A 112,692-nucleotide genomic window follows, 5' to 3' on the forward strand; every position below is an offset into this window, starting at 1 on the left:
CGGGATCTGTGATTAGCTTACAGCCAAAATATTCGGCTACGTCCGCTAATGTTCTTCCCTTGATATCTTGTTTCCGGTATCCCCAACTCGTGTCCATGGCGTTGAAATCTCCCACGATAATGAGTGCATTTTCTTTGGCCAGCTTGTGCGCTCCGTGGAAGAGTTCGAAGAATTTGGCTTTTCTTTGTCTTGGCGGGCTGTACACGTTTAGTACGAATGTGCTCATTCCCTTTCGCTTTTTCGGAATGATTTCGACAAGCGCGTGCTCGATGTCCGTGTCGGCAGTGGTATCGTGCCTGATTGCGGTGATGGCTTTGATGACTAGAACGGCTGCTTTACCTCCGTTTTGGCTCTCGTAAACATCGTACCCCTGTAAAGAGGGCCTGGTTCCGGTCTCTTGGAGCGCAATCACATCGGGGGGTGTAAGCTGTGTGTTTATGTATTGTTTTAGTAGGGCCTATTTTTTGCGGTAGCCTCTGCAGTTCCATTGCCAAATTTCTAAGTTTTCTTGGTCTTGCTGACGCGTCTTGATCATGTTTACGTGTTCGTGCTGTTGCCTTGTTCGACAGCGAACGCCGTTAACGCTGGACGGTTGTACGCTCTTTCCCTAATGTTTTCGTTATGTCTTTGTTTTCGAAAAGCACTTTTGATTTCTGAGATCTGCCCCTGAAATTGTGCTTGCGTCTGTTGCATTTGAGATTGGATTTGCCGCATCATATCCTGCATCATCTGCTGCATCATCTGTTGCATTCGTGTTTCAAGTTCTCCATTGTTGGATGCTTGTGGCTGTTTTGGAAAGGCTCTAGTGATTTCAAGCTCCCGCTGTTGTGCCTTTAGTGTTTTTGTTAGTTCCTCGACCTTGCGTTCGAGCTCATTTTGTTTGAGTCGAGCGAGTTCAAGCTCGCGTCTGAGTGCATCACTGCTCGCGTCTTTAGCTTCTTTGACAGGAATATTTTTGTTGTTTGTATTGTTTGTGTTACTATTTTCTACCGAGTGCGGATCAATTGTAGATGCCCAGCTTACCTTGCTGCCGCCTTTCTGGGAAAGCTTCGTTTTCTGCTTTTCTTGTTTGTTCCCCTCCTGTGAACCGGCCGGCGACAGAGGTGGGAAAGAATTGGACCTTGATCGGCTCCTCGAGGTCTCTCCTTCTGAGCTGAACCATCGCTTGCGTGGTCGCCCGCGTTGGCTACTGCGCCCTCTTTCCCCGCTGGGCTTTGGTCTTGCTTTTTTCAGTCTCTCGGGGCACTCTTTGGATCCGGTGCGATGTGCCTCACCGCATATTAGGCACTTGAGCTCGCACACATGGTCTTTCGTCGGATTTTTATCTCCGCACAGTCCGCACACAATAATGTCCGGTGTGGGGCACACGTCGGAGCGGTGTCCTTGCTGGAAACAGACGTAGCACACTTGCCTCGTGGGGCGGTACTGGTAGCACGGTAGTTCACCTCCGTAGTATATTACGAATTTCGGCAAGATCGGGCCGTCGAACGTGATCGCGGCGGTCTTGGATTTTCCAAGCATCCTTGCCTGGAGAATGGTTACTCCTTGAGTTCTGACTCGTAGGTGTGCTTTCAGCTCTTCGGGAGACGTACCTGGGTCAACACCGTGAATTACGCCGCGAAAGACGTCCTCCGGAGCTGCCACGTAAGCGTTGACCTCGTACGACTTTCCGGCGAATTTAAAGCGGGTAATGCGCCGCACCAGGTGAGCCGTTTCTTCATGTGGGGTGCTAACGATAATGATATTTGATCCTGTGCGAAGCCTTACAAGTATGTCCTCGTCCTTGCATTGTTGGCCGCACGCCATGATAACGGCGCGCGCTACTTGGTGTGTGGTGAGTGATTTCACCATGAGTCCTTTCTTGGGTCGAAAAATTATTTTGATGTCATTTTTGGGGAGTGGCGGCAGTCTTCGCCTAGGCCTCCTCTGCTCCACCTCTCCGGTCTTGTTGCAGCCGGTCGCATTACCCAGGGATTTTCGATCATGAGGTTGGGCGTCCGGGCCGGTTCCCGTGCCTTTCCGTTGTCCTTGTCTCTGAAGTTTTTTTTTCTGGCGCTTGGATTGAACACGCTCCCAACTGGCATCGTTGTTGTACCCGACGCGCTCCGATGAGGAATCTGACGGCATTCCGTCTTCGCTTCCTGACTCGGCGTCTCCAAAGTCGTCTTCATCCATCCCTTGGAATTCGTCAAGGAGGGCATTTGGTGGTTGTGGCGACGCACTTGGGGCTTGGCTTGGCCCTGCCATATGGTCTCTCTTTGAAGAAGCGTCGGTGCTAGGCGCCGCCGTCGTCAATAAGCCTAGCGTCCCATGCTCTCCCGATGTCGTGCTGGGCGTCCCGTCAGGGTTAGCGAGCTGGCGCCCGCTTTGGAACTTTCAAGTCCGGTAAAGATCCGAAAAAATGGTCCTACCGCTTGAAATATGGCATCCAGGGGATCCAGCACTTGATGTCTTCCAGTTCCGAATGAAATCCGGTGGCGAAAAAGCGTTGGTCCGGTGAAATCGGTCAAAATTTGCGGAGCCGAAGTGACGCGTGTCCGCTGCTTCAACCGCCATGAAGGAACCTCCTATGTCAGGAAGAAAAACACCAACTAGTGAATAAAGGCTTCTTCTCACGTTATGGGCTTCAACTTAAGCCATCGGCATTACCGTTGAGATCACCCTTTTCACTAAAGCGTCGGCTGTCCGTTTCACGAAACAACCGTACCTTCCTGTTTCTGTGCAAAGAAACGCATGTGCATGAGTCGCTCACCTTTCTAAACAACCTATCTCTCTCCTTACGCTGGGCGCACCAGTCACGCGATTTCTCGGCACGGGCGCATTTGTGCCTTTGGGATAGTCGCTTTCTTTTTCGCGATAGCTTCCACTTGCTCCATTCTTTCTCGCGCCTACTTTTCCGCCTTTTTCTACGGCAGCAAGGGAACACAGGCTTTCTGCTTTCTTTTCGCAATCGTATGAGTTTGCTCTCCTTACGATGGCAGCATTCTTTCTCGTGCCTGCCCTTCCGCGTTTTTCGTCGGCAGCACTGGAATACTAGCCTTCTGCTTTCTTTCTGGGCCATCTCTGACAAGCTAGCGGTCAACATTCTAGCCGTAACCGGAGCTAGTAGGGCACCGGTGTCGTCAAAGTGGTCAAAGTGCGGCGCCGCGTCTGCATCGCGGCCAACAGCGCGTCAGTCCCACTTCTAGGCATTTGCTCTGGCGGCTCGCCACTCAGTGTGTCGCCTCGCTCAGAGCTAACCGGCGCACGGTCGAGCTCCTTAGACAGCTGGGGCGCTTCGGATTGTGTGAGGGCCACGTGTGCCACGTCCGCGTTCGCACTGCGGTTGCTTTCGCGAATACAACCTAGCCTGGTATCGGGGCTCGAACGATGCTGACTCTGCTCTGGTCGCTCGCTGTCGCCTTCGCAAGTCTCGCTCTCTACAGCGTCCGCGCACTCCTCGTCGGTCTGCCCTTGCTGATCACAACTCGCGGGCTGCGCATTTTCTCTGATTGGCAATTCGCTTTTCTGCGTGCCCTGCTCTACGGCACAGCTGATTTCGGAAACTGAAAGTTTCTCCACTACTAGCTCATTTCCATCTCCGTCGCGCTCTACACAAGCTTCTGCTTTCGACTCGAGAGACGGTTCAGTTACTACCAGTACCCCACACTCATTTGATGGAACTGTATCCCCTACAGCTACTTGGGTCGGCATGCAGTTCACCTCGCTTAACGGCGTCACTTCGGATTTCTCGCCGATTAAGCCTGTGCTAACAGTCTCAGCTAGTGGCTCGACCAAGTTAATACAATACTCCTCTGTTCGAGGCTCGGTCGGCTCGCTACTGTGGTCACGTTGCTCGGCCGCTTCCCCAAGCTGTAGTTTACTCTCTGGTACTTTTGACTTTTCAGGCTCACTTGTGTCTACGGCGTACGTGGTATTAATCTCCGCGTGCTGTGCCTTCGACCCTTTCCTATTGCTTGACAACGTCATCTTCAGAACTACCGCCTTTGCAGCGATCTCCCGAGCTCTAGATCTGGTTAAGGCTAGTACGCTACCCTCTCCAAACACAAGCCCATTTTCGCGCAAGAGGTGATCGGACTTGTTTGAAAATAGGTACGGGCACTGAGGAGGAAGCACAGATGACACCGCCGCTTCTGTCTCAAGTGCCCCGAAAGGTCCCTCAGTAAGCACTTTGCCTATTGGCAAACGCACGCTGCGAGCTTCCACGGCCTGTTTGATCCACGCGCACTCACCCGTGAACATCTCTGGTTCTACGTAAGAGGGGTGAACCATATCCATGGTAGCCGAAAAATCGCGAAGTACTCGACACTGTTTCCCGTCCACGAAGAGGTCTCGAGTGTACGGTTCGAGAAGCTTCATGTTCTCGTCACTTCGGTATAATGACAAAAACACGATCTTTGGTTTTGTCTCTGGACACTGTGCCGAAAAATGACCAGGTTTCTGGCACGTATAACAGACGCGCGATTTCCTTGCCTCGAAGCTCTTTTTCCGCTCGGCTTCGGTTACCACCGTCGCTTTACCGTCGGCCGGACTGCTTTCACTCGCATCCGCACCACGTTTATTCTCTCTGGCTCTAAAGGGCTTGAACTTCGGCCTCTCAAGCTTAGAGCCGAATTCCCCCTGTTGACCGTCCTTAGATCCACGAGCCCGACGCTTCAGCTAGCTCGGCGGCTCTATCCACCGTAATAACATCTGGCCTGTCCATGACCCAATACCGCACGTTCTCGGGTAACCGACTGTAAAACTGTTCCAGCCCGAAACACTGCAGAACCTTATCGTGGTTGCCATACGCTTTTTCTTCTTTGAGCCACTCATACATGTTTGACATAAGCTTGTAGGCAAACTCTATATACGACTCACTTTTGCTTTTCTCATACTCTCGAAAATTCCGACGGGATGCTTCTGCTGACAGCCTGTACTTTTTTAGCAGACTCGATTTCACTTTTTCGTAATCTTCTGCTTCCTCTTTTGTCAAGCGAGCGATTACGTCTGCCGCCTCACCGGGTAACAAAGTGAGCAGGCGCTGTGGCCACGTTTCCCGAGAAAACCCTTGCTTCTCGCACGTTCGCTCGAAGTTAACCAGGAACAAACTAATGTCCTCTCCAAGCTTAAATGGCCGCATTAGGTCACTCATTTTGAACGATTCCCGTTCTCCTGCACCGTGAGCCCGACTTGCACTACCAGCGCGTCCCGCGTCTACCTCGATACGTTTCATTTCCCTAGCGAGTTGACGGTCTCGCTCCTCTTTCTCTTGCCTTTCCTTACGGTCACGCTCCCCTTTTCTAGCCTTTCCTTGCGTTCACGTTCACGCTCACGTTCCTCTTTCTTTAGCCTTTCCTTGCGTTCACGTTCAGGCTCACGTTCCTCTTTCTCTAGCCTTTCCTTACGTTCTTCAATGATCCCAAGGCATTCCGAAAGTTCGTCATCTTCAGCTTCCAACGCAAGAATAGCCTTTAACACTTCTGGTTTTCTGAGTTTGTCTGACAAATCCAAACCCAACTCCTCCGCAAGCTCCAGCAATTTCGGTTTGCGCAACGACTTCAAATCCAAACCCATGGATGTTCCGAGTGCTGCCTTCTCTACTGCTCACAATTGCCTTGCTGCAAATAACCCAGCAGCCACGACAACACAATTACCAGCTCTGTTCTCTACTTAACAAAAGCCTGGCAAAACTCAGGAGAAGAAAGTCCTGCACTCACCAAACCTCGCCGCTAAGAATCCAACGCAGTCGTTCCGCTGCAGGCAACCAGTAATCACACAGGGCTAGTTGCACTGCTCCCGCCTTTCCGCTGAGCTGCTTGTTGCACGGGTCACGCCTCGAACATCTCCGCTCTTCCCACCAGATGTTGCACCTCGGTCAGGCCTGTCTCGTTTCACCGACCACAGTCACTGCTTGGTCGTCCTCGTCCCTCCGTTTTTCACCAGTTGTTGGACGACGGTATCGCCTGGCTCGTCCCTCCGACCACGGTTACGGCTTGGTCGTCCCGCCGCTGCCTACCAGTTGTTGGGTTCTGAGTCGCGTGCGCCTGGGTAGCGTGCCACTGCCACCAGTTATTACGTTCGTGGCTCGCGTGCTCAGCCCACCGCTGCGCCAGTTGTTACATGCGGCGCGCGGCCCCTCGGTAGCGTTGGCCTGGCGGCTCCGTGAACGGCGGACGGCATCAACGGTGCCAGCAAAGACGAGGCGTTTTCTAACGAAACAACCTTTACTAAAACATCGTGAAGAAACGGGCAGAGAAGCTGACCCGGAGAGAATACAGACACGTTCACACAGCTGGTGTCTAGCGTCGTCTCCACGGCGCGTCAAAGTAGTCTCTCTCTCAGCGGAGTCGGCCGCTGCTTTTTATAGGTTTTCCAGTTCACAGGGAAAAGGAAAACCCTCACAGGAAATGGAGAGCCCGACATGCCTGGGCACGAAGGGATGACTCAATAGCAGGTGGTCCGACCGCATCTCCTCCACCTCCTGCAGACGGGCGAGGGCGGCGCACTCTCCCCCGAGCTCCAGGCTCGGCCAGCGTTTGCACACACACGCACGCACACACATTTGGCGCGTGGCAAGATCACGTCGAGATTTGCCCGCGGGAGGAAACGTTGCGCGGCCGCTGAACGGCGCCGAAATGGCCGATCCGCCGCGGTTCTGCCTGTTGCTATGCGGTGGCCGCGTCAGCTGTCCCACTTGTCAGTGGAGAAACGTAACAGAAGGTACTCGAAAATTATTACTAGCCGCTTATTGGTATCACTCAACAGGAAAGTGTATAACAGTTGCATTCTACTGGCACTGACCAATGGGGCTAAAACATGAAGTTGAGGACAACGCAGAGGGCCATGGAACGAAAAGTGGTAGGTGTAAAAATGGAGGTGTGACATTAAAAAAATAGGAAGCGTACAGAATAGGTCAGAGAAATAACTCAAGTTACTAATATTCTAGTCGAAATTAAGAAGAAGAAATGTGTGTGTGCGGGACATGTAGTTCAAAGAGAGGATAACCGATGGTCTCTAGGAGTAACCAAGTGGACTCCAAGGAAAGGTGTGCGTAGCAGGGAGTGGCAGAAAATTAGGTGGGTGCATGAGATTAAGAAGTTCATAGGGGTCAAGTGAATGCAGCTAGCACAGGGCAGGGTTAATTGGAAGGAAATGGGAGATGCCTTCGCCCTGCGGTGGGTATAGTCCGGCTGATGATGATGATGAAGTAAAACTTTCAAGCTCCAAATAAGAAGTAAAAAAAAATTACCCACGATTACTTTACTTGCTAATGCGAAATTTGAGTGCAGCTCATCCGCTGTTTCACCATTTTGATAGATTTCGGCAAAGATTTTGAGCAAGACACGTATGTACAATTGCAGACGTTTTTTAATTTTTCACAGGTATTCCTTCAAGAAACACTCCACTAGCAGTGTTTGGCTATCATGAAAGAAGCTTTCTGGTCGGAGAAATGAAGAGGACGATTATCGGGAGGTTGCGGAACGCAGCGCGCGGGCCCATAGGAACATGCACAAGAATGCCGAATTGGGCGAGTTGGTGCATTCGCATTTTAGGAAACGTAGCGCAAAAAGACAAGGACAAAAAAGAAGGTTACACGCGCGAGCGCTTACTCACAACTGATTTTTTATTAGAAAAGCTAACAGAATATATACTTATATTATGTTATATATACACTACACATATATACAATAACTTAACAATATATACATTAACTTAACAAAAGTAGAGATTACATACCTTGAATCAGTGGTCAAGTAGTTTTTTCACATGTTTTTGTGTATCTTTGCAGACTTGCCTTCTTTCTGCATTTTGTGAATTTTTGTCAATTCACCTCCTTTATTTCATGTATTTGATAATTTTTTGTACCCTATATATTCTGTTAGTTTTTCTAATAAAAAATCAGTTGTGAGTAAGCGCTCGTGTGTGTATCCTTCTTTTTTGTCCTTGTCTTCTTTGCGCTACGTTTCCTAAAATGCCATAGGAACATTGCGCGACAAACAGCAGCGACTGACTGATGCCGTTGACGCCGCTAGCGAGTGAGAACGGAATGCACGCACCATGATCCGCTGATAGCGAGCCGGCGTTTCGGCAACCGTAGAGCACCCTCACCGCCACACAGTTAGGGGGGGGGGGGGGAGGCCCCCCTCTTTCTCTTTCTGCATTGCAGCGACGGTGTTCGAATCTACATTAAAGATTCGAACCCGACCTCGGCGGCTGCGTTTCGATGGAGGCGAAACGAAGAGGCGTCCGTGTGCGGTGCGCATGTGGTCGAAATTACTCCGAAGCCCTCCACTACGGCTCCTCTTTATCTCCTTTCACTTTCACTCCCACCTTCCTCCCTTCCCTTACGGCGTGGTTGCGGTGTCCACAGAAAACAAGTGAGACAGTTACCGTGCCTTTCCCTTCCTATAAATAAATCAGTTTTTTTTTTAAATCTAAATTAAAGATCACCAAGTGGTCGAAATTAGTCCGTAGGCCTCCACTACGGTTCCTCTTTCTCTCTCTCCACTTTCACTCCCACCTTCCTTTCTTCCCTTACGGCGCGGTTGAGGTGTCCACATAAAAATAAGTGAGACAGTTCCGCGCCTTTCCCTTCCTCTAAATCAATCAATCAATCTACGCAGTCACGTTACAGTGCTCATATTCTAGAGCACTATAGTCACGTTGTCTTGACTCGCTAGCGGCGGCAGCGGCATCAGTCAGTCGCTGCTAGCGCTGCCTTCGGCGACCCCCCCCCCCCCCTTCCTTCTTTTCTCATGTTTTCCGGTTGCTGCGCGCGCTCCAGCCCCCACCGTTCGCCGCTGAGTATACCCCCCCCCCCTCTTCCTGCGGGGCTCCGGTTGCCCAAGCGTCGGCTCGAACTGGGGGATAAACGGGGGCGGGGCTGGTTACGGGGCCGACGCTGCGACGCCAACGCGAAACCCAGAAACGGGTGCCAAAGAGCTGCGCTCTAAAATGTAGTAATGTTTTTCAGCACTGTCATTAAGGAATAAAATACATCCTTGACATTAGCTGTCTAAACATGGGTCTGTCGGAATGAATACCAGAACCTGAAAGATTTTAAAAACTCCTATCTGATCCCCTGCACGCCCGCCTATCGCCTAGCGGCAGCTCTTTCTTCGTCACACCAAGCGATAACATCCTCATCGCTGCTCGCTCGGTTCTTGCATCTGCCCAGTTTCTTCATGCTCACTTAACGTTATAGAATACACCTTTTTCTTTTGCAGCAGTATGCTGCACAGATTGTGTCTCTGAAGATGCTAGCGAGTTCATAGACCGTTTCGAGCTGCTTCTGCGTCGTCGACCCGCGAAAGTTCTAGCTTCGCCGGACTAACACGGCGAGGATCGGCGCATCGGCATCGTCCCCACTGCGAGCTCTCACCTGCGTCTTTGTGCGCGCTCGCCGTGACTCAATGACGAAAATACTGCGCGCCATAGATCTGTGCGACAAGGTGCTGCATGAACTGTGTGTAAAGCAACGCTTTGACAATCGCACATAGTCTGCGAAGCATACAAATGTTGACAGCTGCTATTTCGACGGGCTGACATGGCGAGGGATGACGCGTAAGCTTCCTTGGTGCCGATGGCCTCTCGTTTGCTTGCTGATAACGTTCAGCGGCCGAGATGCGGCAGATCAGATTATCACTGTCGTGGGCAGCCATAGTGAGCATTTTCATTGCCTTTCCAAGCCACTGACGCAGCTGCAGGCTGCGATCTTCGCAACGGAATTGAGGATGCCGAGATGAAATAGTTAGGCCGTCGACGCGCATGGGCCAAATTATCCAGCGGCCACTAAAGTAAGTAGCTGGGAAATTTATTATTTGCAAATGAGGAAGGAAATGGCAACCCAGCTGTGACGCGTTGCTTTATGTCCGGCTGTAAGTATCAAGGTCTCAACAGACCATAATTTCTCATTGTTATTTACGTCCTACTTATACTGAAACGCTGCTAAGCCAAATATTACTATGATCGCTCTTTCGGATCCCTCATCTGTATCCTCTGGAAATAAAGTTTCTCTACCGCTATCACTGCCGTCTACAACGCATGAAAACCTTAATAAAACCTTCAGTGAAAAACATTCACACTGCTTATTCTGTCAGTATAGGAACCAGTCAAAGGTAGTGCGAAAGTACTAGTGCTTCAGTAAGAACTTTTTGTTTTTCTTTATACTTCATAAGGTAAATGTTCTCGAGTGATGCTAGTTTCCATTCACCATATTGCATCAGTGGCTGTGAAAGAGCCATGTGTCTGCAGCTTCTTCTGTCCTGAAAACCACGTTCAGCCGCTCTGAGCCGAGTAGAAATCGATATGTGTTAGTAGCTTAAGTATTAATGCCAGCGCTGTCTAATTCCTCGTCATAAAACAATAACAGGTTATTCATCAACAACAGCAGTTACACATTAAAATGTATTGTCCATTGTTTATGTGCCCTTGACTAAACTGATTTTGAAGCTCCTAATACAATGCAATCTTCAATGTCTGAAACTACTTGGGTGCCTTTTTTTTTTAATTTTTCTTTCACAAAGAACGTCCTTGGAAGTCGTATCATGCAACCAGCGATGACAAGACATGATTGAATTCGACAAGCAGTGACTCTCGAGGTGTGCTCCGTGCTTGAAATAATACAACTCTGTTTTCTCGACTGATGTGTTTTGTAGCAATAAAAATATTAATTGAAATCAGTATTGGTAATTACACTGATGCAGTCTTTTTGGAGCTCAAAGCTCTAAATTTAGGTTTGTGTGAAAGTACTGCATTTAAAAAAGAAATGAACTATACTTTTTTGGCGTACCGAATGCCATATTACAGGGGCAAAAATTGTTCGTAAAACTGAGGGGAGGAGGCTAAAACTCATCAGAGCAGTATTGAATAGTGCTGTTATGATAACTCCTCAATGACCTGAAGTTTACCCCAAACGAAGCCCCTGTCCTGACAAGCAAAATATACACTCGTTTGAACACTTTAAATACCTCTATATGAGAGAGTAAAGCAGGTACTCCTTTTCTAAAGAAGAAATAACTACCTGTTCGAAAGGCTATAGGCCGCGGGCGATGTACACCTTTTTGTATGGTTTTAAGTCTACATTGCAGAGTTCGTGAGTCCACCTGCCTCTTTGCTGGAGCCAGGTGGGCCAAGTCTAATAATCAAATCGTCTTCCATTTTCAGCGTACTTCAAGAGGGCGAATTGTTAGCTGTGTGCTTGAATCCATAGTGCACGGATGGTAGTTAGTAAACACAACGACATGCAGTGCAGAGCGAGAGAGCTTTGGAAATAAAGCAAGGTGACAGGTTGCAACGATACCTGCGATTCAGTGTGCGGGTGCCAATCAGCTGCCAGATCTACTAGTTTGGTAACCTCAGTTTTTCTTAAAGTTTTCTTGCACTGGATGGGCGTCAAGATCGGCATAACGCACCTTCATGCTTCTTCTCCATACAATATGTGGGCCCAACGACATTACAAGGTCATTTGAATACCGTCCTTGTTTTCAATTCCGAGATACTTGATGTCATGAGGGTAAAGGGAAAATATATTCAAGAGTCGTTTTTGCGCATTGAAACTTAAAAATCAACAAATTTTAATCACTTTACGTCAGTTAAGTATGGCAGTAAGTTCTTGTATAAATATTATATACTTAAAGCGAAATAAAGAAAAGCAGCGTTAATGTATTCGAGGAAGCGCGTAGACATCGTTGCTTTTCTTTATTTCGCTTCAAGTATATAATATTTACACAAGGACTCCTTACCTCCACTTGCGGAAGCACGAGGAGGATACCCTCGAGGTGATCCTCCGAAAAATCATGAAACGTGCCCTCGACCTCCCAATCTCCAACTCTAACAGTCGGCGCATGGCCCTAGGGGTGGTGAACACGTTCAGGGAGCTTCGGGAAGCACATTTGATGAACCAATATACCTGCCTCACACATACAGTGTCGGGTCGCCGCCTTCTTGCCGGCTAAACATTCAACATAAACAGTTCACAGAGGAGAGGCTCCGCATCCCAGAACTCTGGAGACGCGCCCTCAGAGTGCGACCTCTCCCTGCCAACATTTCACGAGAAGACCATAATGGGCGCCGCCTGGCGCGGGCGGAAGGCTTGGCCCGCCATTATGGCAACAAATCAGGTGTGTTCTACGTGGATGCTTCGGACCCTCATCCGGGGGGCTGGTATACGGCCGCAGTCGTTCACAACGGGAACACAGTCGATGACCTTACATTCAAGGCCAAATCTATAACACACGCTGAAGAGGTAGCCATTGCACTCGCCGCCTCAGACCACACTTCTAAATATATTGTTACTGAGCGGTATTCGCCGGCCGTGCTGACGAAAAAGAAGTGAGACAGACTCCCAGAAGAAGACGCAGACAAGTGCTGTGCTGTGCGAGTGCTGTGCTTTGATCATCCTCAGTGGTGTGGACAACTGCCGTATTGTGAATATATTCCGTAAGATCTCTTGGTGGAGGTGCATCACCAATGCACGAGGGGCTTGTCGGAACGTCGCTCAAGGGGGGACCACCCCATTAGCCTATAATATCAAAATTGCAGTCGGGACACGGACCCAGCTTGCCGGTATCTCGCCTGGGCTCCTAGCCACCAGGGTCTTGCAGGGACCGAGGCAGCTGACGCAGCCGCCCGCGCGCTTTCTCTCCGGGCAGTCTTCTCGGGACTCGAATCAGCAGAGAATATCGATTCCAATCTGGCCTACACATTCAAAGACATTGTAATATTTTATCAAAACTCGCATCGCAAATACCCTAACCCCTGCTAAGGTTAGCAAAAGCGAACGAGAGGCTGCTCCTGTGCCTCTTCACTAACACGATGCTGCGCCCGGCAGTACCTAAACATTTTGACTCCCAATTCACTGGCCAGAGCCAGTACTGTGGAGAGGTGGCTGGCACCTACCACATGGTATGGGCCTGCCTACAAAACCCATCCCTTCCCCCATCCCTAACCCTTCCCGGGAGGACTGGGAGGCGACACTGCTCGGCTGCTGCGACCTACAGACCCAAAGGGCCTTAACGCGGCGTGCGCGGGCGGAGGCAAGCGCCAATGGGGTCCCTACTAGGGTCTCCACCAAGTATAGTAAGGCCGAGGCCCTTAAGTCTCGCGTCAAACTTCCAACTATACAATAAACGTTTTCACCACCACCTACGCGCATCCCTAAAAGCCTCCCACCAGAACAAGAACCTCGGTTCGAATGGGCTAGGCTCCGCCGTCGTCTTTTTTCGTTTGCTATTGCTATGATAGCCTTTCAAGGTCACTTCAGCTTCAGTTCTCTTATCTTATTTGGGTTTGACAGCTTTGGTCTTCAAATAGTGACTAAATTAAATGCTTCGATAGCAGCACAATCTCCACAGTATTTATGGACAACTTTTTCTGAAGTGAAGGCAAGAAGTGAAACTTTTCAAACTGAAGTTATTTATTCATCTCTTCAGGAGAATGGGAAAAATTACTGCACTAATAGTTAATAGTAGCACTCTCTCCTTTCTCACCTAGGGCACTTCGCATTTTCAGGTTGTTCATTACTGGCCAAGACAACCTGCAGAAAACTATCCTATCAAAGACAGTGCTGGTCAAACCGTTATGATCATATGCTCGGTGAGAAGAAACCGAGAGACTGGAAGAAACTACATCATATACAGAAGAAAATAGCTGAAAATTATCTATTTGTTGTCCATCGTTATGTTCCTTTACGTCATCCTTTAGTCGGGCAGTTTTCGAGTGCTTTATTGAAATAGTCTAATTTGCTGAAAGAGATTTCGATTAATTACTGAAATGTAGGCTGAACTAATGTGTATAGTCACTCTTAGAGGAGGGCAATGCAAATATATAATCTAATTTACCACCTCCTCCAAAGTATTGGCATCGAGGGCATGTACTAGCTACGTAAAGGAAACAATTAAGGAGTTCAGCCTAGCCCCTGAATGACAACATTCCGCGGCGCGTTTCAAAGTCATTGTTGGGAGGGGGTAAATGTTTGGAATGGCGTTGGTAGGCACTATGCTATGCATTAGGAGCGCAATCTGGAGTTCCAGATAGCCCTTGCAAAGCCGTGTCTGTCACGATAAGCATTATCAGCGTTATGACGGCCATTACGAGATTACGGCTCCTCTGTTTAGCGTGGTATCTATCTTTGCTGTTACCATAAACAAGCCCAGCCAACAGCTGGGCACATGCTTCTAGCTCTTGCACCGTTGTTGCCAAGTTTCTCTGTAGTCGTGACAGGCTCAAACTGCCAACTGCGGACAGCTGACTAAGGAGCGCCGCGCATGAAGGTACGTCCCGTAGAAAAATCACGAATCTGTACGCAGTTTTGTTTCCGGAAATGAGCCCTGTGTGGCGTAAAGTTTGAAACTAATTTATTATGTTACCTGGGGTCTTATTCTAGAAAATTTGCAATTTTGTTCAAATTGTCGCGTACGTGTGACGTGTACGGTATGGCGGCTCCCGGCTACGTAAGCACAGACTCTGGTTGCGCATTTTGAAGACAAAAATAAACAAAAGTGATAAAGGAAAAAGCGCTGCCGTCTGCTACTATATATTGGCGCCAAGTATGGCAAACGACAATGCTCGAACCGAGCCGCTGCGGTGGATTCCGCAAAGAGGACGCATCGAGTTGCATTGAGGACGAGTGAAATAGCTGACGGTCACACTCAGTTGTAGCTTAAATAAAATATCAGAATAATATAGCTGTTATTTAATGCATATTCCATGGTGTGAAAGGGTGGGCGCGAGAATGAATCGTATGCGCACGGCTCGCCTCGGTTGTGGACAGAGAGATTATGTCGAGAAGAGGCGACCTGACTGCCTTCGACGAGCCCAACCAAGGCATATAGTTTTTAATTTATTTTCAATGTTGCTTACTTAACAATTGAAGCGGCTCTAGGCTGTGGCTTGCTCTCTTTGCAATGTTTGAAAGAAGGAGTGGCATAGCAGGGTATTCTCTTACGACCTCTGGTCCGCATTCTAGACCGGTAGCTCTACTCAAGGCGAAATACGAGTAGCGGCGGAATCCGTTCGCTTGACCTTCAGTTCAGCCTTGAGTCAAAGTAAAATCTTCAAGACGAGCCATAACAAAACAAGTGTTATATCCCTCCGCACTGATCATTACTACTATGACCTGTAATTATTAACAATTTATTAGTTGGTTGTGTCAAAATGGAAGCGGACCACTTACGTTACACTTTAAAGGTATGACGCAATAGCGCGGACAACCTCGAGATTTAAAGCCCGGCTTTGACAATGCGTACCAATGTGTCCGCATAGCCTGGCCACAGCGTGCCTGAATCTTATTCAGAGCACTATACGGTTCATTCTTATTCCGCCTTCCCACCTGAAACGAGTAAGAAATCGTCAGCGAATCGTTGCCCGGCCATGCAAGGTGCCAGCGAGGACCTGCCGACGCCATGCTCACGATTTTTATCTCACAAGGCTGAATCACGATTTTTTTAAAACGGGGTATTCAACGCAATCACGTTAAAACTTAACGCTAGAACATTGTCATGTATTGTCGGACAGAATAAATATAACGAAAATAGTGGTGCCGGCCTAATTTAATGTAAGTCTTATTATTTACAGTTCTTTAATTAATTGTGTACGGAAATTGGCATCTGCGCCGAAGCTGGCATAAAACCATATATAGGCAAAGTTGGACAGCTTATGGAGTGTATAAATGCACTGAATTGGTTTGGATTATAGGTTTCAACGTCCAAAAGCGACTCTGTAGTGGACGCTGTAGTGGAGGGCTCCAGAAATTTCGACCACCCGGGGTTCTTTACCGTGCACTGACATCGGACAGCACACAGGCGCCTAGCTTTTCGCCCCCATCGAAAGTGGCCGCCGCGACCGAGATTCGATCCCGCATCCTTGGGCACAGAGGTCGAGCGCCCAAACCACTGCACTATCGCGGCAGGTAATGGCGATGAATTGAATACCGTTATGGTTATGAAAATTTGAACTTCACTCTACCACATCGTCATATATATTGTACACAACTGCACTGATCTAATTACAGATACTAATTCTTTATTGTCATAAATTTGATGTGAAAAATGTGAACGTGAATAATGTAAACCTTCTTGGTTGAATGTGAAAGCAACTTGATAATTATTTACTACAGACGAGACGTTACGGCAATCGTATGCACCCACGAAATGGCAAGGATAAAAATGAACTGCATTTAACCTGTCACGTGCGAAACTACTTCAGGCTTTCTGAAAAGAAGGACATAATTTCATCAATATAAATTCCAAATAGCTAATTGGTATTTTACAGAATATTTTCAATGCAAGAGGAAAAAATAAAAATATTTTTTTAATCGCTAATCGCTCCATGATTTCCACTGCTACAAAATAAATTAGCCACTTCTGTGCGCATTCCCAGACCCTCTTAGAGCGGTGTTTCTCAAATGGGGGTCCGCGGATCTCAGGGGATCTGCGAAATGATTTTTGTGGTCCTCGAAACCCGGCACACAGGAGGAAAAGAAAGGTCCGAAAGGTCCGGCGTTCTCCTTTGGCTGGCTACACAAAACTTTTCAGGCTTAAAAGCCAGCAGGTTCAGAGCCGTCTTTAGACTCTGAAATCGAAAGACACGCCAGAGGGGCTAGGAAACGGAGAGGGCGCACAAGAGAGAACATTTAAGGTGTTTGTTGACTCTGGCGTTGGTGAAATCCTATGTCTGGCTGCACTACTGAACAGACCAAAATTCAAAGCGTATCGGGTGTACGATCAGCGATATTACCTGGAGCTGGGAGTGCACATGCATACCGCCGCCGGCACGTCGCCTCCACCCCAAATTCTCTCTAGGTTGTGGCGCTGGCTTATCAAGTGTGCGTTTTTTAGAGGATCAATCCCTGTTCCGCAGCCTGCTCTTGGAACTGCGTCAGCAGTCCTCCCCAACTCGTTAGAACCTATTCTACTACACTCTGAAAGAATGCCCCCATCATTTCCTTTGGTCCACCAGTGTACCTGACACATCCATGGATGAGAAGCCCCGCCGCGGCGCTGCAGTCACTAAAAATGCCCGATGGGTTCGATCCCGACCTCCGGCCGCTGCGTTTCGATTATGGCGAAACTAAGAGGCGTCCGTGTACTGTGCGATCTCATTGCACGTTAAATATCCCCAGGTGGTCGAAATTGCTCTGAAGACCTCCAGTCGGCTCCTCTTTCTCATTTTGCGGTTTCGCTCCGGACTTCCTCTTTTTCCTTAAGGCGTCTGGATATATACTAACAGACAAAAACAGCACTACTAAATTTCGCACGTGGGCGAGTTCATGTTTCTGCTTTTTACATACTGACCTCGCCCACTGCCAACCTGCCCCGCCACGTGGAGCTTATCTGCGCACTCGGGGAACTCTGGCAATGAGGCCGCCAACAGCTTAGCTCGAGGTCTAATACGCCGGGCACAGGCGGTCCCCACGTCAGAGTTCTCCCGGGAGCGCATGCACACGTTTAAAGAGATGACTCAGGCCTGCCGGGTCGAGAAACAGATGTCCCCCACCTCACTCCTCCCTCAGCAATCACCACCAAACACTATGGTGCCGCCTCCAGACGCGAACCCTCCCATCCCCTTACATTAGGTCCCGTTACCACCCCACTCTCACCGACCCCTCCTGCACCCTTTGCAACCACCCCACTGCCAACCTCGCCCACATTCTATTCCAATGCCCGGCGGATCCTCCCCCGCGGGGTCTGGAGCACTTCACCTCCTGGGAGGAATGGGAGACCCTGCTACGCTCTGAGGACCCGGTCCGGCAAAAGACCGCCACAGACCGAGCTGCCGACGTCATGAACCGTAGGAACATGAACGTCTGAGTGTAGTGGGGCCGTGCGGGGGCCCAGGGGCCTGAGCGCCCCAAGCTCCTCTGTTAAAATAAATGTTTTTACTACTACTACTACTACTACTACTACTACTGATTAATTGATTTATAGGAAGGGAAATGCGCGGTAACTGTCTCACTTGTTTTTGTGGACACTTCAACCACGCCGTAAGGGAAGGGAGGAAGGCGGGAGTGAAAGTGGAAAGAGAGAACGAGGAGCCGTAGTGGAGGGCTACGGAGTAATTTCGACCACCTGGGGATCTTTAACGTGCGCTGACATCGCACAGCCCATGGACGCCTCTTCGTTTCGCCTCCATCGAAACGCAGCCGCCGAGGTCGGGTTCGAACCCGGGCACTCCAGCACAGTAGTCGGGCGTCTTACCACTGCACCACCCTGGCGGGGCTCTTTCCTTAAGGCGCGATCAGGTGTCTGCAGAAAAAAAACGTGAGAGCACTGCAGAATTTTCATTGCAGAAATGCGGAAGCCCGAGCATTGCTGCTGCGCGCAGTACATCGCGCACGGTCGAGATTTTCACTACGGCACCCCGTTTTCTTTTAGAGCGCAGCTCGTTGGCGCCCATTCCTGGGTTTCGCGGCGTCGCCGTTGCCCCTTGTAATCACACCGTGCTCGTAACCAGCTCCACGTTCACTCCCCCTTTTCTTTCTTCCCTTACGACGCGATTCAGGTGTCCACAGAAACAAGGGTGACAGATACTGAGCCTTTCTATTCCTGTTAATCAATTATAAAGGAAGGAAGGATGGAAAAAAACTTTATTTAGCCCTATATTATTTTGACGGTTTTTGGGACGTCTTCAGAGATGTCTGCTTGTTGCATCCACAAGTCGTCTCCGTTGACTTCGTCCACTTTACACAATGGTCAGTTGCCCTCAGTCCAGAGCTCCGCCGGCTACTGCCGCCCATTGAGCTCGCTGTACCAGACCTTGCTGGTCTTATGGCACGCTTCAGAGCTCAAGTGGTACACATTGCAAAGATAATTCATGAATAATGCGAGCGCCCACACCGAACATGGTAACATGTGCAATAACTGAGAATGCGCACACTCGCAGAGAAAATCATAATATTTTGAAGGAGTTTGCATATATACAGCTAGTTTGATAGTCCGGATCTCTAGCCGATCGTCCCTTGGCTTTTGATGAAGGCCTGGTCCGGATCTAATCCGCCCTCATTTTCCTTTGAAACATTCTGATAGAAATTCGATGAAATGCTTGCTAACTTTAACTACAACGTTTTCAAGTCAGTTCAAGACATCTCCGAAGGTTCTTTCTTCTCGTCTGCAGCTTGTAGCATTAGTCTCTTCGCCACGCAACGTTCCTATGTGCCCTCGCGCTGCCTTCCGCAAACTCCTGTTTGTTATTCAATGACGTCAGGGAGAACTTTTAAAACAACAACCACATGACTTTTAATAGTCCAAACTACACTCACTATGACACTGGTCGGAGAGCGTCTCAATGAACAACCGCACTGCTCCGGAAAAGCTGAGTGTCTATCTTCCACTTGAAGGGAGCGCTCCTGCCGTGCGCCACTCACCGACCGCACAAAACAACACACGCGCACACAGCCGTACCCCGCGGGGAAGAATGGGCGATACCAGTGCGTATACGTCCATTCCCCGGTCAATGGGATGGCCCAGATGTCGGTCGTGCCGTGAAGACTGCAGTAGCGGAGGCGGCATACAGAATAAGCAACACCTCCCGATAACTTAATTGCTCTCTTCATTTCTCTATAGTGAACTAGAATTCTCGTACACCAAAACTTCCTTCATGACATTCGAGAACTGTTAGCGGAGTGTTTCTTTAAGGAATATGAGTGAAAAATAAAATAGTTGTCTATAATTGTACATACATGTCTTGCTCGAAATCTTTTCCTCAATCTATCGAAAAAGGTGAAACAGCTGATGAGCTCAGCTCAAATTTCGCATTAGGAATTAACGTAATCATCGGCAAGTTTTTTCCGCTTTCTCTCCCATTTTTTTTCATTCTCTTACGGCGCGGTTCAGGAGTCCACAAAATGACAGATACTGCGCCTTTCCTTTCCTGACAGCTAATTATAAAGAAAGATCCCCTTCCGGCAGGCGTGTCGTAACATCTGCTGGACGTCGCCATTAGTCGTATGGCAAATGTTGACGTGTGTTTGATTTTACTTCTACACGTTTGGCTCTAATCAATCAACATAATTTTGGTCTATATCATCTTTTATTAATCTCAACCATTCGTTGGATCCTAAAACTTGTGAGAACGACCCAACGGCTGCGAATATGTTTTGCAAAAACGACTTTGCCGACACAGCCTAGAAAGGCCTTCGACTGAAAAACAAGAGGAACGCTGCTGAATCTAGTGTGGAGCGAAAACTATCTGTAGGCGACCGAACGGTGCATCGAATACAACCAGCGTTCAGCTGAACGCATCAAAGTTATCAGCGTTCTATGCAGAACGTACTTTCATGGCCTGCCCATGCGATGCGGGTAGACGCTTTCCCTGTTGATTCGGCCAGCACTCCGGGGCGGCGCGCGCGTGTGCAGTGCAGAAATTACGCCGTCGATGGCATCTGCTGGGATGCAGCTACTCTCCTCCTTCTCCTCCTCTCTGTGGTGAGCACCACATACCTGACGAGTCACTGGGCGGCCCACGTGACACAACTACCGCGAGCGCGTGTTTGGAGCAAAGGTCGGCGCTGTAGGAGGAGGAGGAGGAGGAAAAACTTTATTTGCAGAAGAATTCGAGGCACGCAGGCCTCCTGGGTCTCCGCACGACCCCACTCACGATCTAAACGTTCATATTATGTTTATCCATGACGTATGCGGCCCGGCTGACGACGATCTTCTGCCTGGCCGGGTCCGCTGATCGCAGTGAGGTCTCCCAGTCCTCCCAGGTTCGGAGAGGCACCGGCCCGGCGGGGGGAGGAGACGCCGGGCAGGATAAAAGAATGTGGGTAAGAGTGGCCTTGGGGTGGGAGCACAAAGTGCATAGGGGGGATACCGGCTGAAATTTCGAAAGTAGAGCTGGTGTCGGTAGAGTTCGTGTCTGTAGACGACGCCAGATTGACTGTTCTCTGATAGTGAGGGATGGGTGGGGTGACGGATAGATGAGGCGCTCAGCGCGGGAGTTTGCGGTGAACTCAGCAAACGAGTGCATACGATCCTTCGAGAAATCCCCCATGAGGTCCGCCTGTGCCCGGTTTCTAGACCCTCGGGCTAAGGAGTCGGCAGCCTCGTTGCCGGGATTTCCCGAGTGCGCAGGCACCCAGATGAGCTCAATCCGTCGGGGGAGGTGGGAGGTGGGCATGTGCAGCAAGCGGTGCGCCGGAGGATGAACCCGGCCCCTGGCATAATTTAGAATGGCAGTTTTTGAATCACTGAGTATGTAACTGGCATCGGTGTATGCCAGAGCAATAGCTATAGCGGTCTCCTCGGCTTCTTCAGGGGTCGTGCCTGAAGGAAGCTCAATAGTTAAGGGGGAAATGTGGGGGTTGTGGACAACTGCAGTGGCTCCGCTCTCATCGCAGGCGGCATCTACCCAAACGGCATCGGGCTCATTCCCGTACCATTTGTGGAGCGCTGCCGCGCGCGCCTTCCTGCGACCTTGGTCATAGTGGGGGTGCATGTTCCGCGGTAATGGTTTGACATAGATTGAAGTGTAAATTTGGCTAGGGAGTGTTAATAGGGATGAATTGTTTGCAGGAATAGTGATGCCTAGCTTAGTGAGTATATGTCGCCCGGTAGTTGTAGCAGCTAATCTGAGGTATTGTGCTTGTAAATGGGCCTCTCGAAGTTCATGTATGGTATTATGGACTCCAAGTTCGAGTAGTCTCTCGTTACTAGTGCTTTTCGGTAATTTAAGTGCTGCCTTTGTTGCTTGCCGAATTAATGAGTCTATTTGGTGGACCTCACTGCATGATAGTTTGAGGTATGGTGTAGCATAAAGAATTCTGCTGAGGGTATAGGCGTGCACTACTCGAAGTGTGTCCGCCTCTCGAAGCCCATGTGCGCGTCCTGTCACCCTTTTTATGATTTGTGTGGTGTTTGCAACGGCCTTTTTGAGCCGCTTAATTGTGTCGATGTTCTTTCCATCCTGTTGCAGGTATAGTCCCAGAATGCGGATGGTATGAACCTGTGGTACTTGTCTTCCCTGAATTCGAATTTCTATGGGACTTTGGTAGGTCCGTCCTTTAGGGGGTATGATTAGTAATTCTGATTTTTCTGGGGAGCACTCTAATCCGATTGTTGCGGTAAGCTTGACTATCGTGTCTGCTGCTGTTTGTAGCGTGTCTTCGATTTCACCGTCTGATCCGTGTGTTGTCCAGAGTGTGATGTCATCGGCGTATATGGTGTGACCGAGGTGAGGGATTTTCTTTAGTTCTGCGGTTAAGGGGATAAGGGTAATGTTGAACAGAAACGGGGAAAGAACGGAGCCTTGCGGCGTCCCCACGTTGGCAAGCGTGTACGGTGAGGTGTGGAGATTGTCGATGTGAAGTGTGGCTGTCCTGTGCTGAAGGAAGGCTCTTATGTAGTTGTAAACCCTAGGACCAGTTTGAATGTTCGTGAGTGCCTGTAGGATTGCTGTGTGTTGTACATTATCAAACGCTTTTTTGAGATCTATTGCTAGTATCGCTGTAGGGTAGGTGACTGCGAAGCACACAGCTATGGCGGCGGCGCACCTCCTGTTAGAGGTCATTTACAATCCTGATTTCCCATCCAGCTCTGTATGCAGCTTCGCTTCAAAAGTGGGACGGATATGGCACATGCCCCGCTGCGCTGTCACAGTAGTTGAGATGCTGGAATACTTAATCGAAGTATTCGTGTTCGAACCGGACCTCCGGCAGCTATGCTTTGATGGACATGAAACAAAGATGTGTCCCTGTGCTGTACGATGCCAGCGAAATGGTCATCCAGGTGGCCAAAATTACTCACCCGCCCCCTACAACGGTGCCTCTTTATCTTTTCCTGGTTTCACTCCTGCTTTCCTTCCTTCCCTTACGACGTTGTTCAGGTGTCCACGGAGAAAGTGGGACAGGTACGGAGCCTGCCTTATAAACCATTCGTTAGACGTCATTTGAAAGCGCTAAGCTGAAGGCCAAATCAGGCTTGAAATGACCTTTGGTAGTCTCGTTTTGGTTTGGCAGAGCGAAGTATTGCTTTCTCGCTGGAACGGTTCCCTAACCGAGAAGCATTGTAAGATACGAATGGCCGTACTCTTTTGGGACAATGCTAATACCTGAGATCGGCTATCGATCCTCGGTTAGGGTAGTTTTGAAACTTCATTGCATTTGCAATGTGCTCTGAGCTCTGGAGGCTTACTATTTGATAAAAGGGTCTTCCTTTTTCTCACTAAAGATATTAATTTGAGACGGTGATTCGATGCAACGTCTTCAGAACACAGGTAAATGCTCTCTGTAAGAGAAAACAGAACCGAAGAGAATATTCTTTATTGCATATTCTTGTGCCGTAGGAATACGTTGCCTACGATTTATTTTATTTGTACCAGGTGGTTTGCAGCGAAAAGCTTCACTAGGCTAGTCAACACAAGGGTGAGTGTGGCATCGTCGTTAGAAAAGGTCACAGCTGCGCATGCGCGAAACTGCGTGACGTCAGAAGAGAGGCGCACGTGGCCGAGCTGCCGCTGCCGCGTGATTCCGTTCTCTCAACGGTAGGGTCCTCTGAGCAGCGTCACCTGGCGACAGATAGTGGAAATATTCTAAAAATGAATATAAAAGCACATTTAAAGCCTCCCGTACTCGTTGCCTCAGTGGCGCAATGGATTAACGTTACTTACTTGAGCGCTTGGCGAATCCTGTGTTCGAATCCTGTGTTTGTAAATTTTTTCGAAATTTGTTTTTTAAATTGCAACATTAAAATAAGCTACTAATATCTTTCCGGAGGGTGTTCCCCTTTAGGTTGCATCATGTGATGTTTTTAATTCTTAATACCCACAAAACCTGCTGTGAACACAGCCGCAAGACAACAGAATGACAACGCTTACACTATTTAATAATTTTCAACGTAATCATTTCCTGCCTTTAGTGAGTGTATGTTACCTTTAGGTTGCGTTCAGACACATCTCTCGCCGTAACAATCGCCGTTTAACCCGCTCAGAGGCAACCAGTGACGAGAAAGAAGTTGCGGGACCCTACCGTTGAGAAGACGGAATTACGCGCCGCTGCCTCTGCCGCAGCTTTGCGAGAACCGCGTGACATCAGATGAGAGGCGCATGCTGGCTCTGCCGGTTGACCTTTAGCTGCTGCTGTTGTGGCTGTAGGAAGAGAGAAAAAAATTGCACGGGCCTGCTAATGGCTCTGTAGCTGAGCAACCTTCGCTGTCTCGTGCGGAGAGAAGAGAAAAGAGACAAGAAAGAAAAACGAAGAGGGAGAGAAAGACGGGCGCTGTAACTAAAGTCCCTTGATAATTTGAAAGTAGCGACACTCTCCTCCGCGCCGCGCTTTCCTCCTCGATTCTCCTCGCGCGGCGGCTGCGAGCGCTGCGCACGACACGCTTTTTCTCCTTGACCCTCGCCGGCCGGCCGCAGCAGTGAGTGTAGCGCGAGCTTTTGGGCCAGGTCTGCGCTCCAGGAGTGCACAAATTTTTTGAAAAATTGCGAGAAAAGCATTGAGAATGCCGAAAGTAAAGTTCATGAATTGATTGGTTTCTTTTTTAGAATTGTTTGAATGGGGAATACTGATAAACAAAGCTTTCAGGCGAGTTCTGTGCTACAGACACTTTTTAAGTCACATGATAAGGTTTTACTTTGCGCACCTAATCTAGTACTGCCTCTGACTTTGTGTTTTTTTTTTCAGAGCGTGAAATCTGTCACCGCGGTAAAACTTCGGAAAACGATCCAGGCTGGTGCTTTGAACTTCTAGATCAGAGAAGGTCAAAGCAGGACTTCGCTACTGTCAAGATATCTCTCTAAGCATAGTATATGTCACGTGATCGACCATGAGATTGGATTATTCGTTAATTGTACATGTATTTCGATCAATTACTGGGCAAAATTAATTGATATTTAGTAAATTGCAATTAAAATCTAAATTTTAGCTGCAACATCGAACCGTATACCGTTGGAAAGCTTAGGCCAAGTGTAATGACACTGTGCTAGTTAGCGATCCGAGATAATCTGCGTTAATTAGATAATTTTGTATAAAACTAAATTTTGAGCTGTTCCTTGCCTCGAAGCAGCAAGGAACAGGTTTGCCACGGCAGTCTTGATATGATGCTGATGGAGGAATTAAATAATTTTATGAGTACGCGGCCACTCACTGACTTCGCGTGTGGTTAAAAGACAGCAGGGTACACTGGGAGAAGTGGTGGGCCCTATTGCCGACACACTGAAGTTCTGGGGCAAGCATGTTGTGGCCTCATGCGCTACGTAAAAGAGCTTGAATTCATTGAACGCAACAATCAAATAAAAAAATTACAGGGTGCACATAGGTCTTCAACGTGCGGACATGAGAAAGCATATAACTGCCAATTCATTAACTATCGCTATCCTATCTATCACTATATCTAATAATGCCAGAGACCTATGGTAACTGTCACTATCCGCAACGAACACTATCACCTTACTATCCGGGTCTATTACTATCATTTACTATTATTATCCGTAACAGTCACCATCCTTTCCTATCACTATTCATAACCATCACTATTTAATCTGATGCCGTCCCATGACCCATTGATTTACTTCAATTTTCATTGACTTACGTTGTCAGCCATATCTCTATTATCTCATAATATCTGACGAGACAACTATACATTGACTTTTATTCTTATACTTTCTTGTTTTCTCATAAATGGAGGTGGGAAAAGAGCAAGCCACAGAAATAACTGACTACTATCAGCGCGAGGTTCATGCCTCTGTCGAGGAGGCTTCCTTTACTAGGACAGGTCGGTGAGAGAAAATTGATGGAACTGCGTTTGGCCTGTTTTTTTTTTCGAGTTCGTGTAATATTGGCAGCTCAAACTGGCCTTCAGTGAAATGTAGCTAGAACATAGAGTGATGAGTTAATCACTCAGGCTAGGTGAAAAAAAAAATCTTCTTGCATACAATTGAAATGAGTAATATTCTACAGTGCTAAGAATTGTTGCTCGCAAAAGTTTCCCCTATTTTTGCATCATAACTATAATCATTATTGATTGTTTAAATTTCGTAAATACAGAAAATTGATGCAATGATTCCGGCTGATTTGACGTCGATGGGAAAACTTTTCTCGCAATAAATGAATACGCGGAATCGCGGTTTTAGAGCTCCAGCTTTCAAAGTGAAGGTAACCTGCCAACGCCTAGTAGTCATAGTCAAAGCGAAGCCTCCTGCGCATTGGCCGTATCCCTGATAAAACGAACGCATACTTTTTAACCCACGCGTGAGTCGAAGCATGGCAAGACACATTCAAGAATTGAAAAAAAAAAAAATGCCGTACGACCTAACTAGTGCAGATTACCCGCAATACCTCGGGTTTACTTGCCAAAGATTTTTTCAGGGCCAGCATTCATTGCTCCCGAGTAACCGACGCACACTACAAGTACAAACTGGAAAGGCTAGCTCCTCTACAAGCCCGAATTTTGATTTTTAGTGAAGGAGGCCAGGGATCCTAGCATAGTCGCGACAAATGCAATCGAGAGACTGTAATTTTCCAGTTATCTCTGACAGCAAAAAGCAGATTATAGCGCCCTATTTCTGACAAGTCGAAGCGTGTTAAATGATGGAGCCTTGGAGCCTCGCAAAATATTCAGCATGCTGCAGTGGACAACCTTATTTTTATACAGTGAACATGTTGCCGCCGCAAAAATATTGAGGAGCAAGCAGGAATAAAAAACGCAGCGTCAGGTGACGCGTTATTACGGGGTGTGAGAAAGGCACCCGACGTCGCAAACAACTCTGTTCTTTCTAGGAATAAACGTCTTTCGATTAATCTTGTGAATCCATTGACTCGTGCGCAAGCTGTCACGCTTGCCTTGAGATATCATGAATACCGCATAACCATCTTCAGGCCGCTTGCTGCAGTTGTACGCGCAACAGCACGGCACAGAGCTTGCACGCTGCAATGAAAGCACAGCGCGCAATATTCGCTCGCCGAGACTAGGAGAAAAATGGCGCGAAGGAAAAAGAAAACACAAGGAAAACGCCGGACGCGCGCCGGTTTCCAAGGGCAATGGCAGGGAGACCAATCGTCGCTCAGGAAATCGGGCGGAGAGCCGGCCTTCAGCGAAGGGGCGCGCAAGGGGCGAGGAGGAGGCGAGAAGGTAGCGCGGCGGCGGCAAAGTTCAATCGTTGGCGTAACTTTCAAAGTATCAAGGGGTTTTAGCTGTAACAACAGCCGTCGTCCACCACCACCGTTAGTATTGTAAGGGGCCGCCCCCCTTACAATACTAGGTGGAGTTCCTCATTCCGGGGCCCCATTTGTCTGGGCCGCCACACGAGCTCGCAGGACCAGGCAGCCATTAGATCCAGGCAGCCGAGCAGGGCCGCCTCCCAGTTCTTCCTGGTAGGGGAAGGGTTTATTGGTAAAAGAGAAGGATTTAGCTGGCATGCCCAGACCACGTGAAATGTGTCAGGCACCTCTCCACAGAAAGGGCAGGGGCCAGAAAAGGAAAGGTCGAAATGGAGTACTGCCGAGCACAGTAGAGTATTAGTAAAAAGTCTAAGAAGTATTATTTCGCCCACTTTCCCTAGCCCCTTGAGAGGAGCCGGGTACTGACGGTGCGAGTCCCGGTAAAAGGCAGTGATTTCTTGAAAATTTAAGAGAGGATAAGCGTCCTGGTCCAGATGGGTAGGGTCTATGCCGGGGGCACGGTTAGTAAGTGCGCGGGCGGCCGAGTTGGCAGCCTCATTTCCCTGGTAGGCCCTGGAGGCCTGGAGTCCAAATGAGAAATCGGGTCTGGGGATCCTGATCCCGAGCTGCTCTCCGAAGTATTTTTTGTGCTATAGGCGTTATCCAGCCCAGCTCATAATTCCTACAGGCCCCTCGCGAATCGGATCGGATGAATTTAGATTGAGGGTCGGAGGCAGCCAAGGCGATTGCTACCTCCCCCGCGTGGGTTGCGCTATGAGCCTCAAAAGTGAGGCCATCTGTCTTTCCTCTGAACGACTGCATCCGTGTACAAACATTCACATAGAAAACATGTTTAGAGCCATAATGGTGGTGCAGGGCATTTTCCCGCGCCTGAGATGCCGTCCATCGTGGTCTTCTCAGTCCATTTTGGTAGGAAGAGGTCGAACACAAAGGGCACCTCTCCATAGCTCTGGCACTCGTACCCTTTCCTCAATGTGATAGTTGCGTTGCATATATAGTCGATCCAAAAAGCGACGACCGTACACAGTCTGGACAAGACGCGTGTACTGATTAGTGAGGTTCGCCTCGCGTAGCTCCCGATAGGTGTTCACCACCCCCAATGCAAGGAGCCTCCCATTGGAGGTAGCGATCGAGAGGTCGAGCGTCCTCTTGATCATCTTGCGGAGAGTGACCTCCAGGATGTCTTCATCATGCTTGCGCAAGTGCAGGTATGGAGTTGAATAAAGAATTCGACTTGTCACAAAAGCATGGGCGAGTCGAATCGTATCCCTGCTTCTGAGGCCCCCGCGCATGTTGGAGACGCAGCGGACCATGCGGCCCACTTGGTCGTCAACCTTGCGAAGCTTGGCTAGTGTTGTGTCAGCGGGACGATTTCTGTGAATAAAGAGTCTGAGGACTCTAATCTCTGTGGCTTCGCGTATAGGTCCACTAGCCAGAGAAAGAGAAGTACTGGTGTCTTGCATCTCGGCAAAGGGCGTAGATGCACGAATTCTGATTTTTGATGAGAACACTAGAGACCACAGTACATAGCATAGCGATCCACTATGCCCGCCGCTGTTTGCAGGCAGTCCTGCAGTTGACCGATGTTGCCCTCTGTAGCCCAAATGGTGATGTTGTAGGTATACAGCGCAAGATGTATACTTTGAACCTCACCTAGTTGGGCAGGGAGATGAAGCATTGCCAAACTAAAGAGTAGTGGGGACAGCACTGCGCCTTGTGGCGTGCCCCGCGTACCCATAGTATAAGAACCGTGCTACTTGTCCTGAATGCGGTTAAAGGCTTCACGGTCCGTTAAGAACTGTTTTACGTCATTAAACGTGTTGTGTCCGCATTGTGTCTCACAGAGGTGAGTGAGGATGACACTGTGTTTCACGTTGTCGAAAACACCCTTCAAATCCAAGGCGAGAACCACCTTGTCATTGTGAGGGGGCTCGGCAGGCGTGAGTACCTCGTGGCTGAGTTGAAGCAGAATGTCCTGTGCTGACTTCTAAAGTCGGAATCCAAATCATGTCTGCGAAAGTATTGCGGGCCTCCAGATATTCAGAGAGGCGATCTCGAACCATGGCCTCTATGAGCTTGGCTGCGCAAGACGTTAGAGAGATAGGTGGGAGGTGATCGGGATTGATCGGCTTACCCGGCTTAGGAATGAAGGTGAGAGGCGTTGTTTTTCATTCTAGGGGGAGGGGTGTGTCTTCTTTCCAGATTGCGTTAATATATTGTATCAGGGGCTCATACGCCGGAACAGAAAGGTTGGCCAAAAGTTTGACCGTAACCTTGTTCCTGCCGGGAGTGGTACCCCGTTTCATTTTAGCAAGAGCTGCCAGCAGATCATGGAGCTGGAACAGAAGATCCATATCCGGATTATCTCTGCCTGCATATAGATATTCCTGTCCACGGGTGTCTTGGACTTGACGCAGATACTGATCCCGTAGACTCTGTGCAAGTTGTTCCGTATTGCCCTTGAAATTATGAATTGCTCGTTGCAGATGTTTCTGTGTTTCGGTGAGGGTCTGAGTGGCGTGATTTCGTTCTCTAAACGGTATGGATGGATGGATGGATGGAATATAGGAGCGACCCCTTTGAAACGGGGTGGTAGCAGTAGCTATCATGCTCATTTTTCTCCATATATCTTAATTATTGATTTAGAATGGTTAACTAAACCATCATTCTATTTATTAAATTTTGCTCCTACATATTACTAACATTATGTCACTTCTCTGCTTTTAAACCACCAATCTTCCAGCCGTTTTTTTCTTGTTTCCACCGCCGGTTTATTCACCCGGCCACTGTTATCTCTAAACCCCAGAGCTTCAGGAACAGTGATTGCGCCTGCATCAACTTCCGGATGGATACCATTGCATTCGAGTATAATATGGTCAATTCTTTCACTGGAGTTTCCACATACAGCACATGCGTCATCTCCATTGTTAAACTTCTTTTTGTAGCTGCGTGTTCTAAGGCACCCTGATCTAGCTTCAAAAAGTAGGGCACTGCCTCTTGAGTTATCAAAGAAATCTTCCTTCCTGATCTGCACTTTCCACTTTCGGTATAATTCCACACTCTGTTTTTTTTTTTTTTTCATCGAATTTATCCAATTTTTACCTTCTGTGTTTTTCACCTGTTGCTTAATGCTCTTTATTTCTCCGTGTTTCTGACTAGCATACTTACTAGTTAGTTTCCTAGTTCTTTTCCTCCATTGTGAGTCAACGCTTTTTAGTTACAGGTATTTAAATGCCTTAGCTGCCCATCTGTTACTGTCCAATTTCTTCAGGCGTTCCTCATATAATATTTTACTCTGAGCTTCCCGTACTTCGAAAGATGCCCAGCCCATATCTCCCTGTACCGCCTCATTTGTAGTTTTGCCGTGGGCACCTAGTGCTAATCGTCCAACGGATCTCTGATTTGTTTCTAATGTCGACTGTACCTCTGATTTTAGGCACAAAACCGCAATTCCGAAAGTAAGTCCGGGCACCATAATTCCTTTCCAAATACCCCTCAACACCTCATACCTATTGTATCCCCACAATGACTTATGCTTCATTATCCCGGCATTCCTTCGCCCTTCGGCCTTAAGTGATTGCTCATGCTTTCCAATGTATGCCAATCCTTCGTTTACCCATACCCCCAAGTATTTATATTCTGCTACTCTAGGTATTTCAAGGCCTTGAATTTTAAGACCCTGATCAGTTGAGCCGTTGAAAATCATCAGACCCGACTTAACTGCGCTGAAATTGAAGCCTAGAGCATCCCCTTCGTCTCCGCAATACTTAACTAGAGTTTGCAATTCTTCCAGACTCTCAGCTAGCAGCACAATATCGTCTGCATACATCAAACCGGGGAGGCGCTGCTCTACCGCCTTTCCACCTAATCTGTATGACAGGTTAAAACCTAGGTTACTGTCTTGTATCCTCCGTTCCAGGTTTATCATATAAAGCATGAACAGCACCGGTGATAGAGGACAGCCTTGTCTTAATCCTTTGCATACTTTGACATCCTCCGTACTTCTTATCCCTTCCCACGTAATTTCTACTTTGTTATCCCGATATTTCCTGTAGGAACTCTATTATCTCATAACCGATACCTTCTTCTTTTAATATGTTCCACAGGAGTTCCCTGCTTACGTTGCCCAGGAAGGCCAAATACAAAGGTCTATTTTCCACTCTAGATATTTCGATGCATTGGGTAAGCACGAACAGGCAATCATCTAAGCGCCTACCATTTCTAAAGCCGTTCTGAAGTTCTCCGAGTATCTTGTTACTTTCAACCCATGCTTGCACCTTTAATTTCACCGCCTGCATGGCTAACCTGTACATTACAGATGTTATGGTAATCGGCCTGTAGGATTTTATGTGCATCCTTCTCCTTTCCCTTTATAAATCAAATTCATTTTACTCTGCCGCCAGCTGTCCGGAATTTGATTATTCGCTATGACTGTTTCCAAAGCATTTAACAACGTTTCCTTACTTTTTGGACCGAGTTCATTAATCAGCTTGATCGGAATTCCATCTATTCCTGTAGATGTGTTTTTAGGAATATTTTTTTCTGCCTTTTTCCAGTTTAGATTGGTCAGTTCTAAGGTGCTTCGTATTCTGCTACCTTGCGTTGCTTCCTGATTTGCGGGGATTACCCTATCGTCGTTCTTAAATGACTCGGCTATAACTGATGTAATGTAGTTCACTGCGTTGTCTCCCTTTAAACAATTTCCCTCGTTATCTTGAATCCAATCTTGCTTTCTTTGATTCTTCTTCCCTAGCCAGCTTATATGGATCCAGAATTTTCTTGCTCCGCCTCTAGAGGCATCGTGTATATCAGCCATCCAGCGATCGGTGGACTGTCTTATTTTACTTTGGACGAGGGCCTGCACTTGAAGTTTCTTTTGTCGATATGATTCCCATTTTTGGTCGATTTCCTCCTGAGAAGCCTGTGCTTTCTTTGCCACTCGGTGTTCCCTTGAAGCAGCCCGTCGTTGTTCAGTAGCTTCCCTGATTTCCTTAATCCACCAGCTCCATGGCTTCCTCTTTCCATTCCAGCGGTTTGCTACTTTAACCTCCTGAATTTTACTCCTTATGAGTAGTTCTACCTGTTCAAAATCCCAGTCTTCCATGGGGCTTTTCTCTATTGCTTCCTCTATGTCTGCAGCTATCTGCGCTATTTGATCGTCGTTTAATTTTGCGTTTACGTTTTGTCTAAGTTCCATTTCTCTTTTCATCAAGGGCCCCATCTGCAGACTAATACGTTTATGATCACTTCCCAGACTACACTCCCCTTCTTCGTCTATTTCCATTTTTGTGACCGTGCTATAAATTTCCTGCGACATTAGACAATCGTCAATGGTCGTCTGCCTGTTGCGGAATTCCCGCGTGATTTGGCCTTCAAATTTTGTTTCTGTATTTACTATAACTAGATCGTGTCGCTCGCAGAAATCTAGCATTAGTTTCCCGTTACAATCCGTGTATCCATCCAGATCGTCGATGTGGCCGTTCATGTCCCCCAGCAGAATAATATTGGCCCCGTTTCCAAACTGGCTTATATCGTCACTGAGACATTCAACAAGATCCCTGTTTTCTTGCCTGCATTGATGTCCTGTTCCTAAATAAACTACCCCTAGCCATGTCCTTATGCCGGCAATTGTTCCTGAAACCCAGATATGTTCTTTACAAGATGATTTAATTCTTTGCCAATTTGTTCCCTGGTGTATCAACATACCTATCCCTCCACCCTTTCTTTCCGTTCTCGTTCTGTTGCACCCTTCCCAGACGTAGCCTTCTATAAACGGCGGATCTTCTAGATTCCTGAGATGAGTCTCGCAAAGAGCGTACACACCTATTTTGTCATCCTTCAACTGCTGTTCTATCTCTAGCCATTTCGCTCTTTTTCTACCTCCTTGCATGTTTATGTAGCTGGTCCTAGTGTTAAATTTCTTTTTTGTACTTTTCTTTCTCGACCTACTCTTTGCCATTTTTGGGGGCTCAGCCTCCATTATTACACTTTCCTTCGCTTCACTTCTAACTACCTCTGTGCACGGAGTCCTCGCGGACCTCCTAAAAAAGCTACAGCCCTGCCTGCCAAGCGCCAGCCGATCTCTGCTCCAACCCTTCTGTTAAAATGAATGCCATCTCGCTGAAAAGCCCTACCAAAACCTGCTTTATGTACCTCCCTGTTTACCTCAACCACTTCGAAACACTTCTCCAGGCTTAACTTTCTTATGTCCTGATTAACTGTCACCACGTCCTTTTCCATCTTTCCGTTCAATCCTAGCGCCTCTGGTACTGTGCATACAACTATCTGCGTCTGCTGTGCTATCTCCCTGATCTCGTCAACTCCCTTAGCTAAACTTTCCACCACTCCTGCAGCGTCACCATTTAGGACATCGTTTAGACCCGCGGCTACTATTACCATACTGCGCTCTGCGGAATCCTTCAACAGCCCATTTTTACTCTCTTTTAGTACAGCCCTCATTGTTCTCCCTGAGAAGGCTCCAACCAACACTCTCTTATCACCCCTTACACGTTCCAAGATATCTCGCTTGCACCTGTTCATGTTAGAATCTCCGGCGATAAGCACCTGGGCCTTCTCTCTCCCTCTCCCAACTGTTGGCTCCTGCTTTCGGTTATCTGTGTCCTTATCTCTGGGATTTTCATTCTTCCTTACCTCTTCCTTTTTTTCCGGCGTCTTAGCTGCTTCTTAATAACTCTGACGGTTCGGATCCGCCTGACATACTTTGCTTATGCCTTCCATGCCAGTGCTGGCCCCAGCCACATGGCCCGCATTGGAATGTTCGTCCTTGTTGGTTCCAAGGACAAAGTCGGCCCTTTCTTTTCAATCTGAGTAAGCTGTCCAAGCAGTTTCTGATTTTCCGTCCTTAACAAACGTACTTCCTTTTCTAAATCCTCCACACCAGACACTAAACTGCCCCTTTCTTGATCAAATCTATCTAGACGTACATTCAGTACGCAACATCGACACAAAAAGTCGCTGCCTTCCGCTTCACCTGCAGAATCAAAACGCGTTTCTTTGAGATTAACCTGCACCTCACACTGAGTACACTTTACCTTCTTTTGATTGCACATCTTAAGCGCTCATCGACTGAGCTATAACTGTTACGAATTCTTAGAATATACAAATTGCCAAAAGAAGACACAAGAAACGACTAGCAAACACGCGTTAAAAACCAAATCTGCGAATGCCAATAGCCTAGAAAGAAAAATATTTATCTAAACAAGATAGCTAAACAATGAACGCCAAGAAAACCTAGCTGCCGGCACGAAAAACCAGGCCGCTAGGACCAAGAGCTAAAATATATTCTTTAGGCTGCACCTAACCTAACTAGCTGAAAAAGAAATAAAGTTAATAAAAGAAAGAACTCATCTACTTGACGCTTCGGAAGCTCCCGCTGTCGCCAGTCCGTCCGTTTCCGGTAGCCACGTGCAATAGGAGGAGCGATAGAACACGCGTCCTCACTAGACGGCTGTCAACTGTAGGGTCCTCTGAGCAGCGTCACCTGGCGACAGATAGCGGAAATACTGTAAAAATGAATAAGAGCGCATTTAAAGTCTGCTGCATTCGATGCCTCAGTGGCGCAATGGATTAATATTACTTACCTGAGCACTTAGCGAATGAAATATATGTTCGAAACCTGTGTTTGTAACTTTTTTCTGAATTTTTTTTAATTGCAACATTAAAATGTGCTACCAATATCTTTCCTGAAGAGTGTTCCCCTTTAGGTCGCATTATGTCATGATTTTAATTCTTAATAGCCACAAAACCAGCCGTGAACACAGCCACCAAACAACAGCATGACAAAGCTAACACTATTTAACTATTTTCAAACTAATCATTTCCTGCCTTTAGTGAGTGTATGTTACCTTTAGGTTGGGTTCCGATACACATCTCGGTAAATATCGCCGTTTAACTCGCTGAGAGGCAACTAGTGGCGAGAAAGAAGTTGCGGGACCCTACGTTGAGGAGACGGAATTACGCGTCTGAGTGGGATCTATGAGGCTACTGAATAGCCTCCAAGTATTGCGACTAGACATTTGTCTAGCAGCACAGTTACAGCGATCCACCCAGTTAGGGCCAATGAGCTGGGCAGCATATTCAGCCGCCTTTTGGGTGAGATCGCGAGTCCTCCAGCGGAGTTTCTTGTTATGTTTCTGACGGTGCCATCTCTTAGTGAGGCTGCGCCTCGCTTCCCAAAGATGGAGATGGTTGTCTACACCCGTTACCTTATCTGTGAGGTGTATTTGCTTCTCGTGTTTGTGTAGTGTTTGGATGCGGCTCCGGGCCCAGGCAGAATAGTCGTCTTCGGGCATACTAGAGGCTGTCGGGGATTTACGGAAAGCCATGTTGGATGGACGGGATCAGTATGAAGAATAATTCCCAGCGTGGAGATTAGTTCCGAAAGCTTTCTGCCACGCGTCTCTTCCTTGCGATAACCCTATAACCGACTGGGGGCGTTGAAATACCTCACAATCAGAAAGGGATCGCGACTTGCTACCTTTAGCGCCTTGGTAAAGATGTCCGAGAACGTAATGTTCTTAAGTTTAGGGGGGCAGTACATATTGAAGATGTGTACGGGTAAATACGTACAACGCATGGGGAGGACTGTCACCATCACATACGAGTAAGATAGATTAAGTTCGAGATCGACCTCCTGTGCGGTAAAGCCTTTGTGGACAAGAAGTCAGGTGGACGGATCCCGTTGAAAAGTGTTGTAGCCCGACATCTTCGCCGCTGCCCCAGCTTCTTAGAGTGCAACTACTTCTGATGGGTGCTTAAAAGCCTCGAGATAATCTTAAGATAGCTCTCCTTATACGGTTTTTAAAACCGCGGCAGGTCCATTGGATGAGGGAAAAAGCCTGATGTTTTGGAGGCTGCAGGATGGCTTAGTTCCCACCCTCGTATTGAATTTGGAGTTGAGCTGGGCTAGACAGCGGAGCTACGTCTCCCAGCCCCTGAGCAGCTGGGAGGGGCTCCGCAGAATCTTCGGCGATTTCATCCAGGTCAATTTTGCACATAACATTTGACGAACGCTTAACTTCCTTCGGTGACTTAACGGCGGTCGAGGCGCGAACCATTCTCTTTTAACCATGTTTATTGTTACTGGTGACCGCAATGGCCACCTTCTCAGTGATGTCTTCCAGTACCTTACTGAAGTTAGAAAGCTGGCCTACCAACTCAGCTAGAGTGTTGTCTACAGCTGTTATGCGGCTATCCATTGCCTTTTCCTGAGGGCCCTGGCACATAGGCTCGGGTTCCGCAGGACGCACCACTGGGTCCGCCGGCGATGACGGCGGGGAAAGTGGGGCTGCGTTGGCAGAGCGCAAAATTTTGTGTTCTGCAGCTAACTGAGCTACCTGCGCACGAAGTGCTGCCATTTCGCGGCGCATCTCTACGATTTTGGGGGACAGAGAGGAAGGGGCGCGAGAGGCGAAGAGGAGGCGACCCCAGCCCAGCTGCCTATCTTCTTCGATGACTTCTTGGAAGCTGCGGACGTTGATGACCCACTACCTCCGAGCTCCGGAAAGTCCTCAGCCTGGATAACCGGATCGCCCTGGTCTTGTAAAATATTCTTCTATGACGTCCTCGATGACGGCTTCTTGGAACATGGAGGTAGCTTCTGATTGGCCGGCGCGCTTTCAGCCTTGCCGCCGGTACCATCTCTAGACACCTTGCCTTGCGACTGGAGATAACGTGTTGCTGGGGGTCCTTTGGGGCTTCGGGCTTGTTGAAACCTTCGAAATTTTTCTTTGCAGGCTTGCGAGCTCGTGAGATGGGATTCCCCGCAGACCATGCAGGCCGGCTTGCACTAGTGGGGCGCCACGCCATTGGCAACCGTCCCAACGTTTGACCGCAATGGCTGCAGCGTACTTGTACCGGGCGAGGGCAGATGGCTACCCGGTGTCCGATGGTTCCACACCGGTAACAAGCAGGGATTGTGCGCTTGTACTCCCGCACTGGCGTGACCGTTGTGTAGTAGAGTAGAAAGCGTGGCACCTTCCGGCCCACGAAGGTGACCAGCGCAACAGACGAGTTTCCGAGCTTGCGGACGAAAGTGATTTATTTCTCTGTCGCGCCAGATGAGTTTGTTGCGAAGAGTAGCCGAGGTCTCCCGCTCGTGGATGGTGATGACACCCTGACACACCTCCCCGTTGCCTTTTGCGTGGCCAGCGAGAGGACGTGGGCGCTTACTTGAGTTCAGGATGAAATCTCGGGCCAGCTTGTTGGCCATGGCGATGTCTTGGGGAGCGCAGAGAAAAATGTTCTGGTAGCAGAGGGGTCAGATGGTGAGGACCTTGACTGCATCGGCGCCAACATAGGGGGTAAGGGCCAGCCAAGCTTGAAAGCGTTACGGAGGTCAATGGTGGCCCGTGGCTTTACTACCACAATGATGTCTTCTCGAGGCGAGGCAGCTTGCTTGAACGCCACGATGGCTTCTGGGCCAGCGGAGCCCGTGCGCTGACATCGGAAGCAGGGGAATTTAGAGACGCCGCGTCTGTGCCGGTGGCGGCGGCAGCTGTGTTCGTGCGTTGGCCACGTTTGCGCAGTGCGACCAACGTGAAAAGGCTCTCGTCAGTGATAGCGTCCGACGATTCCGCAGCGTCTTGAGCAGCAACAGGGGAGGTTTCAGTCCACGACAAGGTAGACGGATAGTAGCCCTGATGAACGTCTTCCGACATGTTGGTCGGAGGCCGCAGGGAGTCCCCGTCCAGGGCGATGTTGGCGCTAGCTCTGGTAAGGTGTAGCGGAGCTCCCACCAGGCAGAATCAGAAATCGGGCGTAAAATGCACAAAAAGGTCCCACCTGTGTCAACGTGGTATGTTCGTGGTCCCGGAAGCTTCAGGAAAATGATGCCTGCGTCCCAAAAGCATCCTCTGGTTCGAAGGCAGCATAAGCCGGCGGACGGAGGAGGCAGCCGTGGGAGTGCGAGCTGGGCCAGACGATTTTCGGAAAAATGCCAGCCCCGCTTGGGTCGGCGGATCGCAGTTCACAGGGAGAGACACCGGAGCCAACGGTGTTGGTGGTACAAACTTTATTCAGTGAAGGCCAAAAAAATAAAATACAATTATGTTGCCGCCGTTCCGTGGGTGGCCTTCTGGCTGCTGGTCGTGGCCTACAGGTCACGCCTGGCGGCGACTTCCGCTGCCCATGTCGTAAGCGGCTGTTGAATATGCGGCTCCGAGCTGGCCAAAGCAGCCTCCCACAGCTGCGGGTTGTTTATTTGCCAGGAGACGGGGGGATAGTGCGCCGAACAAGAGTAAAGAATGTGAACATAGTCTGCTCGGAGAGAGCTGCAAAGCGTGCATTTGGGCGAGAAGGCACCGGAGTGAATAAGGGCAAGGCGTGCAGGGAAGAGGAAAGTGCCGGCCTGTAAAGGGCGCCACGTATTCTGTTCGATTTTAGATAGGGACTTGTGAGGGTGAGGGAGGGATAATCGGGAGTTGCGGTTGTGGAGGGTGATGTCATGGAAGGTGAGGAGGGAGTCACGCGTGTCCATCTCGGGGTGGAGGGGGCCAGTTCGGTCGGTCATCTAGCGAGCGATACAATTTGCCGCCTAATTTTCAGGGTGCCCCGCGTGAGCCGTAACCCAAACGAGTTGGATAGATCGGGAAGGGGGGGAGGAGGGCTTAAGCATATTGAGCGCAGATGAAGAGATTCTACCCTTTGCAAAGTTGCGGACTGCGGTCTTAGAGTCACTAAATATGCAAAGGGCTAGTGTGCTGGCAATGGCGAGGGCGATGGCTGCTTTCTCTGCGGCAGTGGTCCCAAAGCTCACAATTCCATAACCGTAACGCAGTGGAACTGTAGAGGCTTTAAGGCTCGGCAGAAACGCGCGAACCTGCGTCTCTTCCTCGAAACATTCGAGGCTTTTCCCGCCGTGGTCGCCCTCCAAGAGCCAGGAGCGGCAGCCAAGTTGACTAATTACGCGACGTTCCATCATGACCCTTTGTCGTGTCTCCTCGTGAAATCATACACAGCCACCGAAATTGACACCCTCGATCTCAACACACCCTATTCATACATGATGGTGAGGATCCTCCCTCTTAGGCGATCGGATCCTGCCCTGCACCTGCTTAACGTATACTGCTCCCGAAAATGAAGCGAGTGATCTTCGCGGGCCTCTTTAGCCGTGCGTTTAAAGAGGCGGGTCGTGATCCCCTGCTGATTGTGAGTGACTTCAACGCCCCTAGCCAGCTATGGGGCTATCGTAAGGAGGAAGTGCGTGGACGCATGCTGGCAGAACTGGCGTCCACATTGGGCCTCACCCTCCACACCGACCCAGCATTTCCCACCCGCGCAAGCAACTCGGTGACCCGAGACACATGCCCGGACCTCACCTTCACTCGCAACATAAGACACGCAGACTAGATCAACACCGAGGAGACCCTCGGTAGCGACCACTGTATCCTCAACACAAGAGTCTACACACGCCCCCTGAAGCGCCCCACAACGAAAGCCCGCATTCCCGATTGGACTACCTTTCGCCAAAATTTCCCAACAGAAACTAACACGAAGATCAGAGAGCAGGGCTACACGACCTGGTCCCAGTCAGTCATGGCGCACCTTCACTCCCATGAGAAACACACAGAGGTAGTTAAGGACGTGGGAAACCACCTCCTGCATCTCTGGGAAGCACGCCGTGGCCACACGCGCCGCTGGAAGCGTCAGAAACACAACAAGAAGCTGAAAGCTCGCACTGCGGATCTTACCACGCAGGCAGCAGAGTACGCGGCCCAACTCGCTGACTCTAACTGGGTGGACCGTTGCAACACGGCGGCAAGGCAAATGTCGCGCCGCAACACGTGGTGGCTCTTCCGAGCCCTAATCAATCCAACACAGACACGCACGGAAAAGCAAAAACACCTACACAAAGCCAAGCACTCATTTCAAGGAAACACAATGCAGCTGGCAGTGGCGCTACGCGATCGCTACCTGTGCACAATTCAGGACCCCCGCGGATCGGCCTATTCCTATGCAAGCAGGGAAAACTCGCAGTTCGATAACCCATTCCGGCTCCACGATCTGTGGGCCAGTCTGGCCAAAATGAAGAAGGGCACTGCGCCAGGCAGGGACAAGGTCACCGTCAAACTTCTGGCGAACCTCCCTGACACGGCGCACCAGTGCCTTCTTGACTATATCAATGCAATCTGGACAGGGGAAACCCCCCTTCCCATTTGAATGGAAGACGGCTCTCGTCACCTTTATTCCCAAAGCTGGGAAACCAGTCGACACGAACAACCTCCGACCCATCTCTCTCACCTCGTGTGTGGGCAAATTGATGGAGACGATGGTGCGGGATCGGCTGTCTGAGTACCTTGAACAACACAACACTTTCGCGGACACCATGTTCGGATTTCGCCCACACAGATCCACACAGGATGTCCTGCTCCAATTCGACCGCGAAATACTGAACCCCATCACATGCACAAGAAACGTCAAAATCGTCCTCGCCCTGGATCTCAAAGGGGAATTCGACAATGTAACACACGATGTCATACTCACGCACTTGAGTCAAACGCACTGTGGCACGAACACTTTCAACTAAATCAAACAATTTCTCTGTCTTATATCCGAATACAGGATCAAGAACACGGACCTTTTTTGCTCGGCAAGAGGGGCACTCCGCAAGGCGCAGTGCTTTCCTCTCTGCTATTCAACGTTGCAATGATGCGCTTACCTGCTCTGTTGGGTGCGGTCGAAGGCGTGCAGCACGCGCTGTACGCCGACGACATCACCCTCTGGGCCACGCAAGGGCGTCTGGGGGACATGGAGACGAGCCTGCAAACAGCTGCTAGCATAGTGGACCGCCATGCCCCGCGGCTGTGGTCTCCAATGCTCACCGCAGAAATCTGAATTCGTGCAACTGCGCCCCTCGCGCTGCCCCAACATGGCAAACAGGTGCGCAGCTGGGCGGGGATCGCCTCCTCTTCTCCCCAGCCCCCCTCTTCCCCACTCACCGTCTCCGCTTTCGATGCGGAATACAAAAAACAGATTGACGTGCTCCGGGCACAGAATGAAATTTTACTGAACAAAATTCAAAATTTAGAATCAAAATTGGCGTCCGCCGCTCCGAGCTCGCAGAACTCGGACGCGATGGAGAGCGATGCGGAGCTATCTCCAGCCCTCGTGACAGCGATCTCCGCGATGGAGGAGCGCTTATCCTCAAAAATGCAATCTATGAGCGAGGCCGCTATGGACCAGATCTTCACCGAGGTCAAAACAGCCATACCCGCGGTAGTCTCAAAACACATCTCGGACAACCCCCGCCTCCTCCATCGGTCGGGGCCCATTAGGGACGTATCCCGTCCTGCAAAATTCAACCGTCGGATCATTGATTCGGACAATGAGGACAGCTGCCCCGCTCCTGCCGTAACCCCCTTGCTGCCGCAGGCAGCTGGCTCTGGGGCAGCCACTCCCTCCTCCTCCCCTCCAAAAATGTTCAATCATGGCGACACACCTTAGTCAAAGGCGCTCTTCTACCTCCAATTCGGCCATCTCAACATTAATACCACAATGGAACTGTAGAGGCCTTAAGGACCGCACTAAGCGGGCCAATTTCCGCCTCTACCTTGAAACATTCGAGTCTGTACCAGCCGTGGTTGCCCTCCAGGAGCCAGGCCTGGGCGCCACACTTTCAAATTACACGACGTTCCAACAGGATCCCGCGTCTTGTCTTCTCGTACACAAAGCATGCACAGCCAACTTAGTGGATCTCGATCTCCAACTAGATTATTCCTATGTAATGGTGACAATCCTACCACTCCGCCGCAGGGACCCGCCATTGCATGTACTCAACGTGTACTGCAGTCCCAAACTCAAGCGAGTGACATTCGCGGACCTCTTCAGCCGCGCGCTAAGAGTAGCGGGTAGCGATCCCCTCCTGATCATGGGCGACTTTAACGCTCCCAGTCAGCTGTGGGGGTATCGCAGGGAGGAGTCGCGCGGATGTAAGTTGGCGGAACTTGCGTCCACGTTGGGCCTCACCCTCCACACTGACCCGGTCTGCCCAACACAGTTAGGAAACTCCGTGACACGGGATACGTGTCCGGACTTAACCTTCACTCGCAACATAAGACACGCAGACTGGCTCAACACCGAGGAAACCCTCGGTAGTGACCACTGCATCCTTAACATTACAATACACACACGCCCGCTCAAACGTCCCACAACACAAGCCCGTATCCCAGATTGGACGAAATTCAGGCAAAATTTTGACTCACTTGATAACACACCCATTTCCGAGCAGGGCTACTCAGCATGGTCCCAACAGCTGCTGACACACCTTCGCTCGCATGAAACACATATCCAGCTCTCAGAGGCGGTTACGGACGTGGATAACCACCTCCTACACCTCTGGGAAGCCCGTCGCAGCCTCGTCCGCCGTTGGCGACGCCAGAAACACAACAGAAAGCTTAAAGCTCGAATTGCCGAGCTCACCCAGAAAGCGGCTGAGTACGCGGCCCATCTCGCCGACTCCAACTGGGTGGATAGATGCAACACGGCCGCGCGACAAATGTCTAGCCGCAACACATGGAGCCTCTTTCGAGCCCTCATCGACCCAACCCAAACACGAACCGAAACACAGAAACATTTGCAGAGAGCCATGCATGCTTTCTCTGGCAACACTACTCAACTGGCACAGAAACTCCGGGACCAGTATCTGTGTACAGCCCAAGACCCCCGTGGATCATCATACTCTTATGCAGGCAGAGAGAACACAGAGCTGGATCAACTTTTCCAACTCCATGATCTGCGGGCGGCTCTTGCCAAAATGAAACGGGGCACTGCCCCGGGAAGGGATAAGGTCACCGTCAAACTTTTGACGAACCTGCCCGACTCGGCATACCAGTCCCTCCTTGTCTACATCAATGCGATTTGGCGCGGGGACACCCCCCTGCCAAGCTACCGGAAAACGGCTCTGGTAACCTTTATTCCTAAATCAGGGAAACCAATTGACACAGATAACCTCCGTCCCATCTCTCTCACCTCCTGTGTGGGCAAACTAATGGAGACGATGGTGCGGGACCGGCTATCTGAATATCTTGAACAAAAACATGTATTCGCAGGCACCATGTTCGGATTCCGCCCACACAGATCCGCTCAAGATGTCCTCCTGCAACTCAATCGGGAAGTCCTTGAACCACTCGAATGCCCCCATAATGACCGGGTAGTACTCGCCTTAGATCTCAAAGGGGCATTTGATAATGTAACACACGAGATTATACTCACCCACCTAAGCCAGACCGACTGTGGTCTCAACACATTCCAATACATCAATCAATTTCTCAGGGATCGTCAGTCCTACATTCGCATCCATGATAATGAGCATGGTCCTTACCTACTCGGCACGCGGGGAACCCCCCAAGGCGCAGTACTTTCCCCGCTGCTCTTCAATTTGGCTATGATGCACCTGCCTGCCCAGCTCGATGGTGTCACTGGTGTGCAGCACGCCCTGTATGCCGATGACATCACCCTGTGGGCCACGCATGGCAGTATCGGGGACGTTGAAACCAGCCTGCAAACAGCGGCGACGATAGTAGACCACTACGCCCGCCGCTGTGGTCTTCAGTGTTCCCCACAAAAATCAGAATTTGTGCACCTCCGCCCCTCGCGAAAGTGCACAACTCAAACCACTCTTTCTTTAGACAGTGGTCCCATACACGAAGCTGACGAGATACGGGTACTCGGACTCTACATACACAAACACAGACGGTCAGACACTACATTGGCCAAACTCCGTAAGGTGGGGGACCAGGTGGGCCGCATGGTCCGCCGGGTTTCAAACAAACGCGGGGGGTTGCGAAGTAAGGATGCCTTGCGGCTGGGCAAACGCCTTCGTGACCAGTCGGATTCTATATTCGACACCTTATCTTCACCTACGGAAACAAGAGGAGGATGCCCTTGAGGTTATCCTTCGCAAAATTGTCAAGCGTGCCCTGGACCTCCCCATCACTACTTCAAACAGCCGTCTTATGGCCCTTGGGGTGGTGAATACTTTCCGGGAGCTACGGGAGGCGCACCTTACAAATCAGTACACGCGTTTGTCGCAAACAGAGTCGGGTAGCCGCCTTCTTGCTCGACTCCATATCCAACACACCACACTCATGGAAGACAGGTTTCGCATCCCAGAATTGTGGAGACGCGCCCTCCGCGGGCGACCTCTGCCAGCGAATATGTCACACGAAGATCATAATGGTCGGCGCTTGGCACGAGCGGAAGCCCTAGCCCTACATTATGGCAACAAAACAGGTGTATACTACGTGGACGCCTCCGGCCCTCACCACGGGGGATGGTACACGGCCGCTGTAGTTCACAACAGCAAAACGGTTAACGGTCTCACCTTTAGAGCCCAAAGTACAACACATGCAGAAGAGGTGGCGATTGCTCTCGCGGCCTCTCATTCCGACTCAAAATACATAATTACCGACTCGCGAGGAGCCTGTCGGAACGTCAGACAAGGCTGGACTCCCTTACTAGCCTATAAAATTTACTTAAATTGCATACGGGATACGGACCCCGCACACCGCTACCTTATATGGGCCCCTGCTCATCAGGGTTTGGCAGGAAACGAGGTAGCAGACGCAGCCGCCCGCGCGCTCTCTCACCGGGCTGTTTTCTCATCCCTACCCGATCAGGAACCCGATTTTAATCCGGCCTACACCTTCAAAGATATCACGACGTACTATCAAAATTGCCATCGCCTTTATCCCAGCCCATGTAAAGGTATCAAAAAAGCGGATGAGCGGCTCCTTGTCCGCCTTTTCACCAATACATTGCTGTGCCCGGCAGCCCTAAAACATTTTGACCCCTCCTTTAGTGGCAGCTGCACACACTGTGGAGCGGTGTCTTCTGACATCTATCACATGGTATGGGCCTGCCCCTCTAACCCGGCTATTCCCCCCATCCCCAACCCAACCCGGGAGAACTGGGAGGCGGTCCTGCTCGGCTGCCGCGACTTACAGGCCCAACAAGCCTTAGTCGGACGCGCCCGAGCGGCGGCAACCGCCACTGGGGTCCCCAACTAGGGACCTCCACCTAGTGATTGTAAGGATCGGTCCCTTATGGGCCGATCCAAACATACCTCCTGGCCCTTGTGTAAATAAATGTTCTTACCACCACCACCACCCCTCGCGCTCATGCTCGACTCAAATCAATCTCACCTTGCAGAGCGGTCCTATTCAAGAATCTAAAGAAATAGTTCTTGGGCTCTTTATACACAACCAGAGACGATGCGACACAATACTCGCCAAGCTCCGGCAGGTGGCGGACCAGGTGGGCCGCATGGTCCGCCGGGTTTCCAACAAGCGCGGTGGGTTACGATGCAAAGACGCCTTGCGGCTGGCGAACACATTCGTGATCAGTCGAATCTTGTATTCGACTCCCTACCTCCACCTGCGAAAACAGGAGGAGGATACTCTCGAAGTTATTCTCCGTAAAATCATGAAACGAGCACTGGACATCCTGATCTCCACCTCTACCAGCCGTCTCATGGCGCTGGGTGTGGTGAATACTTTCAAGGAGCTTCGGGAGGCCCACCTCACCAAGCAGTACACGCGTCTAACAGAGACAGAGTCGGGTCGCCGTCTTCTTGCCCTACTTCACATCCAACACACCCAACTCACAGAGGAGAGATGTCGCATTCCCGAAAAATGAAGACGTGCCCTCCATGTGCAGCCTCTCCCCGCCAACATGTCCAAAGAGGACCATAATGGTCGGCGCCTGGCGCGGGCGGAAGCCTTGGACCGCCATTATGGAAGCAAACCAGGAGTTTTCTATGGGGACGTCTCCGGCCCAAACCCTAGGGGTTGGTACACAGCCGCGGTCATCCACAAGGGCAAAACAGTAGATGGCCTTACGTTCAAGGCCCAGTCACCAACACACGCCGACGAGGTTGCCATCGCCCTCGCAGCCTCTGACTCCTCCTCCAAATACATCATAACCGACTCGCGAGGGGCTTGTCGGAACGTCCAGCAAGGGTGGACTGCTCCCCTAGCTTATCGCATATACCAAAATTGCCGTCGAGATTCGGATCCCGCGTACCGATCTCTCGTTTGGGCTCCAGGTCACCAAGGTCTCCAAGGGAATGAGGCAGCCGACGCCGCCGCCCGTGCGCTTTTTCTCCGGGCATTTCCCACGGGACCCGACGCGGACCAGGATTTTGATTTCAGCCCAGTTTACAAATTTAAAGAAATATGCGAATATTACAGATCTACGCACCAAACTCTTCCCACCCCGTGCAAAGGGCTGGGGAAGGCTAACGAGCGTGTGCGCCTGCGCCTGCTCACCAATACAATGTTGTGCCCGGCTATTCTAAAACATTTTGATCCGCAATTCGACGGGCTGTGCTCGCACTGTGGGGAGGTGTCTGACACCTACCACTGGGTGTGGGCCTGCCAGAAAAACCCATCTTTGCCCCCTATCCCCAACCCCACCCGAGAGAACTGGGAGGCGACCCTGTCCGGCTGCTGCACCCTAGAGGCCCAAAAGGTCTTAACGCAGCGCGCCCGGGCTGCGGCAAACGCCAATGGAGTGCCTGTCTAGGCATCCCACCTAGTTTGTATACCTATATGTATTATACTAAATTTTTTCCCCACCACCGGCAGTGGAAGTGAGAGCATGATAGTGGCGACGGAGAGGGGGGTTCGTGTATTAGAAACAGTGGCCAGGGCATAGGCGGGATGCGAGAGGTAGGGTGCCGCAACAACATACACGGCGTCAGACCGTGTACCGTACTTGCACCAGAGGCTGAAGGCGCGGGCAGATAGGCGAGCGGCATGATGCTCAGGGTGCATATTCTTGGGAAGGGGCTTGACAGTGAGCATGGAGAAGAGGGAGCTGGGCAAGGGATAGGTGACACAGACAGGGTAGACAGGGGTCAAGCCAAGGCAAGTAAGAAGGGCCCTGCCAGGGGTGGTGCGAGATAAACGATAGAGTTGTGCCACGCGATGAGCCTCCACAAGTTCTGAAAGAGTTTTGTGGACGACCATCACCAGTAGACGAGAAGTGGGGGGTGGAAGTGGGAAGCCTGAGAGCCGACTTAGAGGTTTGGCGGATGAGACAGTTGACCTTGTCTTCCTCGGCACGAGACAGAAAGAGGAAGCACGTCTGCTCTCGGTGCGCGCTCGAGGTGAACCCCCTGAAGCGGTGGCGGGTGCAATGACGGCCTACAACAGATAACCATTAGTCACAGGCTAGCCCCCGCCGCAAGCGGCGTTGACCTACCTGTCCCAGCCCTATCAGGGCAAGATGCTGCCACGTGCGGCTGCAGATACGCGGCTGTGGTCGGAGCGGTCGGTATATATGTAGGCGCTCTCTAAGGGGAATGCAGGCGGTCATGAAAGAAGACTAATTTCAAGTGGTGGCGTAGAAATTGGCCGAGAAGGAGCGGAGAAATGTCAGACGTAGGGCTCAACAAGCTGCTGAAACGCCGGAAGAGCAGGAGGCTCACCTTTTAACACGGCGACAAAGAGACGCTGAGCGTCATTTGAGTGTGGCGAGCACAACTAACGAAGATTCCGACCGCAGAAAAGAACAATATAAAGAGGCATCGAGACAAACGAGCTGTGGAGACCCCTAAGCAAAGACAGGAGCGCCTGGCGAAAAGACGACGGCAAGAGGCTCAAAGGCGGCTTTCAACCACCATCAGTTTTAACAGCGAGCAGAGTGAAAGTGACGAGGCCATCGACGACGAACTGAAAGTCGCCAGTGTAGAGACTATACATTGAAAGTGTGTGAAAGCGCTGGTGCCACAAAAATGTTTAAGACTGAGTTTGAGGACAATTCGTTCGGCCAGATATGCGATGTCTGCGAAAGGCTGTGGCATCTACGAGATTTAAGACCTGTAACTAATGCCATGCGCGTAACATGGCATCGCCGAAGCTTTTCGCTTCTGATATTCGGGCTTAACCGAGCTAAGCCCTGGCCAATGTTTAGTTAACACTTTCAGAAATTCAAGAAAATTGTAAGTTAAAAAAAGTGCAAGAATGAATTTTTATTCTTGGCGGACACGATATGCTGTAATAGCCTTCTAATTACCGAAATAATATAATAAAACACACCAATTATTGTTTCGATATCACAGTTTGGTGGTATTCCAAAGAGGGAGTTCGGAGCCATGAACAATGAGGTCTCATACCAATTTTTGAAAGGAAGAAATAATTTTCAAAAGCTCTGAAACGCGAGGCTATCCACCGATTTCTTCCATACCAAACGTCAACTGAGACTACTGTTCCCAAGGATGCAAGATCGAATCCCGGTCTCAGTGGCCGCTTTTTGATGGGGGCGAATAGCTAGGCGCCCGTTTACTATGTGATGTCAGTGCACGTTAAAGAGCCCCTGGTGGTCGAAATTTTCGGTGGCAGATGGCTGTCCCGACGCGCGTCTTTCTCTCCCTCTTCTTTTTTTTTCTTGTCTATTTTCTCTTCTGTCAGGTCGAGGCAGCGGAGGTGGCTCAGCTGCAGAGCCAGTAGCAGGCCTATGCATTTTCTTTTCCTTCTTCCCACAGTCGCTGCAACAACAATAAACAATGCTCATTTGTAACTGCAACGGGTTTGCGCCACGCCTGTAAACAGATTTATTCATTTACTTTATTTATTTATATGAAAATACTGCAAGTTATTACTTGCCTCAAGCAGGAGTAAATTCACATTGTTAAATAATGAAAAGAAAAAAATTATATGGCATTCGCAAGATTCTTTGCCCTCACAGCTTGATGCAACAAAACGGCAGTCATTGACAAAAGCGTGGTTGTTATTTTTAGTGACACAACAAAGTAAAATGCATGACACGCCATAATAGCGCAGTAAGTTTGAATTTGGTACTGCCGAGATTGCACACTTAACATCGCATCTTGTGCCCTCAGTTTCGGTTTTACGCTGAAAGCGCTTTGTACTTCTTCCGGCCGTAGGACTTTAAAAATTGTGGTTTCATCTGTTTCAAAAACTATTAAGTCATCGTCTTGCTGTTGACTTTGAGATTCTTATTGTTACTTGCCGCACAAGCTGCGATGATTAAAAAGTTGATCCCGACCGCCTGCGGCTGCGTTTGTAATGAAGCGAAACGAAGTGGCGTCCATATGCTGTGCGATGTCAGTGTTGTTGTGGCTGTAAAGAAGGAAAAGGAAATGCACGGGCTGGCTACTGACTCTGTAGCTGAGCCACCTCCGCTGTCTCGTGCAGACAGAAGAGAAAATAAAGAAGAAAGAAAAAAAGAAAGAAAGACGCGCGCCGCAACAACAGCCGTCGTCCACCCCCGAAGCGGGGGCGGGTGCAATGACGGCCTACAACATATAAAAATTCGGTGGAAGGCTAGCCCCCGCCGCAAGCGGCGGTGACCTACCTGTCCCAGCCCCATCAGGGAAGATGTTGTTGTTGAGGCTGTAGGAAGAAGGAAAAGAAAATGCACGGGCCTGCTACTGGCTCTGTAGCTGAGCCACCTCCGCTGCCTCGTGCAGACAGAAGAGATTGATTGATTTATAGGAAGGGAAAGGCGTGGTAACTGTCTCACTTGTTTTCTTTGGACACCTCAACCACGCCGTAAGGGAAGGGAGGAAGGTGGGAGTGAAGGTGGAAGGAGAGAAAGAGGAGCCGTACTGAAGGGCTACGGAGTAATTTCGACCACCTGGGGATCTTTAACGTGCGCTGACATCTCACAGCACATGACGCCTCTTCGTTTCGCCTCCATCGAAACGCAGCCGCCGAGGTCGGGTTTGAACCCGTGTACTCCGGCACAGTAGTCGGGCGTCTTACCACTGCACCACCCCGGCGGGGCGCAGGACAGAAGAGAAAATAGAAAAGAAAAGGAAGAGGGAGAGAAAGGCGCGCGAAGCAACAACAGCCGTCGTCCACCACGGAAGCCGTGGCGGGTGCAATGATGGCCTACAACAGATAAAAATTCGGTGGCAGGCAAGCCCCCGCCGCAAGCGGCGGTGACCTACCTGCCCCAGTCCCATCAGGGGAGTCCCTTACAGGGAAGACGCTAAGGATCCCCAGGTGGTCTAAATTACTCCGTAGCCCTCCACTACGGCTCCTATTTCTCTCTTTCCACTTTAACTCTCACCTTACTCCATTCCCTTACGGCATGGCCAGGTCCCCGCCGGGGTGGTGCAGTGGATTATTATATTATGGTCAGGTGTCCACATAACAAGTGTGACAGATACTGCGCCTTTATTTTCATGCGAACTATTATTATTAACAATTGGTTCACAGGAAGGGAAAGGCACAGTATCTGTCACACTCGTTGCTGTGGCACCTCAACCGCGCCGTAAGGGAAGGGAGGAAGGTGCGACTAAAAGTGGATAGATTTAAAGAGGAGTCATAGTGGAGGGCTACGGAGTAACTTTGACCACCTGGGAGTCCTTAACGGTGAAGGGTGGCAGTTTCTGGTCCTACGGGGCTGCAGGACGGTAGGTCGGCGCCGCTTGCGGCGGGGGCTGGCCGGCCGCCGAATATGTATTTGGCGTAATTGCGCACGCCACCGCTTAAGTGGTGGACGACGGCTGTTGCGGCACCCGTCGTTCTCTCCCTCTTCTTTTTCTTTCCTTCTCTACTTTCTCGTTTCTGTCCGCACAAGGGAGCGGAGGTGGCTCAGCTACAGAGCCAGTAGTAGGCCCGTGCGCACCCGTGCGTTTTCTTTTCCTTCTCCCACAGCCACAACAACTGACAATCTCACGGCACACGGACGCCTCTTCGTTTCGCCTCCATTATTATTGTAATATTATTGGTTTCAATTACTGACTTGCATATTGAGAGAGCTCTGGAGCAAATTGTTCCGAGGCTGTCTTGCTATTTCGCGTGCAGCTTGTTTCACCAAACATTTACATCTTGTTGGATTTCAAGTATAATTTTTAGGAAGTTTTTAGATTTTTCGCTGAAACATCCAGATATTCATAGCTTTTTCAGAAAATAACTGCTGATTTCATCCTATCGTCACCGATAAATGGGAAAGCAATTACACGTGTCTTCACAATAATGAAAGCACCTTGGTTTTTTCTCAAAGTTGGAAGAAAAAATGTACGGCTCTCTCTTCCGGTTATTCACGATTAAGTCCGTGACTGCACTGCTGTCGTTCGCCTGCCCTAGGCAATAGCCTGAGTCCCATCGTCTATTCGCTGCAGGACGTGAATGCTGCTCACTTGATCGAGATGAAGGCCCGCATCGAAGACAGTGTCGTCTACTCACCCTACCCAAGCATGGACATCCCTGTATGCTCTTTCTATGCCCTCGCCAGAGAGAAGCTTCTCACAGACCCGGACAAGATAGGCATGGTTAGTCCTTTATGTATTTAATGTCAACTATCTTCCTGGTGTTGGCAAAACTACACCAATTGAGTAAATAGCACAGAATTTTTCTTTTCTTGTGAATATATTTGAAGGTTTGTGCAGAAACAGACTCCAAAGCTTATAAACGAGACAGTATAGTAAATGCAAATTAATGAGTTGTATAATATGGTTAGAAAAATGTGCGTTACAAAGTTGCCGCGGGACGATTGAAGGATAGCTTTTGTTGGGAGATATATTTTCATGTATTTTAAGCTTGCATATCACCAATGTTTGCTCGAATATGTGTACGTATTTCAAACTTTGTCCAGGCTAAAAGAGGCGGCTCGAGCGCTTTTTTTCCATGGTCAAGGAGGTAGGTATTATCTGCTGCCTATGAACGCACATTGGAATGAGGGGGTGGGGGGGAGAGGGGCACCGCCAACTCCCATGGGGTGCATACTGTCGTTTTCACTAAAATCTTCAAATAGGCCCATTGTCTCATTTCCATTACTCCTTAGCTTCTACATAGCGACATGACGTGCGCTTGCTCGAATATTTTTTAGTTTTTCTTATTTTATATAAATAAGGAACTTAAATGAAATGATTACCAGAACATCAGTGATAAAAAGGGAACTTTCATGCATTGCAGTGCAATAACAAACTTACTAGGTTATCTGTTGTATTGATACGAAAAAATTGCGAAACTTCGCAATTCGCGTATATAACAATGACGATTGTATACATATATGGCTTTAGATAACCTTAGCTTGCAATATTATTTCCGGTGTTTCTTGTTTTTTCTTTCTTTCTCTTACTTTTTAGCTTCCCTAATCTGTTATAGCTAGTCTGTTTTATCCCCGAATACATTTATTACCAACCGCGTTTCAACTGGCGTTGTTATAACAAAATAGCTTAACAATTATGGTTTACGCATTTACCCTTTGTCATTAACCCCCCACTCTTTTATTACTTTCTCCGACAACCTTCGGAATCGGCTCGAACATGCGTATATGCAAAACGGCCCCGTAATCCCGCCTGTCCATGTCGCTGCTAATGTTGGGGCGACAGTGACGCCGTGTCTTGCTGTATGCCGAATTTACACTCGGCGAAACCGTAACACTAGACTGACTGCACTACTGCGCGTCCGTCCTCCTGCCTGCCCTTGGGGTTACCCAGGAGTTCGACAGGGATGCCCCCTATCACCTGCTCTCTATGTGCTTGCAATCGAACCTCTCCTCCAAAGACTAGCAAAAGACTCCCAGATAGGCAGGTTCCCGTTACCGCCAGGCTCTCGGCCTGTCCCCATGTTTGCCTATGCAGACGACCTGACTATCGTCGTTCCGAACCAGGCATCTGTGTGCTACGTCCTGAGCGTCATAGAAGGGTACTGCAGGGCTAGTGGGGCTAGGCTGAATAAATCCAAGAGTGCCACCCTGTATATCAGGCAAGCACCGTCCAGTCCAAACCCCTCTCATGGCCTTCCTGTGAGGGATGAAGTTCGTATATTAGGATTCCACTTCCGTTCCGACGGGTTATCAGAGACCAACTGGCCTCTTGCTAAAGCGAAGCTTGAGAAGAGAGTTAGAGAATATGGGACGTTGGCGTGCCCTCTCACGGCGCGGGCTACTGTCGTTCGGTCAATTCTGTTCTCGTTCCTGACGTATGTTGCCTGCATAACACCTCTGCCGGCACGTACCAAGCTGCAGCTTGAGAGAATCCTCTTCCGTTTCCTGTGGAACGGAATGATAGATCAAATCGGGAGGCCTGTGGTGAAACAGCCTCGGGACAAGGGAGGCATTGGCCTCCCCGACCTGGGCATAGTAACCGCAGCGCTACACGTCAGATGGACCCAGACAGCCCTGAATTCAGACATGTCCCTGACTTGAAGCTTGTCCTCGTTCTTCCTAGGCACCCGCCTTCGTCCTTTTTTCGCAAAGCACGTTTTCCCACTGTGTTCCCCGTTCCGGCTCTCCTTCGCCCTTTTATGCACAAGCAGCTAACTGCTTGGAGCGACTCAGAGGCCTCCAGGCCGACATAGATATTCTGGCAGTACCCTTAAAGGATCTAGCCAATCTTTTGACGCCGAAGCTCCCTCCTAGGTATATTCAAACAGATCTGTCCAATATGCGCCCAAGCTGGAATCTGATACTGGCAAATTTTTTGGATGCAAGCAGAGCAACGTTCATGTATCGCTTTGCACGCGGACGGCTCCCCATCCGCAGCAAGGCGTTCACACGAGCGAGCTTGCATCCAGTTTGCCCGTTCTGTGGTGGTCGTGAAGACATTGTGCATATTTTTACACAATGTCTTCTCCCAGCAGCCCTCCTTCGACGAGTGGCTACCTTGTTTAGCGTTCCAGGAGTGCCGTATCAAACTGTCAGGTACCTCAACCCGTTATCCAGGCATGCTGTGAAACAGTTTGTGCTCTTGCTCGGTGAGTGCATGTACCAAGTCTGGTCTGCCAGGTGCGCCGCTGCGTTTGAGCGCAGTGTTCCAGGCCTTCATGAGGTGCTCGCACGAGTCCGCAGGGAGGTCTGGTTTCACCTAAGCCGTGAGCAGCGTCACCTCAGCGAGCAAGAGTTCATAGACACGTGGAGCAGGCCACCGATTATTTGCGAGGTTTCTGGGCGTACCATAACCGTGTTAATATGAAGCACTTTAAGATAACAGTTGTCCTTCAGGACATCCGAGGTCCAAAGAAGGTCCGGTCTCCCTGTGTTCGGCCTGCTGTCACAGCGGGGACCTTAAACACAGTTGGCATAGTGTTCGGTGACTGCTGTGCGCGTGTCACCACACGACTGCCCCCTTGCCAGGGTACGGCCGTCATCCCAAATCAAAATCTTCCTCCCCCCGGACATCCGGGAGGAGGGGGAGGTACCGGTGATGATGTATGATTGATGACGGGCAGATAGGTTATGTGAAACCTTGAGGTGCAGCGCCTTCTGGAGTCAAACCTCCTCCCATCTGACAACGGTACCTACCGATGGGCTATAAATTCTCTCTTCATATGCATGTAACTGCGTGCCCTTATTTGAAGCATAAACGTTGCCGGCATAAGAGAGCGCCAGCTTAAAGCGAAACTAGATAACGTTTTCGGTGATCACATAGTGGCAGTGATATCTGAATATGAGTCTAGTCATGAGGTATGTCGTACTGGCCCCGCCAGGTAGCATCCTCCAGATTTGCTATTTACCTGCCACTCATGTCGGTGCCCGACATACTACCTCGCATGGACTAATTCTGTAAATATTGCGGTTGTTACTTCACCTGTGCTTCGTTTTGCACTGAGTGTGCTAGTCATCGCTTTTGCTCATGGGGACAACAAAGTGGTTGCGGAGAAACATGCTTACGATGGCGCCTTCAAACGCGCAGCGGACATTTGCCGGAGCGTTTTACTTCCAAAAGTTGTATTTTTAACGAATACTCGCATATAAGGAATGGGCGTGGCTTTGTCATAAGTATATTGATAATCGATATCGCACTCAGTCAAGACACAACTAAGAACCGCGAGCACAAAACTCGGTTAAGAACGAAGAGGATGAGCGCTCAAACCGGCCCAGAAATCGCAAAACGCGCGCTTGACTGCTGTGAGATGACCGAAAAGCATTTTACAGTTCCCAGTACTCTGCATAAGCTGTCGAAAGGGCATGGTGGTCCTAAGAAAGCACCAAAAAGGGTAGCATTATAACCGCTGTGCAGATCGCCTACCGATGGGCTATAAATTCTCTCTTCATACGCATGTAACTGCGTGCCCTTATTTGAAGCGTAAACGTTGCCGGCATAAGAGAGCGCCAGCTTAAATCGAAACTAGATAACGTTTTTGGTGATCAAATTGTGGCAGTGATATCTGAATATGAGTGTAGTCATGAGGTATGTCGTACTGGCCCCGCCAGTTACATGGTGTGCGTCGCCTGCCCAACCAGGGTTCCCAACTTCTGCGAAGTCGCCTGTCCGGCCAGTTTTAATCTCCTGCGAAGCGGAGGCAGTGTACATTAAATAGACAGTGCACCTAGTTGTTTACGCAAATACGTTGCACTAGCCTCACTGCAGCGCCCTAACGACACGGTTGAAAACCGCATGCGTGGAGGCAGCACTTGCTGTTAACGCTCACTTTCTAACATTAAATATCACATCCCTTGAGCACGTCGTTGATAGAAAATATTTTGGTGGTTGTTAGATGACCGGTGTAAAACATAAAGCTCTCCATGAGCAAGATACCTCTTAAATAAATAAATGACTCTTTTCTCTGCCCATGCATAAATGTCGTGAATCGAACAACGCCCACAACGAACGCCACTTCAATGAAATGTTTCAATTCTCTGTTCGGGGGTGCCGGTGTTTGTAATCTGCCATCTCTTGCTTGCCAGAACCATTCTCATTATTTGTCGACGAAGCAGGAGCTGATAAATCAGTCTGGGTGCAGTGACAAACGACGCTTCAGATGGTACATGACAGCATTGGCGCCTGTTCGCCCAAATATGAGCCCACCAGAGGCTGCAGCTGGTCGATACGGGGAACTACTAATGGCAACGCACGTTTTGCTCGTCAGTAAAATAAGTCTTCTATAGTTTCTTGCTCACAACCAGCTTTCTTTAGATCCCTCTCTTCATGATTATACCTTTTCTGCCCAAATTACAGCTGTCACAAATTTTTTTGTTGTTGTTGTTGCGGAAGCAACACTAGGCTAGTCGGTGAGCCATTTCGCAGAGCCCCCGATGAACCAAGCTGCGCATGCGCGAGGAGCGAGAGATGTCATTTGGAGCAGAGCTGGAGAGTCGCATCGGAGCCGCCGCCGGCTCCTCCGCTGCGCGGGTGACTCAGAGGTGGCGCCACCGCTGCGCCAGCTGCGCATGCGCCAGGAGGGAGTGACGTCACGCGATGCACAGCTGGCGCGCCGGGGCTACCACCGACTCCTGTGCGGCGCGTGACTCAGAGGTGTCGCCACAACAGCGTTCGCTCCGCCACGCATGCGCAGTGACGTCAATACTCTTCTGATACGCTGGAACCACTGCGCATGCGCGGGGTGTATAAATGTGGCATCTCGCAGTTAGTCATGGAGAAGTGAACCACTGAAGGACTCTGGTTGAGTCGAGCAGAGGCTGATCGCCTTTGGAAAGCAAATCTTCGTTATTCTCGGTTCCGCAATTCTACTCGGAATGATCAATGGTAAAATCACAAGTAATTTTTTTTTGTCAGACCGGAAGTAGGAAGTTTTCATGTTAGCAGGCATTTTAGAGATGCATCTGATGTCGTCTTGCGATGGTATGGAATATGCTCATTGCTTTATCGTTCGAAAGCAACGCCGATACGAACAACTCAGTATTTAACAGCGCCAAATAATTTCTAGCAGTTAATGTTGTTTTGGCGTCCAGGATTCGCACAATATACGGGCGTCTTTAAAAGCGACATGTTTCCACTTGCAGTTGGATGAAATAACCAGCCTCACTCGTGCGGAGGTGCTCTCGCACATGCAGAGGTACGCCATTGGACTACGGCAACATGGCGTTAATGCGGGTGATCGGGTCTGCGTGCACCTCAACAACAGCGTGGAAAATGTCATCGCCATGTACGGCTGTGTTCTTGCTGGAGCGACAATCGTCTTGGCGAAGACATCGCTCACCGAAGGTGGGACCAAGATGGAAACCCGAAGCCTATTTCTATGGTCCATTATGCAAAACATATTCATTGAACACATGAAGCAAAACGGACGACACGGCTGTAGACGGAACAGGAACTTTACCGCCTGCATCTGTGTCGTTCGTGTCAATATTTGTGCCATATTTTCAAAACGTTGTTACCAACTGGCCTAAGCTAAACATAGGTTTCAAAATATAGACAAAGCAAGCAGGTCAGCTCTTTATTTAAATTCATCACATATGAGTAATCCGTTCTTGACAGAAAAGACTAGCACGCGCGCGAGGAAGAAAAAGAAAAGATATCAGTGTTAAGGCAATGTAACTTAACCTAAAACAATACATATTATGCGACTAAAATGAGGTGAGTTCCCGTGTGCAGGACTAGACTAGAAAGAGCGGCGTAGCAACAATGTCATGTTAAAATCGCAGAGTAAGTATAGAAGTGCAGGTGATCACGCACAAGTATGTAACTAAATGAATTTCACCCGATTTTCTCGTCAATTACCTTTTGGGCTCTTCCTGCCCTGCTTCCCTCAACGTTTCTTCACTATGGCCCATGAACCATAACTGTTCAGTCCATAGAGATGGGCTTAGCTACGCATGATGTTAGCTCTTGAAGTATGTGTGGATTCCGTTTCTGCTAGTTTTCTGTGGACTATAGGCCGGGCGCCGGCAGCTTCGATACCGCGCTGTCCATTGTCGGACTGCTTTGAAGTGTCCCTGTATAAAAACAGAGAGGCAGGGCAGCGCATGTGTGGCCAATGATTTAGCGCTATTTCTCAGTGACAAAAATAATTATATAACTTTATATATGCGCTGATTCTAGGTGAAAACTCTGTTCCAGAGAACATACCTCATCTAATTTATCACTTCATCCATTGCCATGAAGTGCACTTCAGGAGGCTTAGAGTCAATAAATAATTTACTTTAGCAATTACTGCATTTCAGTTGCGGTCTCTGGTATCATATGACCCCCATGCTTTGATAGTTCGCTGGAACCAATGTTGTTACTTTTGTTATCATTGCGACGTTTCCGCAAAGTTCTAAAATTAACGCGATAACATTAAAGGGCCTCTTCTCCAGAAAATTCGGTGTCGACTTTGTGAGCAAAATCTCTGTCAAAGCCCTGCCAGGTAATAGGTAGTGGCTAGTTTCGCACAAATACTAGTTCTTACACTAGTTTCGCGCACGTAAAAAAGTGTACTTATAATGTCTGGGACCGGCTTCAAGGTAAGCGCTTCATTATCATTAAAATCAACGGCAGTTTCATTCTTCAGATTTTTATATATTTTTTACTTCCGTTTCGCTGATCGGAGCCATAAATATAGATTTCGGAATGTTAAGTGTTGTCATTAGCAACACGTTGTTCAACGCGTGATAGGGGTGTGCCAGCGGTCTTTGTATATTTAAAAGGCCTCAAAAACATCGTCCAAGATTTTCTGAACAATCGATAGTTTCCAAATAAGCTCGCTTTTCCATTTCTTTTTATTTAAACAATGTGCTCAATTTCGCAAGTCGAAATTCAAGAAAAGTAGGAGGAGGAGGCTTAAGTTTCGCCTTCGGAGTTGAAAGCATAATAACCATCTTTAGCGCTGCCAGTTCGTTCTGCGAGTGTGCATTGTTTTCGTTTAAATAATTTATTTCATTAACATTAATATTGCTGCAAGATCAATAGAGATCCCGAACACATAGTAGTAACTCACACGGACCACAACGCGTTTTTTTAGGTGTCCTTCTAATGCACTTTGTGCGAAGCAACATTCGTGGCCCTTACGCGGCGTTTCCTGTCATACAGACGACCTGGTTTCAACCCTTAATAACAACACATTTACTTTATATGAACACACATTTTCTGAAGTAACCACCGCAGAGGAATCTTGCCAATTTCTGTTTCACACGGACAGTCCTTCATTTAGCTACCTGCACTTAGATGTAAAGCGTTTGAAATTCCTGCGCTAAATCATGTGGTTGTCACGTTGTGACCCTGTCGAATATTCAGGATTTTTAATGAGAAAACATTACTTCGCTATGTTCACAGATTTCTGTCCGCAAACCGTGTCAGCAGGCCGCGTCCGCAGACCGCGTCAGCAAAATCGTGTCCGCCGCAGTCGTGAGCAATTGAGAAGTGGTAGAGGTTAATGAGTGGTGTCAATTGATAGAGGGCAGCGTAATGTTTTTTCCATAAAAACTATTTGGCCATTAGGTTAATTAGGTAATTAATTTGAGGTAAAACACGCAAAATCGTGTCGGGCAGAAGTAGTGAGTAATTTAGAAGTGGTAGAGGTTAATGAGTGGTGTCATACGATAGAGGGTGACGTAATGTTGTGTCCGAAAAAAATGTTTAGAACAATAATTATTTAGGTAATTAATTAGATTCAAGACTATAAAGTAAAGGCGAAAATGGTCTTATTAGCCAATGGCTTGGCGCCACCTTTGAATGTATCAAATACTAAAATGTTTAATTAAATCAGCCAATCCTTGACGTCACGGAGTCTGAAATGGAGCCAGAAAAGGCACACGAAGGGATTGGCGCGCAATTTGAAGGTACCAAAGACTTAAGTAGGTACCTAAGGCAGTCATTTAGGGTGACGTCAAGGATTTGACGTCCCACAGCCGGAAGTTATAGGGCCGAAAAAGGGCATTAGAAGGGATTGGTGTGCAATTTGAAAGTACCAAAGGCTAAAATAGGTAAACAAGAAGGGAATAAAGCAACCAGAATTAACCAAAAGCAGCATCAGTGCTTTCGCATTACCCCAATGCAGATTCTGCAGTGCTCTAACTTTTCCCCGCGGCTACATGTACGACGGCGGCGCTTTTTCGGAGGAACGAGCTTTATATGCTGTCGCGTAAACTCACCATATGCTTCACCTTGTCTAGGCCGAATACTAAACTATGAAATCTTATTTATTTAATTATTTTTTGCAAGCGCTTTTGGAAATTACAGAAATGGGAGGGGGGGGGGGGGAGAAGCACAATATTAACAATGCTACGTGCTTTCAGAAAAAAAAAAAAAAAACAATACAGGAAGTATAATACAGCATAATTTCATACAAGCAAACACAAGTGCACGTATTAGAGCTGTGCGGCAAACATTTCATTAGATTTTAATGAAACAACTTCTTGGGTCGGCTTATTCCGTTCATGTATTGTTTAAAAAAAAAACGACAGTTTAGAAAGTATGTCCTGCATTTTATGTCTTTTACTTTGTAAGTGTGGTCCCTTCTTGCAGATATATAATCTTGCGGCAATAAATACCGGTAACTGCCATTACCTAGAATGAAGTATGTTATGGAAGAATTTCAGCCTAAGCATGTTGTCTATTGTTCTGTAGTGAAACCCATCCTATAGCGTTTTTCTACGCATCTGACACACTGAAGTGCCGGCTGTAACTATTTAACACAAAACAGACAGATAGGTTTTGGACCTTATTTAATTTTTCAATATTATTTTTAGATTTAGGGCCCCATACTGTACACGTGTACTCTAGTATAGGCATTACGTTAGTTGTATACAACACTTCTTTAGTTTTTAAAGGAAAACGCCGGGCATACCGGCCTAGGAAACCTTAAACATGAACTACTTTCGTAGTGATATAGAAAATGTGCCTATGCCAATGCAGTACATTACTTAAATAAACACGAAGACATTTGTAGTCAGGGACAGAGAACGAATGTACTGAATGAATACTATGAACAAAACTACTAGGTGACCTTTTTTAGTAAAACATATATTACACTTTTCCGGATATTAATCGTCATGCCTCACTTATTACACCAATCAGCGATTTTGTCAGGATCCCACTGTAGAGCGTCATGGTCAGCACGATTAGTAATAGTTCGGTATCCAACACAATCATCAGCGAACAGCCTCAATGTAGACGACATACCAGTGAAAATGTCATTTATAAAAATGGCAAGAAAAATAGGTCCTAAAACTGACCCTTGCTGGACACCTGAGATGACAGCAACTTCTTCCGAGAATTCACCACTAATCACCACCCTTTCTTTTCTTGAATGAAGGTGCGCTTTGATCCATGCTATCACTTTACTGTTAATGGCATACAATGACATCCATTAATGGCATCCATTTCATTTAAAAACTGTCATAACATATTGGGGCATTTATGTACGCGTGAGTCGAAATAGCTAAAGAATACCTATTTTGCTTCTTTCACCGCAGTTTTCATTTCTGTTGTCAACTACTGAACCTTATCATTATGCATCTGAGATAAATTCTTTTTGAAAATTCCAAAAACTTTTTTTGTTGTTGGCTACAACAAGCACCTTTCTGTTGAGCCAGGGCTTACATCTGCTGTCCCCTGGTGTTAGCGTCCAGGACGGAGCGTATTGATCACGCAGTTAACTCGTTGTATTAATGAATAGGTTCCATAAATCATTTATATTTAGTAACTCCCTCTATTCTATAAATATTTTATGTTTAGTGACTCCGATAGCGTTTCAAATACGCGATAGTAATTATCTAGTACAAGTTAGATTTGTGCTGTACGAGTCTTCTTATAGTTATAAATACACCTGGTACCGGTATGCAAGACTTTCGCATATTTCAGTTTCTTGTCAAATAGAACAGCATCGTGGCCGCTGATTCCGGTGATAACAAGTGCAGGCTTTGCTGCCTTTGGAATGTTTGTCAGGAGTAGATATGATACACTGGTACCACGGGTTGACTAAAAAGCTACTTCGGATAATCGCGAACGACCTATATATGCTTAGTATGTCCTGCCTTGACGCAGAATTTTTCTTGGGTGTAGAATATATTGGTGACCAAGCAAAACCCGGCAGGTTAGAACCTCCACCAATTACTCTGCCCTAACGCTTTCTAACGCTTCCGACAGATAAGATAAAACTTCAAACGTGCTTCCTGGTGTTCTATAAAAGGAACACGCAGAGAGGGACTTTCCATCACTAAGCATTATTTGAGGCCATACAGTCTCACATGTTCCAACATTGATATCCGATACAAGGGAAGTTAGTGACTGACTAAAATAAAAAACGCCATCACCATGACCGTCACGATATTTACCGTAAAAGGGGGTTTTCCGGAAACACCTCACTATCCCTGATTTCGCTATAAAACCATGATTCCATTCCAAGAACTACGGAAGGCTTACTCATATCAATTAGGTTGCGAAATTCATCTCCCTTGTTAATTACGCTTCTGCAGTAAACTACAAGTAAAGAGAAAGATACCTGAGAAGTCTTGTTTTTTGCCAGTGATACCAAACAACGTCATCAATCTCATAAATCTTGTGCTTGATTTTATTTAGTAACTATATATCCTATTTGAGAGATAGAAGAATTGTCATCCTCCTGACGGTACAGTTTAGCGTAGTCCTATAGTGCGTTCCTCTTTTTATCGACATTTTCAGATAAGTCTTCCAAAATCGCGATAACTAGCCTTGAGTCTTCGTTTTTTTTTTTTTTTGCCTTAGTGAGAACTGCATGTTTACCCTGAAATATATGACATTTTGCTATAATTGGGGGGGGGGGGGGGGGGGGTTGTAGGAACGACATTTTCTTCATGTAAACCTCCCAATTATGTGAGTCTCTCAATTTCTACCTGATCGATTTTCAGAGTAATACTGCAAAGGTGTCGAACAAATGTTTGATTTTACGTACGCTTCATGCTCATCTTTATCGTCAAACACAGAGGAAAAGCAAACTGCATCTCCGAGACTGATTTTCTAGATCATCAACCTATTTTACTAGAGCCTCAATGTTTTTGCTCTGTGAAATAACATTCTGCATTTCATCCAACTTAGCCATCTTGATTTCCAAGGGTGTCAAGCTATCCGAAATGATATCCATTGCTTTTTGTTTTCAGCATGGTATTATTCATTTCCGGTAGTTATATTTTAATCTCGTTTTGACCATCCAGAAGTTGTTGCATCATGTCACCAACAGAGCTGTGATTTGCTTCAATAGCAGCACATGTCAGCAAACAATACTGTCACTAACCTGCGCGAAGAACAGTAGTTGCGTGAACCCGACCTTCATTGTAGAGACGGGTCCACGCCCCAAGGACGCAATGAAGTGGTGTGGATCATGTAGGCTCTAGATATGTAGGCTGTAGTCCCATGATAAGTGAACTGGCACTCGACAACCACCAAAATTATCTGCGAGGCACACTTAATCAGCGAAAAGTCCATTGTGATCGCCGACACTGAGCAGATGAAAGAATAACCATTCAGAGTTGATACAGATGAAAGGGATGTGCGCCACTGAGACAGGACGACCATATGGCATAGTAGTCAAGTAAATATATACTCACCTCTGTTCTAGCAGAAAAAGCAGCACTCTTCATTGCACTTATAGTTTAGCCTCGTTATGTTCTATTGGGCACAAAGCGTGTGTTGTAGGATGGAGGTTTATTAAAGGTACTGGGACGCTATCTATAAGCACGCCAGGAACACTTCACGTACGAGCAGATCTAGAGCACACACCGATAGCGATGTCGTTGTTGTTGTTGTTGTTATCTAATTTGATGGCACATACCCACACAAGGGGATTGACCAAGAATTCTGGTGCAGAGATATTAGATTTTGAGATGTATAACTACATCGCAAAAATAAACAGAAATAAATGCCAGGGAATAGAGAAGGAAATGTAAATATGAAAAACCAAAATAAAAGAGTAAATTCTAACGCACGCAGTAGGAGAATACTAAGATTTATATGTACAGATTAAAAATTCCAAGCATATTAGCAAGGTAGACGTTTTGTTTCTATTAAGAAGTTTTGAATGGCGTTAAAAACAGGCCTGTGGCTCTACCCAAGCATGGTGGCACCGAACGATAATAAAGTTTGGCTGCTCAAATTACGACCCAGCTGTTGTAACGGCTTCTTTAAATACCGTTTTTTCATCATGGTAGAACGGCGGCAAAATATCAATAAATGATTTATTGTTTCCGGTTCCCCGCAGAATGCGCAGACAGGAGAAAGCGCCAAACCAGACCTGTGCATATAGAAATTTAGGGGCGGAATACGACGGCGTAGCCTGGTTAGAGAGACCTCAGTCTGCCTTGATTGACATGCTTTCCTATTCCAAGAATACTTGAGATGCAGGAAGTCTTCCGATGATAAAACAGATCCAGACTGCGCGCTTAATAAGGCACGCCTCCGAAATCGTGCTGCTGTTATGTACGCTGTTGCCGGGAGGATGGGCAACACAGGGCCATTCAAAGATTCTTTAGCTAAGCTATCAGCAATCTCATGTGCTGTCACATTACTGTGGCCTGGTACCCACACTATATCATCGTCATCATCAGCAGCAGCAGCAGCAGCAGCAGCAGCGGCAGCGGCGGCAGCGGCGGCAGCAGCGGCAGCGGCAGCGGCGGCGGCAGCGGCGGCGGCGGCGGCAGCGGCAGCGGCGGCGGCGGCGGCGGCGGCGGCGGCGGCGGCAGCGGCGGCAGCGGCAGCGGCAGCGGCGGCGGCGGCGGCGGCGGCGGCGGCGGCGGCGGCGGCGGCGGCGGCGGCGGCGGCGGCAGCGGCAGCGGCAGCGGCAGCAGCAGCAGCAGCAGCAGCAGCAGCAGCAGCAGCAGCAGCAGCAGCAGCAGCAGCAGCAGCAGCCTGATTATACCCACTGCAGGGCGAAGGCCTCTCCCATATTTCTCCACTTAACCCAGTTCTGTGCAAGCTGCATCCACTTGACCCCTGCGAACTTCTTAATCTCATCCGCCCACCTAACTTCCTGCCGCCCCCTGATACGCTTTCCTTCCCTTGGAATCCAGTTTGTCGCCCTCAGCGACCATCGGCTATACTCTCTTCGCACTACATGTCCTGCCCATGTCCATTTCTTCTTCTTAATTTCTACTAGAATGTCGGTAACTTGAGTTACTTCTCTGACCCACTCTGCACGCTTTCTATCTCTTAATGTTACCCCTACCATATTTCGTTCCATAGCCCTCTGGGTTGTCCTCAACTTAAGTAGAATTCTCTTGGTTAGCCTCGACGTTTCAGCCCCATAGGTGAGTACAGGAAAGATGCACACTATATGTATGAGGCTAAAATGTGAGGGGAGCAAGGAAAGAAAGGTGTTTAAAATTGGTGAATTCATATTCGAAGAAAGCGACAAGTACCAGGAATAAAAGTCTGTAATTACAGCCACTGTTGAGTATGGTGGGTCTAGTTTGCGCAGAGCAAGCACCACCGCCAGCAACTCCGCATGGAAAATTGGAGTAAAATCCGGAAGACGGACTGAAAAAGCCTAGTCTACAAGCGGACAGTACATTCCAACGCCGGCTTCTTCATTAAATTGAGAAGCATCAGTTCCTATCATTATGCTAACGGGAAGACTTTGCAAATGATCTTCTAATAATCCATTTAAAATGTGAGGTTAGTGCTAAGTGTTTTGCATTATTTGGGAAAATGTCATCGTAGAAAATTTGAACCGACTGCACTTACTTTTGTTGGAAGGATGTTAGAAAGGACTACGTGCAAAGGTTGTAACAGATTTTGCACTCCGGAGTATGAAACCGAGGCCATCCGACTCCAAAAAAGGAGTCTGGCTCGCAACAAAAAGTTGATATGGAGCGGTGGAATTGTGATTCATATATTTTCAGATACGTCTGGACAGTCAAGAATTGTAATCTAGCTAACAACGGTGGTATTCGGGCTTCAAGGTACAACACATTGTTAGCCACAAATTTGGGGAGCCCAAGGCATAATCTAAGCGCTTCCCGCTCTAAAAGAACAAGCGGACGAATTTTGTAAGCAGGTGAACCAGAAAATAACACAGATCCAAATTCTATAATTGGGCGGACGTACATAACATAAATCATTAAAAGTGCGTCTCGCTGCATCCCAGACCTTGGATTGCTTAACCTGCGCAACATACCCACAGCACGAGCCCCCTTCGCTGCAACATGTTCAATGTGATCCCTCCATGCCAGATGGTCATCGTAAATCACCCCTAGATATTTGAAATACTTGAGGAATAATTTCCTGCTTAAATGTTAGAGAAAGATTTACCGGATCCTGAATTTGGAAAACAAGGAAAGCGCACTTTTTAACGTTTAATGTAACTCTTAAGTCACATAACCAATTTTGAAGGGAGCTTAGGTACGATTGCAGGCGCCTGTTGAGGGATTGAATGTCAGGTGCAGCCGTAAAGAATGCGATGTCATTCGCATAGACATACGCGCGAACATATTGATGAGTGGGAATTGAACTCATTAAAATGTTAAAGAGCACGGCCGAGAGAACTGCCCCTTGAGGGACACCTGTGGTTTGTTGATATCTGCCAGAATGCACTCCCTTCAATGAACACTAAAATTGTCTGTTTTGTAGGAATGTAGATATCCACTCAATTAAATATTGTGGAAAACATAGATTTTCTAATCTGTGCCATAAAATTCGGGGCTCTACATTATCATAAGCCTTCTCTATATCGAGAGTTACCAATGCAGCATGCATTTTTTTTTTTTGCGCCGCATATTTTGCGCGAAATCCACTTTGACAGGGACTAAGAATATGTTTTTGTTCCACAAACTCGGTAACGCGTTAGAGTACGACCCTTTCAATTATTTTACCAAGTTTGATGTTGAAGATATTAGTCTGATATTGTCCAAAGTATAGCCACCACCATTATGTTCCAGTAAAGGAATCATTTTGGCTAGTGTCCAGCCACCAGGTATCCAAGAATGAATAATTGAGCAATTTACCAACTCTTACAAGGAATTTGTTGACACCTCAAAGAGGATCTTTAAAATTTTTGACGTTACTCCATCAGGGCCAGGCGCAGCAGCTGGCAATGTCATTCCAATTGAAGCTGAGAAAATGTAATTTAAGGGACATCCTTAACCGTATCTACTGGGCCTACAAACATGGGGGATTTGGGAAGTGTTGACAAAAAACGCTTTTCTTAACCTTTAGCATTGTTTGCTACTGTTTTGTGAGCTTCTCTAGGAGTCGAAACACATGAGGGTAAATTTTCTGAGAAGGGATCTTTTTCCGTGATTTTAAAAACCTGGAAGGTAATTGAAATACTCAGTATCAAAATTATCTTTCGCTTGTGTGACTGTGCGTTTAAATGTAGTTGCAAAAAATTTATAATCGTGCCAATTTTTGGGGCAATGGTTGTGAAGGAGCCTCTTCTATGCAGCCTTCCTTCTTCTATAATCACGCGAAAAATCTGCATTCCACCATTTTGTTGATATATTGCCTTTTGAGGCACGCACTAAGAATTCACACATTTTACGACAAGATTCAATAGCCTGGCATAATGTTTGCGATTTTAACTCTTCCGTAGCCTCAACCACTGACTCAAGAGATGAAATCAAAAATGAGTGAAACTGGTTATAATTAGCGTATGATCTCAACTGAGATGTCGGCGGAGTTATGCGGCAGTTTACCTCAAAAACAATAGGTATATGGTCGCTAGAGGTGCCACCATCAACTGCCGACCAATTGAGTATAGGAACACTAGTGCTGGAAAAAGGTAAATCTATCACAGGTTCACTGTGCGCACGTACAAAAGTAGGTAAGCCAGAATTCATCCAATTAAAGTTATTAAGACCACTGGCGACAGAGAACGGAAGCTTCTTCTTCATCTTCGAATGTACATCTTCCTCTTTACATTGTTTTTGCTTGGTTTCGGTAACGAAAATGCGGTTGCTGACCTACTTTCCGACTCAGCCAACTGGTAAGATTACATAAGGTTACAGACATGCCGCATGCTAATTCTCACGTACCTTTAGGCATATGATGCGAAGGCCTTCGATTATTTTTTAGAACTATAGTTATTGTTCTGCACACACTCCTCACGTAAGCTATTTTTGACAATGGTACCTTGCGCTGCAATAGTAAGGGCACATCACTTGCTAAAGCTCCTACAGTTCTGGATTATTGCAATACTGGTCATGTTCGAATCGACGTTCACAGCTGAGACAGAAACAAAGATTGGAGTGTTTGCATTCCACATACTGCTCTTTCATGCAAGTGGTTTTTTAAGGAAATGCTCTTTCAGGAAGTGTCTTTAAGAGCCGGCGTGCTGGCATTGAAGGATAACGCAGATCATACGGTCAGCACTGCCCTATATGGGCTTCTATTCGTGGGGATAGGCGTTATTTAACATTTAAGCATGGCGCCTGGGTGATACTACTACGTGTGCTGGTATAATTTGGCTCGCGGCGTTTATATGCTTTCACATTCTCATGTGCAGGTGAGCTCCGCTATATAGCACAGGACAGCGACAGCATGCATGTCCTAACCGATGAACAGTACACGGAGAAAGTCAAAAACTCTGTTGCAAATCTCCCAGTAAAGGTGAGTAGATGCCAACGTTCCCGTGTGTTTGACGTGAAAGAGCGAATCACCATCCACTTGACACCTTTTGGGGGGCTATGCTTGCATCCTGATAATATGCTGAACACGCCAGAAGCAGTATTCTTTTTAGTAAAGAACTGAGCAATGTAGAAACAAAAACAACCTCCACAGCGTGAGTAGCTGTGACAGGTGTCTCTATCAAGATTGTGGAGATATATCTGGTCGAGAGCTCAAACTGTGGAGCATAGGCTTGACACCGACGACTGGCAGAACCATTAGTTTGCCGTAAACTGATGTTCAGTTAGATATTTTGTGGATAAAATCTCGGAGGCAATTTATCCCTGCAAGGCAGTGGTCATCTGGGGTGCTGGGGTGATATATTGACGTCCATTCACAGCTTTTACTGCGAAAGCCGCTTTCAGACTCAGACCAGGGAGGGGCCATCTGTCTTCGCAAGGACGTATCAATAAACTTGCGGTGTCCGCTGCATGCTGGTGCCACGTAATTTTCTTTGCCACACTTGGAATGGTGACAACTTAACAAGTTTTTGGAGGTTTCACCTTTTGACCGAATGGGTTGTCGTTCTTCTCAACATCATCAGCCTGACTATACCCACTGAAAGGCGGGGGCCCCTCCCATTTTCCTCCAATTAACCATTTACTCTGCTAGCTGCATTCGCTTGACCCCTGTGAACTTCTTAATATCATGCCCCCAACTTGCTGCCGCCCTCTGCTACGCTTTTCTTCCCTTGGAATCCAGTTGGTTACTCTTAGAGACCAACGGTTATCCTCTCCTCGAACTGCATATCCTGCCCATGCCCATTTCTCCTCCTTAATTTTGAGTAGATTATCTCTAACTTGAGTTATTTCTCTGACCCACTATGCACGCTTCCTCTCTCTTAATGTTACCCCTGCCATTTCTCGTTCCATAGCCCTCTAGGTTGTCCTCAACTTAAGTAGAACTCCCGTGGTTAGCCTCCTTGTTTCAGCCCCGTAGGTGAGTACCGGTGGGATGCAACTGCTATACACTTTCCTCTTGAACGATACCGGTAAGCTGCTAGTCATAATGTATGAATACCTTCCAAATGCGCCCCATCCCAATATTATTTCCTAGTTATTTTCCTTTCGTAATCCGGATTTGCCATTACTACCTGTTCTTAGTACATATTCGCCTGCCACTTCCAGCACTTCGCTACCTATTTTAAGCTGAAGTTCCTTTCCCAGGCTGTTAAACATTAACTTAGCTTTCTGCACAATAATCTTCAGGCCTACTTTTCTGCTTTTCATGTCTAGATCAGTTGCAATTGGCGCCTTGAGTTACTTAACAAGGCAATATCATCATCGAATCGCAGATTGCTGAGATATTTTCCATCTGCCCTCGTGCTTAACTGCTCTGATTGAATACTCCCAATACGCAAACGGTAGATGGCACCATGGATATCGTGTCTCCGTGCCTAACACCTTTCTTTAAATTTGTCACTTTCTTTATGTATAACTATGGTTACTGTTCAGCCACTATAAATACCTTGCAGTACTTTCACATATGACTCATCTACACATTGATCTCGCAATAACGGGGAAAGGGATGTACCTATAGTGTGACTATGGCATAGTACGACACAATTTGGGTCCTTTTCTTAGCGTCCTACGTAAGTTGCGTTTGTCGAGTTTTAGCACAACTGTTGGCAGCCTAGCCGGTGTTGTCCAGCCATGCTATTGAGTGACCGTTCTTCACTCTGAGCCATTTAGAAGCGGCGATGTTTATTCTCTTTCTGACCCAGGGCCTCTTCTGCATGGCGCACAGCACTGGCTTCATCTCCGCCGCGATGTTCTTGGCGCTCGACGAAAAGCAGTTTGAAGAGATCCCAGTCGCTGATCCCCGGAACGCCGTACTCGCTGTATGCTACACGTCGGGAAGCACGGGCATGCCGAAGGGGGCTATCGTCACGCACTACAACTATGTCGCCAGCTTCCACACAACAAGGTGGGATACGCAGGCAGAGCGCGTATAGGCTTGTGAGTTGAAAAAAGCAGGGAGAACAGAACGGTATCTCACTGTGGCAAAAGAGGCATGATTAGCATCTGATCGCAGTCGGTATACGTTTTGAGGTAGTTTGAGTGCTAGTATTGCAATGAATTGTGTGGAACATGACTCAAGCTTTAAGCCTCGCTACAGAGAACCTACAATCAGAGGACATTATGTTACTGCTAATAAATGGCCAGCCATTTTTTTTTGTTCAAATATGGAGTTCTAGAAATATTTCTTGTTCCCGAGCAAAATATTCCCAGTGGGAGCGAGTTGCTTTTAGTAGGTAATGCATATCGAATGGAAAGCCCTTTCCAGAGATAGGTCGTTATTATTGGAGGGATGTTTGTTTTAAAGTTAGTTCTTAGCGTTTTTGAGAAGAATCTTGAATATTATAGCCAACAATAAATATTAATTGAAGGAGCAGCTTGAAACGTGAGATAATAAAATAATAAGTTTTGTGCCAAAATATTATGAGCAGGATTAAGCTTATCCAAAGGGCAGAGCAATAGCGTCTTCAAACGTGCTTTTCATTCGGTGATCTTTTTTTTATTGCGATACTGGCGCAGAGTGTGGCAAAGTGCTAAACGTCTATAGTTTGTTTGCTTTTTTATGAAACGAACGTGCAGTACCTGTCGCATTTCTTGTTTGACACCTACAGTTTCACTGATTTGTGTACAATCGGCGGTAGACATCGGCATTTCGAATCCCTGTAGCGAATTAGCCGATAGCTTGACTGAAAATGGATGCTAAATAGGAACCAAAATGGCGTGACACTATCCTGAACACTGCAGGAATAACAATTGCGTCCCATTTTTGATAGAAAATTATGTGAATTTCGAGATCTTTTTTTACAATTCGGAGTTACGATGATAGCGAAGCTTTGTCGACAGAAATAACCGTACGTGATATAGGGTAAGAACATTGCTTACCGATAAAAGGGAAAAACGCAAAAGGCCAGTAGCAGTAAGAAAACACTAGACCATCAACTTGTTCCAGTAGAAATTGCTGGTTCCGCAAAGTAGTGGTCATTGGTCACACCTTGAAAAAGAGCGAACACGGCGAATTTCCCAGGTCGATGATCAGTAGAATGATGGCTTGAAATGGGAACAAGAATGGGGTAGTAAACAAACTGGCTGTGGTTTAGTTTGGTTAACCCTGTTGATAGCGAAAGCTTCACTGCTTTGGCTAGGCCCAATGCCGAGCTCTGGTTTCGTGATCGTTGTCTTCACATTGGCGTGTGTAGCACTTTTGGCCGCAATCATGCATTTCGTTGGTGGCGGTCCGACGCATATTCTCTCGGTCTTTCTCTCTCACTCTCTTCGTGAATTTGAAACATAAAGGATAGGATGGCGAGGTGAAAGCCTCTCCGCGATGATGTCCCTGTCGCTGTTTATGTACTGAACATTTGAATTAAAGATTATGCATTCGTTACGAATCCCTGAGTTTATTCAAGTACATCATCTTCACCCCGCTGCCGCCGAGCCATAGCACATGCATCCGCAGTCATGCGTGGCAGCAGCGGCCGCCCATCTCTCCACCGCCATCGGGTCCTTGCGCCGGTGGCCCCTCGTCTCCGGTCCTGCCGCGCTCTTGCGGAAAGGGGAGTGCCGGCTAGCCACCCTGGCGTAGCCGCGGGCCAAGCCTCCTAAGTAGGGCTCAACTCTAGTCCAATGCAGCCTTCCACAGTGCTACCGCGCTAGCCTCGCAGCCGGGCACAACTCTACTCCGGCAACAGCATCGATGTCTCCTTTTAGGGCTCCGAGATTCTCTGTTGTGGTTTTACCTCGTGCTTATCTCAAGGTGAAACCCACACGGTCGCCGACGGCTGCCCCAGGTCGCTCCTCTGACATAAACGCAAAAAAGCCGTGTACTGTGAGGTCGCAAGATTATTTACCATGATCTAGCGTGTACCCTCATCACCACGACAACCGCGGAATATTCCTCACGCATGATTTACTGCTGTTACTGAATTGCTCACCATTGCCAAGTTGGCTTGGAGATTTGAAATGTACAAGAATATTTTGCTTTGAAATGATTTGCAAACATTCTTTTCTCCAGCTCGCTTTTTTTCTCCGTATGCCCTTTGGCGAAATAAAATGCGCTGATTGATCAGCAACATTAAAGCTAATCTCACTGGGAGATATAGATGTCTTAGTCCAAACCAGCCTGGTACTCTGCCAGCTGTGTCCACCTAAAACTCATAAACTTCCTGGCTGTGCCTGCTATACCTGCCTCTGATAGCTAAAAATATCCAGAATTATTTTCAGCATGGATTTCGCCGCGGCTACGGCGCCATCACGCAATTCATTTAATTCACTCAAGAGTAACCGTTTAACACAGCTCATTACTCCCAGCTCTTGCAAAAACTCAACTTCGTGCAAACAAATACGACAGCCGTCAACTGCATTGCCAGTTTCCTTTCCGGACGCAGTATGTGTGCTTCAACTCGGCCACTTCCTCTACAGTAGATGTGTCGTCTGGCCGGTACCTACTAAAATTCGCCTAAATGTGAAAACTTCGTGCTGTACGTACCATACCCCCAACACTATTTATAATCACCACCGTTTACGTGATTCTCCTGCATTAGCGTTTTTCAGTGGTTTGACAAATGGGAGAGGAAAATAAGCTTCAATGAAAGGCTTTGCATGTCTTTTACCAAATTATCCTCACTTTCCCGCTATACGTATTCGTTCAATAACCCGTTCCTAAATAAATAACCGAATAAAAACATGTCTATCGCTTCCTTTGACTTCCTACTCGTCTTGATCAAAGCATATCAGTCTAGCATGCATAAAAGCTTCAGAGACTTTAGTATCTTTGACGCACATTACGGTCAGCGCCACGTCATACAAAGCCTTCAGCTTGCAAAGAGCGACTCCGATCACTTATAAAATACGTCGGATTTTTTTTGAGCCCACAGCATAATTGTAGTTCGATGAAATGGAACGTGTCCAGAAGAAGGCAATTCGTTTTTCCCTCTGTCTCTGAGATACTTTTCTTCTCGTCTAATCTCAAAGCAGTTTTCTCTAAACCCAATTTTAAACGCCCGTATACCCAGTGCATCAGGAATATTGCATGCTCATTAACTAACCGTCTCTCTTGTCAATGAACACTCATGTAAATAAATGTTTATGCACCATTAGAAACTAGGCATCATCAAAATTTAAATGTTTCTGCACTTTAACCGCGCACTGACACGTACAAATACGGCTTCTTCTTACGTATCATCGAGAGCTGTAATGTACGAAGAAATTTGTTAACTATTTTAGTAATTTTGTCTGCCATTGAGTTCCCCCGAGGCCTAAATCTGTTCATTTTATATTGTATCTTTTCTGTAATCATATGTATGCATGCATACGTGAATATATTGTTAATTGGAGACCTAAAATATTGAAATGAATTACGAGAAAAACCACAACTGTCACAGTAGCGAGCTGCACCACCAAACAGTTCCACTGTTCCTCTGCCTTTTAAATTCCGCGAGACAAGGGCGGAAAACCCTTCATCTTCTCGTAAAATGATCCCCCGGCGGTGTGAGCACCGTCCAGGCGTTAAACTGGCGAGACGCCATAAGGTCGTATGGCTTAAGGCAGGAAACATAAAGTGTCTGTAGGAAGCGGACACAAGCGGACACGTTCATACGTCACATCGGTGACTTGGCGCAGCACATGACAAAGGCCACTGTAGGAGGACAAAAGATTTTCCGAGAGGCCAGCACTGCGTGCAGAGGATCTGTAGAACCAGGGATCCAGGCTCATAATATAGATGGGGATGGTGCCTATCGTTGGCCTAATCTCGTCCGCAACTGATGGTGCCTATCGTTGGCCTAATCTCGTCCGCAACTATATATATATATATATATATATATATATATATATATATATATATATATATATATATATATGTTGCTACGTGTGTTGGTGACAATATATATATATATATATATATATATATATATATATATATATATATATATATATATATATATATATATATATATATATATATATATATATATTGTCACGGTGTGACGTCTCTGATCAGAAGTCACCGCGGGACACAGGAGTAACAGAAGTCACAGTGCGGCAGGAAACTAGCAGGCCCGCTTCGACAGAAGAACTTCAGTTTCTTCGCCTCGAGGAGACGAACATCGGTTTCTTCGCCTCGAGGAGGCACACGCTCGCGATCAGCACAGAGGGAAAATAAAGAATGCAGCGTGTCATTGCCCCCCGGGTACAAGAAGCATCGTCCCGATGCTGGGAGTGTGGGTAGAGATAAAGAAAAAACCATTGCACGAAGGGCAGTTGCTCACGCACAGAAAGAGTCAACACTATCGGTCGTAATACGGTTTCAGGCGGACCACGTGGACCACGTCCGGGAGCGTGGAGCGTCGGGACTTTTTAAATCCATCAGGAACAACCTCATAGTTTAGGTCCCCAACTTGGTTTACCACTTTGTACGGGCCAAAGTAACGACACAGCAGTTTCTCGCTGAGGCCTCGTCGACGTACAGGAAACCAAACCCAGACGCGGTCTCCAGCTGTGTACCGGGCGTCACGGTGTCGGAGGTTGTATCGCTGGGCATCGCGGCGTTGCTGATTCTGAATTCGCAGCCTGGCCAGCTGACGGGCTTCTTCGGCGAGGTGCAGAAAGGTGTGAACATCTGGTTGTTGGTTGCCATCGTCTAGATGTGGTAACATGGCATCAAGCATTGTGGTCACTTCGCGGCCATGGACCAGACGGAAAGGTGTCATGTTCGTTGTTTCCTGGACCGCTGTATTGTATGCAAAGGTAACAAACGGGAGCACTTCATCCCACGTTTTGTGCTCTACGTCGACGTACATTGAGAGCATGTCAGCGAGTGTTTTGTTCAAGCGTTCGGTCAAGCCGTTCGTTTGAGGATGGTAAGGTGTTGCTTTCCTGTGTTCAGTATGACTTTGAATTAAAATCTGCTGCAGCAATTCGGCTGTAAATGCGGCTCCTCTGTCAGTAATCAAAATCTCCGGTGCGCCATGGCGCAGGACAACGCAATTGATGAAAAACTTTGCAACCTCTAAGGCAGTACCGTTGGGTAGAGCGGAGGTTTCCGCGTATCGTGTAAGGTAATCCGTGGCAATAATGACCCACCGGTTACCGGAGTGTGCAAGGGGAAATGGTCCCAGCATGTCCATGCCAATCTGCTGGAAAGGCCTCGACGGTGGGTCTATTGGCTTCAAGAGTCCGGTGGGCTTAGTCGGCGGCACCTTACGACGCTGACAGTTGCGACACGTTTTCACATAGTGTGAAACGTCTGAGTTAAGTCGAGGCCAGTAGTACTTTTCCTTGAGCCTTGCAAGCGTGCGCGTGACTCCCAAATGTCCAGAGGTTGGTTCATCGTGGCAAGCTTGTAAGATTTCATCACGTAGACATATAGGTACAACAATCAGGTACGGCGTTTGGCTGGCGGAAAAGTTTTTCTTCATGAGGACACCATTGCGCACACATAACGATGACAGAGCACGCTTGAAAGCTCTCGGAGCGGTTGTACATGCACCGTTTAGATAGTCCATGATGTGACGAAGTTCGAGATCTGCAGATTGTCTTTCAGCGAGGCACTCTGTGCTGATGGCATTTAGCAGTATGGCCTCATCAGGAATTTCATCTGCGGGGGGATCTACAGGGGCCCGTGAGAGGCAGTCTGGGTCCGAATGCTGACGGCCAGATTTGTATGTGACAGTTATGTCGAATTCCTGTAATCGTAGACTCCATCTTACAAGACGGGTTGAAGGGTCCTTTAGGGTTGCAAGCCAGCATAGGGCATGGTGGTCAGTTACTAACTTGAATGGTTTCCCGTAAAGGTATGGCCGGAACTTCGACGTCGCCCACACAATGGCTAGACATTCTTTCTCTGTTGCGGAATAGTTCGCTTCTGCTTTAGATAGACAGCGACTGGCGTAAGCGATTACACGTTCTTGGCCGCCCTGGATTTGAACTAGAACGGCGCCCAGGCCTATGTTGCTTGCATCGGTATGAAGCTCCGTGTCGGCGTTTTCGTCGAAGTGAGCCAATATGGGAGGTGTTTGTAGGCGGCGTTGAAGCTCTTTGAATGCTTGTTCCTGTGGTGCGTTCCAAGTGAAAGGCGTGTCTGTCTTTGTCAGACGTGTTAGGGGCTCGGCGAGTCGAGCGAAATCTTTGACGTAGCGCCGGTAGTAGGCACATAAGCCAAGAAATCGTCGAACAGCTTTCTGGTCTTTGGGCGGAGGGAAGTTGGCAATAGCTGTCGTTTTCTCTGGATCCGGCAGGACACCAGCGTGGCTTACGACGTGCCCCAAGAACTTGAGCTCCGTATAAGCAAAATGACATTTCTCGTTCTTTAACGTAAGGCCAGAGGATGTTATGGCTTGCAATACAGTTTCAAGTCGCCGAAGGTGCTCCTCGAACGTTGGAGCGAAGACCACAACGTCGTCAAGGTAAACGAGACATGTCTGCCACTTGAGATCTGCAAGTACGGTGTCCATAAGCCGTTGGAAAGTAGCCGGAGCAGAACAGAGACCAAAGGGCATAGCCTTGAACTCGTAGAGCCCATCCGGAGTAATAAACGCCGTTTTCTCGCGATCCCTCTCATCTACCTCTAGTTGCCAGTATCCGGATTTCAAGTCCATTGAAGAGAAATGTTTCGCAGAGCAGAGACGATCCAAAGCATCGTCGATACGTGGCAGGGGATAGACGTCTTTCTTTGTAACTTTGTTTAGCCGGCGGTAATCCACACAAAACCTCAGCGTACCATCCTTTTTCTTCACGAGAACGACAGGTGCAGCCCATGGACTCCGCGAGAGCTGGATGACATCGTCGCGAAGCATCTCTTTCACTTGGCGGGTGATAGCGGCGCGTTCAGTCGGAGACACTCGGTAAGGTGACTGTCTGAGAGGTGGCACGGTATCATCCGTAATAATGCGATGCTTGGCGAGATCGGTTCTGCCAACACGTGAAGAGTTGGAGAAGGTCGCCCGATAGCGCTGGAGGAGCTGGTTCACTTGGCGATGCTGCAGTTGAGAAAGTGCAGGAATAATGTCGAAGTGTAAATCGGTGGTAGGCCTCTCCATTTCGGTAAATGACAGCGTCGCAAGTCCAGAGGCTTTTCGAACATGCGTGATACCGCAAATATGGGCCAATACAGTCCCAGTGCTTAAATGCTGGTGCTCACCGCCAAAATTTGTGAGTAGGACGTCTGCTTTGCCGTCTTCGAGGCGAACGACTCCTCTGGCTACAGCAAGACTGCGTTCGAAAAGTAAGATCTGTTTACTCTCCACGACACCTTCAAAGTTTCGCAGTGTATTCGCAGCCACAGACGTCATCACGCTGGAACGGGGCGGAATAGTGACGTGATCATCAAGGATGTGCAGTGCTGTCGGTCGCTCTGAAGCACTGTGTATTGCGTTCTCAGTCGATAAGGTCACTGACTTAGTCTGCAGGTCGATAACGGCTCCATTCTCTGCTAAGAAACCCATGCCAAGGATGACGTCGCGGGAACACTGGACAAGCACGACGAAGGTTGCTAAGTACGTTTCTTCTTGCACAGTTACCCTAGAAGTGCAGGTACCGGTCGGCGTTATCAAGTGGCCTCCGGCGGTACGAATTTGTGGGCCTGTCCAGGGCGTAGTCACCTTTTTCAGAGTGGCGGCGAAAGGTTCACTCATCACAGAATAATCGGCGCCGGTATCCACAAGCGCTGTCACGTCGGTTCCGTCCACTCAAATGTTCAGGTCGGCGGTTACGGCTGTGGTGTTACCGGAACGTCGCGGGGTCCGGTCACGGCTGCGGTGTGGTACTAGCTGATTTTGTGCCGTCGGAGAACTGGAGCGCCGAGGCAGCGGATCATTGTGGGGCGCGTCGTGTCGTCGTGAAACGGAGTGGCCATCCGGTTGCAGCGGTGGAGGAGCTTGAGAATTTCGTCGATGAGCAACCTTCCCTCCAAAGGTTGCCGCGTCTAGTTTTCCCGATGGGGGCTAGGGGAGCGGACCCGCGTCAGGCCGGCATTACCACGTGTCTGCGAGGAGTATTGGCCCGGTGAAGGCGACCGCGAGTAGTCATAGGGCGTTCCGGATGATTCAGCCAGGTACGCGTCAATGGCAGGGGGTCGTTCACCACGCTGCGGCTTTCGCGCGTCGGCGCTAAATCCCGGCAGACCCATTCGTCGGTAATAGCAATCGCGGAACAGGTGACCAGCTTCGCCACAGTGGAAGCACAGCGGGCGATTATCGCGAGTGCGCCAGACGTCGCTTTTGCGTGGACGCACCTGAGAAATTCGAGCGGGAGGTGCTTGACGAGTGTATGCAGGGGCTGGTTGGTGCTGACTTGGAGGTGGATGCTGACTGGGAGGTGGACAGGCACGACGAGTGACTGCGGCGTAGGTCATGGCCTGCTGTGGTGGCATTGTCGGGAGTGGCTCGGGTGGGTTGAGTGCCTGGTTGACCTCTTCCCGAACCATCTGAGAAAGGCTGGATACTTGAGGGGGTGCTGCCGTCGAAACTAGTTTTTGCAGCTCCTCGCGTACGATGGCCCGTATGGTCTCACGGAGCACGTCAGTGCTACCAGTGTCCGCGATGGCGGCAGCAATAGGGATGGACGGCCGCTCGTAGTGCTTAGATCGCATCTCTAGAGCCCTCTCAATGGTAGTGGCCTCGGATACAAATTCCCCGATGGTCTTGGGGGGACATCGCACTAATCCAACGAAGATCTGTTCCTTAATTCCCTTCATAAGATATCGAAGTTTTTTTTCTTCGGACATGTTTGGATCAGCGCGACGGAATAGCCTCGTCATGTCCTCGAAGTAAACGAGGACGCTCTCGTTAGGGAGCTGAACTCTCGTCTGTAGGAGCAGCTCGGCGCGTTCTTTCCGAAAAACGGTGGTGAAAGCTTGCAGAAACTGGTCCTTGAAGGAACTCCACGTTGGGATAGTAATCTCATGATTTTCAAACCATGTGCGAGCTGAACCGTCAAGCGAAAAAAATACATGTTGCAGTTTCTGGTCGTCGCCCCAGCGATTGTACTGGGCTACTCGCTCAAATTTATCTAGCCAGTCTTCCGGGTCGTCGCCGGGAAAGGCTTGGAAGATGGGTATCTCCCGCGGCTGCTGCAACACGAAGGAGGGGGCAGTGGTGTCTACCTGCGTCATTACGGGTGGTTGTGTTGTCTCCGAAGGTGGTGCTGGAGAAGATGGTGGCGGCCTCGCAGTACGAGAAAATTGTAGAGGCGCGAATTCAGGATCAAGCCCTCGAAGCCGTCGGCTACTCTGATGGGTAGGCGTAATCTCGATGGTAGGAGATCCTTGAGGGCTGGAGTCTCGGCTGGTTGGAGGTGTTCGGAGCATGGGTTGCGTTACCCCGCACCTCCACCAGATGTCACGGTGTGACGTCTCTGATCAGAAGTCACCGCGGGACACAGGAGTAACAGAAGTCACAGTGCGGCAGGAAACTAGCAGGCCCGCTTCGACAGAAGAACTTCAGTTTCTTCGCCTCGAGGAGACGAACATCGGTTTCTTCGCCTCGAGGAGGCACACGCTCGCGATCAGCACAGAGGGAAAATAAAGAATGCAGCGTGTCAATATATATATATATATATATATATATATATATATATATATATATATATATATATATATATATTGTCACCAACACACGTAGGAAGCAGCACAACAACCGATCTGGCCCTTTTTTTGCGAAGTTTATTGCTTCAGGGCATAAAAGGAATGTTATGATGGATGAAATGAAAAAAGGTTGGCTGATGCAATGAAATCGAGGAGTGAACGATGATGCGGTCCCAGTGTCCAAACAGCATATGACTGCGGATTATGGGGGGAGAAGCCAGCTGCCACCAGGTGCCGGATCCGCGTTGGCTTCAACGCTGGACAATCCCACAGTAGGTGATGGATGTCAGCTTCTATATTTCTAGACTTGCAGATGGGGCACCCAGGTTGTGGATATGAATACCGAAATTGTGGCCACTTTCGGATCACTGCTGGTGTTAGGGCCACCCCAACTCTAATCCTCCGAAGCGCCACCTCCGCTGCACGGGTTAGACCGCGGGGGAGGCTTACCGTACACGGAGGTATAAGAGCACGTGTACGGCGCCGGAGGTGCTCCTTTGTTGTTAAAAGCAGGGTGGCATTGCCCAATCTTATAAGGTTTGGCGATGTCGAGGTTGGGTTTAAAAGGCGGGTCGCAGAATCCATTTGGCTTTGAGCACTTAAAAGGTCACGCGGGGTCCATTCAATACGAATTGGATTTGGTATGCGAGCCGCTAGACTGTGTATGTTCTGGCAGATTTCCGGGCTGCTACTGACGCGTCTAAGTAGCTTTGCCACCTGGAGGGCATCTGTACGTATGATAATACGGGCCGTGGGAAGCATGGGAATGGCGGTCACAGAGCGAAGCGCCTCTTGCACTGCAAGCAGTTCCGCACAAAAAGAAGATGGAGGTTCCGGTAATTGAAATGTTGACGTCTTGTTCAATGAAGATTTGCTAGGACAGTAAACTGCTGTTATCACTTCACAGGCTTTGATGCCTGCGTCGACGTAAATTATAATGGAACCATGTGGCAAGCGGGCGTCTTGTTCCATAATTTTGTCGCCAAGTGACGGCGCCGTTTTCTGTGTTCTTGGTCGGCGTAAATCAGTTGGCTTGTTATCGCCCAGCTGTACAAAACGCCGAGGAAGAACTGGCAGTGGTGGTGGTAGTAGTGAATGTGTCGAAGCATAAGCCTTCAGAGCGCACGTTGCGTGAGAGAGTGTGGCCTTAAGCTTGCGTGCATCACGTCGTTGCTGCACCAGTTCATCTATTGTGTTTAGTTGTGCGTTTTCTTGGAGCGCCAAGATTGGTGTAATGCGAGGGAGGCAGGTGATGACCCTCATTGCCTCTCGATTTATAGCCTCAAGTCGATCCCATTGTGCCCTTGCCAAATGCTGAAATTGGGCTTGATAAACAAGGCGCGGTTGCACAACTGCCCGCACCAACTGTCTCGCAACATCTGAGCGAGCGCCGCCCATTTTTGGAGCAATGCGTCTAATCAGACCCAGTGTCTGTAACGCCTGTTTTTTAGCGCCAGACAGCCATGTAGTTCCAATTCCTGACTCATGAATAGTTAAGCCCAATATTTTTACTGTTGAACTTTCCTGAAGGCCCCGCCGGGGTGGTACAGTGGTAAGACGCCCGACTACTGTCCGGAGTTCCCGGGCTCGAACCCGACCTCGGCGGCTGCGTTTCGATGGAGGCGAAACGAAGTGGCGTCCGTGTGCTGTGCGATGTCAGCGCACGTTAAAGATCCCCAGGTGGTCGAAATTACTCCGCAGCCCTCCACTACGGCTCCCCTTTATCTCTTTCCACTTTCACTCCCACCTTCATCCCTTCCCTTACGGTGCGGTTCAGGTGTCCACATAGCAAGTGTGACAGATACTGCGCCTTTCCTTTCCTGTGAACCAATTATAATTATATTTCCTGAAGTGTGGTTCCGGATAGATGTAGACGAATAGGCGTTGCCGATAGTTTACGGCGGCCCCAGCGGTTGGCGACTGATATGAACGTAGTTTTACTGGCGGAAAGTTCAAGGCCAATGGAAGATGCATATGTGCACATAATATCTAAAGCTGATTGCAGGGCCGATGATTGAGTCAGTAGGTGTGTGCTACACACCGTGATGTCATCAGCGTATATTAGGAATTTAACATCAGAAATTTCATGTAACCGCCATGCAAGTGAGATAAACGCAATATTAAATAATGTTGGTGACAACACAGATCCCTGGGGTACGCCGCGAAGAGGGACAAATGATCCTATGGCCTCGCTGTTGAGGCGTATTGCAAATTGTCTACTTTCAAGGAAAGATTTTACAAAATTGCGTACTCTAAGTGGTAAATGGAGCATGTCAATTGAATCCAGAATGGCAGCATGACTGATATTATCGTAAGCATTTTCTACATCCATGGCGAGGACGGTGAGTACATTGTGGCTGCGTGTTGATGATAATACTGAGGACGCCAAGACAGCCAATCCGTCTTCTGTGCCTATAGATGGTCGAAAGCCAATCTGGGCCGGGTGGTAGAAACCGTGATGTTCAAGCCACCACGAGATTCGTGTGGCGAGCATTTTCTCAGCAAGCTTGCAAATTGTTGCCGTTAAGGAAATAGGTCGAAAGTTGCTTAGGTCCGTTGGTGCTTTCCCCGGCTTTGGAATAGGGATCACAATAGCCGATTCCCAACTGTCTGGTACACCGCCTTCTAGCCATACCTTGTTAATGATGTCAAGGAGTTGAGGAAGTGCATCACCGCTGAGGTTCTTGTAAACCTCGTACGTAATGGAGTCCGGACCGGGCGCTGTCTTTCGGTTGGCTTCATCTATAGCTGCAAGCAATTCGGGCATGGAGAATGGGCTCGCGATTCCCTCGGTGTCGGCAGCAGATGGCAGCTTATCGACATGGGCTGGCATGCCCCACAAGTAAGTTCTTGTAACTGGTGCAGGCAACACGTCGTACTTGGGGAAAAACTTGCGCGCTGCTTGTCTTGCGAAATCATTCGGAGACAAGTTTGCTGCAAAGTATGCTGTGGCCGCTGCATCAGGACGACGACAACCGTGCTCCATGGCATGGAAAGTTCGCCAAAGATGAGCATTTGATGACTGTGTGGAGAACTGCTCGCACCACAGGTGCCATTGTCGTCGTGAGAGATCACACTCATACCTTTGAGCCTTAGCAGTAATGTAATTTAGTCTTATACGTGCATGCGTAGAAGTTGGGTCTCTGGTTGCAGTCAATTCCGCTTGTCGACGAGCAGCCCAGAAGTTAAGCAGAGGCACATCCCGTGTTGGTCGACCAACCTCCACCCAGGCAACGGTTGTAGCCTCATTTAGTGCGCTTTTTATGCAGTCTAGAAGCGATGGTGCCGACTCCACAGAGTGATTTTGAAGAATGGCGCGGAAATTGTCCCAATGGACAACTGTACACTTGCGGCGTAATCGTCGGGCCTGTGATGGATAGAGACCGATGACAATAGGATGATGGTCACTGCCCCAGGAGTCCGGCTCTAAGTGCCACGAGGGGGTGCCGATTCCTGACCACCACGTAAGATCTGGAGCGTATGTTCCACTCCTAGTATGAAGCACAGTCCTTGTTGGTGTATCTGGATGGTTCAGGCGAATAAACAGCGCATCCGTAAAGGCGTCTCGCACTCGCCTGCCGCGAGGACTTAAGGTGGGGTATTTGAAGTCACCCCCAACTAAAACTGGACATCCCGGGTATTGTTGCCTAACATTCAATAACCATCCCAGGTTTATGCGGGAGGGAAAGCCACCACCAGGTCTTACATAGACTGACACAACTACAACAGTTGCCTTACCAAATTTGACTGCCACTGCAACAACCTCCTGATATGAAGTACACCAATTTTCCAGAGCAAGGCGTACCTGAGGAAACCGTGTGTCCACATACACAGCCACCTTTCCCGGAGGAGTATCCGTGTGCACACGTCGGTCGCCCATGGAAGGAGACACGTATCCACTGAAACCAGGAATGGGTGGCAACGCGTTGGTCTCCTGCAGTAGCATGGCCCATACATGAAGCTTGTTCATGCGAAGACGGGATTTGAGCTCTCCAACCTTTGTGGAGAGCCCTCTACAGTTTCACTGAAGCACACCACGATATCTTGTAGTCGCCATCTTGATTATGAGTCCAGATGTCGCAAAAGCACAGATGTCAGGTTAGATAACTGAGTGACCATAAACCTTAGTAACGATTTCGAAGAGTTATCAGGCAGGGCAGCAGAATACTTTTGGGAATCAGTGAACGGCATGGGAGTATGGGACATAATCGTTGGCGAGGCAGCTTTGATATTCGCGGTCTGGGATTCCGTTGCTCGCCTACGACGAGCAAGCAGTTCACGATGTTTGCGGAGCTTATAGACCTCCGCTAAAAGCCTTTCAATTTGGTCATCAACTGCTGTCACATCATCCTGCGGAGGTTCCGGCATATCCTTCACGTTTGTACTCTGTTTGTGACGACGTTGTGCACTCACATTAGCGCTGTAAGCATGTGGTGTACAGATTGCCGGTGGCTCTGTCTCAGATAGCTGTGGCCATTCATCGTCGTCCAACTGGAGAGCCTCGAATCTGTTGAATGTCTGAATCGGTGGTGAAGTAACATGTTAAGACCATTGCCTTTGTATCCCACGACGGACCTTTTGAGTTGCTTTCTGCTTTGTTGGGCAAGTTGGAGAGGTGATATCATGGTCATTACCTTTGCAAAGTCCGCATCGGTAAGATACTGTGTCTTCTGGCATAGCGTCATCTGGTGTTGTAAAAGGACAGAACCTATGCATATGTCCAGGTCGGAAACAGGTATAACAGTAGACGACACTTGGTTTATATGGTCGAGGGCGTAGAATGCAGCCATAATACTATAGGCGAGTTGGAGGAGTCATGGGGCCTTGCAAGGTGACGATGATGCAAGAGCGCCCCTTTCCCATGCGACGAGCTTGAATCACACGATGAGTAGGGCAGTAGAGCTCACGCTGAAGTGTAGCCTAGTCCTCGTCAACGTCTACGTTGTAGACAATGCAGCGTTGTAGATCGGAACCATCAACAAGATAAACCTGGACTGGAACCGAGACTTCGCTTGTTACTTAAATACACTTAAGTGTTTGAAGACATTCAACAGCAGCCAAACTCGGGAGCCACACAGCAATGGTATTCGACTTCTTCCTGGCCGTGAAACCACGGAAACCCTTGGTTCCAAGACATGCGTCCAGATTCGCCTGAATAACTCTGTTCGGTATCTCAGTAAGGCACTTGGTTGTCAGAGCCTTAATGGTCACTTTATAGGATGGTGATCCGGGTGTTGAAAATACCGGGTGATCAGTCGTACAGGAACGCTCGCCTTGTCAACTGTTGTTTGCGGAAGATGATCCCGGTGCAATGTCTTCTGAAGGACGCTTCTGAGCACCGCGCTTTGCCGCCCGTCCAGATGGTAGCGCTGAAGACACGTCCATTGGCGTGCTCGGCTGCTCACTCACATTGGTGGAAACTCCATCACCAAATGAAAGCTGGTTAGCCATTCCCAACCTCCGCACTGGGGACAGATCACTCACGGGCTGATGTGCATTTTGAGATAGCAGGATATGTGCTGCAGCCGATGGACCAGGAGCAGGAACCAGGAGTTGGGACCCAGGCTCGGATGTCAATTGTGCGGTCGGTAATGCCGTCGAGACAGGCGGCGCCGACGAAGGTACCTACGCCAGCGTGCCACGGAATGCACAAGGCCTAGTCCTAGAGCGCGGTTCAGATGCAGGAATTATGTGATGAATACCACACTACCAGAGGGTACATGAGGGTCGGAACTTCCTCGGACTCTGAGAAGTTAATTCTCTTGATGTAAGAATCGTATTTACGCGAAAAATAAGGTTTTCACTCAAGCGATGAGCAGCCACCTCAGCAGGTACACTTCGGCCCTTTTTAATCAAGCGAAAACTCGAGAGAGACGAGGATGACGCTTAGCCACGTGCCAAGACATCCGGACACTTGGTGGCGCCAGAAGATGGTCAGCGGTGTGGCATTGCCCCCCTTCAAAGGGGCATCGACCCGATGCCGCAAGTGTAGGAGAATAGTAGAAAAGCGGGGCAAGTTATACGGGGAAGTCTCTGGCTCTTGTTTGGACCCTGAATTGGTTTACCGATTGTGACAGGGCTTCATTCTGGCAACGTGAACTATTTCAGATTTGGGCTGCCGAGAGGAGCGTACAGTGTCTTGTGGTAGCACCTCGTAGTTAACCTTCACTACGAACTACGAGGTGCTACCCCTAAACAGATTACATTGCTCATTTCTGTGATTATCCAAGTAAAAATTCAAAAAAGGCAGAAGACATAGTTCCCAATGCTTTCCTTGGCCTCGCCGACTGTTGGCTTCTTTCCTTGATATATATATATATATATATATATATATATATATATATATATATATATATATATATATATATATATATATATATATATATATAAACAGGGTGTCACACAACTTTCCCGATTATAGATAATCGGGAAAGTTGTGTGACACCCTGTTTGAATTTAACTCTGGCCCATTAGTAACAAGCAATCCATGTCTATATATATATATATATATATATATATACATATATATATATTGTCACGCACTTCCCGCGGTCCTGTATCAGAGGAAGAGGAGGCTTGGCGGGATAAGCAGAAGAGGAGGAAGCTGGTTCTACCCGCCCTGGTGTGCTATATATATATATATATATATATATATATATATATATATATATATAATAGAGCGAAGGGTACGCTTCATTTAAAGAAACATTTTATTAGACTCGACGTTTCGATCGGAGACCGATCTTTCTCAAGAGTGAATCTTCTTGGATAGTGTTGCGGCTTTTTAAGCATTTGGACATAGACCACACCTGGGTAGGAAAACAAAACGTGGGAGACAGAGGAAAGAGACAGATACAGTAGGGAAGGATGATGTCCAGGTGTGCCATCGCAGGTGCATCGCAGGTGCTGGACAGGCCTGTCGAACTGCGCTGACACAGGTGCCTGGATGCATGGTCGCTGCTGCGAAAGAATGCGGGCTATTTTCACTCTTCCTGGCCACGACGGCCGAAGAGTGGGAGTAGGGAAAAAAATATAAATGAATAAATAAATAAATAAATAAAAAAGAAAAAAGGGGGGGGGGATGAAGGTGGATAAGGAAAGGTGTTAGCTTAAAAAAAAAAGTGTCGGAGGCAAGCGAAAGAAAACAGGAAGGGGGGAGGGCGGTAGGAGGTAAGTGGCTCTGTCAAGACCAGAACACACCAACACTTTGGTATTCAAAAAAGGTGATGACCTCAGACGACTTGGCCAGGTGTGCACATTTCCTGTGTTCGTGACATCGGAAGAGAGGACAGGACCCCGTGGTTTTCGTTTAAGCCCTGTTGTAGAGTATTAAATTTAAAAATGAAATATGATTCTCGTTGTTCGCGCTCACGAGTGTTTTTGAAGCCACTCTGTAATATTGTGACTTTAAGATTATCGAACTCATGTCCCTCCTTGCGAAGGTGCTTCGAAAGGGGGAGGTTGGGAAGGGTTTGAGCGTGCGAGCGGTGGTTATTAAATCTCAATCGGAAGGAATTATCTGTTTGGCCAATGTACTGCATACCACAGTCACCAGACTCGAGCATGTAAACAACATTGCTAGAATCGCAATTTAAATCTTCTCGTATAAAATGTTTGAAATTTGAGTGGGTGCTTTTAGCTAGTGCTGTGGATTGCATGTGTTTACAGATTTGACATCGGCTTTTTCCGCATGACGTGCAACCCAAAGGTCTCGGTTTATTGACAGTTGAGTGGACGACGTGGTTTTGTAAATTCTTTGGTCTTCTGTATGTTACCTGAGGAGCAGTCGAGAATATTTTGGAAAGTCGTTGACTTTGTTCTATGATTTTGAAATGTTTTTTAAGGATTTTGTTAATATTTGGGATATTGTCTGCGAAGGTTAGAATGAGATTACAGTGTTGTGGTGTTGGCTGTGATTCCGCAAGGGTGTGATGACGATTACTTATTTCGGCCTTTTTTATGGCATCTTCGATGATAGAGGGCAGGTAGTGTTGTTTCTCTAGTGTTACTCGCATGCGATTAGCATTTTCTTGAAAATCTATGGATTTTGAGCAAATACGTTTGAATCTGATAGCTTGCGAGTATGGGATTAAAGTCTTGCAGTGGCGTGGATGGCAGCTTTTGAAGTGAAGGTACTGTTGTCTGTCTGTGGGTTTTTTGTAAACGCTAGTGATTAATGCGCCCCCTTCAACTCGAACCAGAACATCTAAGAAGTTGATTTTACTAGTTGAGTAGGTGTGTGTGAAAGAGATGCTAGGGTGTATGTTGTTGAATGAGGTGATAAACTTTACGAGTTCGTCCTCTGTTTCGGTCCAAATCATGAATATGTCATCCAGAAAGCGTTTGTAAAAAATTGGTTTGATTGCACATGAGGACAGAAAGTCGGACTCAATTTTGCTCATAAATATGTTTGCGTAATTTGGAGCCATTTTGGTGCCCATAGCTGTACCACTAGTTTGAAGATAGTATGAGTTGTTGAATTCAAAAGTGTTAAGTTTAAGGACCAGATTGGCTAGTGTCTCGATGGTACTTGGACTAGGAGAGTCTAAAATTTTATATTTCTCGTATGCTCCGATCATGGCCTGGATTCCGTCGTCATGTGGGATGTTAGTGTAAAGTGACACCACGTCAAGGGTGACTAGAAAAGCGCCATGAGGGAAGGTAATATTGGATAATTCTCTCAGGAAATGATTGGTGTCGCGTATGTAAGATGGATGTTTCGGAGGTATGTGTTTGATTAGGGAATCGATATAATCTGAAATTGGCTCTGTGAGTGTGCCGATACCGGAAACAATAGGTCGCCCTGGATAATTCTCTTTGTGTATTTTCGGGAGCATATAGAAGCGCCCCGCTGAGGCATTTTTTGGCGTCAGTGCCTTACTTACACGTAGGGGTAATTCACCTTCATCGGTTAGTTTAGTCAGAGTTTTTCCTATGATGCTCCGGTGTTCAGCGGTGGGGTTCGATGAGAGTTTCTTATAGAATTTTGGGTTATTGAGTTGACGGTTGCCCTCCTGAATGTAATCGTTTTTGTCTAAAATGACTATACCTCCACCTTTGTCGGCGGGTTTAATAACAATGTCAGTTCGTTTGCCGAGTGAGCCTAATGCATTACGTTCTTTCCTTGTGAGGTTAGGTGGGCCAGATCTGCGTGTCCCAAAGGCCTGAAGAATATCCCCTTGTACTGCTTTTATATACATGTCAAGATATTTTTCCCTACCAGGTTTGGGCGTCCACGGTTCCTGCGGTCGGGGGAAGTGCGGATTACTCGAGTTTGGTTTATCGAAAAAGTATTCACGTAGTCTAAGATTTCGAGAAAAGTTATCCAGATCTTTGAATAATTGAAATTCATTATACTTTCTATTACTTGGACAGAATTTTAGGCCGCGTGACAAAAGGGACTTTTCATCGGAGGTGAGTTGAGAGTTTGAGAGGTTAATCATAATTTCTGGAAGGTGTGGTTCCTCGGGTGTTTGGTCTAATGTGGTTAGGTGTTCGGTTACGGTTTTGAGGTTCTCGTTGGATGGGTGTATGTGGCTCCCTGGTTGTATTTCTTTTGTAGGGTCTATGTTTGCATCAACAATTATGTTATCCTGGGAGAACTTTTTAAGTTTCTTTGTCCAAATTTGCTCAATTTTGCAAGACTGGAAGACCTCAAGCTCGGTTGCCTGTGATGTTGAAAGCAACATGTTGTGACGCGCCCGCCTCTCCTCGAAGTTTAATGATGCCAACGTTTGTTCGAAGTGCTCAATTGTTATTTTCAAAAGTTCACAACCCGGTGCTGAAATCAAGGACATAACAAACCTCCTGGACTTCGTGCCTCCAAGTGTAAGTGGACTCATTCTTCATTTGGGCACCAACGACATCTCCCGTACAAGCATCGATGATGCCCTCAACCGCTACGCGGGTGCACTTAAACTCATCCGCGCCACACGGCCTGAAATCGAGGCAGTATATGCCACTTTGGTGCTACCACGGGCTCCTAACCGCCGACGATGTTCCGGGAATTGGCGGACGGTGAATCAATTTAATCAACGCGCCATGCAGTTCAACAACGGACTCATTGAATTGTGTTCTCAAGGCGAAAACGTGTTCCACCTCCACCATTCCTTGGAAGCCTTTCCCGCTACCAAAGTTCTGGCTGCTGATGGAGTGCACCCAAGTTTTGGAGGTGTTTCGGTGCTCGCCTGGAATATATTCAACCTCCTCCTCAGTGCTCAACGGCACTGCATGGCCCCATGGAAAGACCACCTGCCAACCTCAGATAAGACCCACCAACCCACCATGGAGCACAGCACCCGAATAGCTGCCAGCTGTTTTGAGGTCCCATCCCAAAACAGTGAAGATGCTGGTCCACCCGCAACACCGGATTTCCCAACCATTGAGGAAGCAGAGCATCTGATCAACCAAGGACGGACATCTGGGTTGAAATGCCGCCGTGCCACGCATAACCTACCACCAAGTGGTTCAGGCTACACTACACTCACGAAAACGCCCCTTCGCCAAGCTCTGCTGCCAACTCCAAGATCACCACATTTCACTGCGCCTCCAGCCGCCGCCAAACCATCCAGAACAACAGGAAATCCCACACCGAATAACCCCACCTGCCCATCATCAAACCGCCCGTCCCTACTACCGACGCCTGCTGTGCAAGGCGGTACATCCCCGATCTCCACTTCGACGAGGCCCCGATCCCGGATGGATCCACTCTCAGCTGCAACACTTGGATCCCAGCAAGCTTCATCCACCATGCAGGACATCGGAAATGACGTCAACACGCCCACTCCAAGAGACCCAACGGGACACCAACAGCCTCCTTCCAATGAAAACGACCGTCCAGAGAGCGCCGCTACACCGAAACAGAGTGTTGCAGCACGAGACACCACACTCCGGCACCCAAGCTCTACATCCAACTGCCCGTCCCTACTGCCGACGCCCATGGGGAAGGGCGACACGTCGCCGGCTGCCACGCCGAAAACCCCGGGACCACGGATGGCTCCAATGTCGGCACCAATGGAGCCGGCACTTGGATCCCAGCAAGCATCAGTCACCATGCAGTGCTTCGGGGATGAAGCCACCACGCCAAAACAAAGGTATGACCTCAGACGACGCTGTGGCTCAGCCCAACGGCTGAAGCAATACTGACAGGCCGACCAGGCTCACGCGCCCACCAATTCTCCTTCTGGCGATGACATACACTCTCGAAATTTTTTAAAGTTAAGAAAAATAATAGACAAAAGAATCAGGCACGAGCTCCACGTAAAATCCCTTCGAATATATCTGAAATCGGAAATTGTACCGAGAGGACTTACTCTATCTCTAACCCCATCGATGAATAACCTTTCGGAATCCCATCGACTAGCATGGACCAAAGAACTACTCGGGGCATCTTTTAAACTTTTGAAAATAACAATTGAGCACTTCGAACAAACGTTGGCATCATTAAACTTCGAGGAGAGGCGGGCGCGTCACAACATGTTGCTTTCAACATCACAGGCAACCGAGCTTGAGGTCTTCCAGTCTTGCAAAATTGAGAAAATTTGGACAAAGAAACTTAAAAAGTTCTCCCGGGATAACATAATTATTGATGCAAACATAGACCCTACAAAAGAAATACAACCAGGGAGCCACATACACCCATCCAACGAGAACCTCAAAACCGTTACCGAACACCTAACCACATTAGACCAAACACCCGAGGAACCACACCTTCCAGAAATTATGATTAACCTCTCAAACTCTCAACTCACCTCCGATTAAAAGTCCCTTTTGTCACGCGGCCTAAAATTCTGTCCAAGTAATAGAAAGTATAATGAATTTCAATTATTCAAAGATCTGGATAACTTTTCTCAAAATCTTAGACTACGTGAATACTTTTTCGATAAACCAAACTCGAGTAATCCGCACTTCCCCCGACCTCAGGAACCGTGGACGCCCAAACCTGGTAGGGAAAAATATCTTGACATGTATATAAAAGCAGTACAAGGGGATATTCTTCAGGCCTTTGGGACACGCAGATCTGGCCCACCTAACCTCACAAGGAAAGAACGTAATGCATTAGGCTCACTCGGCAAACGAACTGACATTGTTATTAAACCCGCCGACAAAGGTGGAGGTATAGTCATTTTAGACAAAAACGATTACATTCAGGAGGGCAACCGTCAACTCAATAACCCAAAATTCTATAAGAAACTCTCATCGAACCCCACCGCTGAACACCGGAGCATCATAGGAAAAACTCTGACTAAAATAACCGATGAAGGTGAATTACCCCTACGTGTAAGTAAGGCACTGACGCCAAAAAATGCCTCAGCGGGGCGCTTCTATATGCTCCCGAAAATACACAAAGAGAATTATCCAGGGCGACCTATTGTTTCCGGTATCGGCACACTCACAGAGCCAATTTCAGATTATATCGATTCCCTAATCAAACACATACCTCCGAAACATCCATCTTACATACGCGACACCAATCATTTCCTGAGAGAATTATCCAATATTACCTTCCCTCATGGCGCTTTTCTAGTCACCCTTGACGTGGTGTCACTTTACACTAACATCCCACATGACGACGGAATCCAGGCCATGATCGGAGCATACGAGAAATATAAAATTTTAGACTCTCCTAGTCCAAGTACCATCGAGACACTAGCCAATCTGGTCCTTAAACTTAACACTTTTGAATTCAACAACTCATACTATCTTCAAACTAGTGGTACAGCTATGGGCACCAAAATGGCTCCAAATTACGCAAACATATTTATGAGCAAAATTGAGTCCGACTTTCTGTCCTCATGTGCAATCAAACCAATTTTTTACAAACGCTTTCTGGATGACATATTCATGATTTGGACCGAAACAGAGGACGAACTCGTAAAGTTTATCACCTCATTCAACAACATACACCCTAGCATCTCTTTCACACACACCTACTCAACTAGTAAAATCAACTTCTTAGATGTTCTGGTTCGAGTTGGAGGGGGCGCATTAACCACTAGCGTTTACAAAAAACCCACAGACAGACAATACCTTCACTTCAAAAGCTGCCATCCACGCCACTGCAAGACTTCAATCCCATACTCGCAAGCTATCAGATTCAAACGTATTTCCTCAAAATCCATAGATTTTCAAGAAAATGCTAATCGCATGCGAGTAACACTAGAGAAACAACACTACCCGCCCTCTATCATCGAAGATGCCATAAAAAAGGCTGAAATAAGTAATCGTCATCACACCCTTGCGGAATCACAGCCAACACCACAACACTGTAATCTCATTCTAACCTTCGCAGACAATATCCCAAATATTAACAAAATCCTTAAAAAAACATTTCAATATCATAGAACAAAGTCAACGACTTTCCAAAATATTCTCGACTGCTCCTCAGGTAACATACAGAAGACCAAAGAATTTACAAAACCACGTCGTCCACTCAACTGTCAATAAACCGAGACCTTTGGGTTGCACGTCATGCGGAAAAAGCCGATGTCAAATCTGTAAACACATGCAATCCACAGCACTAGCTAAAAGCACCCACTCAAATTTCAAACATTTTATACGAGAAGATTTAAATTGCGATTCTAGCAATGTTGTTTACATGCTCGAGTGTGGTGACTGTGGTAGGCAGTACATTGGCCAAACAGATAATTCCTTCCGATTGAGATTTAATAACCACCGCTCGCACGCTCAAACCCTTCCCAACCTCCCCCTTTCGAAGCACCTTCGCAAGGAGGGACATGAGTTCGATAATCTTAAAGCCACAATATTACAGAGTGGCTTCAAAAACACTCGTGAGCGCGAACAACGAGAATCATATTTCATTTTTAAATTTAATACTCTACAACAGGGCTTAAACGAAAACCACGGGGTCCTGTCCTCTCTTCCGATGTCACGAACACAGGAAATGTGCACACCTGGCCAAGTCGTCTGAGGTCATCACCTTTTTTGAATACCAAAGTGTTGGTGTGTTCTGGTTTTGTCAGAGCCACTTACCTCCTACCGCCCTCCCCCCTTCCTGTTTTCTTTCGCTTGCTTCCGGCACTTTTTTTTTAAGCTAACACCTTTCCTTATCCACCTTCATCCCCTCCCCCTTTTTTCTTTTTTTATTTTTTTATTTATTTATTCATTTATATTTTTTTCCCTACTCCCACTCTTCGGCCGTCGTGGCCAGGAAGAGTGAAAATAGCCCGCATTCTTTCGCAGCAGCGACCATGCATCCAGGCACCTGTGTCAGCGCAGTTCGACAGGCCTGTCCAGCACCTGCGATGCACCTGCGATGGCACACCTGGACATCATCCTTCCCTACTGTATCTGTCTCTTTCCTCTGTCTCCCACGTTTTGTTTTCCTACCCAGGTGTGGTCTATGTCCAAATGCTTAAAAAGCCGCAACACTATCCAAGAAGATTCACTCTTGAGAAAGATCGGTCTCCGATCGAAACGTCGAGTCTAATAAAATGTTTCTTTAAATGAAGCGTACCCTTCGCTCTATTATTTTTTAAGCGGCCAAGTACGTTAAATGTTCTCGCATCCATATATATACATATATATATATATATATATATATATATATATATATATATATATATATATATATATATATATATATATATATGTGTGTGTGTGTGTGTGTGTGTGTATATATATATAGGGAAGAAGAGAAATCATTCCGTGTCTGCACTCCTGCTGGCACCTTTCTGTGCCAGCAGCTGTGCCGAAGCTGCTTGTGGCCGCTATCCCATTCTTTGCTCCTTAACGATCGGCTAAGTATTGAGTTGCTGGTCCCGATTTTGTCCTTCCCCTGTGCTTCTTTTGTTCTCTGTTGACTAACGCACGCCGTGACATTGTCAATTTAAGGTAATGTCGACGCAGTCCCCCGGCCAAGGGCGCTCCCCTTGGTCGGCTTCCCTCCTGACCGATGATCTGCCCTTGGAAGCTTTTCAGAGCTCCGGTGTCCGCAACGTCCCTGTGGCACTCGTACCTAAGGATGGGGGCACCATTAAAATGAACAACCCAGGAGCTGTTCGAGCTGCCCTTCAGGAAATCACTTCCTTCTACGAAGGAATAGCCGAGGTGCGCCAATTTGGTCGCGGCGGGATTCTTTGCCGTTCGCCAGAACTATCATGCATAAAGGACCTGCTAAAATGCTCCACTTTCGCCTCTCATCAGGTAAGCAGTTTTATCCCTTCACACCTGGCTTGCACAAGAGGTCTAGTCCGAGGTGTAGATTCCTCATTAAGTCCACAAGAAACCCTTGACCTTCTTTCCGCGGCAGGCGTTGTTGCGGTATATCGCTGTAGCCGGGAGGTAAATAATGTTCGTGTGCCGACAGAATCGGTTATTGCTACATTTGCAGGCACAGTCTGTCCATCGGAGATTAAAGCGTGGCCTTTAATATTCAGAGTAGATCACCTACCATCAAAGCCTCTACAGTGCAACAACTGTTGGCGTTATGGTCATACTGCAGGCGGTTGCAAATCCACTTTGCGGTGTTGCAAATGCGGTGAAGCACATAAAACACACTTATGCTCTGATAAAATTGTCAAATGTTGTCTTTGCGGCGGACTTCACTCAGCAAATTGTTTGGAATGTCCCTCTAGAGCGCATGAAATGAAAATTCTGGAGATTATTGACCGCAAACGTTGCTCGAGGCGTGAGGCAATTCAGGAAATTAAAGACAGAGCTCATGGGTATGCAGGTGTGTCGGCCCGTTCAAGAGCACCATTAGATTCCACGATGTCTAAAACCATATTAACTGCAATGGAAGCAACCATGACTAAAATGGTGGATAGGATTGTGCCAATAGTCACAGAATGCATATCCAATGTTCTAGCAGCTCAAAATTCTCAGACTGTGCAAACTGCTATGGTTTCTCCTACGGCACCTGGACATTCACTATCAGTGCAGCACTCATTAGCTGCAATGTCTTGTTCGCAAAATGAGTCTCTTTCCGCATCACCTATGCAAAATTCCAACAAGTCAGACGAGGCTCATGATGCAGATATGGAAGCGACAGATACGCGAATTCTAAAACGCAGTGGATCCCCGTTGTCAAACCCGTCATCACCTCGCCCACAAGCAAAATAAAAAAAGCAACAGCTAGGCTCTAAACCAAAGGAAAACATTTTGGGGCAGGCTGTTGGATTACATAACCATATGAAAGTTAAAAGTTCTTCAGTGGAACTGTAGATCTCTTCTTTCAGCTACTACAGATTTAGTTTATCTTTCTTTAAAACATAATCCAGTAATAATCGTCTTACAAGAAACTTGGCTTACAACTGAAAAACATTTTCAATTACAAAATTATCGATCATTCCGACAAGATCGCCAGTCAAGAGGTGGTGGGTTACTAATTCTAGATTCCTCTAAATTTTGTCATAGGGCTAAGATTTCTTTTCAATATTCTAGTTTATATTCAGAATTATTGGCTCTAGATTTTGAAATTCGAGGGTTCAGTCCGTTTACATTAGCGAATGTTTATTTCCCTCATGGTGTTCGGGACACCAGATCTCTAGAGCACCTACTAGTTAGTTGTCAAAATTCGGTTATTTTGGCTGGAGATTTTAATTCGCACCATGTATCGTGGGATTACAAGACGGATCCCTGCGGCAAGCGTCTGTGGGATTGGCTTACAGACAATAACCTTCACTGCATGAATTCTGGCTTACCAACTTTTGTACGTGCTCACAGTCAATCTGTGATAGATTTAACTTTTTCAAGCACTAGTGTTTCTATACTAAGTTGGTCGACAATTGATGGTGGCACCTCTAGCGACCATATACCTATTGTTTTTGAGGTTAACTGCCGCTTAACTCTGCCGACATCTGAGTTGAGATCATACGTAAATTATAACCAGTTTCACTCATTTTTGATTTCGTCTCTTGAGTCAGTGGTTGAGTCTACGGAAGAGTTAAAATGTCAAACATTATGCCAGGCTTTTGCATCCTGTCGTAAGAAGTGTGAATTCTTAGTACGTGCATCTAAAGGCAATGCATCAACAAAATGGTGGAATGCAGATTGTTCGCGCTATTATAGAAGAAGAAAGGCTGCATGGAAGAAGCTCCTTCACAACCAGTGCCCCAAAAATTGACATGATTATAAATGTTTTGCAGCTGTATTTAAACGCACAGTCGCACAAGAGAAAGATAATTATGATAATGAGTATTTCAATTACCTTTCACAATCTAATAACCGACGTGCACTTTTCAGGTTTTTAAAATCGCGGAAAAAGATTCCTGTCTTAGAAAATTTACCCTCATGTGTTTCGACTCCTAAAGAAGCTCTTAGAACAGTAGAAAACATCGCTAAAGGTTTAGAAAAGCGTTTTTTGTCAACACTTCCCAAATACCCTATGTTTGTAGGCCCAGCATATACGGTTAAGGATGTCCCTAAAATTACTTTTTCGCAGCTTTCTTCGATTGTAATGACGTTGCCAACTGCTGCGCCTGGCCCTGACGGAGTAACGTCAAAAATGTTAAAAATCCTCTTTGAAGTGTCTCCAAATTCCTTGTTAGAATTGGTAAATTACTCAATTATTCATTCTTGGATACCTGGTGACTGGAAACTAGCCAAAATGATTCCTTTACGGAAACACAATGGTGGTGGCTATACTTTGGAAAATATCAGACCAATATCTTTAACATCAAACTTGGTAAAATTAATTGAAAGGGTCGTACTCAAACGGGTTACCGAGTTTGTCGAACAAAAACATATTCTTAGTCCCTGTCAAATCGGATTTAGAGCAAAAGTTTCAATATGGAATGCACATACCGACCTTGAGATTCAAATTCTTCTTGCGCGGCGCAAAAATATGCATGCTGCATTGGTGACTCTAGATATAGAGAAGGCTTATGATAGTGTAGAGCCCCGAATTTTATTGCACAGATTAGAATCGCTATGTTTTCCACAATACTTAATTGATTGGATATCTAAATTCCTACAAAACAGACAATTTTACTGTTCATTGAATGGAGTGCATTCTGGCAAATATCAACAAACCAGAGGTGTCCCTCAAGGGGTAGTTCTCTCGCCCGTGCTCTTTAACATTTTAATGAGTTCAATTCCCACTCATCAGGAGGTTCGCACGTATGTCTATGCGGATGACATCACATTCTTTACGGCTGCACCTGACATTCAATCCCTCAACAGGCGCCTGCAATCGTACCTATGCTCCCTTCAAAATTGGTTAGGTGACTTAAGATTTAAATTAAATGTTAAAAAGTGCGCGTTCCTTGTTTTCCAAATTCAGGATCCGGTAACTCTTGCTCTAACATTTAAGCAGGAAATGATTCCTCAAGTTAAGTCTTTGAAATATCTAGGGGTGATTTACGATGACCATCTGGCATGGAGGGATCACATTGAACATGTTGCAGCGAAGGGGGCACGTGCTGTGGGTATGTTGCGCAGGTTAAGCAATCCAAGGTCTGGGATGCGGCGAGACGCACTTTTAATGATTTATGTTATGTATGTCCGCCCAATTATAGAATTTGGATCTGTGTTATTTTCTGGTTCACCTGCTTACAAAATTCGTCCGCTTGTTCTTTCAGAGCGGGAAGCGCTTAGATTATGCCTTGGGCTCCCCAAATTCGTGGCTAATAATGTATTATACCTTGAAGCCCGAATACCACCGTTGTTAACTAGATTACAATTCTTGACTGTCCAGACGTATCTGAAAATATATGAATCACAATTCCACCGCTCCATATCAATTTTTTGTTGCGAGCCAGACTCCTTTTTTGGAGTCGGATGGCCTCGGTTTCATACCCCGCAGGTAATTCTAGTGCAAAATCTGTTACAACCTTTGCACGTAGTCCTTTCTAACATCCTTCCAACAAAAGTAAGTGCATCGTCGGTTTAAATTGTCTATGATGACATTTTCCCAAATGATGCAAAACACTTAGCACCTCAGATTTTAAATGGATTATTAGAAGATCATTTACAAAGTCTTCCCGTTAGCATAACGATAGCAACGGATGCTTCTCAATTTAATGAAAAAGCCGGCGTTGGAATATACTGTCCGCTTTTAGACTGGGCTTTTTCAGTGCGTCTTCCGGATTTTACTCCAATTTTCCAGGCGGAGTTGCTGGCGGTGGTGCTTGCTCTGCGCAAACTAGACCCAACATACTCAACAGTGGCTGTAATTACAGACTCTTATTCGTTGTGTTTGTCGCTTTCTTCGAATATGGACTCGCCAATTTTAAACACCTTTCTTTCATTGCTCCCCTCACATTTGAGCCTCATACATATAGTGTGGGTACCAGGACACAGCAATGTGACAGCCAATGAGGTTGCAGACAGACTAGCCAAAGATTCTCTGAACGGCCCTGTATTGCCCAACCTCCCGGCAACAGCGTACATAACAGCAGCACGATTTCGGCGGCGTGCCTTATTAGGCAAGCAGTCTGGATCTATTTTATCCTCGGATGACTACCTGCACCTCAAGTATTCCTGGAATAGGAAATCATGTCAATCAAGGCAGACTGAGGTCGCTCTAACCAGGCTACGCTGTCGTATTCCGCCCCTAAATTTCTATATGCACAGGTCTGGTTTGGCGCTTTCTCCTGTCTGCGCATTCTGCGGGGAACCGGAAACAATAGACCATTTCTTGATATTTTGCCGCCGTTTTACCATGATGAGAAAGCGGTACTTAGCGAAGCCGTTACAACAGCTGGGTCTTAATTTGAGCAGCCAAATTTTATTATCGTTCGGTGCCACCATGCTTGGGTACAGCCACAGGTATGTTTTCAACGCCATTCAAAACTTCTTAATAGAAACAAAACGTCTACCTGGCTAATATGCTTTGAAGTTTTAATCTGTACATATAAATCTTACTATTCTCCGACTGCGTGCGTTAGCATTTACTTTTATATATTTTGGTTTATCATATTTACATTTCCTTTTCTATTCCCTAGCATTTATTTTTTTTTCCGATGTAGTTAATCTCAAAATCTAATATCTCTGTACCCCAATTCTTGGCCGATCCCCCTGTGTGGGTATGTGCCATCACATTAGAGGAGAACAACAAAAACAATAATCTCCAGCGCACCCTGAGATCTGTGTAAATAAACCTCGTAACAAGTGTGGTGGAGTTTGCGGGCTAAAGATCACCACGGAACCTCTCCTACACCGCCGAAGCAGAAGAATTGCTGGGCTACCCCCGCTACGGACGGAGATGGCGCAAGCAGATGTTTCAACTCCGCCCATGGCAGCAGCACAACAGACCACCCCACAGCCTTATCGCGAACCCCGACACTTGTAGGGCAAGCCTGGGGCAGACGTGCATGACTGGCTCACCCACTACAATCGGGTGAGCAAATGCAACCGCTGGGATGCGAATACCAGGCTGGCGAATGCGGTATTCTTTCTTGAAGAAACTGCACTAACAAGGTTTGACAATCATGAAGCATCCCTTACCACCTGGGATCGCTTCATAGAAGAAATGAGAGCGGGATTCGGCGATGCCGATGCTCGAAAAAAAGAGCGCCGAAGTGACTCTGGCTCAGCGAGCGCAAGTACCGGGGGAGACCTGCACAACTTACATAGAAGACGTCCTCAAGCTATGCAGAATAGTTGATGCTCGGATGACAGAGGAAGACAAAGTGGGCCACCTCCTCAAAGGAATTGCGCAAGATGTGTACAACTTTCTCATCTGCAAGGAGGATTTGAATACTACCGCTGATGTAACGCGACACTATATCCAGAACACGAGGCGTTTAATCCAAGCGACGATGAGCCTTATTCATCGAATGAACGTGAGCCGCCAGTATGCTATGCCTGTGGAATAATCGGCCACATTTCGCGTTCGTGCCGCAATCGTCGTCCGTACCACCAGTATCGCCGACAGTGGGTGAACTCCCGTGCAAGGTTTCCTGCAGACAATGATGATTCATACAGAAGAACACCTGGCCAGAATAAGCACAGAGCAGCAGCTAGCCGACAAGAACGCAGGATGGCGCTGAACCGAAACGAATCCTCGGCCTCTGACCGTAGCCTGACACCACCATCTCGGCACCTACCACGCCCCCCTTCTCCCCGACGACGGTCGCCGCCTCCGGGAAACTAGTGAGTGCGGCCGATAGAGGTGAGGTCGCAAATGATTCTAGCTTACCCATGCCTCTGCCCGTTTCGATGTTAAAGAAACGAAGGGTTTGTGGACGTTGTTGGACACAGGTGCAACTATTTCTATTATAAGCCTTGCTTCTAAAAACTGCCTTGGTCGTAAAATTATGTTTGGTTGGGATAGTGCGGAGACATTGTGTGGTGTTGGTGGCGAAACGCTTAACCCACCTGGAGTCTGTTCCGTGAATCTTGTTATCGCCGGCCACACATTCCGAACTGAATTCGCAGTACTCGCTCGATCAACGCATGACGTAATTCTTGGACTCGATTTTCTGGAACAATGGGGGGCCACTCTCGACTTTCGCAACGAAGACATTTCTGTGAGCACTCGAATTGAATCTGCTTTGTGCGAAAATTTAACCCACCTGGAGTCTGTTCCGTGAATCTTGTTATCGCCGGCCACACATTCCGAACTGAATTCGCAGTACTCGCTCGATCAACGCATGACGTAATTCTTGGACTCGATTTTCTGGAACAATGGGGGGCCACTCTCGACTTTCGCAACGAAGACATTTCTGTGAGCACTCGAATTGAATCTGCTTTGTGCGAAAATTCGCGGACCAATCCCAGCAGGCTTTCGGTTTCGGACGACATAGTTATTCCTGCAATGTCAGCAGAGTTTATACAAGTTCAAGCTGTGCCAGTGATGAGTTCGACGCTGTGGTTGAACCACTCACCCTCAACTGCGCGAAGAAAAGTATTCTTATTCCCCGCTGCGTCATCTCAGTCATGAATGGTCATTCTTCTTTGTGGACGACTAACTGCTCTAACGAACCTGTTGTATTGCCACGTGGTCTAAAACTTGCCAACTTTGACGAAGACACTTTTAAATCAGTGGCCGTGCTCAGCACAGACAATTCCCAGCCTACCGCATGCTCAGAAGTAGATAAGACAAAATTTCTTGCCATGAATAACAAGTCCCTGCCAACAAGTGACCGTTGCAGTTTAGCAGAAGTTCTGTCGAAACATACTGCGGCCTTCGATTTCTCTCGGGACTCACCACCACGGATTCCTATTTCGCGTACTCAGCATCGAATCAATACTGGGACTGCTGATCCAATCCGTCAGAAGCCTTATCGTGTATCCCCATCAGAGCGCCAAACAATCGAAGAACAAGTTCGTGATATGCTGCATAAGGGCATCATTCAGGAATCGTCTAGTCCGTGGGCTGCCCCTGTGATACTAGTCAAAAATAAAGACGGCACATGGCGATTTTGTGTTGATTATCGACGGCTGAATACTGTTACCAAGAAGGACGTGTATCCCCTACCACGTATTGATGACGCCATTGATTGTTTACATTCTGCCTCCTATTAGTAGACCTACGATCAGGCTATTGCAGATCTCCATGCACCCGGAAGATAAAGAAAAGACGGCATTCATCACCCCAGACGCGCTGTATAAATTTAATGTGATGCCGTTTAGATTATGTAAAGCTCCAGCCACCGAAAGATTCATGGATACAGTTTTGCGCGGACTGAAATGGCACATTTGTATGTGTTATTTGGATGATGCAGTGATATTCGGGACTACTTTTCGTGAACACAACAGTCGATTAGAGATTGTTTTGGAGTGTATTGAGAAAGCTGGTCTTGTACTCAGTTCCAAGAAATGTCGTTTTGGAGAACGCTAGACTGTGGTACTTGGACATCTCGTACACAAGGATGGAATCAGGCTTGATCCGAAAAAGATCGAAGCTGTCACTTGTTTCACACCACCGAAATCGTTAAAACAGCTCAGGTGTTTTGGGGGGCTTTGCTCCTATTTCCGGCGTTTTGTTCCGAAGTTTGCGGACCTAGCACATCCCCTTTCTTGTCTTCTGCAAAAAGATTTACCTTTCAAGTGGACTGCCGATTGTGACTCCGCCTTTCGTCAGCTAAAATTTATTTTGACATCTGGGCCTGTACTATACGCCACTTCTGCCCATCAGCTCCAACAGAACTTCACACTGACGCCAGCGCAGTTGGAGTTGGGGCTGTGCTCGTACAGCGCCACAATGTCAATGAACATGTCTTTGCATATGCAAGCCGTTCTTTGAGCAAGGCTGAGCGTAATTACACAGTAACTGAACAGGAATGCTTAGCTCTCGTTTTCGGTGTGCAACGGTTTAGGTCATATCTTTATGGATGTGCATTTAAAATTGTGACGGACCACCATTCCGTATGTTGGCTTGTAAACCTTCCTGACCCCTGTGGACGCCTTGCGCGGTGGGCTTTGCGCCTGCAAGAATTCAATTTTACTGTGTCTTTTAAGAGTGGTCGTAAGCACGGCGATGCTGACTGCCTGTCACGTTTGCCGCTTGAAACTACTGATTGCGACAATGAGGTCTTGGACGAATATATAGCTGCCATCTCTCCAAGCTTCTCCGATGTTGGTGAATTCAAGATTGCGCAGCGGAACGACAAGGAGTTGGCACCGCTTTTTGATGCAGCAAGTTCCCGACACCCTCCGTCCTCATTCTGCATTCATGACGGTCTACTATACACGAAAAACTACTCGTCAGTAGGTGCGCGGTTTCTTCTGGTAGTTCCCACAAGTCTTAGGTGTCAGGTTCTTCGGGTAATGCACGACGATGCCACAGCTGTACACTTGGGTTTCGCCAGGACATTGCACAGGACTAAGGAACGTTTTTATTGGCCGAAAATGCGTCAAACTACTCAACGTTATGTGGCCAACTGCCTCCAGTGCCAGCGTTTCAAGCACCCAACCTGCTCTCCGCCAGGCCATCTTCAGCCTATATCGCCACCACGAACCCCATTCGAACAGGCGGAAATTGACCTTCTAAGACCATTTCCTCGAACCTCCAGCGGGAACCGCTGGGTCATCGTGTGCGTAGATTACCTTACGCGGTACTGTGAAACTGCTTCCATACCGTCAGCCACTGCTTCTGATGTCTCGGCTTTCCTCCTACGGTCTATCATTCTTCGACATGGGCCTCCTCGTGTGTTAACAAGTGACCGTGGGCGACAGTTTACGGTCGAAGTTGTAGAGGAACTCCTTCGCCTCTGCTCTTCCCATTTTCGCCATTCAACTCCTTACCACCCACAAACAAACGGTCTTACCGAACGCACCAATCGTACGCTTACCAATATGCTCGCAATGTATGTCGACTCCCGCCACAAAAACTCGGATGAAGTCCTTCAGCTTATAACGTACGCCTTTAACACTGCTAGGCACGAAACGACAGGCTACAGTCCGTTTTTCTTCTTTACGCACGACCTCCACGAACTAATCTGGACACGTTTTTACCTTTCTCACTCCCGGCTGAAAGTTCACTCGCGCATACTCTCTTTTTGGCTGAAGAAGCTCGTCGACTATCTAGACTTCGCACACTTGCCTCCCAGGAACGCTACAAGCAACGCTACGACAAGCGTCATCAAGATGTTAATTATACACCTGGTGATTTGGTGTGGCTCTGGATGCCACTGCGTAGCCGCGGCTTGTCCTAGAAACTGTTGCACCACTATACTGGTCCTTTCGTTGTACTGAAACGCCTCAGCGCAGCCAACTTTGTAGTCTCTCGCCTGACCATCCAAGGTCGTCATTTTCAGAAGACTCAAGTAGTCCACGTGGCCCACATGAAGCCCTTCCATTAACGTGACGAAACTTTACTCGCCCGGTGGGCATCGTCTACGAAGGGGACAGTGTCACGCACTTCCCGCGGTCCTGTATCAGAGGAAGAGGAGACGTGGGGGGATAAGCAGAAGAAGAGGAGGAAGCTGGTTCTACCCGCTCTGGTGTGCTAATCTCCAGCGCATCCTAAGATCTGTGTAAATAAACCTCGTAACAATATATATATATATATATATATATATATATATATATATATATATATATATATATATATATATATATATGAAGAAAAGAAGCCAACAGTCGGCGAGGCCAAGGAAAGCATTGGGGATGGTACTTTTATGTCTTTTCTTTTAATGTTTGCTTAGATAATCACAGAAATTAGTAATGTAATATGTTTAGGGGAAAGATAATTAAACACAAAGTAGAAGAAAAAACAACGTGCCGATGGTGGGAACCGAACCCACGACCTCCGAATATCGCGTCCGGTGCTCTTCCAACTGAGCTACATCGGCCGCTGTCCCCCCTGCTACTTGCTTGGGTATTTATGTTGTCTGTATACGAACCTTGAGAGTGTTCACCAGCGCCACCCTCAGCCATAGCGGCGGACGTAGAACGTCCTTTGTTACCGCCAGCGTCACGTAGAACGTGATCAAGAGCGAGGGCGAAAGCTGTGCTAGAACCCTCTTACGCTACCTATGGCTTCAAGACTGCCAGAACCGAGACCCCCGTAAGCTACAAGCAGATCAATTAAGGGGAAATGAGGGTGCTCGTACTGTTGGCTTCTTTGCACCCTCTTACGCTACCTATGGCTTCAAGACTGCCAGAACCGAGACCCCCGTAAGCTACAAGCAGATCAATTAAGGGGAAATGAGGGTGCTCGTTATAATACATGAAGAAAAGAAGCCAACAGTCGGCGAGGCCAAGGAAAGCATTGGGGATGGTACTTTTATGTCTTTTCTTTTAATGTTTGCTTAGATAATCACAGAAATTAGTAATGTAATATGTTTAGGGGAAAGATAATTAAACACAAAGTAGAAGAAAAAACAACGTGCCGATGGTGGGAACCGAACCCACGACCTCCGAATATCGCGTCCGGTGCTCTTCCAACTGAGCTACATCGGCCGCTGTCCCCCCTGCTACTTGCTTGGGTATTTATGTTGTCTGTATACGAACCTTGAGAGTGTTCACCAGCGCCACCCTCAGCCATAGCGGCGGACGTAGAACGTCCTTTGTTACCGCCAGCGTCACGTAGAACGTGATCAAGAGCGAGGGCGAAAGCTGTGCTAGAACCCTCTTACGCTACCTATGGCTTCAAGACTGCCAGAACCGAGACCCCCGTAAGCTACAAGCAGATCAATTAAGGGGAAATGAGGGTGCTCGTTATAATACATGAAGAAAAGAAGCCAACAGTACGAGCACCCTCATTTCCCCTTAATTGATCTGCTTGTAGCTTACGGGGGTCTCGGTTCTGGCAGTCTTGAAGCCATAGGTAGCGTAAGAGGGTTCTAGCACAGCTTTCGCCCTCGCTCTTGATCACGTTCTACGTGACGCTGGCGGTAACAAAGGACGTTCTACGTCCGCCGCTATGGCTGAGGGTGGCGCTGGTGAACACTCTCAAGGTTCGTATACAGACAACATAAATACCCAAGCAAGTAGCAGGGGGGACAGCGGCCGATGTAGCTCAGTTGGAAGAGCACCGGACGCGATATTCGGAGGTCGTGGGTTCGGTTCCCACCATCGGCACGTTGTTTTTTCTTCTACTTTGTGTTTAATTATCTTTCCCCTAAACATATTACATTACTAATTTCTGTGATTATCTAAGCAAACATTAAAAGAAAAGACATAAAAGTACCATCCCCAATGCTTTCCTTGGCCTCGCCGACTGTTGGCTTCTTTTCTTCATGTATTATAACGAGCACCCTCATTTCCCCTTAATTGATCTGCTTGTAGCTTACGGGGGTCTCGGTTCTGGCAGTCTTGAAGCCATAGGTAGCGTAAGAGGGTTCTAGCACAGCTTTCGCCCTCGCTCTTGATCACGTTCTACGTGACGCTGGCGGTAACAAAGGACGTTCTACGTCCGCCGCTATGGCTGAGGGTGGCGCTGGTGAACACTCTCAAGGTTCGTATACAGACAACATAAATACCCAAGCAAGTAGCAGGGGGGACAGCGGCCGATGTAGCTCAGTTGGAAGAGCACCGGACGCGATATTCGGAGGTCGTGGGTTCGGTTCCCACCATCGGCACGTTGTTTTTTCTTCTACTTTGTGTTTAATTATCTTTCCCCTAAACATATTACATTACTAATTTCTGTGATTACCAAAGTAAAAAAAAAAAAAACAAAGGACAAAGTACAATCCCCAATGCTTTCCTTGGCCTCGCCGACTGTTGGCTTCTTTTCTTCATGTATTATAACGAGCACCCTCATTTCCCCTTAATATATATATATATATATATATATATATATATATATATATATATATATATATATATATATATATATTGCAGGTGAAGTTATGTGATGTGAGGAAGATAGTGAGAGACCGGAAAGCGTCGCGTGACATGGTCCATAGGGTCACGAAGAGTCGGATACGACTGAACTAAACTGATATATATATATATATATATATATATATATATATATATATATATATATATATATATATATATAATAAATGAACATATAAAATAGATGATGTCATTTACCCTTAACGGTAATTGGATATCTTTCCTATGCGCCGCATACGTAGTCCATGACCTTTTCTTCCTTTTTTTTTTGTCCGGAATAACGAGAACTCTTGTTTGTTCTATGAATCATTCTGCTTATTTCTAGTCAGAACACTAAGCCGATCATCTTCCTTTCCATAGCTCTCTTTTCTACTCAGTATATGAAAAACCATTCTCGTTACCCTCCCTGTTTCTGCCCTATAGGTGAGTACAAGTAAAATAGCCTGTTATATGCCTTACTTTTGAGGGAAGCTGAAAAACGGCCCTTATTCTGAAAGTACTTGCCATATGTGCTTCAAACCAATCTAGTTATGCTTGTCATTTCTCAAACGTAGTTCAGATCTTATCTCATTACCTGCTCTAAGTAGTCGTGTTGCCCTACAGTTACAGGACCTTGCTGCATATCGTAAACTGCTCTTTTCTGAAACGATAACTTAGCATTAATTTCCCACGCAATAATATTCACGCCCACCGTTTTGTTCTGCTTTTCAAGGCTCAGATCCTGCTTCTCGATACACCCCCGAGAGCTAATCGCCGGGTATTCTCCATTACTTCTTTTTCTTACTCTTCCCAATCTGAACACTTCCTGCTAACATACACAAGGTAAAGGACATTGGACAGGTGGTGTCGTCCTATCTGAAACCCAAACTTTTTAAGGTTGGCCTTTGTGTAGAAGCGAAAACGGGGATGATTCTGCAGCCATCTGGAAGAAGCTAATGCGTACACGAGCCAGGTGCCTCCTACAAACAAGCGGTAAAAGACCAGCTGTATGTGGGTATGCTGCATCGACTGATCAATTATTCTAACAGAATAATCGCTGTTTTCTTTTTCTGATTTGTTTACCCTGCCTTTGCTTTGTAAGCACTTTTTAATATGTGCTCATGCTGACGCAGCTCGATATAATATATGAGACATTCTGCGCCACTCGCTGTTACACTGTGCCAGCACCTCTCTCTTATAGGCATATCGCTTCATCAGCCGAATTCACGAGGCAATACAATGTCGCTAACGGTCCCGTATCGCACAAAATTCGGCGTCATCGTCGTTCTTTGTGACCGAAAAATATCGATGGAAAATTCAGGAGCAGTTAGAAATGTTCAGATTAACGCTAAACCTCTGAAGGAAGTTTGGGAACTGAAGAAAGGTAATTGAGCGGAAATGAAAACTGCGTCGACTTTGAGTGGGAGTGTACAGCCGACAGAGAGACACACACTTATAGGTCGCGAAGACTCCCCGTTTCAATCTGAATAATGATAGACTTACTAAATTCACCAGGCGAACGTTGCCCGACAATGCAATCGCGTCCGGATATTAATAGGCGATGCTTAAATAAGCGCCCCGATGTTTAAGCAGCCCTCAAGGGAGCCAAGTCCGCATGGGTGCCCATGCATAATTCTATTAAAAATAAACTCCTTTTTCCTTTTTTTCGACTCATCTGTGATGTGGTACTTTTTGCCTCTTATGGTGCTGCTGTCAGGCCTGTCCGGTATAGTGCTGCAGTAGTTTTGTTTTAGGCATCTTCTTACAACACTTCTCTTACCTATTCTTTTCGGGATTGACGGCATCAGTGTAGGTTCTGTAGCATTTTCGAAGCAAAAAGCTTCACTAAACTAGTCAACACCGGGTCTGGCATGCGTGTGATCCCTTTTATCCGTAGCTGCGCATGCGTGAACTCGCCGAGTGACGTCACTAGGAGAGACGAAGGTGTTTGCAGCGAAAAGCTTCACTACGAGGGTCAGAGCCAAGCTTCGCGTATGCCGTATGCCGTATGTGATGTGCCTTATGCCGTGACGTCCCAGCCAAGGCCAAATGCGCAGCCCCCTTACCAAGACTGCCGGCGTTGCCTAGCAATGCTTAAGATGTGTGCGACTCCTCGTCATTAAACAAACATTAGTATCCATCCGGGAATCGAACCTGCATCCCTTGGATCCCAGGCCAAGGGCTTTACCAGTGTGCCATGACGCTTTTTTTCTTTATTGCCGGGAAACACAAAACAAAATACACATGATAAAACAAGTCAACTACACTTGAGCTAACGCGTACGCGGCTGAAATTTTTTCAGGTGCACCAACTCATCAAATAGACATTGCCATTGTGGTGGATCCTGCTGCATCCTGAAAGTTTCGCGTATATACACCGCACTTTCAATGAAGTTTTCACGCGCAGATCGTGTATTTATATCTGCGTGACGCACCTGCATTCGTGTTTTCCACAAACTATGGAGGCCAAGAAGCATAATTAAATCATAAGGTGCATCATCGTTCTGCACTGGTAGCAATCTGATACCGTATGGAGTTAAGGGAAGTTCCTTTTTAATTCTACTTTGGAGGACGTCCCATAGAAAGACAGCATCCCAACACTGTAAGAACACGTGTTCAATTGTCTCCGGTTTTTTGCACAACAGGCAATTTGTTGTCCATGGGACCAAGATACCTTTTTCATTCAGCCAGGTTTTAACAGAGAGCGTATTAGAGTGAAGTTTGAAAAGGAACGTTTTAGCAGATGGCCTCACGGGCATCTTCTTAACTCTTTTTAAAACGTCCTGCCCTGGGTCTCCACAGTGTAATTAATGCCCGGTAAAAAGGTACCGGAAGCATCACGTCAATGAGATCTTTATACAGTTTTTTTTCTGGGAACATCGAAAAGGTAATCAAAAGAAAACCGCACTTCCAGCAACTTGCACGAAAAAACAACCTCGCGCAGGTAGCCAGTCACAGTACCAGGCATGTTTTCACATGACACAATCCATTCAGGGAGCAGCCTCTGCAATCGCACTTGCATCACAGTTCTTATAAAGGTATCTTTTTGATCACGGAGGAATATAAATCGCGAAACCACCTGACGCAAGAACAAATGTACAAGTCCAAGCCCGCCCCTTTTACCAGAAATAAACAAATTCGTCCGGGCGGTTTTTTCCCATGTGGATGCCCAAATAAAAACCGCAAAAACGCGGTGCATTTTCTGAATTGCGGTTCGTGAGACACACATCACATTTATGAGGTACCACAGCCTCGAAATAAGAAAAACATTGCAAATAGAAGCGCGCGAAAACATTGACAGTTGCCTTCCTTGCCACGCATCCGCTTTTTCTTTCGCTCTGGAAGTTTCTTCCATCCAGTGCACGTACAATCTCGATAACAATCTAAAGGCACGCCTAGATATCGCGTTGGGAGAGCAGACCATCGCAGCTTACAGAAGAAATCAGGTGCCACGTCCCAATCACCGTGCCAAAATCCAGAGCTTTTCTCCCAATTGATCTTACATCCAGTTTGATCACAAAATGTTTGGACGACACTCGTGACTTCACAGATGCTCTTTCTGGTTGCACAAAAGACTGCAATGTCATCAGCGTATGCTAGCATTTTCACGTGTGCTGATTGCAGCTTAAATACTAAAATGCGATCGCTATCAATGATAGCCAAGCAAAGTGGCTCTAAATACAATGCAAAAAGCAGGGGTGAGAGCGGGCAGCCCTGCCTTACCGATAATCGTACTGCGATGCTGTCAGTCAGTTCCCCATTCACTATAATACGGGTCGTGCAGTTCGCGTAAGCCATTTTAACACCCTCCATTATCACTTCACCAAGATTAGAATGCTCCAAAATGGAAAAACGAATTTCGTGAGAAACACGGTCAAAGGCTTTCGCCAAATCTAACTGCATCATGGCTATCTGACCACCGAGTGCATCAACACATTCTAGTGCGGTTCTTGCGACATGTATATTCGTGGCAATGGATCGACCCTTGATGCCGCACGTTTGATAAGACCCAACCAGTTTTTTTATTACGCTTTGCAGTCTTTTTGCTAAAACCTTCATGTACACCTTGTAGTCAACATTGGTGAGGCTAATCGGTCGATATGACCCCACGAACAGTCGTTTCTCCGGATCATCTGTCTTGGGTATTAGCACAATGTGCGATGTAGAGAAAGACAATGGAACAGTATTACGTTAATAAGCTTCAGTGATTACATCGAGCATAAACTAAGCCGCATACTGCTTAAAAGTTTTAAAGAAGGCAGCGCTTAGACCATCCGGCTCAGGGGCTTTCCCAGGTGTCAGGTCATTCATTGCAGATTCTATCTCCTGCAACGTTATCGGTGTTTCTAGGCGCGCTTTACTTTCGTCATCCAGTGCAGGCATCAGTCTTAGAAAATCTGTTTGAAAGCCGCCTACAGTCTCAAGCTTAGCACTAAGCAGTTCTTCGAAGTGCTCTACTACCGCACGCTGAATATCTTTAGCATCTTCAGTGATATGGCCGGCATACCTTATACTCCTTATTTCTTTCTGGCAGGCGTATCTTTTCTCGTCTGCTAGCGCTCGTTTTGTCGGCACTTCTCCAGCCCAAAGTTTTTCAGCCCTTGCACGTATGACAGTCGCTGTGTATCTTTCGCTGTCGATTGTTTCCAGTTCACTTTTAAGCTCTCGTATTTTACTGGCGAAATGCCCTGGCACAGAACTTTCCATGCTAAAAAAAAACTGGAGTTGTTCATTCAGTTCTCTTTCTTTTTCTTTCTCTTTATGCCGCACCTTACTGCTCTTTTCTATGGATTTCAATTTGACCCACTCTTTGAAGCTATCCCATTCCGCTGCAAAACTTACTGGTCGCATAGCCAGACGATTTTCGAACTCGGTCTTAACTTCCGTAAGGAACTCTTCATCGGCGAGAAGTTTGGCATTCAGTTTCTATATAGTACCAGTTAAAGCGCAATTTCTTTCCTTTCCTACCGAACACTGCACTCACGAGACAATGATCGCTGAAAGACACAGGTTTGACCTCATATGCAGTACATAGGGAAACAAGATCAACCGAGGCATACACCCTGTCCAATCTAGCATGGCTATCTCACTGAAAGTGCGTGAACTCTGGTTGGTTTCCAGTGGAGAACACACTACCAACATCCTCAAGGCCGTATTCATGCACAAGTGCATTCAACTGCTCGGAGCTTCTGTCTCTTCGAGGTTTACACTTCGCCGCTCGGTCCACAGCTGTACAAGCAAGATTTTGTCGACCTTCAACCACGATTCAATAGACTCAAAAAACAATTCACGTTCGCGTTCTGAATTGGAAGCATACAAACACAACACACGCCAGCATAAATTACAGTAGGTAAAATCAGTAACCAAAAGCCGACCACTTGGACAGGCAAAAACGAACTCTACAGTTACTCCCAGCGTGTTACGTATCAATAAAAGGCATCCACCCGATACACCAACAGCATGGCATACACACACATAAAAGTTTGTTTGAAAAGAAGCCACCATACGGTCAGTGCTTTCTTGGCTCTCAATCTTTGACTCTTGCACAGCTGCTATATCTATATCATTATCCACAAGGAGGCGTCTGAGCT

At 47.6% G+C, this 112,692-nt stretch overlaps 1 protein-coding gene across 1 annotated transcript; it reads left to right on the forward strand.

The window, feature by feature from the left end:
• Window positions 1-14,140: 14,140 nt before the first annotated feature.
• LOC146192627 (uncharacterized) lies at window positions 14,141-70,287 on the forward strand. The gene is made up of 5 exons (XM_084600474.1): window positions 14,141-14,255; window positions 51,216-51,365; window positions 56,783-56,984; window positions 68,173-68,276; window positions 70,057-70,287. The coding sequence occupies exons 1-5, from the start codon at window positions 14,250-14,252 to the stop codon at window positions 70,285-70,287; spliced, it is 693 nt and encodes a 230-aa protein (XP_084456600.1). The 5' UTR covers window positions 14,141-14,249.
• Window positions 70,288-112,692: the final 42,405 nt, after the last annotated feature.

Source organism: Amblyomma maculatum, chromosome 4 (assembly GCF_055883805.1).
Source record: "Amblyomma maculatum isolate TAMU_Amacu chromosome 4, ASM5588380v1, whole genome shotgun sequence".
Classification (NCBI taxonomy): domain Eukaryota; kingdom Metazoa; phylum Arthropoda; class Arachnida; order Ixodida; family Ixodidae; genus Amblyomma; species Amblyomma maculatum.

What these genes read in the sequence shown, in the direction of transcription:
- LOC146192627 (XM_084600474.1), top strand. An exon ending in GAAGACATCGCTCACCGAAG is followed by an intron (nt 56,985 to 68,172) that starts GTGGGACCAAGA and finishes TCTCATGTGCAG; the next exon opens with GTGAGCTCCGCTATATAGCA. An exon ending in TTGCAAATCTCCCAGTAAAG is followed by an intron (nt 68,277 to 70,056) that starts GTGAGTAGATGC and finishes TTTCTGACCCAG; the next exon opens with GGCCTCTTCTGCATGGCGCA.